At 38.4% G+C, this 144,179-nt stretch overlaps 6 protein-coding genes and 1 pseudogene across 7 annotated transcripts; 3 read left to right on the forward strand and 4 right to left on the reverse strand.

Annotated features, from left to right (window-relative positions):
* The first annotated feature begins 11,700 nt into the window (after positions 1-11,700).
* On the forward strand, positions 11,701-27,432 carry tmod4 (tropomodulin 4 (muscle)). 2 transcript variants are annotated; one of them, XM_085292511.1, is made up of 10 exons: positions 11,701-11,773; positions 19,020-19,194; positions 19,896-20,052; positions 20,576-20,695; positions 24,647-24,739; positions 24,894-25,024; positions 25,292-25,399; positions 25,877-26,020; positions 26,734-26,878; positions 27,003-27,432. In XM_085292511.1, exons 2-10 carry the CDS (start codon positions 19,093-19,095, stop codon positions 27,023-27,025), a joined length of 1,023 nt encoding a protein of 340 aa, XP_085148637.1. In that variant the 5' UTR covers positions 11,701-11,773; positions 19,020-19,092; the 3' UTR covers positions 27,026-27,432. The 2 variants fall into 2 exon arrangements, with proteins under 2 accessions (XP_085148637.1, XP_085148636.1); XM_085292510.1 differs by lacking the exon at positions 11,701-11,773 and adding an exon at positions 12,891-13,001.
* Positions 27,433-29,934: 2,502 nt separating this feature from the next.
* Positions 29,935-34,240, reverse strand: scnm1 (sodium channel modifier 1). The gene is made up of 8 exons (XM_085292513.1): positions 34,072-34,240; positions 33,824-33,894; positions 33,644-33,732; positions 32,177-32,271; positions 31,740-31,840; positions 31,525-31,649; positions 31,318-31,438; positions 29,935-31,182 (listed from the first exon to the last, which is right to left on the reverse strand). Exons 1-8 carry the CDS (start codon positions 34,120-34,122, stop codon positions 31,071-31,073), a joined length of 765 nt encoding a protein of 254 aa, XP_085148639.1. The 5' UTR covers positions 34,123-34,240; the 3' UTR covers positions 29,935-31,070.
* On the forward strand, positions 34,201-38,023 carry lysmd1 (LysM, putative peptidoglycan-binding, domain containing 1). The gene is made up of 3 exons (XM_085292514.1): positions 34,201-35,054; positions 35,482-35,789; positions 36,444-38,023. The coding sequence occupies exons 1-3, from the start codon at positions 34,824-34,826 to the stop codon at positions 36,616-36,618; spliced, it is 714 nt and encodes a 237-aa protein (XP_085148640.1). The 5' UTR covers positions 34,201-34,823; the 3' UTR covers positions 36,619-38,023.
* On the reverse strand, positions 37,529-44,115 carry tnfaip8l2b (tumor necrosis factor, alpha-induced protein 8-like 2b). The gene is made up of 3 exons (XM_085292515.1): positions 43,661-44,115; positions 38,964-39,287; positions 37,529-38,324 (listed from the first exon to the last, which is right to left on the reverse strand). The coding sequence occupies exons 2-3, from the start codon at positions 39,279-39,281 to the stop codon at positions 38,082-38,084; spliced, it is 561 nt and encodes a 186-aa protein (XP_085148641.1). The 5' UTR covers positions 39,282-39,287; positions 43,661-44,115; the 3' UTR covers positions 37,529-38,081.
* A 2,815-nt stretch (positions 44,116-46,930) lies between these two features.
* On the reverse strand, positions 46,931-73,526 carry LOC146564610 (soluble guanylate cyclase gcy-31-like; annotated as a pseudogene).
* A 23,600-nt stretch (positions 73,527-97,126) lies between these two features.
* On the forward strand, positions 97,127-99,918 carry LOC146564611 (uncharacterized). Its single transcript, XM_085290216.1, has 2 exons — positions 97,127-97,449; positions 97,961-99,918. The coding sequence occupies exons 1-2, from the start codon at positions 97,127-97,129 to the stop codon at positions 98,712-98,714; spliced, it is 1,077 nt and encodes a 358-aa protein (XP_085146342.1). The 3' UTR covers positions 98,715-99,918.
* Positions 98,699-104,254, reverse strand: LOC146564612 (uncharacterized). The gene is made up of 9 exons (XM_085292516.1): positions 103,879-104,254; positions 102,517-102,729; positions 102,138-102,273; positions 101,445-101,938; positions 100,953-101,263; positions 100,666-100,841; positions 100,131-100,303; positions 99,735-99,949; positions 98,699-99,443 (listed from the first exon to the last, which is right to left on the reverse strand). Exons 1-9 carry the CDS (start codon positions 104,175-104,177, stop codon positions 99,184-99,186), a joined length of 2,277 nt encoding a protein of 758 aa, XP_085148642.1. The 5' UTR covers positions 104,178-104,254; the 3' UTR covers positions 98,699-99,183.
* Positions 104,255-144,179: the final 39,925 nt, after the last annotated feature.

The raw sequence follows: 144,179 nt of genomic DNA on the forward strand, positions 1-144,179 counted from the left end.
ATTAATAAAGCTTAAAAATGTAGTTTTCAAAAGTATGACTTCTTAATGGATGTACATATATGAGGAAAAGAATGGGATCAAGTCATGAGCCCTGTGGAACGCCCAAAAATTGGGAACTGTGTAAGCAGGCTGTTCTTCATAATTAGTCAAAGCTCTTGCAGTCTTCAATTAGCAAGCACATTTTTTCATTTCATTTTCATTGTGAATCAAACATAAAATAAACTTTTCACATATTTTTACTTTTATTTAATGTGAAAATGTGTAAAACTATTAATTTGGATGACTCTGCTTTGAATATTTAAAAAAAACTGAACTTCCAAAGAGTGTACTTTTTGTCTCAAAATTTGAATTTGAAAAAAATATAAAAATATTTAATTAAAATGATATCCATTTACACGTGATTTTTTACAGCTGTTTCTTTTCGAAACATGACAGATCATCTCGTATATATTTCAGACATATCTCCTCAGACCATCAGGCAAAGTACATCTGTACTACCTCAGACTGCTCTCATGTCGCCAGTATGTTTTCACTGTGTGTTATCCACAGCCATGTGTCTCAGGCCTCCCTGCCCCCTCAGTCCGACTCAGGCAGCGTGTGTGGCATGTGTTTTGGATTCCTGCCCAAGGCCTATACAGAGCACAGGAACAAGGGCCCCCTGTGTGTTCTGTTTTTCACATTCCTCAGCCCTGACATCAGCCCAGTTCCAGGAAGGACGCTGAAATGACTGTGTGCGGGAAGAGGCCCCCTTGACCTCTGCAGTCTGGCTAGCGTACCCTGGTTTGGTGGAGGCCCCTACCATCCCAGCCAAAGCCCCCACAACAATGCAATCAAAGGGATGCTTTACATACCACATGTTGTTTTGCAGCAGAAGTTAGATGGGTAGCCAGTGATCGTTAAGATGGATTATCCCCCCTTAGACTGCCATATGGAAATTTAGGACACATGCTGAATGTAAATATTATGCTTCACTAAAATGAAATATCAAACTAACTGAAAACTCGTGGCTTTTTTTGTGTTTTAGTTTTTGGTAGTTTTGGCAATAGTTTTCTTGGGTAGATACTATTGCCACTCTATCAGTGTCTGAGTTTCTTTTAATGTCAACAAATATGCATGCATACTGTAATATATCAGTTTGTTTTCTCAGCTGTTGTTCTTCTCCTCGTAATCCTGCCCCTTTTTTGTGTATCCAATGAATGATCTTCACCTGTGGGGTTGTTAGCATCTCATTGGCTGATTTAAACTCGAGTTAGCTGCTAGAGGCCTCTTCAGAGGAGACAAAGAATGATGCTCTTTGTCCCCTTTTTCACCAAAGGAGTATTTTTTTGTATTTCTGCATTACTTGATGGAGTTTAAGCTTTTATTTGGAATGTATTTACAGAAATGCGAGATTACTTTAGCATAAGATTTGTTGAATGACCATTATTTAATTAAACAGTCATTTTGACCTATCCTTCCGGTATTTACTTCTCTCTGTCTCTTGTCTTGTTATTGTTTGGCTTTTTTCAGTATTTTATTTGTTCCTGAGTAAATCGGTTTGGCTGAGATTAAAGTTATAGTTTTTACACAGCTGAATAAACGTCAAGCAGACAACTGATTATCAGAAGTGTGAGATGCTCGAGAATATACTCCGGTGTGCTGTTATATTTTAGATAGCAAGGAGTTTATTAAACTTCCCCGAAACAATCTGCAAATTTCATTAAAATTTAATAAACTATGATCTTGTCTTTATTTTTAGTTAGCACATACCTTAAACACTTACAGCTGTAAGCTAATGATAGTTATATAAGAGCAGATGCTGCTGGTGCAATAAGCTGTACGTTTTACATCCAATGGATGCGCGATCTGATTAGTCGACTAATCGCAAAAATAATCGGTGACTAGTCGACTATCAAAATAATCGTTTGTGGCAGCCCTACTACGGTATCAGTTTCAAAATCCTACATCACCTCATTCTCAAATGACCACATTCATAATCATGCATGTCCACCTGCCCAGCCTTGTGAGGACAACACCGGATCAGCCGTTTATAGCTGAGCACATAAAAACACAGGCTCAGGTAAAACATTAAAAGGCGTTTGTGTCTTCCTGTCCAGAGACATTTAGTGATCAAATTACACTCCCCCCTCGAACCTGCTCATACCAGTTTGTGGTAGTTATTTCCTAGAGCCAGTATACTCTGGAAAATGGAAGGATTTAGATTTACTCGAGGTATTTTCCATGAGCTCACAAAATGGCTCAGATGGGTTTAGTTTGGATAATGGTTATTTTGTTCCACAGTACACTGAGAATGACATATTAACTCCAGAACCAAACTGTATGAAAAACAAAGTCATGTTTAAAAAAAGAATCGGTTTATTGTGCCAAAGTTTTTTCAGTACACGGTTTTCAGCACACATAATGTTTTATATGAGGACAGGAAATGTAAAAGCATTCTGTAATCGGGCGCAGAATGCTTTCAGTTCTGTTATTTATTTCTGGACTCAAAGCCAATGGCGTCGTCAGTTTCAAGTTTCCTGTCTGCTATATTTCATCTCGACTGCTTCATACATGAAGTCATTCGATGAGGTTTTCGGGCTCACGGCCAGCTTCGCCCACCAGATGCAGCCTTGTGTCGGGTTTCACACAAGCATAAGGCACAAGCATGTGAGTGAGTGAGTGTGTGTTCATGTTCATGTGTGTGGGTGAACAAGTGGGTGCCTCAACAGAAAGGAGGGTGGAAGCTTGGGAGGAGGAGACATCAAAGCCTCGGGAAATCGGATCCCCTCTTTCAACAAAGCAGGCCATGGGGTTTGGAGACAAAGGAAACGCGATCTGCCATGTGACTGTGAACGCCATGCATGCCTCCCCCAGTCTGGCTCCATTCAGCTTTTCACTCATTCAACTTTATCAGGCCCCACCACCACAGCGAGCATTTGGAACAAACTAAATTAACCTTTAGAGTAATGTTGTGGTTTGCATGTTTCTTTCTTTTGTTTTTTTTTGTTGTTTTTTTTAGCGAGAGCTTGGGTGCCTCTTTTTTTTATATCTTGTGAGGTTCTTTTGTTTGATGTGGCTACTACTTTTGCTTTCATTGTTACTCATGTAGAAGCATATTTGTTTACACTGACACCGTGGGGGCTTCCCACCCTTTTTGGGGGGAGGGGGGAAAGCAAGCCTCGTTACATAAAATTGAAGTTTATGTTTAATTATTTGTTTCAGGTTGGCATGATTAAAGCATGTCTTTTTTCATGTTTTTAAGCACGTGTTAGTAAACTTGAACAATAATTACTTACAACTACCACAAAAGAAAACTACAAGTGTGTAAGCACTGCTACACATTTCATAACAATTTACTTTCATCCATATTCATAAATCTACTCAATGCTTTCTGCTAAAGATTTTCAGCTTTTCATGCTGTAGTCTCTCAATTCAACAACTACAGCATTCCCTGCTAAATGTTCTTATGATTTTGTATTAACACATACATGTCGTAATCAGTCCAGCTTTTCTAGTTTTGTTCTAATACAGATACCTTGGCTTCAGTTAAGATCAGTATCGGCTTATGGGTGGGGGGCATGACAAAGTCAAACATCAGAACTTCATTTGTTTCAGCATGTCTTGTATGACATGTCATCCAGCTGACTGCATTCTTAAAAGCCACTTTACCTTTAGAGTACAGGCTCACGCCCTTACCTGAGGTATTGTTAACATGTTCACAGGTGCTTGAGTAATACAGGAATTTGTTCCTCCTTGTCTAATGTCTGGATGTTAGTTTGGTGTGCTCTCCTGCAGATCATTCCTTCCAAAACAGCACATAATAAAGTGCTGGTGAGCAACTGCATTTGCAAAACGACAATATAAATAATTGCATTTCATTTAAAAATGAAGAAAAATCTGACTCATAAACTGTTGCAAAGAGCAAGTACCATCAGGAATGGAAAGGATTCATGACATGCAATGATGTGAGTTTATTAGAAACGACTGCAAAAACATTAAATCTATTTCGCTTTTATGGTAACTATTTCCACAGTGGTGAACCTTTTACTGAAAAGTCGACTAAGACCGAAAATTGTATAGGGATCTGAAAAACTCAACACCTATGTGTGTATTTTGTTGTGTCAGCGGCGCTTGAACAATCTTTATGTTTGCTTAATATGTCACCTGTATTTACGCAAAGTGTGATAAAGAACATCCGGACTGCATCCTTTGAACCCTGTGGGTCATAACTGCCACACCTCAAATGACACAGTCTGACCACACCTTGTGGGTGGTAGGTGTAATAACAGCATGTTCTCTGTTTGACCCCTTAAGTCTGTGTTGTTTCTCCGGACCCAAATGTAACTGAAAGAAAATACCCAAACTTAATCAGTAACAGCTCCTCAACTGTATGACGATTCTTGGAAAACAGACACTTGGGATACCAAATATTAAGAGATGGCCTAGTCTGAGTAACATTTATTAATGGTGTACTTTCGTAAAAGTCATGTCATGCATGACAGAAAGTTCCTGTTTTGCTTTTAAAAAGAACAATGATAAAAGCCAATATAAAAAACACTAACAGCAAATGTTTGCCTTGAGTCAAAGTGAAAAAAAGAAAAGAAAAAAAAAGGACCAAATTATTCAAAGACTTCCCGAGTTCACGCTATTGTAGAAGAGGCATTTCCGGCTCTGGTCAGTTTTCCTTATCAGTTTCCTTGCCCTTATTTGGAAGTTCCGGAAATTTCAACTTGTTCCCAACAGTTGATGTATAAATAAATTTTGTAACGAGATGCAATAATCTACAATCTCTTTGTAGATTATTGTAGATTAGACAATAGAGTGATCAATACAGAACATTACTGATCATAAAGCTGGTAGATATAGTCTACTCTGAAACTCAAACAGCAACAGTACAAACATGATGACTACAGGTCTACATATAGATCCTATACTGTGTATATATTGTATATTGCTGTAAAAGGGATAACGAAGGCGAAGATGGGATGTTTTGGAAATAAGAAGAGAACCAAAAGTACATTTGAAAAGCATTTAAAAGCTGAGAAGAGCTAAAGACAAAAAGAAAACTAAAGTTAAACAACCCAGTGTGGGCTAGGCTTTCACATTCCACATAATTACTATACAATCTTGAGTCCCTTTCAGTCATGTGCAGTGCTCGGCCTCACCCAATGCTTTATCTAATCTTTTTCCAACTTATATTATAATAGAGTTTAACCATTAACTCTTTTACATTATTTAGGTAGCTTTTAAGCAGATGCACAGATACTATTGCATAACAATTTTTTTTTCTGCACAACAAAACAGCAGGTCTGGTATGGCTGAGATTGAATCAGTCTTGGTAGATGTTCTAGAGATCCTCGTGCAGTTTGGCGTTGCCTACGTGAAAAGCATGCAACATTGTTGTCAACAGCCAATGTACCTTAACAGCTCTTGTGAGCATGCTCTGCACGTAGCACACACACAAGAGAGACTGGAGGCGGGGCGACAACACAGAAGAGCCTCTTTGTTTCACTGCACACGTGTCATTACGCCATCTAGTGGTGAAAAACACTGTATTTGCAGGAATCTGAGGTACGCGTATCCTCTTTTAAGTAAAAGAGGAACGAGGCATACTGTAGTTCTCGTCCTGTTTCCACTACCCGGTTGGCTATGAGAAGAAATCATTTAGACGTGTGATTGAGAGCAGAGCGCACACACAGGGAAATAACAGAGCGACGGATATTTGCAAGAGTTGGGAGCTGTGGCAGAAAGAAGGAAGAAAGTAAAAATGAAAGAAAAAACCCCTTTGTTGTTGAAAGTGACTGTCAAGGGGGAGCCCCCGCCTCTTCCTGTCAACGCGGGGCAATCCCCGCCTCTTTCACATCTCCGAAAAATTCAAATTAAATTCAGATTTAGTGACAGGATGCAAATACAGTGTATCAATAGCAGGCTTCAAAAAGTCTATGTAAAATGTATAATTCATGAAGAAGTGTCTCACTCGTGTCATTTATTGTGAAGTAAAAGGCGCACATTCACTTAAAGGACAAGGTTAAAGTATTTTAGAAGCATAAAAAGCTTATTTCCCAAAATATAGAAACATTTTTAGCTCAAAGTAGCAGCAAGCATCACTGCATTTGTTGGCACACGTAAAGCTTAGTATTATTAACTGAGAGCATAAACCTTAAAGCGGGGTAATATCAAAATTTCACACAAACTTGAACTGAGGTGTCACGAAATGAGTCATGTTTGATTTTGGAAGAACAAACAACACCAAGGTTGATTTGGCTAATCCACGTGAGCTGCACTTCCTGTTACTCAGAGCCCAGTCAAATTCCAGCGTCTCACACCTAATTTCACTTTTCCTGGTAAAACCCCAGATGGTAAATTTTTGACTTCTGCCAAAATGTGATTGGGCCATCTCCGGGGGATCTCGTTCAGGCTGGCTTTCTTTCTTTCTTTCTTTCTTTAAAAAAAAAAAAAAAGTTTTCTAAGTTAGTATGCACTTCCTCTTTTCTTGTGGTTGCAACCAAGTGCCATTAACTGGAAACACCCCCACACCACACGTATGACACACACACAGAAGAAAAACCTTTTGTTTGAAAGAATTCCACTGACCTAAACATCTGGAAGGAAACTTTCAGAAGCGATGCGTTGTTTTGATTGTGTGGGCGAGGGGGCATCTATAAACCAGAGAGCGCATAACATTTAAAAAAAAGTGTCAAGTTGAAAATGACAACAAGAAGGAAGCAGACCTTGAGGGGGAAGAACGTATAACACTTTGATTATACTGCAGCAGTAAAACATTGTTGATTACTACTGTGTGTATGGACTATAAAGCTCAAAACATTTTCAGCGCCACGTGAATGTGAATGCTAATGTTTGATCATTTATCATTGAACTGCAGTCAAATGTTGCAACAAGCTAAAGATAATGTTGTTGTGGTGTTTCATCAGACTTCAGTGGAAATCTAATGCGAAACCGATAAGTCAGGTCAGGTTGGTATTTAGCCAAGTAAAACACACACACACACACACACACACACACACACACACACACACACACACACACACACACACACACACACACACACTGTATACTAACAAGGGGAACAGGGGAACACAAAAATATGTCTTCTTGTTATTCCTTGTTGTGGTTAGTGTGGATAATCCCTATTCATGATTGTTGGCAGGTCAAAGGGACTATTTCTTTGCAGAATGTAGTCCCTATAAAAAGGATGAGATGAAAAAGAAAAGCCCAGTATCAGGTTTGGGACAGCAGACCAGTGCAACACATCCACTGGTGTTGGTTTGGTGTTGATGCAGTTACAGTTTTTTCTGATTGCTTAAGCACATTTTTTGTAACTATTGGCTAATTTTGCAAAACTCTTCACACAAATAAGAAAACCTGTCACCCAATAATCAAAACATTGTAGTTCTCTTGCAAAAGCAAACACAGCTAGATTAACTCTTCACACCTTCGTAAAAATGGTGTTTCCGTATCAAACAGTACACACAAGCCATCATCTACTAAGCACACAATGCGCCAACTGCACACTGATGGTATGAATATAAAACACATCTGGCTTTTGCTTTCTCTGTGCACAAGGTAGGCTATGTCAGTTTGAGCTCATACTTCTGTCATAGATCCATAAGCATAGAGGGATCCAAACTTCAAGTACTGGTGTTTATTCACACACATCAAAACAAACACAAGTGTTTATTTCCAAGTATAGGATTATTTGCAATCGCCATAATGACTATATGGGTTACTTGGTCTGCAGTGAACATGCTTCCTCTGTCCCAGCATCTGGTCATCTAGCAATTCTGTAAAGTAACAATTTCAGTATTTTTACATCAATGGTATTGGTGTGTTTCTCATTGGCAAATGGCAGTGCTACAAATCTTTGTGCGAAGTGACTGTACTAACCGATTCTCATTTCAAGATGTCCTTATGGTACTTGCTACAGTGTAGCGGCTCGAGTTAGGCTGGACCCGTTGGCCAGCTACCCTCAGGGTCATTCCACGGTTGATTACATGGTCCACTATTGTAGCTCTGATGTCATCAGCAATTCTATTTCTTACTCTTCCTACCCTTCCTCTCCCCCCTCCTCATCTTCCTCTCCCCCCTCCTCATCTTCCTCTTGCTCCTCCTTGTCCTTGTCGTCCTCTTCATCCTACTTCTTCACCTCCACGTCCTCTTCCTCGGCCTCCTCTACTTCTCACTCTTTCTGCTCCCTCCATTGTACTCCGCACACACAGCTTCCCTGTATTATAGTGCTTAGGCTGATTGCAAAGTGAACTAATTATCTAAAAAAGTTTTCACATGTGAAAGTGTGCCAGACAGTTGGCAAATTAGTGTTAATGATAGCCATACATGTGCATACTTTTGCTAGGAGTGTGTTGGAAATTTGGTAATTGAGTGTTGTGCAGTGAATTGTGCCTACAGTTTTGCAAAGTGTGTGTTACAAAATTGCAAACTGAGTGCAAAGCAGTTTTTGTGCTTTTAGTTTTGCAAACTCAGTGAGTGGTTTTGCTATAAGTCTGAATAGTTTTAGAGATTGTGCTACAGGAATCACAGTTAGGGTTTAAGCATTCAGAAAAAACTGTAAGTCCAAACCTGTGCTATACACCAAGACAACCTGAAAGGGCATGTCAGAATAATAACCAGGGATAATATTTTGAGTGTAACCTGGAGCCCATCTAGTTTTGTGTTTTGAGTGAATTTACCCTTTTGACACAAGCACATTTTATTTGCTTACACAGGCTGCAGGTGCAATAGATCACACCACGAGATCAAACAGACACCTGCACACTGAAGGTAAAAAACAGAACACAAACAGTTTGAGAACTCAGGTGTTTTTTTGTTTGCAGTCATAGATGATGCTGAGTTAATGCTGTGCTTGTTGTTGCTATGATTGGTATCTTTAAAGCGAGCGCAATGCAGTCAGTTGGAATTTCTGACATCTTTGGAATACAGAGAACTTGGAGTTACTCCTTTTATAACGACTAAGGATTGGTCATAGGGATGACTCTGCATGGATGTGCAGAAAAAAGTTACCATCATGACTTTGCAAAGTACTTGACCATAATGCAGAACTTTATAACAAAGTCATGTATCTTCACAACTGCTCTTTGCGTGACATTTTTTAAAACAGTGTTTGTTCTCATATATCGACACATATTACAGGCTATTGCCTAAACACCAAAAGCCGAGTCCTGGCAGGCATCACAGAGAGAAACACAAAAAAGTGTTAAAGACTTTTTCACAAGCCCTCGAAAGGTGCTGGGCTGTATTTGCAATGCCATCTAGTGGTGAAAGAGAAGGGGTGTGAAATGTATCTACAGTGAAGAGCACAATTTACATCTGTAGCTTGCAGATGTAAGATGATGGACTCTAAATTAAAGCAAAAATACTAAGAAAAAAATAGTAAAGGAGTGAAACCACGAGCTTCTTTTAATGGAATTCCCAAAGGGTTTTTTTGTTTTGTTTTTTCAGGGAAAACAGGGAGATCACAGTGGTTTTGGTGATTTCCCCTCCAGGGGAGAGTTTTTATCATGTTGTTTTTACATAAATGACAAATCCAAAGCATTATTGTAAATAATGATGTTATGATGTGCAGCAATCGGGTCTTAGTTATCTTAATTACGTCATAGTACTGTTACCGTATCACCCCCTGCTTTGGGGATTCCCATGATGTCACTTTTTTCCCACACATTTGTTTATTATTATTATTAATCTCTGGCTCTTTAGCCTGTCTTCCTCCCTTCACCCCAACAGGTTTCGTCAGATGGCTGCCCTGAGCCTGGTTCTACTGGAGGTTTTTCTTTCCAACTGTGACCAAAGCAGTTGCTCAGCGGAGTTTATATGATTGCCAGTGTTTTATCTGTGTTCTGTGTATTATTGGAGGGTCTTTACCTTACAATATAAAGCACCTTGAGGCAACTTTTGATTTGGTGCTATATTAATACTATTGAAATGAAACTGGAATTGAATCCATTGTTTACTCCATTCTATTCTTTTATAAAGTTCCAAGCCTTGTTGTGTTTCAGGGATTTGTGTGTTCCAGTGATCTGAGGAGCTACGCTATATTGCCAAAGTGTGTTTATGGGATTTTTTTTTTCTTTTACCATTCTTCCAGAAGTGCATTTGTGAGGTCAGACACTGATGTTGGGTGAAAAGGCCTGGTTCGCAGTCTCCGCTCTAATTCATCTCATAGCTTTTCTACTAGGTTGAGGTCAGGACTCTGTGCTGACCAGTCAAGTTCTTCCACACCAGACTCCCTCAGCCACGTCTTTATGGACCTTGCTTTGTGCACTGGTGCGCAGTCATGTTGGAAGAGGAAGGAGTCATCCCCAAGCTGTTCGCACAAAGCTGGGAGCATGAAATTATTCAAAATGCCTTTGTATGAAATGGCATTAGGGGTTCCTTCCACTGACACTAAGGGGCCCAGTCTAACTCCTGACAAACAACTCCATACTATAATCTCCCTTCCACGAAATGTTTCACTTGGCACAATGCAGTCAGACAAGTACCGCTCTCCTGCAACCGACAAACCCAGACTTGTCTATCAGATTGCCAGATGGAAAAGTCTGATTCATCACTCTAGAGAACGTGTCTCCACTGCTTTAGAGTCCAGTGACATCGTGTTTTACACCACTGCATCTGACACTTTGCATTTTGATTGGTGATACAAGACTAGGATGCAGCTTTTGAGCCATGGAAACCTTTTTTCATGAAGCTTTCTACACTCTATTCTTGAGCTAATCTGAAGGTCACATGAAGTTGGAGGTCTGTAGTGACAGATGCTTCAGAAAGTTCACTTGAGCATCTGCTGATCCCACTCTGTAATTTTACATGGTAATACCATTTCATGGCGAACTTTCCGTTGTTCCCTTATCACTTCCATTTTGTTATAATACTTTGTTACAAACCAGCTCACTGTGGAATATTTAGTAGTGAGGACATTTTATGATTATATTTGTTAGACAGGAAGCATCCTATCATGGTACCACACTGGAATTCACTGAGCTCCTGAGAGTGACTCAATCTTTCACAAATGTTTGTGGAAGCATTTTGCATGCCAAGGTGCTAGATCAGTGAATACTTTTGGCAATATAATGTATGTTGTTGGGGGCAATTCACCCCTGGTAGGGTCTCTCAAGTCTAATTGATCCTGGGTGAGAGGCCAGACCAAGAGCAAATTTGGCAGCTCCTATTAGTAAAAAATCAAGGGTCCAATTTACTCTGCCTGGGACAGTGTCGCCAGGCAGGCCCTTCTGGAGCCCTTTAATCTGAACATTGGCTGCTGTTCTCTTAAGTTGCATTACATTTGTGGGCCACTGGAGTAAAAACTCTTTTGACAGTCCCAAGAATTATTATTATTTTCATTTTATTTCAATAATTATTCATTTTTCATATTGACAAGACAATGAAAAAAAAACATAAACTGGATTAAAAAGTAACCAAACAACAGTCTCGTCATAGTCATTGTGCTTTTATGGAACATATTAGCTGTACATAAAAACAACAACAACAGCAACAACAACAACAAAAACTGTGTAAGATAAAACCCTTAAATGGTCGAAAGATATATACGTCACATCTACTGATTCTAAAGTAAAAAACACTTTAATCCATTCTGCAGTCAAAGGTCACTGTTACACAGTTATTGGGAAATGCAGTTAATCTAAACAGTCATACGGAAACAGCTCAATGCATGTAGATATGGTCAAGACAACCTGAGAACGACCACACTGCTTCAAGTCAACAGGACAGTGCTCAACAGTGACTCAGACAACCACTGGTTACAATTAAGGTAAGGAGCAAATCTGAACACACAAACTGTACCTTAAAACAAATGGACTGCAGCAGCAATATATTATAATAATAAATAGTAATAATACAGGATACCACTCCTGTTAATAAAGAACACAAAACTGAACATTTCTGCTGTGACATTCAGAATTTGGTGAAACATTAAAATAAAACATGAAAAAATGTTTTATATTATGTCAATATGTATATATGAACCAAGGTCATAGATTTAGACAGCAACCTGTTGAATCTGTGCTATGAAGAATTAAAGCACTTCCGTAGACAAAAGAGGGTCCTGCTACTTTCAAGGTCTATCTGATTGTAGTGTAAAAGTGTATTTTGTGACACTTTGACTATTTTAAAAACATTTCTTATGTACAAATCTTTTATTATTTGTTCAATTTGAAGTCATTGCAATAAATGAATAGAAATAAAATGATGTATATAATGTTTGCACTAAAACACTAACACATTCAGCGTCATTACCACTTGTTAGCAACACCATCTAAAACCAATTCATGGCACAAATGTGAGAAGCATCTATTGCTGAAACAAAAAATGATCTCAAATGATGCCAACATGATGCTTTCTGAAGTACAATTCTTCACTTTATCAAAGCAAAAAATTTACAATGAAGCAATGATAAAACAGACAAAAGTGTGATAAAGGTGCTGTTAATGTGAGTGTGTCATCTCATTTCTGATTGAAATGGCAGTTTTATTTATATACCACATTTCATTAAAAGCAAACTTAACTTCAAGAACATGAATTGCCAAATGAAGTAAAAAACAATAAAATATAATCAAACAAAACCAAAACACCTACTGAAATAAAAAAGGTTTGAAGTTTTACCGTTTTGATGTACATCTCAGCTCTGACCACTAGATGTCAGCCATCCTCCTTCTGCCCGCCGCTAAGTTTTAATTGAAGGATGAATGTGGTTGATTCCCCACTTCAGTCTCTCTCTTTCTCTCTCTCGCCCCCCTTTCTACACGACTCTCTACCATCTCCGTCACACAGCCAAAATAATAAAATGCTGACTTCTCAAAGTGCTGTCAGTATGCCGGTCTCAGCATAGCAGCCCTGAAGCTTGACACACAGGAGAGAGGGGTGGGGTGGGGAGAGAAATAGGGGGTCGAGAGAGTGAGAGGAGGGAAAAAAGAGAAACAAGTTTCTCTGACAGCAGGCTCTGCCTTGCCCAGGGGCTTCAGCACTGCACTTCTGTGAAGGTAGGTGTGAGGCTGCTCTCTGTGTCTGTTTCAGTGAGTTTTTACTGGCATGTTTTAATGGCATCTCTTTGCCTCTTTGTGGGGCTTTCCTTCATCCACACTCTGTTGTGTCACTATGAGGTGCTTGTAAAATAGGAGAAAGGTGCTAGACAAATGGTATTGTCCAAAAATATGGTGTTTCTGTAAAGTTCTGTGCTTTTGTGGTTGATTTAACTATAAATCAGAAATGAGTTTTTTGGGGTTTTTTCTCCCAGATATAGCATCTAAAAGACATTCACTTAAATGAATCTATCAGTATGGTATTTGTAGGCTGCCCATCACTGTGTAAGTAATTTGTCACCGGGGATTTGGAGATGTTGTCTCAGGAGTCTGCAAAGTTTGGAAACCAGAAAAGGCTAAAGTTTACACGTGGCCTGCTCGTCCTCTCCATTTAACATCCATTAGTGCCTGATGTTTTACTATTATCACCAGGTCAGATTGTCTTTTTGGGATTGAATGGTGTAATTATATTAAAAGCAGGGACCTTTCATTTTATGTAGATGGGACCTTTTGGGTTTTTTGGCTCAGGTACAATGTTAGTGAAAGCCACAGTATGTCTTAAAAATGAATTTCTTCAATGGAACCCCCCAGCAAAGTGGTTCTTAGGGTGCTCAAAATGGTGCTCTGACTTGGTCTCACGGAGCAACCCAAGCTGGGGAGGATTCACACAGCTGTAAGTAGCTGACTTGTGAAGCTAAAATTAAGCTGAAGGGTGATTTGGAATGTTACACTTGGTCGGTAAGACGTGGAGAAGATGGCTCGCTGTTGGTGACAAATCTTCTGAGCTCTCGGTGGCAGAACGAGGCCTTAGCCTGCTCACGAGCAAAAAGAAAAAAAAACTTTTTCTGCTAACGTTACAGAAAATTGGATCTACCAAAAGAGCAAGGGAAACAGTGCAGTACAGTATTTGGAATCCCTTTAAAGTTTATTTATGTTCCAGGAAAGATAATGCACTGACACAGAAGCAGAGTGTAAATCATCTTGGAGCATTTATGAGTGCGTAACCTTTGTCACTAGACGCTTGTAATGGTCTTTTACTTGTAAAATGCACTGTAACTCATCCCTGCTGCCTGCTTAAATGCAGTACTTTGACATGTATTCATTAGAACTCCTTGCATTTAAATTAAATATGATAAAAGTTATACGATGATAAAAGTTACCTTATAGTGAGTCATGGTTTTAATGCATTCACAATAAGTGCTTCTATCCTTCAGACCTCTAACAATCGTTGCTCCAAAATGAAGCTGCACCCATTTTTTTCTTCAAATAACTTCACAGAAGTTCAAGCATTGAAATCTCTCAATACTGGAGCTGCTGTAGACAACATAGTTGTGAAAATGCTTGTAGAAACTCAATAGATGGCTTGAGATGGAAGGTTTGTAAGGGCAGGATTTTAACTGTTGCAGACACACACACTGACAGCTGCAGACACCATGGATGAGCAGTTGTTCTTATTCCGCTTTTTTCAGGCCTTCTTGGCATATGCCTGGAGACACTACATTGTGCCTGAGCAGTGCACAGTGTAGTGTAGTGTCTGCTAAAACAAGTTTGTGTGATCAAAACAAATTTATGTCACTTGGACCCAAGCGGGCATAGTTGTAGATGCAGAAACTGTAACACTGGCTTAACACTGGTTTAATAGGTGCAGTTATCAAGGGGAGTGGAGACCAGGCGTCTGTTCCTGTTGAGGAAAACTCCGTGTGCTTATCAGTCTTAGCTGAAATTTGCCCTGTGAGCTCAGTTATTCTGACTGACTGGACTTTTGCTCCCTTTGAGCAAGTTATATGAAGTTGGCCTGCATAGGTGTGATCTAATCAAAGGAGAGTGGGGGATACGTCAATAGCGACAGTCTTTGATTTACAGCTAAAATAACATTTAGTTTCTAGTTTTAATTTTTAGGAGGTAGAATTACTTGATGCAAAACAGTTTATACAAATGAGTCAAAGCAATGGGTTAAAAGGGACCTGGATTGAATGCTGCTTACAAAAGCAGTACTTATCTCAAGAGACGGTTTAAGGTTTACGTAAAATGACACAGTCTTATCTGAAACAAAGAATCAAATTTATCTGAATTTGAAAAAAAAAAACCTTTTTCAGATCAAAACAGAAAAAATATGACCCATTGGACTTTTGTGATCTCACTAAAGGTTAAAAACAAAACTGTATTTCAATGAAACATCAATAACATGTAGCTGTACATTTATAGCCAGGCTTAGCTGAGATCACGACTCCTATAACTAGAGCAGCTGCAGGTGCAGGACGTGGTTGAGATTTTAACTGGAAAAAGAACGGTCCAGAGCCAGCTGGCAGCGGCAGGTGACGGTCGTTGCACTGCTCCACACCCACTTTGCTTTCTATCATGCAGAAACCCTGCTGGGACTGCTGGAGACAGATGCACATGCACAAATACACCATCTGTTTCCAATGTGGACAGGGGCTTCCTGGAATGTGTCAAAACACATCATTTGATCAGACTGTTAGTTTACCAGAGTGCTATTTTCTATAGTCTACCAAAGCTGACAGCAAGCAATTCCCTCAAAATTGTAAAGTTTTGACTCTGTTTTGTAGTTTTCATGTCTCAGTGGTAGTTTTGCCTTTTGATACTTTGAAGGTTAGCTTTCTGATTTGTCATTTTCCCCCTAATCTATCTTCCCTTTGTGATTATGTGACCCTTCAAGCCTCTATAAGTTAAGAAAATATGTTCTTCGGCGCTGGCAGGCTGTTGGTATCCAGTTGTCTGAGCCCTCACTCTCAGCTGGTCAGAACAGCCATGTATTTAGCTCATCAATAAGTAAGGCTCAAAGGCTTGACAGCAGGCAAATCACATGAGCTGAGTTTGGCCAGAAACCACTTTAAAAAAAGGGAAAAATGAATGATCTAGTTAGCCTCATTTTTTTTCATGTCACAATGTTTTGGATTTATTACACTGTCTGCTTCAAATGCATGAGTCAGACTAACATAAATATATATGAATAGGTAAAAAATGACATTTATCAGGCATTGCAGATTACATCATTAGTTTTCTTTTGATCATAGAAAAAAGCCCCACAATGCATCTTTAAATTTACCAATTTATTGATTTGATTTGACAGATTACCAGATAGTGTTCTGTGAAAAAAAAGGCATTTTAAAAAAGGAGTTCACTGTAATGACTTTTATTGATCTGAAGTCACATTAAAGCATTTTTGTCTGCATCTGTGACATGATGGTCCAGCAAAAGATGAATGACTCTGTAGCTGACTGATATTTAGTGGGGTTTTTTTTATAGCTATGAGTCTACTTTAAAGAGCTGGGGGAGCTTTACTGTCAAGAGACTGGTAAAACCTTTCATCCGTGGTAAAAAGTGAGTCTAAGTAGATTGATGCCTCACCTTGACCTGTAAGCTGCATCTTTTAAATCTCCTCTATCTTCCTCAACACTGGTTTATGCGATCCAGTGTTTGCGTCCCTGGCTTTACACATTAGAGGCACGCAGTGTTGATGAAAATAAAGATATACTTTAGTACATGTTATTTTGTGGGGTACAATATAATTTAATGGCCTATATTTTGTTTAAAAAACTCTGAATTCAGAGTTTTCACACATATGTGTATACACAGTACTCAGTATTACACAGTCACATTATGTGTGGGGACTAGACTTTACTGTGGGCATGAAAAGAAATCCCCACAATAAAGATTTGAAATTTTATGGGTAGAAACATGGCTTTTGGTTAGGTTAGGTCTGTGAAATTGATGTATGTCATTGTTTTGTCCTGTATGTGTATGCGTATTTGTGTGTTTGTGTGTGTCTGTCTGCCCTTTCTAATAAAATGTAACCTGATCGGTGACTCTAAGAACACAAACAAGCTTTCAGTCTCAGACGTTTTATGAAGAATAGAAAAGAATAGAATAGAACAGAACAGAATAGAATAGAATAGAGTAGAATAGAATAGAATGGAATAGAACAGATTAGAATAGAATAGAATAGAATAGAATAGAATAGAATAGAATAGAATAGAATAGAATGCCCATTAATCGCAAAGTTATTTAGAGCTTCTGGAATAATGCAGAACAGTGCAGTTCAGTTCTATTTCCATGGTAACCAAGTTCCCATGGCGTCGTCAGGGAAACCAACTCATTTGGTTGTGTTGTATCACGACATTATTTTTTACTGATTTTCTAGAGAAACTCTGGTGACACAACAAACTCACAGGGCCTTACAAACAAACACAAGGTGTGCCTTTCCACCTCAGGCCGATGTCCTTATTCAACTTTTCATATCAGAAATTTTGTGTGTTAAATGTTTCAGCTTTTTCATGTGTTTGTGCTTTTGTTTTGAAAAAACAATGATCAAGAAAACAAGTGAAAATCCTAAAAGGGGATGTGGCTCATTTGTATGTTGTAAACCATTGTTATAAATAATTTATATCTTGATACACAGCTTTTATTTTCAATTCATTTAAAAATGGAAATGAGAAACTTGACATCTGCTGCACATATGCAGTCACTAATTTGGACCATCTTGAATGTGTTTCGACAAACTTTGTTTCAGTATAAATGAAAATAAAGAGCAAGGGCTCCCTGAAACACAAAACCCCGCAACCACAATAGAGTTATTTGAGTGCTGGAAAAGTACACTTTTCAGATCACTTTGGATAGTGGAAAGTTACTCTGAATTATGCTGTCCTAATCCATCCTTGAGCACGTGATTATGTTGTCATGCAAAAGAACTGCCTGCTATAAAACACTCGGAGTTATAGATGTGAGTGGTTTCTGACATCACGCTAGCAGACTGCCTGCAAGATACAATATTGTATGACCTGATCTGCAATGGTTTTCGCTCTGTGACCAAGTTGGGAAAAAATTTGGAGTAAAAATGAAAACACTGGCCCTTTAACCTGATAGCTGCATTACTCATACTTTGACCCAGATGTATACATGTTCTGTCACTGTGGTATTTTCATGTTTGGGGAGCCCTGTGGTGTTGTATGTAGACCACACTCTTTGTTATTTGAGGCTGGTGTGAATTAACTGCAACGTTTTAATGTGTCAAAAGCATAACTGTGTCACTGAGTTTTCATCCCTGGGTGCAGATATGTTTCGGGTGGGTCCACAACTGTATCAGCGAGTGTCTGTCAATGATAAATAAGGGATTGCACTTTCCACTCCTCTCTTCTCTCCATTTGACTATTCTTAGTCACTGTGTGGTAAGCTGAGGGTTTAAAGTTACAAAGACCTCATTCTCGCTCTCAGTCTTTCGTTGCTTACACTTCTTCGTGTCACTGACTCTCTTCTGTTAAAACTGCAAAGCATCAGTGGGCTCTTCTGCTGCAGTTTGCTTTAAGGTGAAAATAAAGACTATGCAAGAATGTGATCTGGGGGCTGCTGTAGCATATTTCCACAGACACTGCTTTCCTGAGTATTGCAGATGTATTATTGGAAGCGCATCTATTATTATCATAATAGCATTATTGAAGCACTCTGGATAGGGCAGCTGATAGGAGATCATGATGCTACTTGCCAAGGACAGTGGTTGACAAAATACAAAGAAGGGGACCCCTTGTGGTCCTTGACAGGTTTCCAAGAGGATCCCAGATAAAATAAGAGCTGGGTGGTTTATCATTTACTTATATAGTCAGTAGATCTGCGGATTAAGCTTTCTGACCATGAGCTGTAACATCCTCTGTTAGCATCTGGCTGAGGATTTCAAAAGCCTGTGTTTACACTGCAACATGTTTAATGTAGGCTATAGTAATGCTAAAACAGTACTCAGTCACTCCTTTGTCTTGCATGATTAACAGTCAAAGCTAAGCTTTTTACAATGAAACTGATATTATTGTAAGAGTTTCTAACATAATAAGTGACAGCACAAGATAAGTAAAAGAGGGTTGGAAATAGGACACAGTAAAAGAAGCCAAGGTATGACAGAAAAAAGATTTTAGATAAAAGAGTATAAAGATTGATTGTCCTCTCTTCTTTTCCCCCCTTTTTTACTGGCAGTGCCCTCTTACCCAGGGGTGCGCAGCAGTGTATGAGTGTGTGTGTGTATATGTGAGTCACAGCCTCAGGAACCATGTCAGACCCCAGGGACATTGATGAGGATGCCATCCTCAAAGGCCTTAGTGCCGCGGAGCTGGATCAGCTGGAGTATGAGCTGCAGGAGATGGACCCTGAGGTATGGATGATTTGACCTAAAACCTGCTTTTCCAGTGTCATGGGGCTTTAATAGCTGGTTCCTGACATTCACAAGTCTTACCTTTGTGCCGAAAATCTACCCGACATCAGGAGTAGCTTGTTAACCATCAGACATGTGGGAAGTATGTGACATCTAAAGCAAGAACTACATTTTTTGTACCCTTTGTTACTTGTAAATTTTTTACTAGTAGGAGAGTAAAAGCAAATGATGAAGTTTTAAAGCATACCTCTCAGTCAGTAAACTGTAGTGTTGCCATATCAAACATTACCCAATTATAAAGATAAAATAACATGGTTCTACAATGCAGAAAGTGCATGGGTTACAAATTACATTTCATTTTAGTGACTTCTTTCATAAAAGAAAATTTTTTTAATGGGTCTCTCACTTTTCACATTAGATGTAAAAAAAAAAATAGCATCCATTTGCAGAAAATGTTCATTTGATGCACTTTCAGTGCAGGGTAGAACATTACCTGCAAGAAGAGTGAGTCTAGACGTTTTATATAATTCTTAGAAGGAAAGTAAGATAACAAGGAAGGAAGACAACAAGGAACCTTCTCAGCTATCTTTTGGGTAATAAATTCTGCTGCTTCTCTGTTCAGATCATTTGATATACCTAAAACTTTCTACTAATTTAGTCTTATTTTCCCATCAACATAATATGATCCGATGTTCTCCCAGAATGCCATGCTGCCGGCTGGCTTTCGGCAACGAGATCAGACAAAGAAGACCCCGACGGGGCCATTTGACCGTGACGCCCTGATGAAGCACCTGGAGAAGCAGGCCATAGAGCACGAGGACAGGGAGGACCTGGTGCCCTTCACCGGTGAAAAGAAAGGTGGGAAAGCAGATTCTTTGTCTGAGGATTTATGTAGGTGTCCTGTTACATAATATGCAGCAAGTCATTTAATTTTGTTTTCAGGCTAAAGTTTGAACATACAGTAAAAATCTATCTAAGCACTTTCAATATCTCCCCTTTCAATTGGGAATAGTTAGTCACTAATATCAACAATGGAATTTGCAATAAATGGAAACTAGTGATGCGAAAAGCAGATGTTCTTGGGATTCACCACTGAAATTGTGAAGATAAATGAGCACAAAAAAGAGCTGAGAAAGCACCGTGTAGGATTAAGTGAAACCTGAGTTTATTAAAGCTCCATTTGTGATATGTTTTGGGAAAAATCATACAAATAAAGCTTTCATGAGAAGTGAAATTATTAGATAGATAACTTCATTAAGAAATATATATATAAACAAACATCAGATATTTTGTAGTTTTTTTTAACTACCTTTTTTGGCCTTTGCTACCCATTTGCCTGCCTTTGTCTTCTTATTTATCATCTTTTTCTTTCTGTATCTAGGAAAGCCTTTTGTTGCCAAGAAAGCACCAGAGATCCCCCTGCATGAGCAGGTGATCCTGGAACCAGAGCTAGAGGAGGCCTTGAAAAATGCCACTGATGCAGAGATGTGCGATATTGCAGGTAAGATTTACTATTGCTACTGTTTACTATTACTACTAATTGTTTGGCAGCACTATACTTATGTAGTATATATACTATATACACATTGGTTTTTTACAAGTGCAACTTAGTAAACAGGGCGCTTTTATGACAGGCTTTATCAGGCTGCAGATAATTCCAAAATCTATATTTAGTCTGTATTTCAGGAGCTAAACATCTAACGATCCTACAGGTAATCACAGGTAAAAGGGAACTGCAACTACTACTCTGACCACAAGTTCTTAGAAAAAAAACAACTATGTTTCCATCCATCCATCCATCCCCTTATCCAGTGGAGGCTTGCAGGGAAGTTGGAGAGGTTGGGTGCATACTGGACAGGGTGGCAGTTTATCCCAGGATGCACAAAAGACAAAACATAACAGCAATCTCATATTTAAGGAATAGTCCTTTAGTTTGTTCTCTCCCTAATACTGTAATGAGGGGAACCAGTGTTGCCTTCATGAATCACATACATACAATAGGAGACAGATTTCTCAGTCAGATCTGCTCATCGTTTCCAGTGAACAGATCTGACTGAGAAATCAAGGAACAGTGCATGCTCAGCAACTTGTGAAGTAAAGCATACGTTGCTTTATCATTCATTCCAACTGTAATGAGGACCATTAATTTATAAAATGAACATTGTTTTTATTTGATAAGATTTGGAACTAGAGACCGAGACCGTAAACTTGTTAGGGAAATGTTTACTGAGATCACAGGCAAAGGAGCTGGAGGGTCATTTTCTCATAGACTTCTACATAACCAAACATCTTTTTGAAACCAGAGCCATTGCCCTCTTGTACTTTTGTGAGGGATGAAATGGGTAAAATAAAGTGTTAAATGCGAATATTAGCAACGGTTCTGTCCCAGTAAGCCGTACTAATGAGCCGGCATTCATAACACCAAGACCCCGACTCACCTATGACATGTAAAAATGTCTGTAATTACATCTTTTTTATGTGTGATGTCATCTGTTTGTCCTCATGCAATTTCCCATCAGTCGGTGCTTATTAACCAACAATGACATGCACAGCATACTGTGACCTCAGTGTTTTCATCACAGCGGCTTTGACCCACATAGTTCTATTATACAGATCCATTCTCTTTCTACTGCTAGCTTTATATTGTTTCCCTCAACACTGAGACAGCTCGGTTAATGACATGGCCAAACATGTGACGGGGTCCAATTCCCCACGCTCAGCAACACAAAAATAAATAGGTCTGGCTCCAGGCCACCGAAGGAAGGGTGGAGTGGACATGGGGATGGTGGAGGCAAAGATATTGTATCTGTTTAAAACATACTGTGTTTGCAGATAAAGCCTCAGTTTTCCATGTTTCCAGAAACTTGAAATTAAAAAAAAAGTTCACACTTGTTGGATTGCTTTGTTCTTGAATAATAAAATCATTTAAGAGGTGATTTTGACATTTTTTAATGTACTAATGCATCTTAGGTTAGTAGTAATGGTAAACAGCCAAACTAAAGAAAATGTAGTGACAGTATGACAACTGCAGCTTTGTCAAAGTTAACAGTATCCTGTGCAATGCCCTTTCTGGGTTTCTTAAATGTTAGAGAGAAATCAAAACCCTTACAGCCTTCCTCAGTGAGTTACGTTGCTCATCAGTAATTGGACAAGACCTATTTGGGGGAGCTATTTTACAAATGCAGAAAAAATGAAAACGGAAAACCTTAGATTTTCTAAAATCCTCTACACACCATTAATCCTAAATGCCGGATGGTATTTTAGGCAAAGTCAAACTGAAGCATAAAACATGCTTTATTGAGTGTGAAACCCTGAACAGGCGGTTAGACTCCCCTGATGTGCCAAACAGGCAGGCAGGCATCCGGAAAGGCATAGTAGGGGAACATGTTTGTCCAGCACCATGAGTCTGACAGAGAGACCGCCGTTTTAAGCTTGGATAGAGTCCAGATGGGGATTAAACCTCGGTTAGCCTCTGTCAGTCTATTGTTGGGGCTTTCTGGCAAACAGACTGAAGGGAGTGAATAGCCTGGCTGGCATGTCCAACAAATCACTTAAGGATTTTGATTTATATAAGACAATAGCAGTTTATTTGAATTGGTTTAAATTGATCTTGTCTTGATTTATTTAGATTTATCTCAGTTTATTTAAAAGAATTCCAGCATTAAATTTTTTTTAGGTTGCTGTTAGTGTATTTAGCCACTTTAGGATGGCATGGGTGTCCATGGCAAATACTCCCCTTAACCGACACACACACACACACACACACACACACACACACACACACACACACACACACACACACACACACACACACACACAAGGACCTTCCCATGGTTAGAAATACTCCGACGTTGAATGAGGAGGTTGGTGGGAAGGTGCTATGCAGGGAGGTGTTGCTGTCACAGCAGTTGGTTTGTCAGAGACTTTGGACCTGGCAGGTTTCGACAAGAGCAAAAAAAAACACAAAACAACTTGAAGTCTGCCTCCTCCTGGTTGTAAAGAGTAACAGCTGTAGAAGGTATTCATTAGTAAATATTTTATATAAGTGTAAGTTCTATTTTTTTGCGTGAGTTCTATTTTTTTTCTAGTTCACATGAATATAATAATGAAGACAACAGTAATTTTATCCAATGATAAACTGCAGAAATTGGGAAAAAAATTATCACAGTATATTGTCACCTAATCTTCAAACTACTAAAACTACCGTGAATATTATGATACTATAATATTACAGTGCATATTAAACACAATAAAATAACACAATACTAACTCCTGCACTAATATGCAGATTGTGAGGTTCTTATTTAATATTTTATTATTTCCAGTTTGGGTTCCTCTTTGCTACATTTCAGCAGTAAATGCTACTTTGACATTACTACTCTAATATGACAGGTATACTTTGTATTTTGAAATGGTCTTTATAGCATTTATGATCAGCTCATATTGCTATACAGTTAAGCTTAGAGGTATAACATGTAAAAGCAGGAGAATATCTTTTTACATCACAATTTTAGCATATGTTAGCAGTTACTGTAAAACAAAAAAGGTATAAATAATTATTTTTAACATCTAACGCTGAACACAATTATTGTGCATCACGTGAATGTCTTGGTTTTATTGTCCTGCAGTGTTATTGTTTTTGTTTTGCTGAGGTGTCAGCTGTTTAAGAAAATCTAAATGCGATACGCCCGTCCTGCACTACCACATCAAACAGCTGACAGACATGGGTCAGCGTATTGCTGATTGTGACCACTGGCAACCTCCATAACAAACCTAAAAACAGGAAAACAAAAAAGCCAGTGAACACTGAACTATAACTTCAACTTAATGCAACAGGAATGATGCAAAGATATAGTTAGTGTTACTTAAGAAAAGCAGTACTTCCTTCACCTTTTCTAAATACTTGCTATTGATGTATTTTTAGGATTAGTTTGACCTGACAAATACTTTAGGTGCCCCTAAACAGAGTCTTTTCTTCTTTTAACTTTGTGTTGTCACAAATTAACACTGTCTCAATGTCAGCTATAATAACACTAAGAATTCTAGAGGCCCGCAGCTTGACCCTGAAAGTTGTGTATTGTGCAAGGTATCTTTACTTCCTTGGGGGCCCCTCGAAAGTGTAAGATTAGAAGTCCCCACTGAACTCAGACAACAGTTTCCTTATCTCATCAAACACCTGTGCACACACACATAGACACACACAGGAGATGAAGGAAAAGGAAAAACTAACTGTGGCACTTTAGGTTTTGTCCTCGCCACAGAAACATTTTTTCCTAGCAAAGCAATATTAACAAACTTGCCTTTGGTATATCAGTACAGGGACACAGGACACACCATTAAAACTAGCTAAAAAAAATAAGTATAACAGGGGCACAACTCTCTGATTTTATTCAAATAGTATAGATATTTTTATCTGAATGTATTCATGGTGATTGTTTTCCTGTATTTACAGCTATCCTTGGAATGTACACGCTGATGAGTAACAAGCAGTACTACGATGCTCTGGGCACCACAGGCACCATCGCCAACACCGAGGGCATCAACAGTATGTCTGAAAGCCAAAGACATTTATGAGCTATTGCTTATACTCACACAGACAGACGTTAAAATGAAATGCAGACAGACATGTGACAGTACTGTATGTTTTATTGTGTACCGTTTACACTGTAGCCAAAGTTGTGATCATTTATCTCCTTCAGGCGTTGTGAAACCAGATCCTTTCAAGGTCTTCCCTGAAGAACCTCCAAACCCCACCAATGTGGAGGAAACCCTGGAGAGAATTCACAACAATGATAGCAGTCTGACTGAAGTCAACCTTAACAACATCAAGGTCAGCTCATTGGAACGTCACAATTATGAAAAAATTATGCACAGATAAAAAAAAAAAAGTTTGTCAAAGGGAGCTTGAAGCTGGACTCAGAGTCCTTAAACGCCCAAACAAGATTAATTTCCCATATGACAACAAATATTACACAATCGTTTCAGTGAACCAGCTCATGTCATATGCTATACTGATCCTTGGCTGCAAAACCCGGATCTGCAAGCTTATCAAGTATTCCTTGTTTGCGAACTGAACATCTCCGTATTTTCCTTGCAGGACATTCCCATCCCAACACTAAAAGAGATCTTTGAAGCGATGAAAGGAAACTCTCACGTGGAGTTTCTGAGCATCGCTGCAACCCGAAGCAACGACCCTGTGGCATATGTGAGTAAATTACCCACTGTAATTATCAACTGCTTGCCAATGACAGCAAATTTCCTCAAAGTTTAAATCAATTTTTATGGTATTTATTTCTTTGATATAAAAATCTTAGAAATGTCTTACAGTTTATATCTCGTTCTAGCTACAGATCTGTTTGTTTACTGAATGACTCTTGATTGAGGGTATTAGAGGATATTTATTTGTAGTGTAAAATATCAACTTAAGGTACTGTTGTACCTCTACTGTGTAATATTGTTTCACATAAAAAGAGATTAATTGCAATGACTGACGTTTTCCTTCAGATTCTATAAAGATCTCCTTTTCTTTGTCACCTGCTCTTCAGATGCACTGTGGTAAACTATAGTTTATATCCAAATGTGTCTGCCACCTGACTATAAAAAATATTTTTAAGTCCTTAAGAGCTTTTAAAATGTGGAAGAAAAATATAGTTTCAATGTGCGTTTCTGTCTGTGTTTCTAGGCATGCGCTGAGATGCTGCAGGAGAACACCAGCTTACAGAGTCTTAACATCGAGTCTAACTTCATCACTGCAGACGGCATGATGGCGATCATCAAAGCAATGGCTAATAACGCCACACTGATGGAGCTCAAGATTGACAACCAGGTTAGAAACAAATTATTGGACATGCTGTGCATCTACAGCTGATAATTTGCAAGCCACTTTGATACTCACCTGTAGAATAATTTAAGCCTGGCACACAAACGTACCATTTGTGTGCAAAACAATGCCAACATCTACAGTTTTACAGACATTAAATTGTAATTTTGTACCAACAAAGTGATTCCAAAAGAGCTATTAACCGAAGACTTGGCATATTTCAGCATGATGTGCAGTGTAATCTAAAAAAAAAGAAAGAAATTAAATTGAAAAACACAATGAAACATGGAATGACCTCCCCAGAGGCTGGACCTGAACATTACTGAAGCAGTGTGGGATCGTCTTGGCAGAGAAGCTTTAAATGTCCTTCAAGAAGCCTGGAGAACTGTTCCTGAAGACTATTTAAAAAAAAATTATAAGTCTGCCTAAAAGAAGAAAAATGGTGGTAACACCAACTATTAATTTTCAAGCTCATTAGAACTGTGCAGACTTTGCCATTTCCATCAATGCATGCATTTCCCATTTTCATGGTAACATATAAAAAAAGACTTATGCACAGCAACCAAAACAAGACATCCTAATTTTTATTGTCCAAGTATGAAATAACTGAGTTAATACTCATACCCAATGACATGCTTTTCTTACTGCTTTCAAATTTAATTCACAATGGAAAAAAGGACTCAGTGCTTGATTGTGTTATCCTTTCATGTATCATATAGCGACAAAAACTTGGAGACTCGGTTGAGATGGAGATTGCCTCCATGTTGGAGAACAACTCCAGTATCCTGAGATTTGGCTACCACTTCACCCAGCAGGGTCCCCGAGCCAGAGCCGCCATGGCCATCACACGAAACAATGACATGAGTAAGAAACCTGAATCCATGGTCAGATAGTCTTGAAATATTCATGTATAATACAAGGAATCATTTAAAGTGTTATTGGATTGTGCAACAGAATATGAAATCGGCATCTTCTCTCTTTTACATAGTTCGTCAGCAAAGATTAAGATGAACACGACAAGGAGTGAGCAGAAGAGCAACCATTAGCCCCTCGAAGCCTGCAAAAACGGATGACTCTTGTGCCAGCTCACTGTGGTGCAGCAGAGCTGAATGAATTCTTCCAAATTAATTCTGGTCACTGTGCCTGGGGGAAACCATGTCTAACATCCATGTTCAACCATTCATTTCATTTACTGCAGCAAGAGTTTTGTAGGTTGCTGAATTTCTCATAAAGGCATGTAGAGATCACAAGCACAACCTGAAGTGTCTTTTTTGTGCTTTTAGTTTATGCGTCACCAACATCAACCCAAACAAATAGTTAACTATTTTCATTCACTAACTCAATGTGGTGCTATATCATATGTGGGAGAGGGGGGAAAAAATCTGTAAATACTTTAAATAAAAATATATATTCGATTATTTTTTGTAATTGTTTGGTAAGTTTAATTTTATTGTTTCTAATTCTTATTGCACACATAAATATTATACTCAACAAATATTGTTTTAAATGCACCAAGAAAAAAAAAAATCATACTTTGGCATATTTAAGCAGACTATCTACAGGTTGTGAGTAATCTGTATTTGAGCCACTGATACTGGATAAACTGCTATTTACAAAAGTGACAGCATTTTCTTTTCAAAATTGTGTCCATCAAATAATTGCCATCTTGTAAACCTGAATCAAGAAATTACTTAAATAAAACCTGACTGACAAAGTGAAGTCGGCTAAAAGATTTAGACTCAAGAACAGAAGAAAAACAAAGTCCTTGACATCTATATGGGAAGGCTTTGGGACTCCAACGAACCACGGTGAGAGCCATTATCCCCAAATGGACCAAACTTAGAACAATGGTGAACCGTACCAGAAATTGCCAACCTACCAAAATGACTCCAAGAGGACATCAAGAACTCATCCTGGAGGTCACGAAGGAACCCAGCATAACATCTAAAGAACCAAAAGCCTTCCTTATGATTGAACAATAACAAAGAGAGTGGGCAAAAATGGTATCCATTGGAGAGTTCCAAAGAGAGAAATCACAGCTGACCAAAAAGAACACAAAGGCTCATCTCATATTTCCCCCCAAAAAACATCTTGATGATCTCCAAGACTTTGGTGAAAATGTTGGGGGACTGATGAGACAAAGCTGAACTTTCTGGAAGGCTTGAGTGGGGTAAATCTGGCACAAAGCTAACAGCATTTCATAAAAAACAACAGCAAACCAACAGTCAAACCTGGTGGTGGCAGTGTGATGGTTTGGGGCTTGCACTTTAGTGCTTCAGGATCGGTAACTGATGGAACCGTGAATCAGAATATCAGACTGTCCGGCCATCATTTCATGACCTGAAGCATCAAGCCCACTTAGGCGGCAAAACTGAGTCGTTAAACAGGTTCATGCAGGAAAACTCTCCAGTGTGACTGCATGAAAACTATTCTGCAAAGAACAGCAGACCAAAATTCTTCATCCCTTCAATTCAAAATTCCTTACAAAAGCTTGGTTGCAGTTTTTGCCGTCATGGGTGGCACAACCAGTTATAAGGTTTAGGGGGCAAGTAGGTTTGGATAACTCTTTTCCCCTTAATAAATGAAATGATTTTTAAAAACTGCATTCTACAGGTTATCTTCGTCTAATATTAAAATTTACTTGATGATCTGAAACATTTAAGAAATCAGAAGGGGTGCAAATAGTTTTTCACAGCACTATACATAATCGGAACTGTTATAATCATAATCTCATTTTCTGTGGTAAATATATGAAATTATTTCCTAAAACTAACACAAAAAAACCCCTTGATTTAATAAATCACAGCCCTTTAATCGCTTACAGTTTCTTCTGATCTTTAGACTTCCTCCAGGCACCTGAGCTATTTTTACATCCCACCCGGCCCAACGCAAATGTGAAACGGATCCTAGCCCACTGAGCTTGAGTTACCTTGTTCCAAATATAAGAACTAACTTTAAGAGGGTTGCACCCTAATGCACCCACAGAAATTTATGAGCAGAAACAGCTGCTAACCTCTCAGGATTTTCACAGCATTGCTTGCATCCCTGCCTTCCACCTCTCGTTTCATTAATCCATTTCTTGAAAGACTTCTCACCTAATGTCAAGTTTGACAAGACCACATATGCTTTTTAGATTTCTCAAAGGTCACATTTTAAAACTGCAAGCTTCACTGACATTTGGCTTTGTGTAAAACTTTCAAGTCAGTGTTGCCTTACCACATCTATTCTGAGAGTTTCTCTTCCACTTCTTAGTTTCCAGTAAAGCACGGATGTATTTTTGGACTGTAACCCTGTCACAAATGTATTCACCACATTGTATTTATGCTTCTACTGTTTCGTAAACAATAATACTGAAATATCAGATTTGAATTTGTCTTAAAACGCTCTAACATACTTCCAAATCCCTACAAAGACGTTTTAAGACCGTGGTGACGCTCTTAACTCCAAACTAATGAAGTGAGTGAGCTTCTGAAACATATTAGCCATGTCATCAGAAACTAACCCATGTTAAGTCCCTTTGCCCCCTTCCACTGACCCTGATGTTATCCAATTTATACCAACTGTGCTGAGAGGAGCTTTAAACGAACGCACAGATTAGCACCAATACAGCCAATCTGCTGCTGATTTATAGGAAAGCTGGCTGAGAATTGATCGTATCAGACAGAGCTCACTGAACTCAAATGGAAAGGACACGATGAACAAGAAAAGGGTAATGAAAATAGTCACAATAATTATAAAGGTCAGAAGTTCAGCTGAAAATTGTTGCCCGAGCTTTTAAACCTGCTTCTTTCATTCTAGAGGAGCCATGAAAAAGATGTAAGGCTAATGTCACTGAGGATGGCACAGTTTATCCAGTCTTTCCAGACTTCTAAGATGTTTCATGTTCAGGCGGGATGTTTTGGCAAAAGAACATCCTGGTGATCAAGAATGAGAATGATTTTCTTATAAAACTAATTTCATTTAATGAACACAAACCCCCAACTACATCACAATAACAAGTTTTAAAAAACAGAGCTATCACATATGTTGGGACAATGTTTTGTGAGTGATCCACCACAAAAGAAGAAAGTTGTTCAACAGTCCAGGATGACTTTTTCAGTCTTAATCTTTATGTCTTTAAAGCTAAGGCAGATGTTTTAATGTATAAATTCTATACAGATTTTAAAAATGTTCTGAATTTCTGCCAGATAATCAGGCAAATGCCAATTTGAGTATTTTCCAACTTCTTAATAACATGAAGAGTTTGGTCAGTCGTATTGAATATGAATATTTCCAAAATCACCTTTCCCAGAATTCTGATGTTACCTTAATCTGCTTGTGCAAGTAGGGAATCAAACATGCAGCAGACAAAAGAGCCAAATCTTAACACATCTTTGGGACAAACTTGCTCTTCCCGCATGAAGAAGCACAACCTGTCGGGGGGGAGGGTCACAAGCAGAGGTCACATTACACAAATCTTTTCAACAGATTGGAGGAGCGGTGTTGGATTTTAATGTAACAAAAAATATTCACAGAACATTTTAAGGAAAAGTGCCGGTAACTGAGTGGTTTGTCTCTGTCACAGGTGTAAACGATTTCAGACTCTTCCATTCAGGACTCTTTATGGGTGTAGAGGGATTTCCTCCCTGATAAGTAAGCTGTTAGAGAATATAAGTACTGAAATTCAGAGACCATTGGTTAATTCTTGTCACTTTCCTGCAACTCAATGCTTTTCAGGGTGGACTATGATAAGCCAACAAAGGTTCAGCCTTAAGCATAAAATATAACTGGATATGAAAAGTTGTCACTTGAATAAAGACTGACTCTGTAGCAACCTCTATTGATCACATCCTGGATGGAAGAAATAGTTCGACGCTGAACACTCAGTAGCTTTAAAAAACAAACAAACAAACAAAAAAACAACAAAAAAAACAAAACATAAAAAGGCTGATGAACAGAATAAATCTGTTAAATTTTTGTTTTCACATTGAGCTGTCTGTTTTATGCAGCACTGTGCCTCGTGAACGTACCACTGTGGTACAGGTTTTATCTGTGTGTCCACACCATTCTGGTGCTCTCATTTATTTGCAGGCGCTGGGGCAAGCGTGAGCGGCTCTTCCTCATCTGAATCAAACTCGACATTCTCGTCTTTAACCCACTTGCCGCTGTGGTCTTGCAGCCACCCGTCACTATGATAAAACAACAACAACAAAAAAAAATAGATGAAATGCACTGAAAATCTAATAGTGACCTACATGCAGATGTGATAAAAGTAGTGAAAATGTAGAACATTAGAAAGTGAAAGTCCCACAACATTTAGGCACCTTTTCAGTTTGAGATAGTGCTCCAGCTCCCTCTTCCTCTGAGCAGTAATGGGTTCAGCCTCCTGTCTCTCTGCAGCCTGACATTCGGCAGTATCTTTTGATGGATGTGGCTCGTTATTGGCTACAAAAGGAGTTGAAGCAAAATCATGACCGAGGTTTGCTCAAAATAAAAGCTGACAATAAAACATTTTCTCTAGCAGATCTTACCTGTTGAACAGACAGTAGAGTTGCTTTGTGACGTGTTCACTGAAATGCCAGACTCCCAGCATGCAGATGTCATGTTGTCACTGGGGTTTGAGCTGGTGCTTGCTGTCACTTTTTCAGATTTTGTACTTAAAAAGAATGACAAATAATTTAAATTGTGTTTTTTATTGTATGGCTTTAAATACAGACAACAACTCTCATACCAAGTAATCACTCACCTGGTTTTTCTATGGCAGCTGTTATATGGTACCGTTTTCAGCAAAGCATGATGGGTGAGCTTCCGTGTTTGTGCTAGTAATGGGGCTGAACTGGAGGGCTCCTGAAATCACAACAAGAGTAGCTCATATTTTCCACCATTACACAACTACACTGAATTGTTTAGTAAGGTGTAATTTGTTAGGGTCATATGGTAGTCACACGGGCACCACATAAGTAATTTAACAGGAGACAGCATGGAATAACAATGTCATGCAGTAATGAAAGATTACATCTGTCGAGCTTGTGATGTTTTTCCTGTGATGATTCATTGACCGTCTGCTGGCAGAATGACCCAGCTGGTTCTCATCTGTTGTTGCTTTGTTAAACACAGCTTTTTTCTGTTGGCTATGAGAGACTTGTAACCTTGACAGAGAACGCATGATTAACAGTTACTGACCTGCCTTTTTTCTTCAGCCTGGACATAGTTTTCATGTTGCCGTTTTGTTATTTCAGTCTTCAGCCGTGCTTTCTTGCCATAAAATGCTTTTAGCCCTGAGTAGAACACACAACAAACAATTGGGTTTACTAAAAAGTCAATGTAAAATGAACCAAACCTGAAAAAAAAAAAAGTCATACTCGTTTCCCTTTGAAGTACAGCAAGTTTGGTAGATATCATGAAGACGTGCAAAACTTTACCTTCATACTGTAGAAATTAAACTCGTATCGAAATGTAGGTAAAAACAACATTTTTTATATGCTGTAATTTATCTAACATACATGTTATACGGTGATACCCTTATTCAAAATACACTTTCCGGCATTTTTTCATCAGAAAATAAAGAAAACCTCCAGGGTACACATGCTTGTCTTTGACTGTTTGTGTAAGAGACAACAGACAGAGTTTTGCTTTTCCGAATGAGAAAAGTTGGATATTTAAAAAAAAAAAAAAAATGAGGTGAAGAAAAATTAGATAGTTGTACAAGACTGATACTTAAAGAGTACAATTTGTTTGACAGCCATTTAAAGTGATGGAAAAACTAACATAAATTCAAAAGCATGGAATTTTTACTTATCCCTATGTACTTGTAAATATACAGTTTTAGCGTAAAAAAGTGCGACAATGTATAATTGTTTGGGTTTTTAATTCTTCCAAATAATGAGGGGATATCAAATCCAGATAATTTGAAAAGAAAAACTACTCTCTGTGACGCAGCATTAGAAAAGACACACAAAAACAGCTTACCAATGACGCAATCCAAAAACTACTGAACTTTCCAATATTTCAACTCTTTGTTATCTTGATTATCTTGACTTGATTATCTACAAATCCAATACAAAATTTCCCCCTGGCTGCTGCTTTTGAGTTTTATTGAGTGTATTCATTTACTCTGTTGGGTTCTCAACTGCTGCATCAAATTACAATACAGGTCTTGTTTTGACTGTTGTTTTGCCTGATGACTACATTGGCATTTTACTGAGGACACAACTACTGACCAGCACATCTCTTTCTTTGATCCTCAGTTAGTTATGTAGCTTCTCCCTCTCACAAGTAGCTTTTCAGTCTTCAGTGTTGTATTTTATTTTTGAGCAGATTGTATTAAATATGCATAGTTTATGTATCTGTATTCCTCTGATTTTGTGTAGCATATGTAGCAAGGATGGCATATTAACCTGCACTTCACAGCACCTCAGATGATAGCACGACCTCATACAAGTGCCCCTCCTGCAGCATTGACTTTGAAATGCAGAGCCATTTAAAATATGGGGCACTGTCTCAATTAATAGGGCGAAAGACAAGGGATAGAAATGCTGTGCAGATGGCTAACCCTTGATACAGTGCTTCTTAATAAGACTGGGAGCGAAACTTCAGGTCCCCTGGGTCCCCAAATTGCTTTAAATAACTTTACAGGTTCAAGGTGCTCACCGTCTAGATGCCTCTTTCCTTTTCTGTGGACTGCCAACATGTCGACTGTATCAAACACAGGACGGTAGGAACACACAAGGCAAGTGTACCTATAAGATAAGGGGATAAATTACATTTAATGCCATTAGCTACACAAGTTTTTCTTTCCCAAACATATCAATGTTTTGAAGTTCACTTCACCTTCCGTTTTTCATAAGAGCAGCCTCATCTTCTGGAATAAAATTAGACAAAAGGTCTGCCACACGACGTTTCTGTAAAACGAAGTGAATAACGTTAGATAGTATGTAAGTATTACTACTTATTTTATTCTCCAAAGAAATAACTACAATATGTTGTTAGCTTAAAGATGCTAACACTAGCCGCATGTGTGCTCTTAGCTGAAGTCTCTGTTATTAAGCCAACATAAAATGCTGCAAATTGATCCATACCTTAAGGAGATTCAGCTGGCTTTTATCATCACCTTCTCTTTTAAAAGACATAACTGTTATGATCGATAATCTAAAAACTAATCTGAATAGCAGCGTATAGCTTCTTGGCTATAATATATAAGCTAATAGCAATGCTGCATTCATGGACAAACGGAAGATGGGAAATATAGACAACTCCCCCCCCCCTATGTGCTCAGCTTTGAGGTGGATAATTGTTCCGGCTATCGGAACTACAACGATATCTGCTTGTTTTTATAACATAAAGTCCGCATAGTCATTTGAAAGCGCGATTTGTGGCTATAGTTCATATTTACTAAATTTGCGAAAAAAAAAAAACCAAACTCTGTCAACTTAATATAAAACGCACAATTTTCCCCTACAGTCTTTAATGCAACACGTTGTGGCGAATCATCGGACTAGTCAGGGAACAGCCATGGCAACATATGGTTGTAGACAGCTGACTGCAAGAGTTTTGAAAACAAGTTTTTCAGCGACTTTTAGGTGTGTATTTGACAGATAAGGTACGTTATATTTGTAATCCAAGAAATTTTCTATAGAGTTTAAACGGCTGTCATTTGGAGAAAATATTGAACGCTTGGAAAAATAACGCGCGACGACATTAATTAAGTTGATAGCCTTAGCTAGCAGGCTAACTAAGCTGCTAGTTTGATAGTTATGGGCTAAAGCGGAAGCCATTATTGTAAAGATGTTATCAGCAGTGAAGTTCGCTGGTAAGCGCATTTTAGGCCCACATGGTTGTTTACCACCACACGAAAAAAGAACAATATAAGTGTTTTATGACAATGTCAGGGGAGCGAGCTCCTCTACCAGCCGGAGGGGACGGCCTACTCCGAGGGAACCGCACAAGATCTTACGGCAGTTTGATCCGATCTCCGCTGTCCCCGGTGCACCAGAGACGCATTGAACATATAATTCAGCCGGGAGAGACACTGCAAGGCCTGGCGCTGAAGTATGGAGTGTCTGTGAGTATGACTGTGTTGATTTGACTCTGAGACTGAATTAGTTCAAGTATTCATTTTTTGCGCCTTTAACAGTTCATATTAAGCTTATATTGAAATTTACTTGTTGCGATATGATGTCTTCTAACTGAATACTTGATTTGCCAATACTGAAATGTAAATGTGGGTGAATATTCACTTTTCTTATAGTCGTTGTTTTATTTTCATATTTATTGAGGTAGGTTATCTCAGTGGTTCAACAAAACGTTCAACTACATAATTAAGTTGTTTATTCAGTTGTTAGGGCATACTATGAAAAAGTGTTTGCCTTAAAATGGCATGTATTTATTTGGTTTCCTGTCTGCCTACTGATCTCGGTAAAAGTGAGACTTGATTTAGCCAAGTCTAATACTAATTAACAAAAGGTTCACAAGGACATCTTCTCTTTCAGATGGAGCAAATCAAAAGAGCAAACAGGCTTTACACCAATGACTCAATATTCCTGAAGAAGTCTTTGACAATCCCTGTGATATCAGACCTGGATGACTGCAGTAATGGGTTGGATGTGGCGGAGGAGGATGGCAACAAAGGCAGTGGTAACTCTGCTTCACTTCACAATGGACACATAGGGAGTTCCTCTGAGAAAAAGCAAGAAGACAGAAAAGATCTCACTCCAGGGGATTTTTTGAAAAGGTTGGATGACTTGATAAGCCAGTCCAAGCAGGCTGCAGTCAAAGGATGCCAGGAAGCAGAGAAAAGGTATAACTGTGCCTGTCGCTGGTTGCTCTTTTCTTTGCACAGTTGTTGTCCAGTCAGGGTCATTTGTAGCATTACAGAGACTTACTCTCTTCGTATTTAAGTCACTAATAGTTAGATCAGTTGGTCCTGCTTATGCATATGTTTTTAGTCATAATCCCTGGGCCATTATACTCATGCCATTCGTATTCCTAAACACAGTTCAGTGGAAATATTATGTTACTCAGATTAACATTTTTTCCTCCAGGTTAATATTGGAACATATTACTGCATGAGAAATAGTCAGTGGCAGTGTAATTTGCAAATATTGTACCTTCACTGATGTGTAAGTAATGTTGAGGTCATGGTCAAATATAATGCATTTTGATGCTAAGCATAGATATGCATGGATAGTATCTGATAGTCAGATTAGCCTAGATTGTCATGTCAAGTATAGTCATCCACCTTTCTGGCCTTCTTAATATTTCATCAGCCACTCACAATGTGGCTGTTCAAAAGATTCCCAATGCTTAATAGCTGCTTTAAATGCAGTTTCTAATGGCCTGGTGATAGTACCAGTGCAACAGCGATATTTTTTTTAAGAATACCAATCAATTTAGCCTAAAGTCAGTACACTCTGAACGACTTGCTCTGTTATATATTTATTTTATTTGCCAGGTTTGCTGCACTAGAAGCAACTTGCAACAACAGGACATCAGATTGCCGGCCGCTTACGAGGTCACAGAGTGTCATTTCATCTTCCAGGATGGCAGTACAGGGGACAGTACCGCTCACTGTCACCAAACTGACCAGGAAACTGAGAGACAAGGAAGATGAGATCTTTGAACTGTGACATGTCTGTCACTCAGAACATTAATGGAGCTTTCCCAGGGAGCCGTGATGCGCTGTTTGATCTCCAGAATAATGGAGCGTTACGGATAAAGGAATGAAAAGGAATCCCCGGTGATCCCGCTGCTGCTTAAAGTATAAAAGTGTTTTCACACTTCCATTTAAAAATTTATATTGCACAATTGTAGACTTGTTATTTATTTGGTGAGACATGCTGTAGGTTGTGAAAAGCTTCATATGACTATTCACATCTGGGAAGTTGGAAACTTGAAATTTGAAGAATTAAAAATCAATCATATTTATAGTCAGATGATCATATGGTCAACACAAAAAGGGTTTGTGTGTAACTGCCTCATATTTTCAGACTTGTAACGTTAGGAAATGGAATCTAAAACACAAGTCGTGTTTACTGTAATAATGATGATGACAATGAACTGGTTAGAATGATGGTTTTTCTATTAATGCTGAAAATGCAAGAAAAAATGTTGTAGGCTTTAGAATATTTGATAGCAATGATTGTATTGTTAAGGTTATATTTCTAATGTCTTTTCAATTTTGTATTGTTTGTTTTAAAATACATATTTTTATCCCATGTTAAATGACATTTGTTCACATTACTGCTAACAAATATTTCTTTTAGTATAACATGTAGATTTAGCTGTTTTGGGAGATTTAATGTCCAATTGGAGTTGATTTTTATCTGTTTTAACTGCCATATAAGACCAACGAATAGTCAGTAGACCAACGAATAGTCAGTAGGCCAATGAATTTAAACATTTTTTAAGCCCTACTGCGATCCAAAAATCATGAATTATAGATTGGATGTCCAAGCAGTCATGAGTAAAGAGTCTGTCTTTTTGTTGAGCTAAACATGTTTTTAAAATACAGTCATGGTCGCAGTAATTGTGCACTCTGGGGTCATTATCTTTATTTTTGGCTTGATTGTTGTCTGGACACCTCAGTAAATACAGTTTGTTGCTGCAGAAGCATCATCTTAACCACCAGATGGCAGTGCTGTACTATAGTGGTATTGTTCCCAGGCCTAACTTGCTTATGCATCGGTCCACCTGATTCATATCAGTGATTATAATGCATAATATCAGTAGTTCTGAATAATACAGTTCAAAGTCACAAATATTAGATGATACTTTGTGTCCTAGTAAAATAATCAATGCAGAATATATCTGTTTAATTTCAAGTTTGTTTTCTCTGGACACTGTCTGAATAGAAGATTAGCATCACTTACATAATATATATTTATGGCCCCAAAATATCAAAAACTTGAATGACTCCACAAAGCTTTTTTTGTATCCCTCATGTTCTTTGAGAACTATGGGAAAGCAGGTTGGTTCTCAAATGACTTGTTTTATGTTGCCAGTCCTCAGTAACAGAAAAACAAGCAGTTCGGAGTCCTAGTTGAGTCTGTCTGTTGTTCTCCCAGTGTCTGTTTGAAATTTAGTTCTGATGTCATATTGTCCCATCCTCCACTAGTTTATTCAGTCCTTTACAGATCTTGGTGAGGTTGGGTCTGAAGGGCCCATCAGGGTTGTACAGTTGGGTCAGGAGCTGTGGGTCGGAGTAATGGTTGAAGACATGGTTGATGCGACCATGAGATTTAGTGGTGAGGTGGGTGTTGACCAGTTTCAGCAGCAGATCCCTGCAGCTGGTCAGGATGTCTGCCATCACTGTTTTTTCAAAGGTAAAGTCCACCTGCGTCAGACAAGACATGCATTCATGTTACGTATTTCATACAAGTCAAATTGTATAATATCTTAATGTGAAGTAGCAGGATATGATGTATGAATATTCTACCAGGTTTAAAGACTTCTTAGAGATTGCATATTTTTGTTATTTTGCATCATTAATCTTCCTGCATATTCAGTTTTAATCCCAATACAGAAGTTTCAATATCAACGTATTGTTCTCTCACATTACCAAAGCAGAGAAACAAGCACTTGATTATGTGGAACTGAAATAAAACAAGCGACCCTTTAAAGCAACGTCTGAGCCACGCGTTGATGCATAAGAGAATCCTATTCAACAGTGAATTAACCTGGACGTTTTGATGCCATGTGATTAATATATTTATTTATCTGTTTTAATTGGAAATATTAACACAACTGCAAATTGCATTTATTGTGGAAAAACTAAGGTCAGAAACCTCTTGAAGTTGCCTGATTTTCCAGCCTTGAAGTTCATGCTGCGCACAAAACATTTTCCCCATTTGAGAGTAATTGGCATTCTTTTGCAATTGGAGCTAGAAAACAAGTGCATTGGCACAAATTTCTTTCAGGTGATGTATGCTTACTCATACATCATGGATTAAAAAATTAAAGTTGGGAAGTGTACCTCATAGAAACTGATAGCTGTCATTGCTCCCTGGTGGAGCTTCTTCTTAAAGTCTTGGGCCACTGCCAGCTCTTCTGTGCTGAAGCGGTTGTTCCTGAAAAGGACGCCAATCTTGACTGCAATCTTGATGAGGTCTTTGATGACTTTCTGAGCCTCTGATTTATTTCCCAAGTAGTCTCTGGAGACCCGGTACAGTTCATCTAGGATCTCACTGGTGGTGTCATCAATGAACATTTGTACAGAGCTTTTTGTGGCCATGCTGCTGAGGATTTTCTTCTGTGCCTTCATGGCCATGTCCTTGGCATTGAACGCATCCATTGTTGCCTGAATTATGAAGACAATTAATTTAATATTTCATTTTAATGTCTGTCCTGATAAAGTTATTATACAACTATTCAACTGTTTTAATATCCACATAAACATTTTACAGCTCAGTTTGAGCGCAATTAAATTTGTGTATAGACAGAAAAATTTCATAATTATACCTGCAGAAAGAAAGCAGTGAAAAGAAATAAAATATTCATACTTTATGCTCATAAATAGCCCAACAGGATATCATTACACAGTGTGTAGTTCTCTCAGCTATAGAGGCAGAATGTTCAACATTTACAGTTTCAGCTTCCTGTGATTAAACTGATTGGTAACCATTTTCAGTTTGAAAGTTTGAATTTGTCTCTTCAGGCAGATTTCCTGTCACTACCCATACCCATCACAGTAAATCGACAGCAAATCCTGTTGGTAGGCAAGTAAAGACTAGATTGCACAACTTTTTTTGGCTGAATGAATTAGCATGGAAGTGCTAAAGAGGTCCTGTTTAAACCTGAAAGGAGAAGACACACAAGTACACTCTTAAAAGAAAACAGTTTTTCTTTCTGCCCTCGATTTAAAACAGCAGTTCCAGTTGAGTAGTTGGAGAATGATTGCTGACTACAAGGTTTAACTGTTGGAAAGGGAGGAGAAACATGTTTTACAGCAAAGTGGCGAGTCTTCCCTCATTACTTTTTAACTTTCAGATTATCATCCACTGACCCTTCTTACACATCATAAAACTCCATCTTAGTGTCAATATTAGTAACAGTTCAAGCCTTTTATTTGTCATCTTTAAATTAGAAACATACATCGACACAAACACTGAACATGTAGTGTGTTAAATTCTGAAGCAATGCCTTCATCTTATGTTAGTTACAGTGTTTGTTTTGATATCTGACATGTACTTACATTGCCAAAAGGGAAAACTACCATGGAGGAGCCTCCACAGAGGCACTTAATTTTCACTCCTGGGATTCTAACCACACCTAACATCCATCACAGAACCCCCCCCTCGGGAAGTCATCAGCATGCATACAGCACACTATGACAGAACTACAAAATCCACAGTTTTATCTTTGATTGTCAACACAGTTTGAATTAATTCTTTTTTAATTCCATCTAATTTCCCTCTAATCTCTAACATGGAAGCAAGCAGATATGAAGTGGATCACTCTCAGAGGAAAACTACATTTGAATTTGATTTCTCTGATGTTCTTGTTAGAGTGTTGCAAAGAGTGGGCAAGCAAAATAAGATTTAATTCCCACATCACCAAAAGAACAAAGATTGAAAGTATCACAGCAATAAGACTCTTACAATGGATGAAGCAAACAAGTGTGTTTGTAGAATATTAATGCTAAATAGATAAGCTCTAGCCTGATATCTCCAGTTCCAGAAACACGGCAGCTTAAGCATGAGCCTAAATGCTTAGCTTCTGCTTCATATTAATCCATGTTTTATGAGTAACACAGAATCAACAGATATGCAGTATCTTTAGCAAACATCAGTGCCACCGAGGCAGCTGTGCATTCTCTCCTACTTCCTGTGTCACTTAGTATTGTCACATGTGCAGAATCTCAAAGTCTAAACAGGTCTCCAGTTAATAAGACTGTTTCTGAACCTCTTTCTGAGTCATTTTCTGCACTAAACCTGACTTGTGGCCTGTATGGACAAGTATATGAGGGGTGCAGGGAGGCTGCATAGCTCAAGCATGTCCGCGCCTGCTTTTTTCACATTGCATCAGTGCTAGAACAAGAACAGGAAGTGAGCACCCTGAATCCACACGCTACCTCAATTTTTCTAACTGGGTCTACCTTTGAGTGGAACGTCGAAACAGGATGTAAACACTATTTATTAAGCGCATATTTTCTGTAAGCTGTCAGCTATCAACAACTGTAACCCCTGTGATGCATTTCTTTCCTCCCTGTTTATTGTTATTAGCAACATCATTTAAAATATGATGTTCAAGTCGCCCAGTGCCAGCAATGCACAGTCAGCAGTGTGAGCAAATGACTCCACCATTCACTCATGAATGAAAAAGTGATCGAGTCACATTAACGATCATATCATGCAAATAAGTAGCACTCGCTGTGATTCTCCCCATCACTGTTATGCATCCCACTCCCAGCTCCAAAATTCATTATAAGCAAACAGTCACTTTTATAGCATATCTCTAGTAGGGTTTATTTTACATGCACAACCATTAATTTCAAACAAGTGTCACATTTCTAATAGCTCCCTTTGTTACAAAAGCTTTGGGGTCCCTGTGGGGAATTCAAAAACATTCATAAGATTAATTTCCCTTAACAGTGATAATGAAAGTAGAGCAGTGTGACAGCTATTTCAGTTTCATACTTCAGTCTCATTTATTTGCTAAAAAGACTACTGGGATCGGAAGGATGTGCACTGTGCGCAGTCATCAGCCAGTATTCCACACAGTGAAACTCCCACAGCACGAGACAGGTCGCTGTTTGGCCTTTTGTGCATCAGCATTGTTTATTTTATGCAGCGCTGTCAGGGGGTTGAGGCTGTTTGGGTAACACTGGAACATTTCGATGCTACAGCAGCATATTGCCATAAAACCAGTGTTTTGTAATGGACATCATTCAGTCGATCATGTCGAGGATGCGCTCAATGTTGAGCAGCAATTTTCTGGTACAAATGGATAGAAGAGGGCCTTTGAGCATTTATCAGTTTGTTGTTGACATCCACAGGGAGTGACTCCATTATATGTTCAAGTGTTTGTTTCCCTCCCAAATGCCTGAAACTGCATGCTGTGTGAAATCTAATGCTGGAAGGAAAAGCACAAAAATGCAGAAGTAGAACTATCAGAGCAGAGATGGCCTTAATCAGTTTCAGAGCTGCTGTAACATCCAGGCAGTGCAGAATCTTTAAATGGTAGGTTAATGGACAGTCAAAGAGAGTTGTCCTTATTGGTGGAGTCATCCAGGCAGGCAGGAGAGGTAAATATTTAGCATTCCTCAGATGACTCAAGCATTAAGCCTGAGTGTTTTTGTGTTTGTTCGTGTTTCTACATGTTTTTAGTTGCAAGGATGACAGAGTGTATGGCCAAGCAAAAGTCATTTTCCTGCAGTTTTTGTCTGCAACTTTTTAGCAATAAAAGATTTGTTTGATGTTTCGTGTGTACTTACGTGCTTGCATCTTTGTTTATTCTACTGTTTTTGTGTTATGAAAATAGATCTGCTCGCACGCCCCCTTTCACTGAGCCAATCTAAATATTCTTTGTAATGTTCCTAGAGTGCAGCTGAGCATTATCTATGAAATCCTCACTGTTTCTCATACCAGCCCTGAGATTTCTATACTGGATTGTAGCTTCTGGGACCTAAAGGAATGTATGTTCCCTTTAGTTGCCTTTTTTCATACTGAACACTGAGAATATTCTGGGAACAGCTCAGAGACACGAGTCTGTCATGCCATTTTTAGAAAGGTCATCATTGATTGGCGGTAGTTGCATTAGTACCTGATGATATTCTGGACAACCTGAGACAATAACAGCATAAAAAATAGGAGAAGTTTCTGTGTCCTTACTCAGCAGGTTTTTGTAATAGATCAGTATCTTGCTGAATAAAATGTCACTTCCGTTGTATGTTTTGAACTGTGGGTAATTGTTGTAGTTTGTGATCCTGTTTTTCAATTATATAAATATATAAGTATATAAAGTGTTTTATACAGGTTTCTAAGAATTAATTTTGCTTTATGTTATTGTTATTAACCAAGTAATACTTTTGTTTCAGTAAAGATGACTGCTTTATAGGTTTAGGTTAAACGAGGAAGCGTTTTGAAATCCTCTTAAAGCAGATATTGCAGTTTCTCTTTCAACATTGCACAACTTAGCAGAGTTGTTCAAGCCTGCCACACATCTGTACTGCCTCAAAAGGGAAGCGAAACAGAGCCGTTGGCGCACTGGCGAGGAGTCATTACCAAAGGCCCTCAGCGTTGTATTTGTCCCTTGAATGTGTGCGGCCATGAGAGCTATGTTGCAAGCTTTCACTGTCTTTGGCTTGGGCTTAACATGCTTCAAATCAAAGTAGGCCAAAGAAGAACTAAAGTTCACTGCCTTGAGATTTGAGTTGAGCAACTCTCAGCCTGTGCAAACAAAAAAATGAGAGCTCTACATCTGTGCCTGTCACTGTACTTGTCCCAGCATGACTGTGAGCATACATGCATATCTTCCAACTCGTGTTCAAGATGGGGAAGTGAAGCAAAGTCACACAGTTTCCAGTCATCCCTCTTCTTAGCTAACCTCTGTTGGAAACCCTTAATTAATACTCTTAATTTTTAGGAGATTAAAGAAATGGAGAGACCACAGATATCTAGTCCCAGAGGTTGTTTTTTTTACTGGCATATGAACACAGCAGAAGTTTCTTACCTGTGTGTGCGTGCTGAGTCCCCCTCCCTCCTTGTCTGTGTCAGATGTCTGCCTCTGCTCTGTGTATCAAGTTGACAGCACAGGCTGGTCAATTTAACGGGATCCCTTCATCTTAACTACGAACAGAACCAAAACCTAAAAAGAGCCCTCCTGCAGCGCTTCTGTCAGTGCTTGCCACCCTTTTCTTAAGATAATGTTGAGTTGTACTTCCTTGAGGAACTAAATTGCTGTGACACACCCCTTAGTGTGTGTGTATGTCTCTCTCTCCCTCGCTCTCTCTTGCTCTCTCTCTCTTGCTTTTTCTCTCTCTATACGCTATCATGTGTTTCCCTCTGAAATTCAAATTCAAACTCTTCCAAACCACTGTATTTCTCTCTTAGCCTCGCTCTTCACAATTTGGCACTCTGAATCGGCTTGTCTCTTTCCCTGCTCTTCTCTGTATTGCTGACGCTGTGCCTCTGCTTGTTCTGACTAGTGAAAAACCCAGAAAGAATTTACGAATAATCCAGTGATGCAGCCCATTGAAAGGGGAGAGGCTTAACTCTTTTTTTTACTGCTGTTCACCTTCGCTGGAATGTGGCTCCTGTCAGTTCTGCTGCGCGCCATGTCCCTCCCCGCATGTCTCTTTTTGAAGGTAGAATCAAAACAATGAGTAGCCAGGAGTGTGTCTGACGTACACAAACAGTCAGAGATCACTAACTGTTCTACAGCTTTTTTTTTTATGTTTAAAGATTGTGTAGAAACACAGCACCAATGTGATAATTAACAAAGTTAAAGCTTTATATTAGTTCTTTTCTTTAGTTGTTTAATAATGTTGTAGTAAGTTGTCCATTTTAAATTTTTTTTAAATCTTTACACTAACATTTTAATTACAAGCTAACTTAGCGCATTGTCGCTGAAATGTTTCTGTTGTTATCAGATTACAATAAAAACTAAAGTCCAAAAGTGTTGCTCCCCTGAATGAACTATTGTTCAATCAGTGGCCATAAAACTCATAAAGTCTTATCTGAATCGGAGGCATGCAAATACACATAAAGGTCTCAATAAGTCTCAGCAGTTACAGCAAATGTCTGCGATTCAACGATTCATTTAGAATCAGGAAGTGTCCCCTGCCTCTTGAGCTGTGTGTTTATCTATATATATTTTTTTTCTGAATGACAACCAGCTGTGCTGAAAGACTTTTGGCCGAGGCCTGTGCCATTCAAAAAGACATATCCACTAAGCATTTGCAAATGGTAATTGTTGTCAGATGTTGAGGTTACAAGTCGCACTGAGACCCAGCTGGACTAAGAGGAGTGCCTGGACAGGATACAGCCCACCAGTATCCGATCGAGCACACCTGCCTCTTTGTTTTGCCACCTACCCTGCCCTTCTGCAAGAAATTAACATGAGTAAAGTCGTGGTAAACTTTTCTGCAATTGCAGAATGAGGTCTGTCGCCTTGGCAACAGACAGGAAGTAGTGCTTAAGCGGTTTCCTGATGGCTTCCTCTTTATCATGTAATGACATCTCACAAGGAAACATCAGCAGGGAGTACTCAGCTGTATATCTGTGAGTGAGAGTTTACACCCTTGCCTATGTTTGTGCATATGAGCGAGTGTGTTTTTGTGAAGGAACGTGCACGCGGTGAAATTGAGTTCTTAACTCTCTCACCTTCATACTGTACACATCTGACGCATGCTCCTCTTTTGGTCATGAGATAATGTGAGCATCTTAAATTATGCCTGTTATGTTTCATTAAAAGATCACAGGAACCTTCAAAGCCTCCAACTTTGCACACACACACACATACAGGCACTCACATAATGGCAGTGTGTTATCACCAGATGACTAAGACAAGAATAACCACTGAGGTCAGAAAATTGGACCTGAAGATTTGGAGTCTGAATTGGATGGAGGATTTGGTGAGCTTAGGTGCTTTCTGCACTCATGCTGGCTTTGTGTTATACGGTGAACAAATGCTGTTTCAGGTGAGGCTAGAGGCGTGATATGGTCTTTCTGAAGGTAACAGAGAATCAGTTTTTAAACCCTTACAGCTCAGCTTTTTTTTTTTTAGCTTTGAAGAACCTCAATGATCCAAAAAATAACTAGGTCATGGTCTCTAATTCATTTATTTGTTGCTGTGTGTCTAGTGCATCACCTCCTAGTGGTTGTTAAAATTAATGCCATCTGTTTACAGATAACACCTGAACAGTAGTTGTTTATCATCATCCTTTTGCAATCTCGTGCTTTTTTAGACACACCTTTTTAATGTCCTTACAATTTCAAGAATCTCCTAAGTTTTGGGAAACTACAACAGCAGCTTATTATCACCACTTAAGCTGTATTTTTGTAATTCAGATAAACTTTTAGTTGTCCACAGTATAGACTTTGTCTAATAGAGATTGACCATTATAGTTATAATGAAACATTCATAAATGAATATTTGCTTATTTCAATGAAATTCTTCTTTTTTTATATAAATGTTATCAAGTGATATAAGAAATTGCCTAATTTTTAGGAATTTATGCCTGTGTAAATTGAGGTCACCTCATTATCATACTTAGAAATCAGGATTGAGAGTTCACAAACATTCCAAGTCAAGAACACATTAGATGTGTATTTCTGTAGGTCAGTATTTTATCAAATCATCACTTAGGTGTCACTGCCGTGTCACTGTCGTTTCCAAAACAGAATTATTTGAGGTTGTAAATGCAGTTGTTTAAAAAAACAACACAGTCAGCAAAAGAAAATTGTAATCACAAACAGGAAGAAGAAAGTCTATCATAGATTTTTCATATACTTGGACAAAACAGGATAAACAAGTTGACTTCTGATTGTATCTATTCTTGATTAATCAGGCTTCCATTTCTGTATAATCCCGCACCTCTTTTAAGAAAAGTGGAAAGTAATATCACTGTACTATTTGCAGTGACTTCATAAATGTTTTACTGATATAAAATGCAGCAAATAGCACACGAACAATTCCCATGCTGGTCACTACCTGTAGTACAAGTTTTAGGTTCTCTGCTTCTGTATATACCTGCTGTTCTCGCATGTAGAGGAAATTGGACTTCCTCTTTTTTGAGAAAAAAAACAAAACAAAAAACCAACCCATAAGGCAGGCATGTTGTAAAACCTGCACAGTCTCATTATTTAGAATAGTAACAAACCTATAAAACAAGACAATGTCATTACAATTCTGTTCATTAGTAAGAATTTTTTATCTTGTCCCTAATTGACGTGAAAAGATATAATTTTTTTATTTGTTTTAATCGCACTACAACACTGCTTATAGGATGCAGCAGGCAAAACTGAACAGAAGTGGGTTGGCGGGCAGTTTGGCGTAGTCCTGTTTGAAGCTGTTTCTCTTGTTATTGAGTAAAGGACCAGGGTTCTCCAGCCTATCAGCAAGGGAAGAGGATTCTGACATTATTGAGCTTTCGTCACTTGTTCTTCGCCTTTTTGGCTTCCTCCTTCGCTTGAAGTTTTGCTGAAGTGGTGGGGGGCTCATTAGCAGCTTTTCGTGTAGGCAAGGTGTTGCAGGGAAGGTCACTTGGGCTTGGTTTACCTTCTGAATATGCCTCATTGCCATTAATGTGCAGACTACAGGACATGTGCTTAGGATTGGTGCTAGTGCAGTTATACATTAGTTGAATTCACAGATACAACATAGAAAATGTTCAGAAATTCTACGGCTTAAAGCAGGCTTTGGTACATCTGATCACACGGGCAATAGTTTGGGAAAAAAAAGTCTTATTTTCTTACAGCATCTCTCCTTCAAGTAATACTATTCCATTAAATGGAATATTTTCCCTCAAAAATAAAATGTGTGCATTTCTAATCCACTCTTTCAACAAATTGTTGCTTATTTTTAAGATAAACCTCGGGAAATAAGGGAAACATCACTGAGTAAAAAGTGCAGTTATGTTGCTAAAGTTAATGAATCTTTCCCCTTCTTTTTTCATTGTTTCAGGCCCAATGTGAGGCTAAGTTGTGTTCTTCGTAGGCAGTATTGCTCCTTCCAATAGACAAACGCACCTTAAGTGCCTTCCAGTTTGCTTTCTGTCTCATACTGCAGGGGGCAATGAGCACAACTCTGACTAAATCAACAGGGGGCATCCTGAGTCCACACTGTGTGAAAAAGATAAGTGATTCTTTGGTGCTGACTGCTCTGCTTTTCTCTACTCACCCATTAGAGCTCATCAGAGTCTTTCTGTTCACTGCTGTAGTGCAGCTCTGCTGGGGGCTTGAATGATAGATCTTTCTTTCCTTTAAGCCAGTAGTTTTTCATGTTTACCCTGGAAAAATGTGGAAGATATATTATTTGATTAAAAAAAAGAAATTCTTGTGTACATTTTGGAATGAATATTTCATGCAATATCTCAGAGAGTGGCTTAAGATAGGGGGCATTTTTTAGGAATACATAACAGCAATGTTCCCCTGAATTTTGCATCTCATCGTAAATTAAATTGCTTACAACTGCAGTTACAACAACAACAGAAAGTGTGTAAAGTTGTAATCAAAATGTTCATCTCGATGCTTTCTGGGAGGATAAGAATGCTTTTTTTGTCCGAAGCATGACCGACAGCAAAAAGATATGTATGCTTGGCTTCTACTCGCTTTTACAACAATTTTGCCCTTGGCCTCAGTTATATAGGGCTCATGCTCCAAGTGGTCTTTGGTGGTCTAATGTATGTGGATCTGCATGCCCTGCTCAGTCACACAAACACAAAACTAAGCTAAAGCTGGCTATTGAGATATAAGGCCTATTTGTTCTGAAATATCTTTTTTTGTGCAGTTTACTGAACTCGTAAATGACAGTTCTTTTACTTGCCTTGTGGGAATGTATAGCGAGGAAATTATGTCTGCACAAGCGGCTTCCTTTTTTTCCTTTTCTTTTCATCAAGAGCAGATTTCATACACAACATGACATCAACTTCTATTATTGTAAGTAATTGAAAGGAAATGAAGTGAATAGCATGTTGCATCAACCAAAGAGTAACACGCATAGTGGCATCATTACACGGAAAATGGTTTTCTATTCTAAACTATATGAAATTTGACTGCATGAAGTCATGAATATTATTACCGTTTTTTTTATATTTTTGCTGTTGCTTATTTGGAACATTTTGCAGGACAGTTGGTTATTAACAAAGTTAATGTTGTCACCACTCCACTGCTTTTCATCCTTGAGGCTGCGTTAACAGTGTCACCACGCAGACAGTAGCAAGGCTTCTTCAGACCCGCAACGCCAGCCACCCCCATACTCGAATGAATACCTTTAGTGTAGTTATTGCTGACATATGAGAAGAGGTTTACATTTATTTCTCTAGCTTCCACCCATAGTTTAAGCAATTAATTCAGAACTAATTCACATTAATAAAAAACTCACCCATTCTTTCTTTGAAGGTGCAGTAATTTTAAATGTTTGCTATTGTTAACATAGCCATGATACATGTTTAATCACAATTAATAAGTGTCTCCAACCTGCAAATTTTCTGCCAGTTGAAAAACAAAGTTTTCTGTATAGCAGTGCTTCCTTCAGATGTTTAAAATCTAGAATATTAAAATTGAGCCAATAATGATCTACAATAATCTATCTCAGTACATGCTAGGATAGGCTTCACGAGAAGCTGATCAGAATAAGCTGTTTACAGAGTAGATGTACAGTTTAGTACAGTGATATTTTAACTTAGCTTTGTGTATATGTCACACCCCAGTGCAACATTACGACTTTTCATTTTGTTACAGATGGTAGGAAAACACATAAAACAGCTGTTCTGTTGCGTAGTATAGTACATTAGTCATGCATTGTTTAATGTTCCTTTAAATCGAAGCATTTAGATTTCCCCCGTTTGCTCTAATGATGTCAGGGACAAAATCAAAATAGAGACCCTTTGTGATCTGTGTATTTGAAAAAAGATGCATCTGTTAAACTTCTGTCTCTCAAAATTTCTGTTTTTGAACGGTTGCTTGAACATTGCTGAATAGCTGAGTAGATAAAATGCCAAAACCAAGACTGTTTGAAGTGCAAGGATCAATCTGCTGAATCCTTTCAAGAAGTATAGTTAATTGTATACCATCACCAACATATGAACAGCAATATTTAAACCACAAACATCCAAATAATCTTGGTGCCTTATGACTTTGAAGCCACCAAAGCTCCAGACAGTTTTACTGTTTCACCAACTCTGATTTGGATGTTATTCCCGGCGGAATGATCTTTAATATGGTCAATGTAGCTCCATTTATGCGATGTAGCTCCATGCTCACCATATCACAGATATGGTGAGCATGGAAGGTGCTCTTGTTAGGCGCACCTGCAACCACCATGTAAGCATCATTATTGTTTCCACCTGGACAGAAAGTGGAAATTCAAAGTGAAAATATAATTCTTTCTCTTGGCCAACAAATGCCAGAATGTGTTTTATGCTTTATTTTAAAACTAAAATATAAGATAAGATAAGATAAGATAACCTTTATTAGTCCCACACGTGGGAAATTTGTTTTGTCACAGCAGGAGTGGACAGTGCAAAAGTTATGAGGCAAAAATTAGAATACAATAAGAATAAATACAGTACACAACTGTACAGAATAGAATAAAATAAAATACTATATACAGTAGAATAAAATAAAATAAATATACAATAAGATAAAAATAGAATACAAATACTATATACAACTGAGTAAAAATACAACGATGACAGAAAGGATTATTGCACTTAGTATTATTGCATATGTATGGATGTGTGTGCTTGATCAGTTAAAGTCTTTATTATGGAGTCTGACAGCAGTGGGGAGGAAAGACAGAATAAAACAAACAAACAAACAAACAAACAAACAAACAAACAAACAAACAAAACTCAGTGTATAAATAAAGTCAGTAGGTATTTTAAAGTATTTCTAATTCATTAAATATTAATTTCATTTAATAACTCAGAAATGTATCATTTTTTAAATCATGTATTTATTCACATAAGTGATATTTTCCTTTTCCTTTATCAAATGAAGTGTTTCCACCTTTGCCCCATGTCAGCTGGGATAGGCATACATGGATGGATCTGTTTCCACAGAATTGCATGCTGAACAGGGAAAAGGCCAAATGTAACAATCATCAGTTTTTCTTTTATTTTCCAGAAATGACAACCAGACTCCTACACACTGTTCAACTCGCAATAAATATTTATATGTTCTGCAAATAAATATATTTCTCTGTTTGCAACCTGAGATGTGTTTCCCTCCCTTTCCTATTTGTTTTTCTTATCAAGTAAATGTGCTAAAATATATTTGTCATATTCTGAAATATGAAAATAGGCTTCAGACAGACCCTAAAAACTGCATATGTCAGATAATTTGGTTCAGAGTAATATACAAATACAATTGTTTGTGTTGCTTTCTTGGACTGACTTTGTAGACATTGTGTTTAAAATGTCAAAGACAATGTAGATCTCATTAACATGTCTACCACCTGTATGGGTGTAATGGGGATACAGATCTCGCTAAACTTAACTTTGTCCATGGACAGGACAATCACATCTTGGAAGACCCGGGACACAAGACGTGTATTTCAAATGATGACAAACCTGCACTGTTGCACTTGCCAGGAAAAAGTGCATTTAATTCATAAAGTGTTCTTCTGACACCTGAGTTCTTTTGTGAATGAATAAAAGTTACTTTAGATGCAAGATGTGCTTTCCCTGTGCATGACTTGGGTGCTTTGGTGATCATTTCTTAATAACTAGAACAGCAGGACTTTCAAATAACAAGAAAAGTCTATGACCTCAATTTCCCTCTTGACCATTTTTTAAATAGCATAATGTTTTTATATGTAGTTCAGACCAAGCATTTTTTTCTACCTGGCATGTCTCCAGAGCAGTGATTCCCTTTCTGAGGCGGTCAGCAACGACTTTACGGTACAGCCCAAAATCGCGTCTCTTCTTCTCTTTGTCCAGCTCCTTGAGAATTTCCTAAAGCTGAGTAAATTTTTGTTGCTTTTACAGGATGAGAAATGGGACACAAGAGTCTATAGTTACAGTCTCACCTCTTTTAAAGCTCAAAAATCCCTCTTTGCATTTTCTAATCCTCTTAATCCACATCTTTCCTGCATGACTGAAGTGGATTTAATGGGTGAAATCAATAGGGTAGCAAAGCTTTTCACCTGGGTTCACTTGGTCAGGTTGCTTTATGGAGAGCTGGCATTATTTTGTGCACTTAGTGTATCATTCTACAAAATCACTGATGCTTTAAGCCATACAAGCCTTTTACTTTTTATAAGGTTATGTGAGCTACCTCAAACTCCCTTTAAAATGCAGCATTGCTCGGTTCTCACTGTTGAAGAAAAGTCAGCTCTGTTGGCATAATGTGCTCTCTCTCCCTCTCTCGAAGGAATGGGCATTCTGGGTATTTTCTTCACCTGATCCAGGGCCAGCTGCAGCTCTGCTGATTGCTGTGTTCAGGGCAAAATCAGCTGTGCTAGAATCATGCAGGTTCAGATCGTTCACATAAACACCCATTTTCAGCATGTCCTCCGCAGTCTATACTACAAGAATAAAGAAAGAAAATGAGGCAGTGATTGGGAAGCACATAATTTAGTATCAAATGTCAGCACATTAGGCTAAAATGTGGAAGTTCTGTTTTTTCCACTGTTGCACAACAGAAATAGCCCATTTTCTGTTCTGTTCTGGATGTTATTACTTTTTTCTAATAAGCTGATATTAATAAAACCATTTCACTGTAAGGAAATCAAAGGAATATGCTGTCTTGAATTATCTTAAACAGTTAAACAGTGTCAACAGCAAATTAAGACCACAAATAGGAGGAAATCAGAATGTAAATTTGATATTAAGAGAGCTTGAAAAGACATTTGACCTCTTATCTAAGAGACTTCATAGGATCTAAAACTGACTGAGAGTCTGCTTGGGCCTATCACCAAGATGCCAAGATGTGAAAGATCTGTAAGATAGTCAAAAATGTGAACGCTGGGTTCTTCAAAAGAGTATCCTTTCTCTTTGAAGTGCAGGTGTACAGTAGAGTCTTGTCCTGTTGAGGTTGCTCTGCTATGTTGTGCCTTAATTTGTGGAGTGGTTGTGAGCAGGGCTAATATACTTTGTACTCGCCCTCACTTTGATAAGTCTCTTCGAGCACTCGGGGATATCTCATAGTATGAAGTCTACATTCTAATCTTCTATTTCTGGTCTTGATTTGTTGATGATGCTGTGTGATCCTTCAGGTAAAGAGAGCCTCAATTTATGTGTTTTTAATACTTAGAAGACAAAAAAATCGACTATAATGATTAAACATGATGTAGGTGGATCCATATTGGTGTTAGGCGCAATAAGCTACAGACTAACACGACTGTCTGATTGACCCTCTATATGGCCAGTCAGACATGATTAGACTGAATATACCCAGTCTTTCTTGCAGCTTGTGTTAGGTCTCTATTATTAAGGATGTGCCTAGATGTCTAGTCCTGAATCAGTATCATCAGTCACTATTGTCACAGTATGCCTTGGTCTTACATGGGTGTTCCTAGGAAGATGAGAATCCCACTAGGGGACTTAATCTGGCTCTTCAGGTGTAGAGGCTTCTTAGGAGGCTCCCACATGTCTTCAGAGATGGTCTCGCTACATTTGCCTGAATATCATTTAAGAGAGTTTTTTTAAATTGCATTTTAATTACAGAGGTTTTTTGTTTTTTTAATAAAATTAATTAAAAATATTTTCATTAAGATAATTAAGGAGGGACAGTGATAGATTGGTTTTCCTAAAACAGCTATTTATTTACAATCCTACTGATAAGCACAGGGAAAGTAAGATATGCTGTGTTTTTGTCTTTTCAAGACAAAGGCTGTTTGAAAAGGGTAAAATGTTCTGACCAGTTACAGTGTGGAATGCCAACAATTTGATGTCCTCGCCTACGGAGTTGGCAGAGCTGTTCTACTGAGTGAGAAAACTGCTGTACTCTTCTACCCTTCATTTCCTCCACTGCCTTTGGCTCTGATGGAGGGTGAGAAATGGAAATTGTGAGAGGATAGGTGGCCGAATGAACCAGGAAAAGTTAACTATGCAAAATTAACAATGTGTCAAGATGCAAATCCAAATCACACAGTTGGGCAATAGCCGAATAACGCTGGCCGGCAAGAGGATAAAATAAAGGGGATTTCCTCTCGAAATAATTATACACAGTATTGTGCTTCAGATTAATTTCCTTATTTCATTTCCTCTAATCCCCTTTTATTCTAGTGATGAATATTTGAGACATATTACTCAGTCTGTACTGGGCCTACAAGGTTTGCATAAGGGTCTCTTATGTACTGAAAGTTTATCTATTTCTTTCTACATTTTTAAACTTGATGGGGACTTTTATTTCCATCAAGTTGTGATCCCATTTACCGTATTAAAAATGTTTTTAATACACCATGAATTTGACATTGAAACGACAAGCAAAAAACAAATAAAAAATGACATGGCAAGACCAGTACCCCTTTCTTCTCCTCTTTTTGCTTCGTCAAACTCCTTCCTTTCCTCGTCTTCCTCCGTACTGAGTTTCAGGATATTTATCTTCTGCTTGCTTTCCACCACAGATTTCGACAAAAGCTCAAACACACTGTTCAAATGGGCGTAGATCAACAAGTAGAAACAAGTAAGAAGATACATTTTTGTTAAGTATATTCAATAGTGACGATAAAACAGGAAGGTGGGACTTTAAACTAAATTTGAATTATGACAAATAACTCCTGCCAAACTCACATTATTCCAGCTGAACTCCACATTGGTCTGACCAGAGTGAACTCTTCATTGACTTTCTTGCCTTGGGGGTTGGCGAAGATCTCTTTGAAGCCAGTACATGTTGGTCATATTAAGATTTTGTTTCTTCCCAGTACACCAAGTAGTGAGCAAATAATTTGGATAAAGTGCTGGTTTACTGTTTCAGAAACATTAGCTCGAGGAACAGTTCTAGAATAATAAGGATGACAATGTCCATGTGAAGCCTAATATGACATTCACTTATATACCTCTTTTAACTCCCAAGATGTGTCTAAATGGATATTGCATAGGCACTTAGACTCTATTAAAAGTTGGTGGACAATTTTCTTCAACTGAGAAAACAGGAGTCCTTGTTTGTGGCCCTGACAGATTTGTGCCTAAGGTAATGGAAACTTTATATTCCTTTGTCACTGTTGCTAAATCTTCTATCAGGAACCTGGGACTTTTGACTCAGCCTTCACTTTGGATACTCACATGAAATCTGTGGTTTGCTCTTTGTTGTCACTCAAGAAATGTTGCCAGGTTAAGCTCTACTGTGTCACGGTCTGAATACAAAATTATTATTCATGCCTTTATTTCACCACATCTGGATTATTGTAATTCAGTGTTCGCTTGTGTTGGAACGTCTGCTGCGAGGCCTCTAACTACTCACATTTCACACTGTTGCATTGCACTATTGTTGTGGTGGCTGACCATTAACTTCAGAGTCCGCTGTAAGATTCTGGTTTTGACTTTTAGAGCTCTGCATGGGCAAACACCAGTGTACATCAGTAAACTTTTACATCCATTCATCCCCAGCGGGTCCCCAAGGTCATGTGATCAGGGCCTGCTGGGTGTGCAGTATACAGGCCTGAGAACTAAAGGAGACAGAGTTTGTGCAACAGTGGCCCCCATAATCTGGAACGCTCTCCTACTGAGACTGAAATCTGTGGACTTGGTAATCAGTTGTTTTTTTTTTAAAGCAGCTAAAAACTCATTTTATTAAACTTGCTTATGGTTAGTTTTTATCTTTATGGTTTCAGATAATGTTTTGTTATAAAGCACTTTGTCATATTTATCATGAACAGTGCTATAAAAATAACATAATATCCCAATTCACATGTTATATGTTCTATGGTTGTAAAAGCTAAAACAGAATAAACATTCTCAAAAAAAGTCCTTGTCAGGATTAATGGCCTCAAATGGATTGACATTTCAGTTAGTTTCAGGGGCCCCAGTTAAATATTTCTGGAAATTGATCAGTGGAAAAAAAATTTATAATGCCAATGATTCAACCATCCATCTTTGCTGTAAATGTGTGGGTCCATTTTTGCTCTTTCCAAAAATGCTGGCCTTTAGACTGAAATGATCCTCTGCAGAGAGTTTAAAAAAAATCCTGTTCTGTCTGGCAGCTTTTGCAATCAGAGTTGTGATCTGAATGCACTGTGGTGCCAAACACATTTTTCTTTTCCAAGAACAGCTATATAAAATCTTTATAGCCTCCTCTTGTTCATGTGAATCATTTATCTGTTTATTTTGTAATTTCTATTTGGGTAATTTCATTTATTATATGTTATAGTATGACAATGTCCAAAGCAGAAAAGGCAGAGGAAGAGGGGGTGGGGATTTAGGGAGAATGCATAATGTATCACCAACTGCTTCACCTTCACGAAAAAACAAACATACAATACCTGGAACACAAAAATTTGAAAATGCACTCATATGTAAATTAACAGTCTTCTTGTAGTGTGAGTGTTTGTGTGTGTGAGAGAGGCAGAGTGCCTGTGTATGTGTCTTTGTCACAAATGTACTTGTAATGAGTAATGAGGGTGGGAAGCCGCAATAATAGGGATTTATTTTTCCCAGTATGGATTTCAGTTGCCGAAATTCAAGAAATTTACCTTTGCTGATTCTAGATTTTGATACAAATTCTTCAAATGACATAAACTTTCCATCTTGTACAACATGTTCCAGATTTTTTTTAACCTTTTCTCTTGCCACAATGAAAAACTTATTATATTCTTCTTCTGATAAATATCTAGATTGTTCCAAATGGGTGTTAGTTTACATGGATAAGTGATACATATTTATTTTTTTTTTTAGAATTCCCACCAGGTTGTCAGAGAAATGTTTAATAGTGGGGCTAATGAAAGGCAGTTTTACATTTCCACAGAATGCTTGTTCTAGGCCCAGCCAAGAGCTGTCGAATACGCTTGGTTTAAAACACTTTGAAAGATATAGCAATCTATTGGATAGGAAGTGGTGATAAAAATTTGGTAGTTCTACACCACCATTGTGTTTTGGTTTTAGGCTTATCTGTGATGGTTTGATTTTCCATAAAAAGTTCCAAATGTTTGAATCTAGTGATCTAAACCAAATAAGAGAGGGTTTATTAGGGATCAGTGAAAATAAGTAGTTTATTTTCAGCAGAATCATCATTTTCATGGTCTCAGCTCTTCCCATGAGTGATATAGGTAAAGTTCTCCAACGTGTGAGATCATCCTCCACTGTTTTTAATAAAGGAATATGATTTAACTGTACCAGGTCTGAGACCTTGGTGGAAAAGTTAATACCTAGATATCTAATGTTACCTGACTGTAGTGAAGTGGTGGTGTTTTGAAAATTACAATTCAAAGGTAAAACTATTGACTTACTCCAGTTGATCGAGTAGTGATTGTCTTTATAAGCGAGGTTTGTGAGTTCCCGAGTAAATGTAATACATCATCAGCATATAGGCTTATCTTATGGTCGGTATTTTCAGTTCTTTGATATCTACACTTTCTTAGATTACTGCTGCTAATGGTTTGATAAAAATAACAAAGAGGGAGGTGAAAGTGTCTGGTGCCCCTCTGTAGGTTGAAGCTTTGTGAAGTAAGATCATTTGTTCTAACACAAGCATTTGGAGTGCTGTACAGTGTTTTAATCCTGTATATGAAGAATGAACTAAATCCAAATGTATGTTTTCCAGTTTACCCAGTCAAATGCTTCCTCTGCATCTGGGGAGACAACTGTGGTTTCAGATTTCTTGATGGAACAATAGCCTATTATATATATTAGTCTGTGTATTATTCGATGAGTGTCTGCCTTTAATCAAACCTGTTTGATCAGGTTGTGTTATGAATGGAGTGATTGTTTTTCTAATTTTCTCTCAAGGACTTTGCAAAATATTTTAAGGTCTATGTTTATAAGAGATACTGGGCTGGATGGGGAAGCAGGATTCTTGCTTGGTTTAAGAAGTAGACTAATAGGCCATAAATCTTTGTAAAACTCTGCTGAAAAAACACCTGGATCTGGGGCTTCATTGTTTGGGAGATACGGTAGGGTTTCATGGATTTCAGAGATTGAAAGAGGTGAATCCAGAGCCACAATCTGTTTGTCATTTAGTTTTGCTAGATTTATATTGTTAAGAAATTCTGCGACATCAGCGTTGGAGGGATTAATCTGTGATGAGTATAAAGCATCATAAAATTCTTTAAAAGATTTGTTTCTTTGTTGTGGATCATGAGTAATGTTTTCCAACTACCTACTACCATCTCCAAAGTTCTCCCAAAGCAAACTGTGCATCAGAAGGTTTGTTCTTCTGTTAATTATTTCATTTAATACTACTTTTAGTTTTCTCAGGTTATTAATTACATGTTCTTGTGGTGAGGCAGCATAGGCAGATTCTAGTGATTAAATTTTTTGTTCTAGTTCTAATACCAGCATTTTTCCCCTTCTTTTTCTTATATGAACAGTAAGATAATATTTTGCCTGCCATTACTACTTTTCCTGCTCCCCATAAAACACACGGTGATATTCCTGGCAGGTCATTATTATTTAAATGCATTGCCCATTCCTTTTTGAAATAAATTAATGAAATCTTGTTCTTCCAATAATGATGTATTAAATCTCCAGCTCATTATTGGTGGTGTGACTCTTTTCTCTGTCAGAGAGATAGATATCGGTGCATGATTGTTGATAGTGATAGGATGAATCTGAGTGTCTGTGATATCCCTCAAAATGACACTGCTAACCAAAATCTAGTGTAAGTGAGACAGTGAGTGGTGTACTGGTGAAAAGGTGTAATCCCTGAGAGTGGGGTGATGTTGATATGAGCGCCAAGCATCGCAAAGACCAAATCACTCATGTATTGTTTAAGAATATCTGTAGACTGCCAGTTCCTTTGACTCACTCCAATTCTAAGTGTGGTGTCAAAGTGATCCAAAAGGGAAGAAAAGAAGGAAATGATCCTCTGCAGAGAGTTAAGACTCTTAACGAATTAAGAGCAACATAATAACAAGATCTAGGAGATAGATATTTATCTTCAGGAAGCTAATCAAACACATGAAATAAGCTATTCGCTCTGGAAGAAACATGCATGACATATTCAAAACTTGTTACATTGTTTCAATTTAATTGCATCTGTGCATGTAAATACCAGAGCGAGTCCCATTTCATGTAAGCCAATCTGAAATCACAAGTAAATATGGAAGAAAAGAAATGTGTACAAGTAACTGCAGACAATACTGACAGAATCATGCAGGTTTCACTAGGTTGCATAATTCATATTTGTTCCGTTGTGAATCCTGTCTTTACCCAGAGTCCCATCCCAATAAACACTTATCTAGATGCAGTAACCACTTGCTCTCCAAGTGAAAACACAAACGCTGCCTGGTGCCTCACTGAAGAGGATGATATCTTTTGCATGCTCAACAAACTGACATAGGGTCAAGATCAGGCATACAGTAGCTGGACTGATAGTTCAAAGTCTGAGTACCTACCACATATGTCATTTTCTCAGTTTCCTCCTAAGATAGGATTTCTACTTCAATATCTGTGTTGTAGAATTGTCGTCCCACTTAGGAGAGCTACCCTGCTGCAATCAGACAAGCTGTCATGGTCCTGGGCCATGTTGGCCCAGTGTTCTTAGTTTCCTTGTATGTTTGTATTTTATTCCATGCTTCCCCTGCCCATTATGTCTAAGTTCTCCCCGTGCTCTCTCTTCCCCCTGTGTGCCCTCTATGTATTTATGAGCCCTCGTCCCCCTTTCGTGTTTATTCCATGTCTCCCCTGCCTGTTACGTTGGTGTTCTACTCGTGCTCTCTCTCCTCCTGTACTTCCTGTTTCACCTCTCCCGTCAGTGTTCAGTTCACCCCGCCCTGTCTCGTTATGATTATCAGTGTCACCTGTGTTCCCCGTGTGTTCCCACTTCCCTCGTTAACCCTCTGTGTATTTCTGTCTGCGTCTCCCTCTGTTCAGTGTGACGTCGTCCCTCTTGCTGTGTGGATCTCCCTGTGTGTCTCTCTGTGAGTTTTCCAAGTTCCCAGTTTAGATTAGTTTGTATGTTTTTTCCCTGCCAGCAAATAAAGCTGAGTTTTGAGTTCACCTCCCTGAGTCTGTGAGTCCTGCACTTTGGGTCCAACTCCTGCCTGCCGCACAGCGATTCATGACACAAGCGCATGCTGCTCATGAATGTGTAGAGGTCAACTTCGTGCACAGGAAATTAAGTTACAATCGGCTTGCGTAACCTTAATTTATGAGCTGTCTGTATAGTAGGTTTATATTTAGTTTTATTTTAAATGAAGGACTGAATAGGTTAAACCTTTCCGTTTCAACAACTGTGCTCATTCATTTGTTGACAAAAGGTTTTTCTCTCCATTTCCTTAAAATACATATACATATACATATACTCTTTGAAGTAGTTTGGCCAGATTAAAAGCAGAGCTTTGTTAATATACTACAGCAGCTATAGTATACAGTACATACACATGTACACACTTTGTATGTATACTATAGCTAGTGTAGAGTGTTAAAAAACACTCATTTTGTGTTTTTGGCACAAATTGGCCAAAATACTTCAAAGCAACTTTTATTGTTAAAGAACTTTTTCTTACTTGATCACACTTAGACCTGTTAGACTAGACCCTTTCCCAGCAATAAAAAAGAAAGTCACACAAACACAGGAGAGATGTAAGCACAGATAGGTCTAGGGTTTGGGGTCAAACCAATTTCCTGTTGCTCTGGTAAACCATTTTGCACACCCGCTGTTTACCCCATCATGTTTCTTGTTACCTTTGACAAACAGGGTGAAGCCCTTGCGGGTGCTGCGGTAGTGCAGCATGAGGCTCGTCTCACAGTCCTCCTCCACACAGAAACTTGGTGGCTGCAGCTTGGGGAAGCAAGTTGCCAAACTTATTGATGAAATCATGCACATTTCTCCCCAAAACCTAAAAAAATGGTCCCACGGTTATTCATAAGCAGTAAAACAAAATGTTGTTTGTATAATTTAAATAACATTTAATGTAAAGGTTTTTTTTTCATGTTGCCACAAAACTTAGTAGTTTGTAATCTGTTCCTACTCTGTGCTGTTTCTACACACTCCTCATTGGGGTTGAAGATCACAATTCAACCCCACTATTGCTATATAAGGTACTTATATACAGGTTTCCCCCCCCTATATTACCTTGCAGGAACAAGTTGTCACTGTATAAAAGAGAGAATACCCTTTTTTGGGTATTCTCTCTTTTGTGCAGCATCATTAGTTTCTGTTCAGAATTTGATTATTTCTGTTTAAGTACAGAAATCCAAGATATTGTGAAGATTGTTCCTAAACCAAGCAATCATCACAATATACTGTGGCATGAAAAACAAAAACAGACTTATACATCTGATGTCTCAGAAACTTGAGATTGGGTCAGCTCTCAGTCTCCATAAAATAAAAAAAAAACAGGGCATACAGTTCATATTGAGTCCACATGTATTCATTGATTAGAACAAGATAATATCCTTTTTACCTGTGACACACACAACAGTCATGGAAACTCGGGCAGCTTCTCCAGACTCCAGCTACATCTAGGAAAGAATGTCAGGGAAAGTATTAAACAAAAAACTGCTATAGCTGTGCACACCCACTGCTGCTTTGTTTTACACATACTGTAAAATTTTATTGTTATAGAAAATACAAGGCACTGAAGATGCATCGCTAGGTAATCAACCAGTGTGTAATGCTTGTAACCCATCAGTTATCGACAATAAAATCCATAAAATGAAGACAAAAAACTCTGCAAAGCATGAAAAAGTGCAAAGACAAGGCCCCTTACCTACATTCACTTAGTGCTGTATTACCCAAGGCTCTCCGACTGTGCCTGCCAGCATTACCCAGTGCTGAGAGTTTCCACCTGCAGCTGACGTGTGCTCTCCCCTGACTCTTGGATGCCAGGTCAACAGATGACCTCATCCAACATAGTAACACCAAGGCATGTTTGTGGCAGGTAATAAAAAAATAAGAAAGTTTAATTTGTGAGGCATTTGTTAAGAAAGAGGTCTGTGGCTGGTTGTGACTGGTTATGGGAATCCCTTAAAAAGAAGCTCAGTTTCCATCTTAGTTCACAGTGTCAGGCTCATTATCCGAAATTAGCTTGTACTCTTTTGCAAAAACTCATTAGGGCTACAGGTTGTTTGACTAATTACTTTAAATTTGCATAATTACAGTCAGGTGCACATTAAACTGACAGGCATTGTGTTGAGATTGGCATTTGAAAGGTTTTGTTGCTTTGTGAAGTGTAGATAAATGGATCCATTCAAAACATTCGGGCCTCCTGTTAAGGCTACTATTATCTACCCCTTGATCAGTGAAGGTTAAAATTTGACAAACATTTGTGTTTTGACTCATATCATGACTGTTTTGACCACCAGAAAGTACTTTTGCATTTGAAAAGAGTATTTTGTCATACTGGAACAGGCACATATGATAAGTGAAGCTTTATTTAAAATAACAAAAACAAAAGAAAACAAAAAAAACCTGTCAGCTATTGGGGCTTACTCAGTTTCTAAGATGAGGTAAATATTTAAACATATCCACAAGGGGGCACTGTTACAACATCTTTTATTTATTACTGGCTCTTCTTCTGCTTCCACTGGCAGAAATTAAAAACTAAAAAATGTGTGGCTGTGGCCTTTTGGTAAGGCCAGACAGCGAAGATCAAGCATTCTGTCATTTTCTGACATTTGTGGCCTTTTATATTTGGCCTGTTGCAAAATATACAGACCTAGTTCAAAATATCCTTTTACTCCATGAAAAGACTGGTTTTAGTCATGAACAAAGAGAAATACGTTTTTTACTTTAACTTTTTTAATATTTAAATCTTGACCTGGAAGGTTGAGAGACTTACTCCTATCATGTGGAGGTCTAATTAAGAAAACACTTTGAGCCATCTAGCCACCGCTTTCCACCGCACCTACTCTCCACCAGGCAACCAAAAGGGTGATGACAGCTAACCTGTAATACCTGCTCTGAGCGATAATGAGGCACTCTGTTCCATTTATTGTATGGCTTCCTGCCCCGTTCCCTGCCTCTTTCTTCCAAGCTGTCCCCTATATTCTACATGCTGCCTTCTGTCTTTAATGGCCTCTAGTGCAGCTTTTACCACACTCTGGTCTGGGAGGTCTGCTGCTGCCTCTTAGCCTGGGAACAGAGGGAGATAACAATGTGCTGATGGTGCCAACCACAACTCCACACAGATGCTGCGAGAGCTTTCATTAAAGATGACATGACTCATCTTCTTTTGCTTCACCAATATTACACCCCGCCTTCCTTCCGTTCTCACAAAGACAGAAGTGTCGCTGTTTCAAAAGGTGTCCATTCATACCATTTTTCAAACGCTAACAGGGAGCCAAGGAACACCTCCCTCCTATTGTTTGATGTGAACAACAGAAACACACACAGCAACACACTTACACAAATGGGCACCCAGCCCTGTTTTTCCTATTACTCCACCGCATGCACTGGCCGTATCTTTTTCACTCTTACTCATATATGTTTCTTTTCTGTCCTTGCTGGTTATCTGGGCTGGCTGACGCTGATAACTCCCCTAACAGAGCGGGGATCCAATCTTTGGAGAGAATCGGGGTCACTGGAGGAAGCCATGCATAGTTGGGCTTATTCAGCTACGGCAAAAAGATAGCGGTTTATATAAGTTTTATATCATCGAAGCACGAAACGACTTCACCATTCAAATAAGAGACATTGATTAAAGCATCAGCACAAAGCACAATCAGGTTATTGGAGCATTTCAGCAGACTCGGGCGATGGAGTTATCGGGTGACAAACTCGCACCATAAACTGCTGCTTATATTTTATAACCAGCAGCCCTTCAAGATAAAATTACACATCCCTTTGCTGTAGCAGGGCTGTGACTGCACTAAAGCTGCAGGTATGAATTCTGCGATGTGACAAAATGGAAATCTCTGCCTCTGTGGAGGAGCTGTAACTGCTGTGACCCTGTGGTGGAATACTTAATGGGAGTCTATCTGTATCCCAGCCGTCCTATCTCTCAATCCACTGAACCATGCCCCCCACACCTACCCCTTTCTCCCCCGCATGCACACACACACATGCGCGTGCACACACACCTCCCACTGCAAACGAATATTCCATATTTATCCTGCACAATCCCATGATACCACACTCTTATTGGTTTTACTGTAGACACAGCAGGAGCTGCTCCATAAAGCGACGCTAGCTGAATGCTAACAATGTCGAAGCATCTTATTGTGACTTTATGCAGCAACCAAGGTCCTCACTTTTGCTGTATTTATAGCTCCTCTGTGAGTTCTTCCCCCTGTCTTCCCTCCCTCTCTTTTCAGTTTCACCTGTCAGCATCTCTATCTTTCCCCGTACTCTTTACTTTTCCCTCTCTCTCTCTTTTTTTACTATTTCTACAAAGACCAACTCTCAGTCTCTTCCAACACCAGCTGTCTCCAGCTTTCCACCATCATTTAAGGCAGCGTTTCCAGATTATTGCTATGATTCATCAAATAAGGAGCCGTGAAAACGTGTTTTCCATCTCCTTGATTCCTTAGTTTTTTGCACATTTGTCACACTTCAGATCATCATACAAATGTTAATATTAGACAAAAATAACCAAAGGAAATCCGAAATGTAGTTGGGTTGGAAAGTGTAGCTTTTTTTCCTTTCATAAGAGATGATTTCATTTATTAAAGGAAAAAAAGATCACCAAACCTGTTTCACCCTTGGCACAAAGAACTACAATCAAGAATTTGCTTTTACTGGCAATGTTTTTTTTTTCCATATAACTGTGAGTGATTTTTGTCCCAGTCTTCTCTGCAGAATTATTTTAATTCAACCACATTTGAGGGTTTTCAAGCATGAAAGGTCCGATTTAAGTCCAGACTTTGATTAGGTAACTCCAGAAGCTTTATTTTGTGTTTTTCTTAGCCATTCAGAGGTGGACTTGCTAGTGTGTTTCAGATGTTTGTCCTACTACATAACCCAAGTGTGCTTGAACTTCAGCACACTTGGGTCCTTCATGGTTTTCTTTTAGAGAGCGGAATTGCGGATTTGTTTTGGTCCCTAAAGCAGCCTAAGAATATCACTCTAACACCACCATGTTTGACTGTTGGTATGATGATCTTTTTATGAAATGTTATGTTGCTTTTATGCCAGGTGTAACGGAACTCTAAAAAGTTAACAGATTGTCTTGTCAATCCATAGAATATTCTCTCAAATGTCTTCAGGTTATCAGGATGTTTTGGGGTTTCGCGCTGTTTTTGATCAGCAGTGGTTTTTTCCTTTGAAATCTCTCATTGATGCCATTTTTCCTCAGTCTCTTTCTTATTGTATAATCATGAACACTGACTTTAATTGATGCAAGTGAGGCCTGAAGTTCTTTAGATGTCATTCTGGGTTCTTTTCTGACTTCACTGATAAATTGTTGACGCTCTCTTGAAGTAATTTTGGTAGGCTGGCCATTCCTGGGAAGTTTCATCAATGTTCCAGTTGTTCTGCACTTGTCGATAATGGCTCTAACCGCAGATTGCTGGAGTCCCAGAACCTTAGAAATGGCTTTTTAACTGCTTCCAACCTAGAAGGAGGTTAATGACTTTGTCTCTCAGTTGCTTCTTTAGATTGTGGTATGATGTGTTGCTTTTGGAAATCATTTAACCAACTTTAATTTATCAGACAGACTCTATTTAAGTGTTTTCTTGGTTTAACATATCTAGTAACCCCCCGTCTGCGTTACTCTGCATTAATTTAACTGAATCTTCCTTTGACATTTAAAAGCATGTGGTGTGAGGATGTTTTTACGTCTATTTCTGTGTGCCATTGCGAGGTGAAGGTAACAGCACCTGACCAAACGCTGCTCATATTCACTCAGTCTCTCTACAGGCCCTTTCAACTGCAACCAATGGAAATACAGTGCTCTTGGAGGTGTAAAAATAGTGTCAAATCCCAACAAAGGCAATTCTAAAACTAGAGATAGGAGAAAGGGAAGTGCGTAGGGGGGGTGCTATTCAGAAAGAAAGAGAATTCAGGGTTCCGCAGTCTGCATATAAATATTCTATTAACTTCAGCTGGCTCCATAACGGTATGGCTCTGCGGTTTTGTATTCAGAGCCTAGAATTTGAAATGAAATTATTGTGGAGGTGGAGGTAGAGAGGGAAGTATTGGTGGTGAAATAGCCGCTTCCTTTCTTCCAATTTTCTCTTCTTCCCTCTTTCGCCCCTTCTCCTTATCACGGGTGACACTAATCCAATTTCAGCTCTGCTTGTGACAGCTCTAACGTGGTTTGGTGTACCGATTCCACCCGCCTTATGCACCCACATAAACACATAAGTGGTTCATGCACACTTTGAAAGGTCACATACAGTATCTACACAATGCACACGCTGAGGGATACATATATGTCCAGGTGTGCACTTTACAATGCATACGCACAAAATCTCACACACATTTGTATGACGTTCAAAACACGACTAGTAACACAGTATGAAGGGAATCTTTGCTCAGGTTCTAATGTATCTATCAGCAAGACTTACCAAAATGAGACTGGAAACCCATTCTAAAGGCAGCTACAGTAGTAGCTGTCCGGGCCAATTTTTCTTTTCCCACCCACTCATAAAAACAGTAAGAAGGGTAAATCATCATCATCAGACACTGGTCGATGGTTTTGAGATTTGATGAATGCTATCCACGCTGACGTTTTTACCTGCTAGAAGCCTTTACCTGCTTCGAGACTACAAATCAAAAAGCTTCCTTAATCAAAAATAATTTCAAGAAACAAAAATCTCCACAATAACATGCCTTTCCAAAAACTGTTACTTAGTTTCTCTTAATAATGCACAGGCTTCATTCAATATTGGAAGAACTGATCCTTTAAACCCCACTATATTACTGTGATAGAGCAAAACTCAAGGTTCACTTGCTGCTGAAAGCTTGAGCAATATCTAAGTAAATGACAAAATGCTATAGTATTGTATTGTGGCAGTAATATAATTCCAGAGTTGAGTGTTTGCTTTACTTTCCAATCACATTCTGCCATATTACTAAGAATTCATTAACTGTAAAAATACACTCCAATTTTGTTAAATTAACATGACTAGACTTCTGAAGCAGATTTAGACATTGTGTTAGTCTTTCTTTTACTCTCAGCACGAAACATGGCTGTATTGCATCAGCCTCTTGGGGATACTGCTGGTAGAGAAATTAGTCTCTGTGCGCCTTCCATGATGGATTTCTCCCTCTTTGATTATTGAATCTTGGTGCAGAATTGTGAGATTAGGAATAAGTCCATGGCTCTTTGATTCAGAGTGACTGACACCAATGGCTGACATTAACCGATGGTATAGAAATTCCATTATAGTTGCTGGAAATGAGAAAATTGCACTCCCATACAACAAACTCGGTAAGAAATGCAGCACGACACCAAAAATGTTCTTTAAAGGTCTGGTAAAAATATTACTGCTCAATAGAAACTCAAAATTGGGTTGTGAACTGTTAATTGAAATCTGTAGATCTTTTAACACACAAACACAAGGCTGCATTTTTGTTTTTTACCTCAAGAATATATTGCATCACTTCACAATTTTGTAGGCCTCAACCTTTTATTGCTCTTATGTCCAGATTTCTGGCAACCCAAGATTGAGGGACCTCCAGTGGCTGTCATATCATCAGTGAGTTATGACTTTTCTTCATCAGAGATGTGGCTTTAAGTAGTATGACATTGTTCTTGAGCTGCTAAGCCTTGAATGAAGGATGGTAAACTTCATGAAGCAGGAATATGTGGGAATGGGAAGGAAAGTTTAGTATTTCTATACAAAGAATCATATTGAATATTTCTTAACTTAAGACAAGTTAACAGCAGTTCTGAAATCATAGTTACTCTGTCAGAATGTATTTTTTGTATCATATTTACTTAAGCTGGCATGTGTAATATGGTTTATAACAAGGATATTGCTGGATTGGATTTTTCCTCCAAATTAGTAGACAAGCCAGTGATCTGTATTTGGTAAATTTAGTCAAGTCTGTGTGCAAAGGCAGCATTTCACCAGAGTTAAAGCATTTTCTTCCAGACAAGAAATTCAATTGTTACTGGAGTAACTTCAGTTTGCAAACAGATGCTACAGCTCCGTGTTGATTTCACACCTAGATTGTATTATTAGTAGGCAGGAGACATTGCATGCACAGAGTGGGTGAAGTAAGGACACTGACTGGGGAGGGTGGCGGCATGGTATTTAATTCAGATTATGACTATCAGTACTTTATGCATTTGCTCCATTTATCTGTTTTCTGTCTGTGGGTTTCTGCATTAACTGACTTTTATATGTAATTTACTGCTCAGCCATCTGCCCACATTGATTTTTATGGTCCAAACAGCCCACACTGGAATGAATGACACCGAAAAGCAGATAATTGAGCACATTGTAAGTAATGCTGGCATCAATTCTGTTTTGATTTTATGCTAAAAATAGGTAGTGACTTCACATGCAATTTCATAAATGACAACCATTTGGCACATTGCATTTTATATTATTCGTAAAGATCAGTTCACAATTATGATTTGTGTATTCTTGTTTTGCAGGCTTCAAAAGTGGAAACAGAAAGTTCCAGTCGTGGAAGTTTTTCTGCCCCTGTGAAGTGGCAGGCAAAGAGTACGCATTGAGAGAGTGGTTGTGAGGTAAACAAAAGTTTTGCATTTTATTTTGGTAACTTGAACAAGTGCTGAAGACAGCAGTTCTTCTCTTACCTGGTATTGTTGCATTGACCACACAGCGCAGGAAACAGGAGACAACAACTTAAAGATGATAAACCTTCAGTGCTTTCCTTCATCTCCTTTTGTAGTTTATTGTTGCCACATCAATGCACATACACAGTGGCACACACACCACACACACACACACACACACACACACACACACACACACACACACACACACACACACACACACACACTTTCCACACACCATTGAGCATCCCATTTCCTATTCCTATCCCCCATGTTTCCACTGAGAGTCCTTTGACAGTTGTCATCATCCCGAACGTCTCTAAGAGTAGCACATTTATTTTTTTGCGTGGCTGGGTATTGGTGTCTAAATAGGAGGCAAGGTCACAGAGTGTTTGTGAAGATGGTCCCCAGAGGATACACTGACAAAACAAAAGATGGTGAGACAAAAAGCCAACATTAGTTTCCAGCAAGAGAGGTAATTGCATCACAAAGAAGTAATTTAAAACAGGGTCATAGCCCGGCTGCTGTAGGCCCCTTTACGTTTGTGCATGTGCAGTCATGTTGTACAGGGAGTGCAGAATTATTAGGCAAATGAGTATTTTGTCCACATCATCCTCTTCATGCATGTTGCCTTACTCCAAGCTGTATAGGCTCGAAAGCCTACTACCAATTAAGCATATTAGGTGATGTGCATCTCTGTAATGAGAAGGGGTGTGGTCTAATGACATCAACACCCTATATCAGGTGTGCATAATTATTAGGCAACGTCCTTTCCTTTGGCAAAATGGGTCAAAAGAAGGACTTGACAGGCTCAGAAAAGTCAAAAATAGTGAGATATCTTGCAGAGGGATGCAGCAGTCTCAAAATTGCAAAGCTTCTGAAGCGTGATCATCGAACAATCAAGCGTTTCATTCAAAATAGTCAACAGGGTCGCAAGAAGCGTGTGGAAAAACCAAGGCGCCAAATAACTGCCCATGAACTGAGAAAAGTCAAGCGTGCAGCTGCCAAGATGCCACTTGCCACCAGTTTGGCCATATTTCAGAGCTGCAACATCACTGGAGTGCCCAAAAGCACAAGGTGTGCAATACTCAGAGACATGGCCAAGGTAAGAAAGGCTGAAAGACGACCACCACTGAACAAGACACACAAGCTGAAACGTCAAGACTGGGCCAAGAAATATCTCAAGACGGATTTTTCTAAGGTTTTATGGACTGATGAAATGAGAGTGAATCTTGATGGGCCAGATGGATGGGCCCGTGGCTGGATTGGTAAAGGGCAGAGAGCTCCAGTCCGACTCAGACGCCAGCAAGGTGGAGGTGGAGTACTGGTTTGGGCTGGTAGCATCAAAGATGAGCTTGTGGGGCCTTTTCGGGTTGAGGATGGAGTCAAGCTCAACTCCCAGTCCTACTGCCAGTTTCTGGAAGACACCTTCTTCAAGCACTGGTACAGGAAGAAGTCTGCATCCTTCAAGAAAAACATGATTTTCATGCAGGACAATGCTCCATCACACGCGTCCAAGTACTCCACAGCGTGGCTGGCAAGAAAGGGTATAAAAGAAGAAAAACTAATGACATGGCCACCTTGTTCACCTGATCTGAACCCCATTGAGAACCTGTGGTCCATCATCAAATGTGAGATTTACAAGGAGGGAAAACAGTACACCTCTCTGAACAGTGTCTGGGAGGCTGTGGTTGCTGCTGCACGCAATGTTGATGGTGAACAGATCAAAACACTGACAGAATCCATGGATGGCAGGCTTTTGAGTGTCCTTGCAAAGAAAGGTGGCTATATTGGTCGCTGATTTATTTTTGTTTTGTTTTTGAATGTCAGAAATGTATATTTGTGAATGTGGAGATGTTATATTGGTTTCACTGGTAAAAATAAATAATTGAAATGGGTATATATTTGATTTTTGTTAAGTTGCCTAATAATTATGCACAGTAATAGTCACCTGGACACACAGATATCCCCCTAAAATAGCTAAAACTAAAAACAAACTAAAAACTACTTCCAAAAACATTCAGCTTTGATATTAATGAGTTTTTTGGGTTCATTGAGAACATGGTTGTTGTTCAATAATAAAATTATTCCTCAAAAATACAACTTGCCTAATAATTCTGCACTCCCTGTATTTTGTTACATGTACACACGGGCTTCCAGTGGTGTAGCGGTTCAGTCAGCAGTGCGTGTCGTAAATCATTCACACAACAATGCGGCAGAGGCTTGGAGATCACGGCTGAAGTATTGTTTACACTGAAATAATGGGTGAACTTCAATCTCAGTTTTAACCACATTCGTCACTAACTGTCATTTAGCACAGCCTGAAACCTAAGAATTCTTACTTGCAGGTCGATGATAATGGTAATGAAATGCTTTGTGGGTAATAATGGGTCATGCTTACTACCCAGCCACTCTGTTATTATTTCAGAGATAATACTATATTATTCAATAATAATTGAATAATACTTGACTGGTCAACTCTTTTTACTGTAGTAAAGTTTAGTAAATATAACAGTTTTGTCAAAGATGCTGGTGCCACTGCACCTCTCATGTCAATAGTAAAGTAAAGTAAACCTGCATGGTGAGTGTTACTTAATATAATTAAAAAAACATCAATAGTGATATTTTTATTGTTATTCAAAATGATGAAAAATGAGTAGACATAATTTCCCTATAGGTAATGTTCAGCTTTGATACAGCGATATGTTCAAAGAAAGTCATAAAAACTATTTTTACAATCCAGTTAGCGAAAATGAAAAGTTTACAATGCAGCAATAGCATGGTTTGTCTTTTGATGTATTATATATGATGTATTATATATCCTTTTCTACCCAAAACTAATAAAAATAACTGCACAGTTTATTTTTCAGTGTTGGAAAATCAATTCTAGAAAAGTAAGAAACAAATGTCAGAGTAAAGATTAAAAAAAGGTCTACAAACATGTATATCACAATACTTGGCCATAGAATATCCAGAAAACACAACATAACAAAGAAAAAACAGTCTAAAATATGAATTGTCCTTAAAAAAAAATCTTGGCAGCACGCAGCAGTAAACAGGTCATCTGGCAGGCAGCGAGTCCCAGTAGCCCTCTGAAGCTGGTTAAACACCTCCTGCTGGATAAAGCAGCATGGTGCTTTTGTCTCGACACTGAAATGGTGTGAGTCTGTCAAAGCCCTCTGCACGCTCCCCTTCCCAGCACAGGGGCTGATGATGAAGCCCTGCAGCATGGGTTGGGAGTAGATCTATAATCCTTTTTATTTCTCTATAGATTCTTCTGGAGTGCAGATGATACAAAAAATTTGAACTTGACCCTCGCTGTCCCCGTGCAGTGGGAGGTCCTTTTATCATTCATGGCTGTGTGCATCAGTGTCTGCTGTCATCTTTGCAGCAATGTCATTCTTATCTAAGATGTTTGATGTTTTAGGCCAGTCTGTTCACACTAAAGAGTAAAAGACAAACAAAATTGTATTTTATTTACTTCTTACAATTGTCACCAAGTCAGAGATCTACATTTTTTACCTTTTGATTTTGGGCAAAAATGCTTTTAGCACACCAGGAAACATCACCATCATATACAGTGGTGTAACATTGAGCTTTATAATACAATTCTATGAGACTACAGCATGTGCACTGCAATAATGTTACACAAATACATAAAATGTATTAAAACAAAAAGAGACAAACATAAAGAAAAAATGAATTCTCCAGATTTGAATGTCACAAAATTTGATTTAAATCATACGCTACTGTTGTTCATTATTGTATCTCCATGTTTTGGAAATCAGGTGGCCTATTAGTTTCTATTTTGGTATAGATTAAAGATTACAAATATATATATAATACATTTGATGCTCAACAAATCTATGTCATATATCTAAAGCATTTACTCGTCATATAAATGTGAATCTTAAGGGTTTGGCTAAAAGAGAAGTACTATAAAGGCATAGCAGTGATACTAATATAGTGCAATGCTGTACATTGTTTTGTTGTAAAACTCATTAAACTGTGTGAGACATTGTTGAAAATGAATGTGTTTTGCCATAATGTTTTGCCCTTGTAATGTGTTGGCTTGTTTGCATGCCAGTGTAGATAAGACACTGCTGTGTGTTTTGCCAGTGTGTTCAATGTATCGCTGTGCAGCTCATTTTGGATGCTGTGAGGCCAGGTCTCTGCCAAGTGATTGGGTCTTAGCAGGAATCTCCTCACAGGCGGTAAATGGATACCAGATTGTTGATCTCATATGTTTAAACTCATTAACGAGATGCATGCTAAAGTGCCAGGATGCATATCTGTGTAAAGTACTGCTTCTGTAAGAAAATGTGATAAATGTTAAATGCACATGGTATCGTGAAATTTGTTAGCCTAGAGATGACAGTTACAAAAAGATGTAATTATGGACAACTAAAGACTAAAGAAGATGCAAACTACTTGGGTTCATATAATGTTGAAAAACTTCTGAAATGTTTCCGCCTTTTCTGTGTTTGAGCCTTTTTTGAACTGAGCACCAGGGGAAAAGATCCCCTATTATAGCCATTAGACCCATAAATGTGTGCAAGACCAAGACAAACCTTACAAAACGGCCATGCGGTGTGTAAGAGGGTTCCGCTTGGGAGCTCAATGTGTACAACTTCATCAGTTCATTGCAAAGAAGGTTGTGCCATTGCAGTAAGGCTCCCACCTTTATAACAAAACCTCTCATTCACAACAGCTGCAAATTTTCTCTATGCTTCACTTCCCTGCGACCACCCAGTCCTGCATGACACCATCAGCCCTGGGATGAGATTATCATAAACCTTGAGCCATGCACATTCATATCACAAAGAGAAATGCTCCAGCAACGAGGGGACACAGACACGCTAGAATTTCACTGTCCCATTGTCTTCATAGATGCTGGGTGGTGCGATAAACCGAATATAGAGGGGGGAGGCGGGGCTGTCGTCAGCGATGAGGGTGGCAGTGATGTTGGTGGGATGCACGTTCCTCTTGTGCCAGATGCTTGTGGTGTGCCAAAGACGGCCACGTGCCACCCACCCCTCCTCTCTCCGTCGTTCTCTGCCAGCTTGACACAGCCATCTGCGCGCTTGCTTGGCAGCATCTCCCTGTAGTCAAATTCACATTCTTGCACAATTCTCATTCCTTTCCATTTGTGCCCTCGAGGGAATGTGTCAAGGTGTTGCAGTCCAAGAAGTCCCTTGAGGATGCCTGAGAATGAGCTCAGCAATTTGTAATTCCTAAACTCTACCCCAAGCAGTCTGTATTCTATTAACATTTATTAAAGCTTATCAAAGGCCTGAGAGGAAGCACCAAGAAAAGTACTTTGTTGATGCTGTGCACTGACAGTACTCAGAGTTTTAGGAGGTATGCAGCTCTATCTGTCTACCTTTATCCTGAGTTTGACATCACGAGGAGCCAAAGGTGGCCACGTTCTTCTTCTTCTTCTTTCTTTTTTCTTGTATGATTAGATTTTCTGTGATGGCCGCAGATAGAATCATTCTATTCTGGACTGAGAGAAAATATACGTGTGTCGAAAGAGGCCTTTTGTTCATTTCATTTTTTCATCTCTGTAGAAATTGAGGTACAGTTAGACAATCTTGGCCACTGTTAGAGCGAAGTGCAACATAAGAGAACAGTTGAGTAAGAAAAACAACAGATGGTGAGGCGTATGAAACAGGCGGGAGGATAGAGCATATTGTTTTCGTGTACAATTAAATCTTAGGTAATAAAGGGGAACATAATGCAAACTGATCTGTGATCACATGCTATCTCTGAACTTTCTCATTGTGTTTCCTCTGCTGCCGTATCTCATTGTCTTTCCCATCCCAATTAGCGTTGTTTAAAATTGTTCAAGCCGTTTTTATTGCCAATCAGATAGCCTTCATGCCCTGGAGGTCTGTGTTTAATATTTTATCTACAGCTGTGTGGATATCATCAGCGGAGATTTCCCCATTCTTGTTTCATTTTAAGCTTTCATTTAAAACCGGCTTCTCAGGATAAAGGCATCAAAACCCAGTCTAAATAATGATGATGACATTTACATGACTAATTGATGCTGTGGTGCCATCCCAGCTCGTTCTTTCGGAAAACACACAAGTGATGAGAGTGCTAATCCATGCTGATGTAGGGATCAGAATCATGCATATTTCGAACTAATTTAACATTAGCCAGAGAGGATATACAGTAACTAAATATTCTCAGGGCATACGCTGTCAGTTGTTTCATTTTATTAAGAAAGGGGGATGTAAATACTCGTGTTATAAAAACTGACCTTTTACATTATTTTATATATAAGCCTTTAATTCACTTTAAAAATCTGTGTGTAAATGTCTTCCTTTTCACTAAGCATTGGTGTGTCTGTTAAGTAATCAGTTTCTGTAGATTGTCCAGGATTATTATTCATATGGGTTATGGGCAGCATGGTGGTTAGCACTGTTGCTGCACAGCAAGAAGGTCCAGAGTCTTTCTGTGTGGTGTTTGCATGTTCTCCTTGTGTTTGCGTGGGTTCTCCCCGGGTACGCCGGCTTCCTCCCACAGTCCAAAGACAATCTAAATTGCCTATAGGTGTGAATGCGGGAGTGAATGTGATTGCGATGCTGTCTCTGTGTGTTAGCCCTGCGACAGACTGGCGACCTATCCAGGGTGCACCCTGCGTCTCGCCCTATGACAGCTGGGATAGGCTCCAGTGCCCCAAGCAACCCTGCAAAGGATAAGCGGAAGCGAATGGATGGATGGATATTATTCACATGTACATTTAAGATGACTGGACCATGTAAATTTTCCATGAATTTTCTTTTCTTTTTCTTTTTTTACAAGCATAGGGTAAAATCGTAAAATACAAATTTCCTTGACTGGTATACATTTAAGTACATCTTATTCACTGTTGAGGCAGAAGAATTGTTTTTTTGAACGTACAGTACAACTGTAGTGAATTTTCCCCCCCAGAAGTAAAAAGTAACCATATTTAGACAGGAAATGGTGTGTTAAGCTAAAGTAGCAGTTCATAAACTGCATGTGTGCAAACACAAATATCTGCAAATTTGTAAAAACAACAACAACAACAACAAAAAAAAAAACAAGTTCCACCAAACTTTCTCCAAAACTGGATCAGAGACTTAATTTGAATCTCTGTTAAACAGTTAAGTATTGTAAGTTATATTAGAGGTGAAGCCTATTAGATAGTTGGTGGCCTAACTTTAAGCATTACTTACAGTTTGTGTGAAGGAAATTAGCTATAGAGTCCAAAAGTGTTTTGTCACAGTTTGTAGACATGTTTAAAGACTTGGAATTTTTTTTTTACCCATATAATTTATTACTTATGATGGTGGACGGGTTAGCAGTGTCACCTCACAGGAAAACGTTTCTGGGTTTGAATCTGCTGGCCAGCTGAGGCCTCTCTCTGTGGGGTTTGCAAAATGCATTCCTTCTGGTTACTCTAGATTCCTGCCGCAGTCTAACGACATGCTTGTTAGGTTAACTGGTGATTCTAAATTGTCTGTTTCTGTAAGCCCTGTCATGGATTAGTAATGCGTCTGTGGTGGTTCCCACATCTTGTCTGATGTCAGCTGGGATAGGCTTCAGCACCCCCAAGAACCCTCAATTGGATAAGTGGTTAGGAAAATGCATGATGGATGGAAGGTTGGTTAACGAATTTCTGTGTCTGTCACATCCTCTATTACTGTTGAAAGGAAATCAAAAGCACTCAGAATTTTAGTGAGCAGCACTTTTAGCTCCAGTATGAGCGAGTAGCAAATTTGACATGGAGCCCAATGTTTTGGTCTATGGTGGGGACAGAGTTACAAACATGTAAGGAGAGACTTCTGGAGTGCTCTCAACTGTTGTTTTTATGGATGTGTGTGTGCCCACAGATAAATTTAAGTACTTGGCTTTCACCGTTATTGTGTAGTCTTTGACAGTTTCTTTTGGTAGAGCGTAGAAGGTATAGCAAGTCTCCTAAGCTCCATAAGCTGTTCAGAATTAATGCCTCATTGACCAACAGTAAAAACCATGCATAGGCTCATGTGTGCACAACACTTGATGAATCTCAAACAGGAATATATCCGAAGAGTGGCTTCTCCACCTCCACCATTGTCATATTTCTTAATTTTAAAGAAAATTTCACTCAAACATACTGGGTTTAGAGAAATAAGGCCTCAAAGTTGCTGTCGTTATTGCGTAATTCTAGCATACCTGCGAAAATTCATTTATGCTCAGTAAATCATTGTTTCACAGAATATAAACGTGACAACTTCATAGTTTTCTCCCTGGATGAAAGCACGCTGTAAAGTCTCTGTTACTTAGAGTTATTGAACCATTTGCAGTTTTTAGCACTTAATTAGAGAAGTTGATGCTGCCGCTGGAACCTAGTGATAAAATGTTGATGTGTTTTATTAGAATAAAGCTTTCTAGCAAGCCTTTGTATACTGTAATAATTTACCTCTCCAGACACTATGCTCTGTCATCCAGCTCCAGCTCTTGTTTTATGTCTTTAAAGTTATCTTATATCACATCATTGTGTTCAGGGTGGGAAAACACACAATGTTCTGACTTTTTGAAGCCATATCTTTTTATGAGTATATACTGTATATAACACTAGGTGCTCACAAATATCTGAGACATCTCTTTTTCCAAGCTACACGGAGCCTCATCCAGTATTCCTCTATGAAAGTGTGACCTGGATGTTTCTCACCATTTAGACATGTAACAGTATTGATTTACATGTAAACAGGATGTGGTGCTTGTTTGCTATGCTGCAACCTCACCTTAACTCATACATCAGTAGAGTAATGCTCTTTTCTCAGGCTTCAATGCACACTCAAAAAAAAGATACTGATATATATACCATATACTGATGATAACACAAAAATGAGTATTCGTGTTCAAAACTGATGCGTAACTGGCCCGAGAATCTCCTTTGTTCCTTTCTGTGGCAGCAATACTCTGAAAAGGTCATTGACTGAAAAGGACTATTTTAACCAATATTCATTTATGGCATGAAAAGATAGTTGTAGTAGTAGTACAGTAATGGTAAATGGCCTGTATTTATATAGCGCTTTACTAGTCCCTAAGGATCCCAAAGCGCTTTACATATCCAGTCATCCACCCATTCACACACACATTCACACACTGGTGATGGCAAGCTACATTGTAGCCACAGCCACCCTGGGGCACACTGACAGAGGCGAGGCTGCCGGACATTGGCGCCACCGGGCCCTCTGGCCAGTAGTCCTTAAACACCGAAATTAAAGACTTAAATCTGCATAAATCTTCAGGTTTTAGGCATCTTCAGGTATGTTTACTAAGTAAAAACACAGTTAATAATTATTCACAGTGTTGATCAAATAAATTAATAAAGAATAAAGTTAGAAACACTGATGGACCACAACAATTAGAGAACTCATAAATGTTGCCAGTAATCACTTCAGTTTTTACATTTACATGACATTTTACTGCCATTTCGTAACAAACCAAAACAATTGAAAACTCCTCAAAAAATTCAGATATTTATGAGGATTTTTAAATCTCTAGGCGGAGGCCCAGCTCCAGCTACGCAGTAAGGCTGCCGCACTGATGCATTATTCCAATAAACAGCGGATCCCATGTGACATCTATGTAGATATATCTATGCAATAGCATAAAATACAGGGCATAAATATGTTAACTAAATCATAGAACACTACAATAGCATTAACAGATACGCATGCTTCTCTAATCCTCATTTGTTTCTAACAAACAACGAAAGACAACAATGAAAAGAATAATACAAAGACTTACCGCGCAACAGGATGATGTTCTATTCAGCTCAAAACACTCTTTTATAAAATAAATATGTAAAAACTGGAGCCCTGCAGTGTGCAAGCCGTTTGGAGCTCTTTTTTTCATTTTTTTTGCTTGTTTTCAGCCCCCTTTTTCAGCTTGCGTATATTCTTAGTATCTAATGAAGTACACTAACTTCCCATTTCAAAACAGACACCTGAACACTTTCATTTCTTTCATGCTTTGGATGATAATGAAAGGTTTGACTTTCCCTGGTGCACATTTTTTCCTTTAAAAAGTCAAATTTATATCCCAGATTTTCACAAGACTGATTTATCTTCCCACACTCCACTTAGGCTGCAACTGTCCCAGATAAACTGCTAACCTGTAAATCACTCATTGCATGTTCATTTGCAGCCAAGCAGCTTCATCTAACTCAGAAACCACTCGTCCTGCTGTTTCTCGGTTATAGTAGATTGCTCTGCAGTTGTGATGCTTATCATCAATTTCATTTTAGAGCTTTTTTTAATGGCCCGGCCTTATTTTGCGCTCTAAGGTTGATTATATGCATTATTCACATTCTAATATTGTGGTGATATTACAAATCCTCCCTACTCCTCCTCTCTCCACCACGTGCACACATACCCACAAACACCGCACACGCACACTCTCTCGCCTTGGAGTGATGAAATATGTGCATACTGTTTACAGCTTCATAAATTGAGGATGCAGACTCAGACATAAAAGATTACATAAAGCAATTCCTTGTGGTTATTTTTCTCGGTTCATTTTCAGCACATGGAAATGAACTGCAGAATTCCTCCACTCACTGTGGCTCCGTGAACCTTTGCCTAGCTTGCCAAGCTGACGCACAAAACATTAGAAACAGGAAAGCAGAGCAAAGAGCTGCAAGCAGGGAAGCTGGTTTTCCCTGTTCATGTGCTGTGTAAAGAAGTGCAGTACTGTAGTCTTGTAACCAAAGGCCTCGGAGGCTCCCCGAAGCAGGAGGAAGACTTGACTAGCTGACCACAATCTATTATTAAGGAGCAGATGAAAGCTGTATGAAGATGGGCATCTGCAGGACTATTGGGGTGGACTCAATGGGTTGGCGGTAATGAGATTATAAAAGCCAGGAAGGAGGAATTGTTTCATTTTATATCATACAAATCACGAGTTATGTCAATTTGATATTGATTTTTAGTTGTTGGGGGAAAGGTGCAAGTTTTCCATCCTTTTAACATTCTTGAAAGAGAGTGACTCAACTGGCTCAGAGAAAGTTATTTTCAGTTTTCTCTTTACTGGGTTAAAAATCCATTTTCATGAATGCCAACTCAAACTATCAAAACGATCACAAACCATTACAATATGACCTCTACAAGATACTACAAGATATTTCTTAAATTTAACAAGTATGATGGACAAGAATTCAGCTCCAAATGTAAGCAATGGAGGAAGGTTTAATGGAAAAACACTAAAGCCTCCTGCAACAAATGGAGCACCTCAAGTCTGAATGCCAGATTTGTTAGTGCTATCTGAGCATAAAGGAGACTGCAGTATGCTAATCACGTTTGAGCAATTGCAATGAAATGGGATTTAGTAAGTTATGCGGTAAGATAGAAGGTGAAACATGTAAAAAGGTAGTTTTTCATTGGTTTGACTGCATGAGTACTTTGATATTGCTTGGAAAGACAGAGCACTTCTTTTGTTCGTTATGCACAGAGCTACTGTCAGAAAAAATAAACCACTACTGTAATTCTGTTGGCTCGCCCTGTATACAAATTCACTTTTTGTTTTGAATGCTTCCCTTGGGCACCTGCATGCTTAAAAAAGGCAGATTGTGGTTGCCAAAAACAATGACATCAATGGCAATTTTACAGCAGAGAAACTGTATGCATCCCACAGCATTCCTTGCGAACATCTGGCCAACACCTGCTGTCTTTTGCTGCATCTCTATATTGTATTAATCTGCGGAGAAAATTCTTCATATCGGGTTACAGTAAGTCAAGAGAAACTTTGCAAAGAAGTAAACAAAATTGCCCTGTTTTGAGACTTGCCAAGAAAAATATAAACTCACATTTTGCTCTTTTATAGCGGTGTTTAATGAAACTTGCCCCACTGAGGTAAAATATCTTTTTTTGGAATCAATCAGAGAAATGGTTGCACCCTTCCAGATTATTTCAGAGCACTGCCAATATTCCATTATAGAAAGGACAAGAGTTTGTTTTCGGACAGATTTTCTCTGTTAAATATTAATTTTGGCTCTTTTTACTACCAAGCCTAATGTCTCCAGGCAGGTGCATAGTTAATAAGGCATAGGTGCAGAGATGGCGCACTCCACAGCAACCTTTATGCCTCTCTTGTTGACATTACTGGATCAATAAGGTAATACAAAATACTGGAAATATAAGGGCAAGAAGTCACAATCCACCAGCCCGTGACCTTTTAAGAGAAATACAGGAATGGCACATTGGAAAACACCTCATGCTGCCACATAAACTGCAGCATAGGATTGCCAAGGATTTGCTGGACCTCTGCAGATAGAGCACAAAGTGAAAATCTAACAGAAAGAATTGGGATGAAGCAGAGCGGCAACAAAGTGTTGCATCACAATCCTCACGGCTTCTTAAAACACCCCCTTTACTAAAATGACTTGTTTGTCTGCCGGGGGGGTCCTGTCGGGGGCTCTGATGCCATTAATATTTGATAGAGCTCGATGGAGCTAACCTTTAAGGCATCCCACTGCTATACACTCCCAGGTGACCTTTTCTTTTTAGCTGGACTCCCCCTCCTTCAGTAGCTACTGTAACTTGTCCTGATGCTGGCTGAACAAGTAATGCATGAGAGAACTTTTTATTTGCTTTATTCAGTAAGAAGACTGTCGAACATTTTCAGCATAATGAAATGAAATTTTATTTCTAAGCTACAAAATAAATAATAATTGCCGAGCTGATTTTTTAAGTAGGTTTTAAATGGGTCTTTAAATGTTACTGGTAGGTATTGCCTTCTTACTTCATTCTGTTTTCACAGTAACCCTAATCTGACAGTCTTTCATCACATTTAAGCCAATGAAACCACATGCCTTTTGCAAAATAGCTGGAAATGAAAATAAATATAGTTTTACTTATAATATACTTTTATATTGCTTTTCAACACTTTCAACATTTAAAAATGTGATTACATATAAGCTTAATATTATTGAAGTCTGTTTTTATTTGCATTATCTGCAGCTCCTCTACTTGTATAACCCCAAAAGAGCGATAAGATCTTCTAGGCAGATGTTCTTACAACCAAGGTCTTGGCAGAAGCCCAGAGGGGATCATGCCTTTCCAACTGCAGCTCCTAGACTCTGGAATAACCTTCCTGTTGACATTAGTACTTCCGAGTCTAATCACGTCTTAAAAATCACTTTTTTACTTTGGCTTTTGAATCAAACTAGTTTGACTATCATCCGGCTTGCTTTTTATGTTTGTCACTTGTGTTGTTTGTTGGTCTGTCTTGTTTGTTAATGTTTTGTTTTTAACTACTTATTCTCCTTTTGGCTGATTGTAAAGCACTTTGGTCAACACTGTTGTTTTTAAAATGTGCTATAGAAATTTGTTTTTGATTTGATTTGAAATCACAATTTTTTTGAAGCTGAGGTGTAACTTTGCATAACAAATAAAAAGTATGGATAACTCAAAGTCTTATCAAATAGGTACTAGTGAAGCATAACAGCAAAAATTGATAATGGTTAAATGTGAAGGCTTAGTGTTGAAAGTTACTTTGAAGTGGTACTGTATGTTAGAAATGTTCAATACAATTTCCATTTTAACAAAATAGCACTCTTCGCTTCAACTGAGCTCCTGTTTGATTTCCCAACAGGCATTCAGCACCATTCCAACTCATGTGAGTGCAATTGCTTCAAGACAAATGGGTAAAAAAAATGAAACAAACACATGATCACAGCACTTACATGACTTGTTAGCATTTCTCAAAAGCCTTTCATTTCAAACTGATGCATTAAAGCTGGTATATATACAACATTTAAAAATAAATCTTTATATTGAGGAAAAAAACTTCTTCAATTTTAACTGCATACATCAATAATTAGATAACATACACCTCTTTTAAGTCCAGCTGCATCATAACATTGCAGCCAGATCTGCAATGAAAAACTTAGACATGTGCTGTTATTAAGGGAGATCATCAAGGCTGTTAACACATGTCATCTTGAACAGTATGTGTACATACAAATGGTAAGTTGAATACTAAAACTTATAATTTGATTTATTTCCAAAAGCAAATTAACTTGCAAAACTAGCCACGGGGCCGAAAAACTAAATGCTGAACATATTTGAATGTCCTAATTCTTTCAAAATATATATATTTCTTATTTTACATTATTTTAACACAAAAAGGTGTTCCATCTATGATTCGTTTTTAATGCACAAAATGCACAAATAATTGCCTCATTTTTTTTCTTGCAGAATATATGATTATTCTGTTACTGTGCCTATGGCTAAGTGAGACTATTTAAATGGGCCACACTGGGTTTTTTTTAATATTATGTAGAAGGATGAAAATGGATGGTGGGCATTCAGCTCAATTCAAAAACAGATAGCATGACACACACAACCACTTGGGTGTATTAACTGATGTCAACTAATTCTGACAAAACAAATTAAACCAGTTTAATAAATATAGTGAAATTTGAGTAGAGATGTTGTCATTGAACTGTCTTATCATTGAAGTAGCTGCCTAATAAAATGCAAATATAAAATGTAGGAGGGAATTGTAGAAACCACCGTGCAATTCAAAATCCCTATAATTATTTTACGTGTCCAGATTATATAAAATAAATCTTATGGATAAGAAAACTGGAATTTGGCGTTGGTGACCTCAGTTTGCTTTGTCTTTAATAGAAAACATATCTTATCAAATTGAGATTTTTTTGTTTTAGATTTATTAGAAAGTTACAGTAACTGTGACTTTCTATTTGAAATAATTTTGTAGTAGCCGGATAATAAGGCGGAGACAAGAATGTAATATGTGGAAATAGCATGCCTCTTTATTACCAAAGTAATATTCAAGTAACGTCTAATTTTCTTCTATTAATAGTAGTTATAGATGAGCAAAACTACATTAAAAGTTATGTAACTGGGTAATAACAGGCCAGAAATCGCATGGAAACTAAGTGGAGACCTATGAGGAAAAACCAATTAGTAATCATATAGTAATATTTTGGTAACAAGATAATAACCTGCTAGCAATAAAATGCCATATCTGCGTATTTCTTACACACTGATTTGTGGTAGTAACTTCATAATAATAAAGTAATTGTTTGATACTTTAACATTAGGATTTTATTGCCGTTATGTAATGCTGAAATGAATCCTGCCTTATGTTTCCAGCATTCTTATTTGTTTGTAGGTAGCAATGTAAATATTATGTTGTGCTTTATTACCTGGAAACACCTGTGGTTGTTACAAATAACTAGGATTTATTATTAGGAGTGTGATGATTACTTGGAAATGTGTGGTATCAGCCCCGAATTCTGGTTATTACAGAGAAACCAACACGCTTGTTTTCAGGTAAAACTTCAATGTATGATAACACATGTAATTTACTACATGGAAGATTACACTACCTAATGTAAAAAAAAAAGCCCAGGTATCTAATCACAGACAATTCCATTGTGTATCTGAAGAAAAAAACATGTTCTAGTTTAGTCTGAGACAGTTTTGAAACTGTCTTCCTACATGAGTCTTCCCAAACAGGTCAATGGATGTTGTCCTTACGCTGTGTTGGATTCAGAGGACGAATAGGTTTAAAATAGCTCTAGGAGCTCCTGGATAATGATTTTATTTCATTCCTAGTGCAGTGTCCAGCAATACCCTGGCAGATTGTTCTGGGAGCAGATGTGTTTGTGCCATTGATCTTGGCCATCTGATAAGGAAACCCAGCGACAGGCTGTTAACCTCAAACAGTGGGAGCATTAATCCATTTCAAAACATCCCGCTGCTTTTCGCTTTGCTCTGCTCGATTTCTCCTGTGCAGGCGTTCCACGGAAGAATGGGACTAAACTACTCCCACCTGCCCCATAACTCTTTTTTATTTTTCCTAGAATGCGAGCTGTCATTAGTTTTATAGAACACAATCAAAACTCCTGATGAACTTTTAAGAAATGCATGGTTATCGGTCAAAGGGAATGGGGTTCCGGGAAATCTTGTTATAAGCTGCAAGCTTTTCTCTGACTGCAGCTTTATACTGGTAGAAGATTTAATACAGAGAATTATATAGCCCTACAGCGGTTTAGAGGGGTTTTGAGTTAACAGGTCATCCTGTTTCAAATGTTTACCACTGTAATGAGAGACGGTAACTCTGAAAACCATTTTGCTCAGGGTGTGCCTGAAGAAATATACAGGATTGGGCACTAATAGATTTGTTATAGGGGGTTGCATTGAGGGAATTTTATCATTAATTGATGTGTTTTAAAAAGAGCTGAAGGTTAATGGAAAGTGCCTGAAGGCAAAACATCAGATCACTTAACATCAAGGGATGTTACTAATGAATTTTGTGACTGATAGCTGCTTTGAGATTATTGTATGTCATTATAGGTGTGTGCCACTTTCTAGCACATGGAATCTGATGTAACCGTTTCTAATTAAACTAAAGTCAGAGGAAAGTCAACGAGATGACAGTCCAGATGAGGACTCTATGACTAGACAGCTGATTGAAAGCATCAGCAGAGACAATATCAAAATGATGCTGATGTCCAGAAGATTGAAGTCAGCCAGCCTTCCCTGTATAAACTCTGGGTTATTTATAACATTTGAAAATGAATCATCCAGTCGAATGAGTCTGTCTTTGTGTTGTCATTTTCAGCATCTAGAAGAAAGTGTCAGCTGTTCAGCAAATCTTGGATAATGGTCTAATTCCATTCATCTATGTTATTGTTGATTCTTTACTTTACAATATAAAGCACCATGAGGCGACTGCTGTTGTGATTTGGCGGTGTGTAAATAAAATTGCACTGAATTGAACTTAATACATTCAAAATTAAGGAAATATGGTTTGATGTACTGAACACAACATAAGTAATATTTTAACAAATCAGTGAAACTTGACCGTCTGGAAATAACGACCAATGTCTATTAATCTGTACACAGAAATACACATGTGAATGTAAAATGACCATTTTTTCTTTTACGTGTGCTCTGGGTAATTTGTTCTATTCCTGCATGCAAATATTTAACCTGTTCTCATAGCAAAATGTGACAATCATAAAAATTTTTTGGTTGTGTGAATGTCACATGACAAATCTGCAGCATCATGCAATTGCTGCAGATTTTTCAGCTGCAAATCCGTAGCATCAATTTCCTGTTCCACCACATCCCAAAAGCTCTTGGTAACTCTGGAGAATGTTTGAGTACACTGAACTCATGTTCAAGAAGCCAGTGTGATATATTTTGAACTTTTGGACGTGTTATTGTGCTGAAAGAAGTCATTAGAAAATGGGTACACTGTGGTCGCAAAGGAAAGGACATGGTCAGCAACAATACTCGGGTAGGCCGTGGAGTTTAAATGGTGCTCAGGTGGGACTAAGTGGCCCAAAGTGTGCCAAGAAACACCATTACATCACCATCACTAAACAGCCTGAACCGCTAGCACAATCGATGATTGCAAATGCTCACTACCATCTTAACGTTGTGGCAGAGCTGTTTGTAAACCTTTTATTTTAATCCGAACTTTTCTAAACATAACAGTTACCAAAGTTAACTGTTATGAAACTGATAGATTTGTCTTCTTAAACTGTATTCCTATGAAAAGCTGTGATGACTCAAGTTCAAGTTCAATTTGGTGTAAACAGACATGCATCAATACATATGAGTCCTGACTGATGAAAGTATTTGATAGGGGACACAAAATTAATGATGGAAACTGTTTACGTGACCAAAAGTTATTAGATTGGAGGCATTGACTATTTATTGAAGCTAGTTGAAAAACACATGTTCACTATTTTGAAATCAGGACACCTCCACTCCAATTTTGCTAAACTGGCAATACGTCTAAAAGCATGGATGATCAGTCTACTTCTCTTGTCCAAACTAAGGAAGAGCAACAACAGACTGTCATGGCTTTTCATCCGGTCCTACAGGAACACTTCATATTAGAATGAATCCTAATAGCATTGGTGATCTCCTTGCCAATAAAATGTCAGTTCGTGTAAATTTAGAATTCATAATCTGATTATCTTTTCATTGTGAGCATAGTAACATGCTGACATTTCGATTCGTTACACTGCACTGCATGCACTGATAGCACTGATGTTGCTAAGCAAAATCTCAGCACTCTTGCCGTCACTGTGCTCTTGGCTTTGTTTCCATTAATATATTCACAATAGTTCAGAAGGAGACTACTTAGTCTCTATGATAATAATAGTATAGTTAAGTGCTTCTCTTTTATCTCTTTGACATTGAGTTACTTTAGAGAGTTTAGGAACAGCTGAAAAATAAAGAACTGCTTTGTCAGATATGTCTGTCATATCTAGTGTTTGGTGTTTACTTGTTGTTGGTCTGACAGCCATGCGGTAATTAACTTACACTGCATATATACATTCTGACTTATATTGTTGGTTCAACTGGCTTCTCTGGGTTTAAGTGAGCCCACATTTTAAGGTTTACCTGTAAACATTTACAGACTCATAAGGCTGGCGAAGCACTCCTTACATCCTTGAGGTTTGGCAGGATATCAAACATATTTCAGAACATATGCTTAACATTTGCTGCTGTAGTTGAAGCTGGGCATTAAAGCTGTTGTCTGTGGAGAAAGTACTGAGAGGTAGGTCTTCAGAAAATGGCTTTTGTATATGAATGAAGTCTCGTTTACCTTCCACTGACACTTGTTTTCTCCATGCCTTGGCCATAACGACCTGTATGTGTGAGCATAATGCAGTTTGACCCGTCGCTAATGATGTCCTGACACTTGGTTAGCAGAGCTTTACATTTGAATAGCTGGCATCTAATTGGAAGTGACAGGACAGCACCTGTATCTTACTCACCACAGTATTTACCAGGAAACTGTAAGGTGGTGACTGTAGGAAAAGAGAACTTGAAATAATCTGCTGGACACCTTTTCAATAGTTGTTTTGCACACATATTGTTGCACCCGTCACTGAGGTGATTTATGGAATCCCTTAGGTGGAGCAATAAAGGAATAGTTTAAATTATCATGCTGTTTTATTCCTGTTGATATTAATGAACCTCAGAAGTTCAGAATATAGCAGCTAAAAGTCTCTCATCTATCTCTGTCCTACTGTAATTTGTTACATATATAGAGATAATCATTGCAGAGTGTACCCCAAAATTGCATATAATGTATTATTTATGACTGAAGGTTTGGTTAAGATAGTCATGAAAAATAAAAATACTGTACATTAATACTGCAAATAATGTACTCCATATTGCACTGGTCCGTTTTGTTGCTCCATTAACATTATGTTAAAGTTTGTTAAGTTTCTCTTTGGTGAGTGGCTGCTTATTCTATGATTTTAGGTTTAGCAGTCCCTGTTTTATATCTGTGGAATGTTTTTTGACCTATGAGTCGTTCAAGCATAAAAAGGCACCTAACTCAAGAGATGGATCACTTTAGCAATTAACCAATTTTAAATTGTATCTTAAAGCACTTTGCTACCAGCAGCTTGTCACAAAACCACACCATTTGTAACATTTCTTTAGAAGACTCTATACAAAATGTCAAAGCTAACGCAGTTTTTAAAGGCATAACATAGTATTTCTAGACCAACAAGGTGATTCCCAATGAGCTATTACCTGAGAAATTGGCATATCTTGGCATAGTGAGCATGCCAAAATTGGACAAGTGGAAGACAAAAGAACCAATGTCAGACCTAAAAACTATCTACAGCAGATGAATGGTAGCTGAACTGTCATGTCTTTCAGAAATAGGAAAAAAATCCATCAAAGACCTGACACAGGAAGTGTGAGACACATCTGGCCCTTCAGTTTATCCATCTACTGTTCACTGAAGCCTTATCAGGTGGAAAGATGGCTGTCAAGAGGTCATTCTTAAAGAATCAAAACAGAGAGAAAAGGCTGATGTATGCCAAATTACACAAAAAATGGATTTAAAATAAGTGACAAGAAGTCTTATGGAGTGACGAAACTAAATTTGACATTTTTGGTTCAAATTATGGTCAGTGTGCACGGAGGAGGTCAGGAGAAAGGTCTGTAAGACACAGTGGAGACTGTCATGATTTGGGGCTATCTTTCAGCTCCACAGAAAAGTACCAGATTTTGATCTATCATGCAATGCCATCTGGAAAGCATCTAATTGGCTATGGCTTCATTTTTCAGCATGACAATGATCTCATATGCACTGCCATGGCAGTAAAATCATAACCTGGGCAGAAAAACACACTGAAGCACTATCAGTCATGGACTGACCTCTCCAGAGCACAGACCACAGCATTATTGAACCAGTGTGGGATCATCTCGACAGAGAACAGAACAAAATGAAGCAAGCAGCAAGCAAAGAAAAGCTTCCCATGTTTTTTTAAGAAATCCAGAGAACTATTCCTTAAGATTACTTAAAGAAATTACTAGAGAACTTGACTTTGAGAGTTCATAATGTGTTGATGAATAATGGTAGTTGTGCCAAATATTGACTTTCAAGCTTGTTAGAATTTTCTAGCAAATTTAAAGAAATGTGGGTTGGATGGGTCTTGAGACTGCACAGTACTGTATAAAATATACCCCACATCCAGGCTTATTCTGGCTTCTGATGTTTATGAAAGTGAGAACTATGTTTATTATTTTCATGTCTTGTGATAAGAAAAAACATCGTTGCACCAAATAGTGATTTTCGTTCTTGTTAAAAGTATAAAAATATCAGTTTTTGCCTAATGTTTTTAATAAGTCTTTCCACCCATTTCCCGTCTTCCTAGCAGGGGTGGCTCAAGACATTTGCACAGTACTTGACGTTACACATGGCACAAACCTGTGTCTATGGGTATGCAGTTTGATGACACCTCAGTCCCAACAAGACTTTTGGATCAATGTAGGTGTTTCAGACCTGTAATATCAAGCACATTTATAAGTTATGTATGCAAGAGTAAGATTGCTTTGTGATGTTCAACCCAAACAGCAGGCATCAAATCCAATCAGTGCTGTTTTTTACGTCTACTTATCATCTTAATAAATGTCTTCTAAATGTAAAATATTTGCTTGTTGAATTCCTGCACTGTTGATTTACCTTTAGTCAGGTTTGAAAGAACAGGGAAGATGGCGAATATGAGTTTGGAGAATAGATTGTTCATAATCAGCAACATCAGAACAGCTGCTGAAGGCTGTCTCACCACATGTGTCCATCAGTGCAGGCGACAGCACTTTTAAACTTTTCCATTTCTGAAATCCTGTGTCTCTGTCTCAGTGAGCCCTGTAAAATGAACTCTATTTTTTCTTTTTATCACCCCAGCACAGGCATCTCAAGGAGTTAAGAATGAAAAGAAAAGACTTCATATTTTTTCTTATCCTCATTAGGTGCTAGCAAAGAACTCCTTCTTGCGGCCATACCCGCCTGCCTTTGTCTCTTAAATCTGTCTCTAGGCCAGGCAGCGGGAGTCATGATAGAGCTCAATGCCATACAGGGTATGATCTTCTCTGGCGATACTGATGCACTGAAACAGTACTTTAGCAAAAAAGAGGAGAAATGAATGTGCTCACAAATCCTGCAGCTTGGTATTCATAGTCAGAGCCAACTTAATTTCAGCACAAATGGCTACTAATCAAGGCATCATTTCCCATTTTAAAGCCCATTTCAGTTTCTTACATGCCTATAAATTCTGCAGGGTTAGTTATTCTTTTCTCATTTCAAAATGTCAGTATTTAGTCTAGCCATTATGTACTCATAGCCATCTGGATACAGAAGAGTTTGGCAACATAAAAAAGGTGAAATATTGAGGCGTTTATCATGTTTAAGTTGCATTATGTAGGACACGGAATTGAGTTTCTGCTACCCAGTCAGCCTAATAATTGTGATGTGTGACACTTTTTCTTGTGGATTTGTACTCTACTATAAGATAAGTATGGTTTTCCATTCTGATTCTTTGTATTTAAGTGCTATTATTTTTTAGTTACTTAAAAAAATGTCCTAGAAGGTCAATTCCAATTTTTTTAGTTAAAATGGGTAGCAAGGTTGACCTGCCACAGCTTTAGATGTGTCCACTCAAACTGTATTCCTATGCAAATGTGGTTGTTGTTTGCAATTTAAAAAGGAAAGGGTCGATGAAGATGAGATGAAGATGTGTAGATTGCTTTATCTGCTGAAGAGGAAATATGTTGTATAAGTTGTATTTGTATATAGCATTTGTATTCTATTTTTATCCTATTGTATATAGTATTTTATTTTATTCTGTACAGTTGTGTACAGTATCTTATTCTTATTGTATTCCAGTGTTCTCTAATTTTTGCTATATAACTTTGCACTGTCCACTTTCTGCTGTGACAAAAAAAATTCCCACATGTGGGACTAATAAAGGTTATCTTATCTTATCTTATCTTATCTTATGTGTTTAGATCCCATCAAAAACAGATAATAGATGTTAAAATAAAGTTATCCACTAATGTGGTGGAGACCAAAAAAGAGCCAAAAGATACAAAGTCACAAAGTTTCCAAACACGTTAATAAAAACTTCTTCTTTAGCTTCTTTTAAGTTTTTTAAAACTCTCTGGCAGCAAATTCTAGCTTTAGGCTTCAGGCAATGAAATGATTTTAGTAACCTTTGTAATGATTTCAGTTTAAAAATGTAAACTATTTAAGATGACATTAGTGTCTTGAACGATATTTTAAGTTCACATTGCCACTGTGGCACATTCTGATACTAAGCAGAAAATTGGTTTCCCAAATTCTTCCTTGCCTGTTTAACTATGACAGTTTTGGTTATAAGGGTTTCTAGTTACACTTAAAATAACCCAGATAAAAGACTGACTGATGATCAAAAGTGAAACGTCAAGATGAAAACACACAGCAGATTATGCTTTATTTTACTTTGTTTCTTCTCTTATTATGTGACCGTTGGGCTTGTCAAATAAATCGTTCATAGGTTTTATTGATTGGCAGCACAGCGTCCAGTTGAGATACGACTGATAGTGGATGTAGAACACAACAGATACAAGCTTTTTGACTGGAGATTCCATTTGCTATGTTGAGTGCTTTTGTCAATATTGTAGATTAATGCATGGAGATAACCACCGTGTGACTGTCTGTTGTGTTTTTGTGGATTTTTTTGTTCATTATTGTCAGTGGTTTGGATGGTACCTATCCATCAGTTCAAAGAGCAGAATAACCAAGAGTGACATTCAATTACAGTATGCAAATTTGTGTTCTTTATTTATTTATCTGGCCTCACCATTAATTTACTTAATTAACAATTTTGGACGTGAGCTGTCATGAGCAGATTGCAATATTCTTTCCAATAACAGGCCATAATGAAATATATTATTAGCAATAAAGTTAATGAAACAACTGAAGTGAGACTCCTCATCACCACTGGATGGATGGCAAATTAAGGATAATAAAGGGAACAAACAAAGAAGGCAGACTTGAGAAAATGGGTCCTGAAACTTATTAAGGTTCTTGGAAGAAAATCTATGGGCTGTACAACAGTATAACAGTACTGTACATTGTCAAACTGCCACTGGAATTTCTTAAGAGAACCTTTTTGCCTTGCTGTTAGCGCAAATTACACCTTGTTATCAATTAAATTGTAATTAGAGTGCTAATGGAAAGAGTTGTATATTTTGACAGGCTCAACTGAACTTACTTTGCTTACAGGTAATTAAAAAAAATTCAGGCAGGGTGTGCAGTCTGGAATTCTCTCAGAAATCATGGTTTGATTGTTTTTGTGATGTGCACAGTGAGTTTCATCTCATTTAAGAGAAGTTCTTCCCCAAAAAATAGTTGAATCATGACATTAAATATCAAAGATCCGTCTTCATCGTTAATTTCTAATTTTCTGGATGACTTTAGCAGTTGGTCAGAAATTTGTCCGAGTTTACCATTAAAATATTGCAAAAACCTTAAATTTCATGCATGCAAGTTGTTTAAAAGTATATTCATATCTTCAAAAATTAATCTTTAGTGCAGTCCCAACTATATGGATTTTCAACTATATGAAATCAGGTTGACTGAGTTTTTGATCTATGGAAACAGCCTTGGTAGCAACAGTGTTTTCCCCACTGCAAGTTCATATTGTGTAACACCAATTAAAGGGAAAGACAGCAAGTAACAGTGGATCTTCTGACTTCTGAGACCAAGCTGGGAATTCAGGAAGAAGGAACTGTTTTTGATGTTGGCTTCAAACTGACTGAAGTTCAGTCAAAGGCTTTGAGCAAGTACCATTTTAACTGTCCAGGTATATCCCTGAAGCAAAGACGCTGACCACATGAAAAACAAAAGAAAAAGAAATATCTGATTCAAAGCACTTAAGTCCATAGAAGATATCTTAGAACAAATATTTAGGAAGGGCACAGAACAAAACTTTAAGAAGAACTGTATCATTAGAAGGCACTTTATCCATAATTTGATGTCTAGTAGGGTGCAGTGCACACTCTAAATGCTAAAGTGCTAATGTTAACAACTTTTTTTCTGTATGATTGTGTTTGAATGACATGTTCCTAATGGATAGTTTTTTTACTCCGTCACTCGTGTGATTAGCTAAAACGGACTTTCTTTGGTATGATGAGTATCGCTGTACTTGAGTGAAAATACAAAATATTTTCTATTGTGCAAATCTTACTTGGTTGATTATACTGTGGCTTACTTTTACTTTTTGGAGCCTCAAATTGCAGAATCAATGCAAATTGAGATTCTCCTGTGAGGAAGTTTTAATTGTATTCTTGGTAAATGATAAGTCATTCATCAGACACATATTTGCTTGACATAATACCCATGCCTGAATAAGATTTGGAAAGCTCATTTTATAAAAGGAAATCACTGTAATTGCTTGCTAATCCTGTAATATTTATGCCCTGAAAGTTGGCTGCATATAGTACTGTTCTATTTTATGAACTGACCATGACAAACCCGACTGATTTAGTATTCTTTTTCAATATTTGGATGGACAAAATACAATTTGTAATAACTTCCTTTCCACCCCATCACCTTGTCCCAAGGCTGGAGAAAAGTATGAAAGATGAAAGCACTGATCTCCAGGTCTTGGCGGCTGTGTGACATCAACCAGAAGCAGCTCCATTAAAGAATGAAAAGGCAGGTCTCTTTTGTTGCTTCCACATCCATTTGTTATTAAGGAATCCCATTAAACTGTGGAAGAAGGTGACTTTTCCTTTCAGTGTGATGACACATGGAAAGAGACCCCTGTCAGGTCGGAGATGGGAGCCGCTGATGAGGCTGGTGAGGTGGTTTTGGCCCAAGAGGAAAGAGTTATTGATTGACCGAGCCAGCGCTGCGTCTCCTGCACTCTGTCAATCACGTGTGGACCCTTTTCTTTGTTTCTCTTTTTTGCTCTGGCCACAGGTGATCACCCATTTCCCGAATGCTCTTTGTCGAGTGTGTGCCCTCATTTAACTTCATTACTGTTGGGCTGACAGTCAGGCAGCAAGGGGAATAAACTGCATCCTTCGACCCTGCATGTTCGCCATGTCCTGCAGACACCTTTCCTGCTGCCATCCATCCTCAACTCCCCCTACCTTCTCTTTCCGTTCTTTCTTCTTCTCTTCTCTGTGGTTGTTCTGTCACCATCTTTGCCTTCCGTCATGCCCTCCCCGTCGCGCCCACAAATGCAGCTCAGCAGCATTGATAACAGTCTGACAGACCACAGTGGAGCACTGCCGTCAGTTCCTTAGTCCCTTCCCTTCTCCCCCCTAACTCGATGGCTTGCCTTTGTTGTCAAGGTCACCCTGCTGCCCATCTGCAAATAGAGAGAGAATGGCAGGTTGTGAATGGGAGGCTTTCACCTGTCACTACTTGTTTCCTTACTGAGGTTTCTTACTCTGAAAGAGAAAATGGCTGTAGGGCCAGGCTGTCAGAATCATGGGAGACATGATAAGTGAGTGATGCAACCCTGTTACCTTAAAAGTTTTGACTAAAATAAACATGAAAAACAAACAAACACTGAATTAAAAATCATATAAAGACAATATATCAGTGTTAAATCTAATATTTTTTTTCAAAAGCTATATGATCAGTTTGAGTGGCTGTATCCGGTCTTTAAGAGTGGAGTCTAGGCCCAGACACGGCTAGTGACGTCAGACGTAACGACCGGATAGTGCAATGATTTACATATTAGACCAGCAGGGGAAAGATCTCAGGAGGAAACACAAATCCTTCAAATCCCTTTGGGATGACATTAGGGAGGGCATCCAGCATAAAAAAATATGTGACACTACTTGCGGGGGTGATCCCATTTTAATAGTGTAGCAGCTGAAAGTAGTCTTAAATTCTCAATTTTATTTCAACAACACATTTGAAATGAGACGAGAACAACAGGAGATTAGACATGTGTGTATATGTGTGTATGTATTTTGAAATATGGAAATTTTAGAAGATTTTGAATTTTAGCATCTAAAAGTATATAACAAGAAGACTGTTAGAATCCAGTGATATCTCTGTACAAGTGGGAGAAGGCCAAAGACAAAAGAAGGCCTGAACCGAGGAGCAGCTGAAACAGTACATCAAGCCAAAAAGTTTGCTTTCAGAACTATAACTGGCTTTCCTGCTTCCTAAATGTTTTAAAGTATTGAAAAAAGGTGATACAAAAAGTAGCAAACTTTACCCTTTCTCAACAATTTTGAAATGTGTTGCAGTCTTCAAAGTAAAGGGGAAAAAAACAGATTTTTAAAAAAAAATAATAGAATTTCTGTTTAAATATTTGAAATAATGTCTGTCTGTCATATTCAGTTAAGTAATATATATTAATTATTATACTGTTTGAAATTTATTTAGTACCAATTTTTCCAGATTGAGAACAATAATTACAGTTTTTAAATATTTTTCAATTCAATTCAATTTTATTTATATAGCGCCAAATCACAACAAAAGTCGCCTCAAGGCGCTTCATATGAAATCATTCCTGTTTTCCACAAATAATATTATTATATTTGAAAAAAGAGGATTTTACTTTTGACTTGTTAATGTGTAGGGTGCATCACTTCATTGTAACACTTTATAGACACTTCGCTGTCACTTATCTAAACTCCGACACATATGCACTCCATATTGTACATAAATGCCATTTTTGCACAATATTCATCTGCTGACTTCTGTATATATATATATATATATATATATATATATATATATATACACACACATGCTTGTGAAGCTGGCACACAAGAATTTCACTCACATGTGCTGCACCAATGTACCAGTCATGTGGTGTGACAATAAAAGTGATTTGATTTGATTAGATCAAAAAGAATCATACCATTTGTAAGTGCTTTCATTCTTCAGAGTAACAGTTGGAACAGCTGCCAGTCGCTAGCATAACAACAACTATGAGGTGCCGTAAGGGACATTATTACTGAAACGCTCTCACACACACTACTGAAACGCTCTCACACACACTACTGAAATTTTACCTCTCACACACACTACTGAAACGCTCTCACACACACTACTGAAACGCTCTCACACACACTACTGAAACGCTCTCACACACACTACTGAAATTTTACCTCTCACACACACTACTGAAATTTTACCTCTCACACACACTACTGAAATTTTACCTCTCACACACACTACTGAAACGCTCTCACACACACTACTGAAATGCTCTCACACACACTACTGAAATTTTACCTCTCACACACACTACTGAAATTTTACCTCTCACACACACTACTGAAACGCTCTCACACACACTACTGAAACGCTCTCACACACACTACTGAAATTTTACCTCTCACACACACTACTGAAATGCTCTCACACACACTACTGAAACGCTCTCACACACACTACTGAAATTTTACCTCTCACACACACTACTGAAATGCTCTCACACACACTACTGAAACGCTCTCACACACACTACTGAAATTTTACCTCTCACACACACTACTGAAACGCTCTCACACACACTACTGAAATGCTCTCACACACACTACTGAAACGCTCTCACACACACTACTGAAATTTTACCTCTCACACACACTACTGAAATGCTCTCACACACACTACTGAAACGCTCTCACACACACTACTGAAACGCTCTCACACACACTACTGAAACGCTCTCACACACACTACTGAAACGCTCTCACACACACTAATGAAAACCAAGAGGATTTCAATTGAACAGGAAGGCATTTTAGCTGCACAGGAAGGTGAGGAAAAACAAATAACACATTAATGCACAGCTAACACCGCGGTGACGTCGACAACAGTCTGTTAGAGGTATAATTGAAAAATATTTTGCCTTCATCAGTGACTATCCAAACATTGTTGTAGGGTAGCAGCCTATTGCAACAAGTCGGGGCATCCTGGCTATGCTAGCTGCCCGTATAATCTGGAAAGACTGTGTCTGACAGTACCTCATCTACAATGAAATTACATCAGATCCTTGTCATTTTTTACATACTTTCTTTGTTTTTTGAGGTGAGAACCAATGAAGAAGATGTTGAAAGATTTTTTACTTGTGCTCTGCAATGTATTGGGGCGCTCCAAAATGAAAATTCGGACAATATCAGACAAGAGCGGCTTTATAGAGAGCTAGATGATCATACACGAACTCTATCAGAATTTCTTGCTGCTGTATCTCGATATGATCCCAATAATAGGGTTGCCACCAACCTACTACAATCCTTGTATAGATGCTTTTGCAGCTTGCTACATGAATATGATGCTAGACAGAGATCTGCTTATGTGACCCACAGATTGTTACCCCCAACCACCTTGAGTGGTCATCCAGGTCGGCCACGATACACTATATCTGCTGAACAGATTTCTCACTTTGTTTCCATTGGTATGACATGGCAGAGAATTGCATCATGCTTTGGAATAAGTCGAAGAACCCTGTACAGACACAGACAAACTTTGGGAGTTGAGCCATTAAGCTATGTGGATATTTCAAATCAAGAACTGAATGGCCTTGTGACGGATATCCTACAGAACACTCCAAATGCAGGGGAAGTATACATTCTTGGAAGTCTGAGATCTCGTGGCTTAAGAGTTCAACGTTGGAGGGTCAGACAAAGTCTACAGGAAGTGGATCCTATTGGACGTGCATTTAGACGTCGTCATGCGATAAGGCGAAGGATCTATAGTGTTCAGGCCCCCAACCACTTATGGTAAGTTCACTGGTTTGAAACAAATGATCAGGCCTTGTGTTTAAAAGTATTAACACAATACATCAAAATTAATGGTCCTTCATTCAAAACATTACTGAAGTTAATCTATATGATCAGCATAAGGTAATAATAATAATAAAAAATAACAATAACCAAAAAAACTGAAATTGATATAAGTATGTTAAATATTTGGGGGATTCATAGTACATCAATTTAGATGTTGTCTAATGTATATACTGTTGAGTTGTTTAATCCTTTATTTTACATCACAATTTTAATCTCTAACATCAATTGTGCCAGGTAAACGTAGTGTGGAAAAAGACATTTTATGCCACTGTGTGTATGTGTGTGCACGTGTGTGTGTGTGTGAGAGACAGAGGTGTGCTGTTGTTGAAGTAAATGTACAAAATGAAACCTCTAGTTTTTGTTTAAGTACAGGGTCAGGAATTCACTACTAAATAATATGAACAAACATGTGGAACTGTAGTAATGCTTTCTGATCTCTCAACAGGCATTTTGACGGCAACCACAAATTGATTAGATGGCGCTTGGTCCTGCATGGCTGTGTTGATGGCTTCAGCCGAACTATCATATACTTACGTTGCTTATCCAATAACAGAGCCTCAAGTGTCTTGTCATTATTTTTGGAAGGAATACAAAACTTTGGTTTGCCCTTAAGGGTCAGGTGTGATCATGGTATGGAAAATATACAGGTTGCTCGTTTTATGTTACAGAGAAGAGGAGTAGGCAGTGTTATTACAGGTGTTTCAGTACATAACCAAAGAATTGAAAGACTGTGGGCAGAACTCAACAGAGTTGTATCAAGACACTTTATAAATATCTTTAACTTTATGGAAGAACAGGGTATGTTGGATTCACTGAATGAGCTACATCTTTTTTGTCTGCATTATGTTTATTTGCCAAGGATTGAAAGAGCATTAACAGAATTTGTCAATCAGTGGAACAACCATGGTCTCTCTACACAAGGAGGACAGACCCCTCTTCAGCTGTGGCATACAGGTGTCACAAACAATGTGGGAATCCTGTCGTTTATAAATGACATTTTTCATGTTGATAACTATTATGGCGTTGATGAAGAAGGGCCATTACCAGAACTTCAAACAAACAATAATGTCAATATTCCAGCTATTGACATCAACATAAATGAGACTGCAATGAACATAATTCAACAAGTGAATCCATTAGAAAATGATGGAAATCATGGAATAGATGTGTTTTCTTCACTTTTACACCTTCTACATTAAATAAAATATTTTGCAAAAAAAAAAAAAAAGATATATAAAAAAAACATTTCAGAAAACATATGTGATCGAAACTAACATATTGAAACCATTTTCTTTAAAATGATAAAATGACAGCTCTGTTGTCAAACAGAAACTGACACAGGCAGAAGAATAAACAGACACAAAGACAACCAAATCAAAAACCGATGGACATACACATGAAATGAGTAAAGTGACACAAATTTTGTATATTCAAACTCAACAATCTAAATTAACTTCTGACGTGCTGTTAAACAATTGGTATCTACCTGTATGAATCCTGAAGAACAATCACTTCTTGTCAAATTGATGTCTTAAAACATCAATTTGACTGAAGCAGGTAAATTTGGAAATATTAAAACCTTAACAAGTTAATACTCAATACTCACTTTGAATCAAAAGAGAGACCAATACAAAAGAGAAACACGCAAACTCCTCCAGCATAATGTGTTCATACCCTGCCAAAGCCGTAAGTGTTACCTAATGCAAAATCAAACTTCTCCTTGAACAGCTGGTATGAAACATGCAGTGGCAGCCTAATGCAGTTAACACACGTGTTGGCAAGAGGGAAAATTGGTGTAGAAGAGAAGTCATCGTCTCCTCTATGAATGAACTCAATCGAGGGTGCTGGGGAAAAGCCAATAGGTGGCACCGCAGTTGCTCCAGTTGCAAAGGCCAATATCTTCTGTAATTTGGAAGGTCCTTCTTCTTCTGCATAAAACAGAGAAGGAAAAAAGTGTTAAAAGGTTATTTCATTTGGCCAACATAAATTGTCAGTGAGTACAAATCTAAAGCAAGAATCTTAATGACTGTTATTGCAATGACTATAGAGCATGCTTTTCATCTTTCAATAGTCTCAAAGAACTATGTAAAAATGTTACTACAACCAAGAGGGTAATGTGGTGTTATTGTTATATGAGTATGTTATTTAAAATAAAGATTTCAGAAATGCTAACCTATAAATCGTTACATCTATTTATTGTGCACTAAAGTGACAATTACCTTCTGCATCTTGGAGATAGTCTCTCCAGAAGGTAACAACTGTCTCCTCAGCAGCTCTTCTGTTGCTTCCTTCTGGAGATAGATGAATGTTGAAAAGATCATCCACCTGGTCAGCAGTCAGCATATGTGGCTCATAGCAGAACAGCGGGCGAAAACTGTCTGGATGCCTCCTCATTTTCTCGAGAACCCCAAGAGTTTTCAGACCTTCACAAAATCTGGATAAACAGCACAAAGAAATTTTATTCAATAATTCTGCAATTTCATGCTTCTAAGTTAATTGTATATTATCAATTTGGCACAATCAGTTATACTAGGTTATTAACTGGCCATTTTGATTAATAGGTAAGATTTTTATCACATTTTAATTAATCTGAAAAACACAGAATACCAAAATACCTTTGAAATGGACCTTGAACCCTGTGGATGACCTGAAACATGACAATATCATGTACCAGCAGATCCCTGTCTCTTAGTGAACGCATAGGCCTCAGGCATCCTGCATTGGCCAAGTAATCAAGCAGAGGTTCTTTTGACTTTTCAAGGTCCTCAAGGGTTGTACTTTGAGATATCTAGCATCACAAAGAGCAGAGGAAGGGCTTGTTATGGAAGTTACTCAGTAGTCTTATAACCTATTAGAAGGAACCCAGCCACCAGTGGTCTACACAATCACAATATGCCCGCGCGTACATTGGAAGTCAAATGACTACACATATTTTTTTAATATGTTTACAATGTGCTTAAAAAAATGATAAAATATACTCTTTCGTCTACCCTTATCTACTGAATCTTAGTTTAATATAGCAGCAAAATATAAAAACTTGGCATTCAGCAATGGCCAGACTGATCCGGATAAACATTCCCTGCAAAAGAAAACTGGAACACAAACTATTTTCAATTCACTATAAGATTTATAAAATAAACATATAGAGACCTTTCGGACTTTTTCAAAGAGTTCCAGGTCAGCTATGTCTTCCAGGGCTGGATTTGCTGAATTTCCAACCAGAAGGGAAAATACTGTTGGTGACAGAAAGTTAGGTGGTGGACCACCATGTACCAAGCTCACTGCAATGGCTCTCCCAGAGATGTAGTACCAGTCCCCTCTGAGAGCTGCAAAGCAACAGAATAAAAGGAAAAGCAAAATTGTCAGTAATGTTGCCTGTAAAAATAAATATCAGTTAAACAGTTCCCACTATTAATCTTAGAAAAATAGGTAATTACCAGTACTGTCAAGAGCCAAGTTCTTGCAGTTTTCTTTCCCCTCAAACATGGCTGACCTGGCAATGGTGTCCATCAATAGTCTCAAGAATTCCCTCCTTGGCCCACCTAAATCAACCCCTTCCTCATTTTTCCCCATATCATCTGAGAATTTCACACAGATCATCAAGTTGGGATCATAAGATAGCCTTTGAAAACCACGCAAGGCTCCCTCCCACACAGCAGAGCGATTTATATTAAATTTGCACTGCTGTTTTGTGCTAATTTTGCTTGATAGTTCCAGCAGTATCTCTTGAACAGGGACTTTTTCTGCACTAAAAAAAGAAAATAAAACAGAAAATAAAATATATCAGCCATGTAGTCATGTTACAGAATTTGAGAATATGTGTCACACTGATCATAGAGAGTTAAAGCTTTAAAGGTTTATATTGATTTGACAATTCTGGAAAGCCCAAATTATGTCTCAAACTCAAATTCTGTATGTTTGTTACTCACATCTGATTCTCCAAGCTCGCAATTATAGCTTGATTTAAATCCTCATCATCTGAAGAATCGCCAGAAAGCGATGCCACGAGAGTTAAATATGAAGAATAATCTTCATCATTAACGCTCATGGCAGGGATGTCTTCACTTCTTGCATTGAAATCTCTGCTGTGACTGCTTGTGCTAGGTTTGTCATCACTTCTTGCCATGTAGCCTTCATCACAAATGCTGTTCCCATCACTTCCTTGCTTTGCTCGTTGCCTTTTACCAACACTCCTTCGAATACAGTTGGTCCCAGTATCATCTTCTTCATCACTGCTAGTGCCAGGGTTATCACCTTTAACATGACTTCTTAACCTTGTAGTGACTTGGCTGCTCATGTCTTGTTGGATTTTTGAACTATCAACTTCAAAACAATCATTGTCACTGTCCTTATCAGTTGCACAACTGCTTAATGCTGATTTGGAGCTGATGTGGGAAGGATCTTTGTCTTCATCTGATTCACTCTTCAACAGAAAAAGACCAAAAACATATATCAAAAGCAAGTAATTATAGCTTATCTTAAAAAGATTAAAATAAGAAATATCCATATTGATTGCTCCCAAACACTTGTTTTAAATAAATATATTCTATTTTGTTAGAAGCCCAATTGTTGACATGTTTTTTCCCAAATCATGATTACTTTTCATTCTTTTAGTAACTTACTAAAAGTGTCCTTGATGGCCTTACATAGAGGGCTTTGGTTTTAAAAACCTTTAGGATCAGCATCCCATTCAGCTCCTGACCAACTTGGAGCTTTGGAGACACCAGCTTATTGCCACAAGCCATTAGAAACTCGAGGCTACAAAAAATAAATAGGGACAACAGCAATTGCTAATTAGTTAAATATTTTAAGTATTAGTTAAATATTTTATTATATATTGTTCTGTTTGTGTGTATGCTTTTATGACTTAAATTCTACTGGTATAGTCATATGTTTTTATAATGATGAATGATATTTTAAACTTCTTTACTTTGGTATATTATCTTTAAGTACAAGTCATTACATGAATACACACAGTAACAATAAACAATAGTATTTTACCTGACATCCTCTGGAAGGCGTTCACCAAAGCTTTCCTTGAGGTGTTTCACGACAGTTTGGTTGTCCCAGGTCTTCTGGAATTCAAAAGCACTGAGGATGTGCCCATGTTTGTGTAACCATAATTTTGAACCTTGTTTGCACACTACTCCCCATGATGGAGTTGGAAGTAGTATAACATCTTTGTTGAAATGGTCATGCTGCTGGGCCATAGCTCTGAAATATAAATATTAGATACCATAAACAACAGCAAGTGATAACTAATAATACTGAGATGCAGACAGCAGAACACTATCCAAACCCCTACACAGAATGCTTTCATAGACAAAATTGTTGTAGTTAGGCAAACATAAGGGTTAATTTTATATACTTTTTTTTATACTTTTCCGAGAATACGTGCTTCTTTTGTGGTTCGGACTCCTTCTGACATTTCTTTGGAGGTGGAGGAAAACCAAAGTAATTGCTTAAAGGAGCTTCTTCGACATCTTTAAGAGTTCTAAACAAATGTCTGTCCTCCTCCAGAAAATCCTATGTACGCAAACACGCGTTGCAACTTCTTATCTTGTGCGTGTCTTTTGTTTTGACAGCGAATGCGCACCTGCGGACCACTTATGTGCAGCCCTGGTTATTTAGCTCGTCATTGCAGCCACAGAAATTATTTTGTCCATGAAACCATAAAGCTGCACTTTCTTTTTGCCTTATAGTCTGATTTGTCATAACTTTTCCGTTTTGTGGTAAGTTTTTCTTTGGCTGTCACTTCTTCACCCTGACCTCTCTTATTTGGCTCAGCAGAACTAAAATATAAATCCTGCTGCTTTTACACACACACACACACACACACACACACACACACACACATAACGCTCAGCGATTCTCTGCGCAATCAACCTCTCACATGTTTAAGCTGCGGGAGATTTCACTTGTCATGTTTGCATAGTAAGCTAACGATTGATAAGACGATGTCAGAGGAATTGGTGCGCAAATTATCATCACTCACAGATCAGTGCTGTCGCTCTCTATACACAGTTGCATAACACATAATTGCAAAGTGAAAGCAAAAAAACAAGCGCAAATTCAAACGCGATTTCAATATGTCACATATTGACAGTGGCTCACCGATGGCAATGACATAATTACCCAGCCACATTTCCGAAAGAATGCAAAAGCATAGACATATATTTTTCCTTCCTACGATAGCCCGACGGGCAGGGTAGAGATAGATTTTGGTAGCCTGGAAAAATCGCTAGCCCCGGGACGTCGGGCTAGCAATTTTGCGAGCCCTGCAGTATATTATTAAATATCAGACTATTACATATGGCCCCATTTCAGGCAAGTGAATACAAACTCATTAAACTTTGTAACTACCTTTTTCTTCTGGTGCCTGATGTCCAGCTGCCGAAGCATTGCCGAGTTTGATAACGTGGTGCAGGTGCACATTCTCTCCTGACTGTAGATGTCGCTGGCATGGGCAAGCTGCTACGTTGACGTGAGGGAAAGAGGGATGTTAAGTGACTATCCAGTCCGTCCACACTGGTACTTGCAACAGGTTGCTGCCCCACGACTGTGGCATTTGACGAAGTTCTGATGGTCTCTGCTGAGGATAATATACTGTTGAGTAATGCGGCTGCTTCACTTAGGCTACTAGCAGGTTGCTGAGTAGACATCTGTGTAGTGGTTTGAAAGTGTACCACTTTTTCCTTCACTTTCCTGGTCTGGACACAACTTCCTGTTCATCTAAAACTCCTTCCTGTTCAACTGAAATGCCTTCCTGTTTAACTGAAACGCCTTCCTGTTTAACTGAAATGCCTTCCTGTTCAACTGAAACGCCTTCCTGTTTAACTGAAATGCCTTCCTGTTCAACTGAAACGCCTTGGATTTTCAGTAGTGTGTGTGAGAGCGTTTCAGTAGTGTGTGTGAGAGGTAAAATTTCAGTAGTGTGTGTGAGAGCGTTTCAGTAGTGTGTGTGAGAGGTAAAATTTCAGTAGTGTGTGTGAGAGCGTTTCAGTAGTGTGTGTGAGAGCTAAAATTTCAGTAGTGTGTGTGAGAGCGTTTCAGTAGTGTGTGTGAGAGCATTTCAGTAGTGTGTGTGAGAGCGTTTCAGTAGTGTGTGTGAGAGCGTTTCAGTAGTGTGTGTGAGAGCTAAAATTTCAGTAGTGTGTGTGAGAGCGTTTCAGTAGTGTGTGTGAGAGCATTTCAGTAGTGTGTGTGAGAGCGTTTCAGTAGTGTGTGTGAGAGCGTTTCAGTAGTGTGTGTGAGAGGTAAAATTTCAGTAGTGTGTGTGAGAGCGTTTCAGTAGTGTGTGTGAGAGGTAAAATTTCAGTAGTGTGTGTGAGAGCGTTTCAGTAGTGTGTGTGAGAGCGTTTCAGTTGTGTGTGTGAGAGCGTTTCAGTAGTGTGTGTGAGAGCGTTTCAGTAGTGTGTGTGAGAGCGTTTCAGTAGTGTGTGTGAGAGCGTTTCAGTAGTGTGTGTGAGAGGTAAAATTTCAGTAGTGTGTGTGAGAGCGTTTCAGTAGTGTGTGTGAGAGCATTTCAGTAGTGTGTGTGAGAGCGTTTCAGTAGTGTGTGTGAGAGCGTTTCAGTAGTGTGTGTGAGAGGTAAAATTTCAGTAGTGTGTGTGAGAGCGTTTCAGTAGTGTGTGTGAGAGGTAAAATTTCAGTAGTGTGTGTGAGAGCATTTCAGTAGTGTGTGTGAGAGCGTTTCAGTAGTGTGTGTGAGAGCGTTTCAGTAGTGTGTGTGAGAGCGTTTCAGTAGTGTGTGTGAGAGCGTTTCAGTAATAATGTCCCTTACGGCACCTCATAAACAACAGTGACCACTCACAGGTTCACAAAAATATGGGACACATTTGACTGTTTTTTAACAGCAATAATAGTTGTCATAATTTTAGTTTTGATAATTAATTCATCTGTTAACACAGTTGTCTTAAACATGAAAGATCCTTGATTTGACAATGAAGGGAGATACAGAGAGTAAGAAACTAGTTTACTCCTAACGCTTCTCAGAAGCTTGCATTAATGGGTTTCATCAGAATAGGCATCGCCATAAAATCTGTGTGAAATCAAATATTTAGATCCTTCCGCTGCGGCAACACCTTGGGGGAAAAAAAGGGATGTTAACATCATCGCTGATCATACCCAGTATCTTAATAATCTGGTCCAAGTACAGCACCAACCAGCAAACATACCTTTCAGAATCATTCACTGGTGATGTAAAAATGTAGACTTGATAATACGAATATACCTCAAAATGATCAACATCTTCTTCTTAACAATTACAACTGAAGTAAAGTTCTTGTATAGAACTCATTTGTAACATGATGACATATATCATTAGCCTAAGAAATCCCAAGCAGGTTGTTTTATTAATTCTGTGTAATTCTGTCTTTCTGCAATATTTGTTTTAAAATCTAACTTAGATGCCGGCACATACAGACCAGATATTATTTAGCAATCCAAGATACTAAAGCCCAAACCACTTAAACATTGTTTTATTGTTTTTTTACTTCTTTTTTTTTTTTAAATAAACGTTGTTAAGAATATCCGCCTTTGTCATGCAAATTGTCCTCAGGAACTCAAGATGCCTGCAAACACAACCTTAATTAGGATGTCAGGAAAAGGAACTAGTCTCATGAAAAGTCTGTGTTGTGTTACCGCCTGTAGAAGTTGTAGTTTTCCTGCTCCCTCTGGAGTATCTACTCTGCTGTCATATATTTAACAACTAACTTCAAACCAAAGTGTCTTGCACCTTTGATTTTGACTGGAAAAGTAACACTTTAATGCAATGTGCAAATTCTGTTTTTCTCTCATAAGCTTCAGCAGCTGCACGCAGTGTACTAGCGTGGCTCACTTAGGCACAGTACACCTACACACACACACAAACAGAGCTGTTTGAGGGTGAAATATCCCAGAGGGGAAAACAGTGAAAACTATAGTAATATCCTAATATATTCAATTCAAGCTTACTACCTGTTTTGTATATGAAATACATAGCTGTAGCAACTTAGAATAAATATTTGTGTGTAATAATGAATACTTTTAGCTGCCCTTGTAGTAACTTCAAAGGAAATGGACATACTCAAATATATGATTTCTTTTTTGGCAAACGTCATCAATAACAATGCATTTTATCAATATTAGTGCCGTTATCTATTCTGCTAAGAAGTCGGATTCTTTACCATTTCAACAGATTCGTGTTCAGCTGAGGGGAAAAGGGGCTAAAAAAGGTTGCACTGATGCAGGTTTACAGTTTCAACCTTTATCATGTCAGTGTTTGAACACAGTGTGGAAGCAAGGGTTTAAAAAAAGGTTTTATGTGACTCAACAATGCAAACGCTCCACTGCCGTAAGTTTGACGTCACTGGTTTGCTTTGCTCAACTGGCAGAAGAAAAAAAGAGTATGATTCTGCTGCACTGGATCCCTGTTGCTGACAAAATACATGTCAAGTATTTAATCATCCTTTGCTGGTCTTTTCCATCAGTCCAGTAACATTCTTGATCATTTATCCACTGCAGGGGGGTCTGGAGCATAAACCATGTGTGTTACAGGGGGGTACACAGTCCATCAGAGGATCAGCACATCTATCTTATCTCTCTGTGTGTTTTCAAACTAAATATTTAGAATGATGTGGCATTAATATCTATATTTAAATAAGTGTCATTGCATAATGTACAGGGTGGGCCATTTATATGGATACACCATAATAAAATGGGAATGGTTGGTGATATTAAAATCCTGTTTGTGGCACATTAGTATATGTGAGGGGCCAAACTCCTCAAGATGGGTGGTGACCATGGTGGCCATTTAGAAGTCGGCCATCTTGGATACAACTTTTGTTTTTTCAATAGGAAGAGGGCCATGTGACACATCAAACTTATTGGTAATGTCACAAAAAAATAATGGTGTGCTTGGTTTCAACGTAACTTTATTCTTTCATGAGTTATTTACAAGTTTCTGACCACTTATAAAAGGTGTTCAATGTGCTGCCCATTGTGTTGGATTGTCAATGCTGTCAAAGTTGAGGAGTTTGCCCCCTCACATATACTAATGTGCCACAAACAGGATTTTAATATCACCAACTATTCCCATTTTATTACGGTGTATCCATATAAATGGCCCACCCTGTATATTAAACTCCAGTAAACTCAACTCTAGAATATGGTATTGATTTTGAAAGAGCTCTACCAGAATGTTTTTCTACAATTGTCTTTCTTGACCAAACATCTAATATTTCAATTGGAAACTTGAGAAATTGGCTTGATGGCCTGGTGGCATGATGGTTAGCACTGTGGGACGGTGTCTTTCTGTGTGGAGTTTGCATGTCCACCCCGTGTTTGCATGGATTCTCTGCGGGTGCTCCGGCTTCCTCCCACAGTCCAAAGACGTGCACTTAGTGGGGATAGGTTAATTGCAAACTCTAAATTGCCCATGGGTGTGAATGTGAGTGCGAATGGTTTGTGTCTATGTGTTGGCATAGACATAGACCCACACCTCCCTGAAAAGGACGAGTGGATGGATGCATGGATAAATGACATGACTCAATGGATTTCATTTGGGTGACCAGTACTGTTGTTACTCAGAACAGCATCATTAATATTTTAATTGATGGAATCAGTCATATGTTTAGCCTTTCAGATTTGAAAAGTCAATTTCACAAAGATTTTTATGCTTCCACTGCAGCACTTTCACTCACTCAAAAGAAACGTTTTCTTATTTTATATATATAATGTTGAATTCCCCAAAGGGATGGTGTTTTCTGAAGGTATATTTTTAAAAAAGGATGAAGAAAACATTTGTTTCCTAGAAAGTTTACTGAGTGGCCCCTGGAGACCTTCTGTGGGCACTTGCCGGTAGCATTTTAGCTTGTTTTATAACTTTTGAAAAGTTCTGAGCCAGGACACCACACACACACACACACACACACAGTATGGTTCAAAAGAAGAACTGAAAAAAAATTATCACTTCATAGGTGTGATGTAATTTTTGATTTGTGTGCTAAAACACAAGAGCGTATTCTTATTTATTTGTGTTGACAAACTGGAAACTATTTCTTTGTATGTTCTGACACAGTAAACACTAATTGGAATCTGCACACCTGTTGATAATCACACTAATGACAAGAGGCTGAACACTTCCCTAAGCAGTGCTCAATGCAAGAGGCGAGTAACTATTAACGGGGAGCAAAATGAATAATGAAATTAATGATTTGGGGAAATAGGCTGTCGTATAGGATGATTTCTTCTCTTGCATGCATTTTAATTTACTCTGCTGTAATGGATATGTACTTCTACACATTATCTTAGTGACAAATCCAAACGTATACCCTTTATTGAAGCAGATATCTAATTATTGCAGCGTCTTGTTGCTATAAAGTTTAAAAAGTTTTTAAGCTTATTTTGTTTCTTTGTTTCTTTGTTTTCTGGCAGTGCAGCCACTGGTACAATATAATGTAAAGCGAAACATATGTAAGAAAACACAATGATGGAAGTACTTTATGTAATTATGTTGCTGTGGATAGTTTCTTCAGTACTGCCATGTTTTCTTCTTTCCAAACTAAATTTCTTATTTTTGTCTCTCTTCTATCTTTCCACCTCATTAGCAGACTTTATGGTTCATCGCATATTTCATTCAGGGGTGACTCATTCATACCATACTGATTCATATGTTAATATGTTCCTGAGACAACCCCCCATGGCTCGAACAGAGTCTGATATATAATTCTTTTTTTGCTTTGCACTCCATTTGTCTTATTCTTTCACAGCAACCAAACGCACCATGAAAAACCAAGCTTTATCACACTTCCCACCCACTAGATTCTGTTGACCCATCTCACTTATTTCCTGCAATGGGAAAGGCATTTCTGGGATAAACAACCCATTGAAATGTCACCAGATTCCATGGAGTCCACGAGAGTTGTGTCCTTGTGCCTGAGGGACTGGAATGTTGACATTAGACATTAAGCACCATTTCATGTGATATTATAGCCTGACAGTATCATACAACTCCAGTTTTCAGAGATGCCACTCTCAAATGGTGGGCTATGAAGCATATAATGTTGGCATTATATAGTGTAGAGCACAGTATAATTTTAAAAGAATCTGCATGGAGGCACAGACCCTCTTATACTCTGTGCAGCTGCACAAATTCTTATGTTAATATTACTGTGGTGCAGAGACAAGGCACTTGACAGTGTATGGCTCTGATTTAAAACTAAGCCCCTGCTGAGAAATCTACTTGCACATTTAATGAGACCTCGACAAAAGAGAGAAAAGATTTTTATATTACTATTCTAAGTGTTTTCTCCCTGCAAGCAAAAGGTTAGTTCAGGTTGTTTGTAAACATACATGATTTCTTTCTTTCGGGAGAGTTTGATTTTACTATATTTTGACATGAATCACACATACATGTGCATTTCTCCCCTGCTTTTTAGTTTTTAATTTGTGATCTGGTTAAAATGTTTTTGAATATTTATTGCTATTCAGGTATTGGAATCTATCTAGCGTATAGATTTCAAATGGTGAATGTAAATGGGGAGTCCTCTTCATACACAGGGTTCTGTGCTGAGACCACTACTGTTTACATTAAGGATGTTCCTGTTGACTAATTTCCTAGAAAAAAAGCCAACTCTAAAACTAAAAAACAAAGACGTCAAGCTAAATTTAAGAAGTGTCTGATGTCAAACTCAGTAAACCAAGGGTTTTTAAACCATTAATCACATTCTACAATAATGAATCATGCCACTTAACTGTCCTGCACCTCGTATTGTGCATCATCTACGCTGCATGTTATACTCCAGGTAACGAAGAAGAAAAACACATAAACCGATGTTAAATATTATATGAAAACATGTTATCTACATGAAATGTTCACAATTACAATGTTATAACAATGTGATTACCATCTGAAAAATGAATACATTGCGACTGAAAAGTGTGAGGCATTGTGCTGAGCATAATGAATGATACATGCTGTTTGAAAATTCATGACATCCAATTCAATACAAGTGAAAATCTAAAATGACAAAAAAAACAAAACAAAACATCCATCCATTTTCTTCTGCGTCTCTGAACTTGTGTTGTGGACGCAGCAACCTAAGCAGGGAATCCCAGGCCTCCCTCTTGCCAGCTACCTCACCCAGCTTATCCAGGGAAATTGTTGAGGTGCCTCTTCCTGGTAGAACATGAGGCGTGCACCTCAGCTGCCTCCTTTTGATGTGGAGGAGCAGCAGCTCTACTCTGAGCCCCTCCCAAATGACTAAACTCCTCATCCTCTAACTAATGCTGGGCATACATTGGGCGATTTTTGTCTCATTTTTGAACTGATTTTTCAGTCGTGCGACCGTTTTGGTGATCGTGTGTCGTGCATCGTGTAGTATACGTGGGGTAACGAGAAGTGATTAACACCTCAAGACCAGCTCCCGATCATCAATTGCTTGGTCGTAAGAAAATCAAACCTGTTTGAAATCCTGTCGGCCGTCATGAGGGTTTCACCGCGCAAAAACATAAATGAACATGAAAAGACAGGGCAGTACGGCAGTGCAGCGTGCAACACAAGCGATGGAGGCACAATTTGTAGAACTTTGGCAAGCTCATCTGAGCCTTGTCATGTGGCCTTACAAAATTATCACGACCGCAACAACCGTGAAAAGACTTGCATGGACATTGCTGCTCAATCACAGCTGCCCGATCAATGTTTTCTTTAGCAATTTAGCAAAGCTGATGGTGGTGTGCGTGTCTGTGTGAGTGAAAAACAGAGAGGGAGAGCGAGTGACAGATTTTCTGTTATAACCTTCATGTTATGGATGCACAGTGTGAGCACTGAGGTCGCGTCAGAGCATCGGGCCATATAGTGTGAAAACCTGCATCATGACGAACTTCTAACCCCTGCGAGTCAATCGTGCAGTTTGAGAAGCTGAATAACGCGACTGAAAAAATCTCATAGTGTATGCCCAGCTTAAGAAAGAGCCCATCTACCTTTGGAAGATAGGTAATTTACATCCGCTTGTATTTGCTATTGCATTTTTCACCTTTAAAAGAACTACCAATAATGTGTTAATAAAAGATTAGGGTGAGATTAACAGATTTATGGTGTTTCTCACCAAACATGCCCCATCTGGTGGCAGATGGCTGCATAACATTAGGACACAACTATTTACAGGCATTGGGTATCAATTAAAACGTAAAACAATTACATTAAACAACCAGTACATCTTGTACCTACTAGTGACAATAACAACGATTAGTCGACTAATCAACTAGTCAAGCACATCCATAGTTGAGATTATACATGCTTCCCCTAGGCAATATTATTAGAAAACTCCACATAGATTTTAACTGTCATGCAAATGACACCCAGCTTTATGAAGTCAAATGACACACATGAGTTAAACTAAAGGAAGGCCTTAAAGACCATTTAATGAACTCTGATTTTCTACTTCTGACTCAGCACATTTAAGTGCTTTATCTAAAAAGTCAGAAACATTCATTCACCTCCTGACCTACAATCATCCCCAGTGATAATGTATAGTATATATTTTCTCCTTCTCCTCTTAAATTGCTGTGCTTCCCTGAGCCTGGCTTTGCAAGACGTTTCTTCCTGTTAAAAGTGAGTATTTTCATTCCCTCATAAGGGGTCATTTGATTGTTAGGGTTATCTTTCTAATTTTATAGGATATTTCCCTACAATACAAAGCACTTTAAGGTGACTGCTGCTATTAACTGTTCTATAAATGTCTTATCTCTTGGTTTCCTAATGCTTTACTATCAGACTCTTGTCTGAAGACAATCCTCAGTGTATACTACACTGGAATAGTTTGCCATACTGTGCTCATACTGTATGGGAACAGAGCTACCAAATCTTAAACACCTTAATCCAAATAAGACCTTAACTTCAACACTGTAAATACCTGCATTACTTCAGTGCAACTGTTCCTTTCTGTCACTGTTCACATTGCATTTTCTCATTGTGAAACACACATAGTAATTATACTATTTAATCTCACAGAAGCATTTTGGTATTAAAAAGAAAATTGAATGTGGGGATCATGAAGGAAATGTTTTCCAGGAAAAAGCTTCCTGCAGAATGGAAATGCTGATGACTTTGACCACCTTTAAATAGGCTTACAAGCTTAAAACTTCCACACTTAAAAAGGGCAGCTTTATCTAAATTCAATTGTTTACACACTGGATGTCAGTGTCATGTTTGCACATATGTTATGTTGATATAACAGCCAGTACTTGTTAAAACCTGTTCTAACTCAATACAGAACACTGATATTAAAAAGTAATCGTAAATGAAACATATTTAACAACAGGCCTATTACACTTGACCACGTGTAGGCTTAATCCTGCAACAATATTCCTTTCAACTGTCTTTACTTTATCTGTGTTGTCCTTGAAATTAATTTCTTTTCCCTTCATACTGTCTCAGCCTGTCTTCATTGCCCTGAGCAACTCTCAGTGGCTGGAGATTGAGCTAGTTTTATCTGAGGTCACCTCACCTCCATCCCAAGCTTCTGTTCCTCAGAGAAACCATTGGATCCTATGAAGCACTGCCCTGCAGTTTTGATTAGTGCTGGCTCCTCCTCCATAATGTTTCCTGTAGGGAAGAGCGCAAACGGTCAGCACAAAGCATAGTTCTCCAACAGGGACAACGGTGAATATCACACATAAACTCAACTCAATTTTCTCTGCACTGCAACCTTGAAACCATCACCGATCAGAATAGTGGTCTTCATATGTAGACACTGGTGGGCAGATTTGAAGCTGCGGGTCTAGTTCCAAATGCCATGTTCTGGTGCCAGCTAAAAAAAAAAGAAAAAGAAAAAGAAAAGAAAAACAAGCAAATTGCAGTTTGTAGAGGTAATAATCTTCACTTGGTGCCTTGCAATATTTTTTGGTTTGAGTCTAAAAAACGATTTGAAATCTTAATAGTTTGTTACTTTTAAATCAGAAAGAAGAAGGCAAATGTTGGCTCCAATATGTTGGCCAACACCATTTCTATGCTGTTGGCCAAGATTATCCTAGTACTCATTTCAGCTAAATATGACATCTTCAATAGACTTCATTCAAGGGTCAGTCACTGCTTGGGCAACTGCAGTTGGTTAAAACTACTGGCATGGCAAGTGAGATGATGTATCACCCTTATTGGCTTCCTTACATTGGCTACCAGTCAGTTTTAGAATTCATTTTAAGATCCCATTGATTGTCATTGCATGGCACCTTGCACCCTTAATGAGGTTTGCAAAGCCAATGTTCCTAACCGTTCCAAGGTCCAGATCAATACATAGAGTCTTTGTAACTACTTGTAAACTGTGGAATAAACCGCCTCTTCACATCAGGGACTGTGTCACATTAGACACTTTTAAGCCAGTTTAATCCAGTTTTTTCATTGGCTTGTAAACTACACTGAGATATGATTTCTTTTTATTTATGCCATTTCACGTGCACTTTTTTCATTCTATGTTTCATTTGTTAGATCTGTTTGATAGTTTCATGAAGTTTTATTTTTAGCTGTGTAGCGTTGTGAGGGGGGCATAAAGATTGTGTTATATATATATATATATATATATATATATATATATATATATGCTACTTTGTCACAAATAGCAGCTTGTGCAAAATATATATAGGGTAACATTTTGGTGGATGACAGTCTCAAATGTTTATAATCACTATACCCATGGCAACATAACCATTCTTAACCTCCTAAGACTCGAACTCTTCCATAGCATGCATTTTTAATTTCTCATTGATATTTGGGCATATTGGGACCCGATGAATGTAAAAACAAAGAATCACCAGATTAATTTTTTTATTTTTTTTTTACCTGATTTTTGTTCCTAAAAAAAATGAGGATATTCGGTTTTAATGTTGATAAAACAGAGGCAGTATAATGTCCTCGTAAGTGGATATCAGGCCCTTTTAGAGCAAAATTAAGTATTTTAGTCTAGACAACCCAAAATGTGATGTAGCTTAGAGAAAAAAGGGGCATAAGTTCTATCAATTTGTAACAACCATGATACTTGCTCCTAATAAAAGATATTTGAAACGAAACAAAATGTGATGTCCACATATGTGGATGCCAGGTCCTAGGAGGTTAAGCAACTAAAAGTGATTGTTTAAAATTAATATAAATAGTGTTTTTATAATGACAATGTCCAGTGACAAATAATCTGTCAGAGCAATGAAACCACAGAATAGTTACATTGTTGCAGCCTTCTTAACAACAACGGTTTATCATTTAGCTGTCCGTCCTGTAACTCTACTTTCTGATATATTCTAACTGAACTGATAGTTTTGTTCGGCTGTGGCTTTCAGCAAAAAAACAAAAAACAACAATAAAAAGTCTGCACGCTCACTATATACTGTCTTATTAGCACCAAATAACAAATAGGCACTTAGTGTGTAACAGCCACGCAATCAGATTTTTCAGTAAAAAGGAAGTAAAAGACCTTTTTTCTTTGTGACAAAGGAAATGATTTTTTGTGAGTATCTACAGTTGTGATCAGAAGTTTAAATACACTCACCATGAACATGAATGTCATGGTAGGCTTTTAATGATTTAACTGTTGTGTTTTTTTCAGGGTGAAATGATTGTACAGCTTTAATGACTTTACCGAAAAAACAAGAATTGGGTTACATTGGGTGCATAAGTTTGAATTCATTTTGAATTTTCTCTAGTCCACACAGGCTCGAAATCTTTTACATCAATGTTTGGTGCTTTGGGAAGCCCAATCTGGAAGCTTAACGTTAGCCTGTTCTATCGATTCCAACATCAGTTTTAATATGACTGAAATGTTGGAATACCTAATTGTGTTGAAGTTTCAACCATCTAGCTGTTGAATGGAGGTGAAACTGAAGTTTTGGAGATAGTCCTACTACTTTATTACGCCATCCACTTAGTGTAATGTACCAGTATACTGGCAGGAAAACAGCCCCAGAGCATGATGCTACCATCGCCATGATTAACAGTTCTTAGGTTTGAAAGCCTTTAGCTGTCCAAACATGCCTTTTGTCATTGTGAAAAATAGCTCAATCTTTGTCTTTTTTCTCTGCAGACAGCATTTTGTTTTTTAGGTGGCTGCAAGTTTTAGGTAAATTTGAAGGTCTCAATTTTAGATCAGGCGCTTCCTTCTTTTTTGGCACCCTTTCAGTCCATGACAACGCCAAATAAACTTCACTGTAAAATAGTGTTCCTGCAGCTACCTGTTCATGGCAGGCTTGAACATCCTAAGCTATTTCCTCGCATCTGAGCATGACAATTTGGGTCTTCTAAGTCATCAGAATAACTTATAATAACTGTACTTTTGTAGATGTCATGTCATCCTCATGTGCGGACTGCCTCTCTTTGTCTCTCCTTCTTCTGCTCTCTCTTTCTCTCCTATATCCGTGGCAGTGTGTGTATGGGTGGAACTAAGCCCTTTCAGGAGTGGGCATGGTTCACCGAGGTCTCAGTAGCCTTACCTGTCTTACATCCTGCAATCTGTGGCAAATACTCAAACCAGGCTATCACCACTTGTGGCTATATTGTTACCTACTTTATGTGGTAGAGGCCACTTGTGATTCAGCCTCTAGTTCCGTTTGTTTGGTTGTTTCCTAGAATTACAAGAGCTACTAACCTATCTTTCTGTCCCCTCAGTGAATCCAGTTGGGCCTTTTGTAAGATCCGCACAACTGCCTGCCTCCCTCTCTTACCCAGAAGTATAAATGGAAATTAGACTTCTGTAGAGGTTTAGAGACTTTGAGGAGTTCCTAGGAAAATGAGAGCAAGCAGAAGCAGAAACCTGAAAAAACGCACACACCCCTGACCATGTAACAAATACACACTATTATTGAATTAATTCCTCAAAGAACCTTGGAAAAGACTCATTTACATATGAGGATGGATTGAGTAACTTACCTTCACTCCCTGACTGATGAAGTTCTAGACGAAAATCAGTTTTGAGTGTTTCATCTGTACCGTTTCTACCTGTCTTAGCTGGATTATTGTGGCAAAAGATTCATGATTCTATTCATTAAATCTTCTGAAATCATTTCCAGTGTCTTGCTTTTGAGTCCCCTTGATGACCTGAAACAGTAACATTGTTTGAAATGATGAGTTTGGAACCTGGAGTTCTTTAGAGATGGTATAAAGAAACCTTTCATACTTGTGTAAATCTAAAGTTCTCTTTCTTAGAGCTTCACTGAGTTCCTTGTATTTTGTGATTGTTCTGAGTAATCCAATAATTGTTGTCAAAGAAATCCTTTTTATGCTAGCAAAGAGAAACCAGAGCCTTGCCCTTGTCAAGTTAAAAAGCATTGTAGAACATTATGCTCTACTTATTAAAGGACTTAGGTCAGCGTATTTGAGAAAATCCAAAATAGTTTCAAACTTCCACCCAATTCTCATTTCCAAAGTCATTAAAGATGCACGCTGTATAATCATGCCACCCTGGAAAAAGAACAATTTAAATAAGTAATTAAAAGTCAAATTGCCATGAAATTCATTTCCATGATGAGTGTATAATATAATTCTGACTACAACTGTATTGTCTACACCAGTCCCATGGAGTACAGCTCTCACCACATTTGAGTCCTTAAAAAAATGCACTCATCTCAGAGTTTTAGACCAATGCACTCGTTAGTGTCATTTGTCTTGACAACTGAAAATCAAGAAGAAGGTGGACCTATTGACATGAAAGTGATCCTAGATGTCAATTACAAGACAATTATTCACACTCTAATATCAATGTAGATGTTTTTTGTAACCTAGCAACAACAAGCACTTAAGAGAAGTTCTCTAAAAATGAGGTCATTGGGGCCTTCAGCATGAAAAAAGTGTTGTCTGTGAGCATGTATACATTGCTGGTTTAAAGTTGGGAAACACTGTGGTCTTGGCTAAATGCTGACAAAAACAAATCCGAGTTCACAGTATTCAGAAATAACCTAAACAAAGTGTTTCTGTGGCCGTTAAGTAAACTGCTATGCTAAAGCTAATTGCCTGTGTCTACTCGGGTCCTGACAAGGATTTGTGGGATAGATTTAAATGCTTTATTTTGCAGCATAGCCTTCAACACTTATCTTTGTCTTTGGACTTCTGTGATCATCCCTCTTTTTTATCTATCCTGTAAAGCACGTAAAAAATATCTCTAAATATAATTTTAAACTTTTTTCTCCTATTAGTTGTAGTGTGGCTATGACTCACATTATTAATATACTTATTGTACTTAAGGGGAACATACAAAACAACTGATTGGATTACTATCAAGATGAAATAACCTTTAAATGCCACCTTCCATCAGTCATCTGATTCACTTTTAACTAAGAAAGCTTTCACTGACATCTCCTGTAGATGAATTAGTCTATGTTCTTAGCGTCCCAAAAATACAAATCACTGGAGAGAAATGCAGCTATTTCTAGTCCTTTATGTATTGCAGCTCTGTGCCACTCTGAGCTCTGTTTGTGCAGCATATCTATTAAGTAAATTAGATGTCAATGGTAAATAGTTTTACCAATGACAAACGATCTCAGTTTAGAGGCCCTTCACAAAGCCAATGCACTGAGTAACACAATGTGGTAAAGGAGGCTGTTCTTGAATGGTTCCCAGCTTTTAAATGGCCAGCCTGGTCGAGTGCATCATGCCCATGTCAGGGAACAAACAAATAAGATGAAGTGCTCTCTCAAAGTCAGTGGAAAGGACAACCACACTGGCTCCCAACAAACAATGATAGATGAGCAATACATGATGGTGTGGGTAGAGAACGGGGGGAGCGTTCAATTAGTACAAGGAGAAATGGCAGTTTAACGGTACGGTGAGAGAAGCTGGCGGGCATTAAGAAATGCCAAATTGAAAATGCATACATCTCTGATAGCTGACAGCCTCATTCCCCTTCCCAAATTGGTCACAAATTTATGATTTTTCGTAATTGTTCATGTTTTGACACCTCATATTTCAATCTTGAAAACGAATGAGAGAAAATCACAGATAAGTTTTTTTCTTTAGAGTTTAGTGTGATCCCATGTGAAAAACTTACTCTAAATGCTAAAAGGGTGAATTCAACTGCACACTCCATTCCCTCACCCTTCTCAACTTTGCCATTCAACTGCAGGATTTGTGGCACACTGAAGGCTGCGTGCCAAGCTATTGTGAAGAGTTACACCTTCAAAAGTACTCTGAGCTGGACTCATGAATATTTATACGCTGATTAGGTGCCCTGATTTATCAGGCTGCGACAGAAAGGAATGATGGGTCTTAAGGAGTTGAGGCACGCACCGAGACAAAGGTATGGCTCCCTTAATGCAGATCCTACACTTCACATAATAGGCTGTCCATTAGAGAAAAATGTGGGCTGTGTAAAAAACTTTCCCACCTTAATCTTGGGTTTTTAGTTTATTGCTATGGAGATAATATATAGGGCTGTGGGATCATAAATAATTCAGAAAAATAGAATACCATTATTGCGCTTTTCACTTAGCTTTTGTACTTTCAAAAATTTGTGTGACAGGTTTGAGCCAGTAAAACTCAACACATTCTCACAGCTCAAACTGATGTATGTAGATTTACTTACTGATATTGTAGCATATTGTTTGTGGCTGCCATAAGCCATTTTCACACTTACACTGCAGGCTTGAATTTTTCTATACATTCCCCACCAAAAATCAACAGTCTTTATATGACAGCTCATTAGTACAAAGTTAGTGTATAGTCTGATTTCATCCATGTGAGAACACTGCAGGTTAAAAGTCTGTTGAATTCATAGTGAGTGTGTGTTGTCATGCTGCCTCGTGTCGCCGCCAATCCAGTCAGCCCATCCAGCCAGTCACCCATCTTCTTCCCTTAAGGCAAGTCATGGCTGCAAGAGTAGACTCTCAACTCTCAAAGGGCAAGAGGTGGGGTACATCCTTGGCGGGTTGCCAGTCCATTGTAGGGCTAATGCAGAGAGAAAGACAACTTCTCATGCTCACATTCATTCCTTTGGCAAGTTTAGAATCACCAATTAACCTAACATGCATATCTTTGTACTGTGGAAGAAAGCTGAACTACAAAGAGAAAAGCCAAACAGGCAATGTGAGACCATGCAAACTCCACACAGAAGGGCCCAAGTTGAGTGCCGGTGTTTGCTGTCTTGGCCTGACTGAGGTTAAGCAATAGTTAGACAGGTTTGTTACTCGCATCTAGTCAAATACAGAGGCTTCTGAGAGAGTGCTTGGCATCGCAATTAAACCCACTGCATAAGAGTGATTTTTAAATGTGCAGAGCTAACACTAACCCAAAAAACACTCTTTTCCTCACTGTAACCAAGCACTTTTCAGTGTTAAAATGTTTGAAAAGGTCTAGTGTTTAAAAAACACCTTAAAACAAACATTTAGTGGACTTAAAAGCTTGATATTGAATTTTACTTCTGGTTTTAGTGCTCAAAATAACATTTATTATTTATTTTTATGTGATGATGAAAAGATTAAGAATAAAAATACAAGCACACATACTGTTAATATTTTAAAATAAACAATTGCAGGATCTGGCTGATAGCTGACTGGCCAATACCACCATGCTTTTTTTGCTGGAGCTCTTTGATTTGGCATTCTAGTTGCACTGCAACATTAGCCCATTTTGAAGGAGGTACTGTCAGTCAGAATGTGCCCTAAGAATTATGAATTGAATGATAAAGTGATACCAGGAAGCCATTGAACCCAGGGATTTAATATTAAAGCAATGCATCACATTCAGGCACCTCCTATTAAAAATAGAATCCGAGTGTGAGCTGGAAGTTTAATCTTTTACAGAATTAGTCATTATTTACAAGTCACCTTGTAAATAGCTGCAATGAGCGTTCAGTGTTAGCTTTCACTTTGTTCTTGGATTTGTAATTAATGACTATATTTAACTATTTAAATTCAATTTCATTATTTTTCAGGAAAGTGGCACAGAACAGTACATTTTGCTGCTGTTTTATCCTTTAAGTTTGCATTGACTGTCTTTTATTTCATAAGATACATAAGATGAGACGTGATCCGAAGATCATAAACCAACAGAGGAAAATTAGAGTGTATTAGGATGCAACATTACTGAGCCATTCATGGTGATCATATCATTATTTTCAGAAGAAAAAGCTATTTAAATATGAGTTCGCTTTAGGTTTTTGTTTTTTTAATGACTGCTTCAGTCAAATTGAAGTATTTTTATTCAGTTCAGTTAGCCTTCGTCTTTGAGCTAATGTGTTTTTTTTTTCGCCCTTAAACCTTTTTAAAACTTTTGGACATGAAATATTTTCCATTTGATGAAACAACACTCCTTTTTGTTAATAATGAGCTTAATCTAGTCACATTATGTTTTTTATTTCCTGAATGTCCCATGATAACAGTGGCATTGCTCTCTTTCTTTACACGTAATTTTTTCCAAAGGTTCATATCATTATATTTTTGTAATATTTTCGTTTGTAAAAACTCCATCATATCGGGTAAAAGGCGAGGGGGGAATTTTCTTTGGTTTTATGCCTCGGAGCTCAGTGGAATGGCCAAACGTTTGCAGATTATGCAGAACATGAGAATTCAAAAAGCTATACTCCCGATATAATGGAGTACATTTTCAAATGTGACCTCTGTAAGATGTCTATTGCCAAAGGGAGCTTTGGTGAAGCCTGTAATGCATTAACAGTAGCTAGTTGTGCTAGGGATTTTTACTGGGAGTAAAACGAGTAAAAACAAATGGGGGAAGTAAAGTGAGACAATTAATATCCAGCCAAACAAAACCACTCTAACTTTTTAAGCACTTTGCCAGACTTTGCTTATCCTTGATCAAAAACTTCCTAATCTTTACCAATGACTTTTACATTCCTAAATACGGTTAGAGAAAATAAATTGACCCTACTGTAGTGGCATCTGATTTCTCTCTACAATTTTACCTTTTCATTGCTAACTGAGACCTTATTTTAAAAAAATTTCCAGTTCCAAAATAATAACACAGTAGTTTTTAACAATGTAAGAAGTTTTTATCTGTTTTGTTACAGTTTTTTTTTTTTTTTTTTTTTTATCATTTTTAGACTTGGATTTATTTTATGTATCACCATCAAACTTTGGCATCATGCATGGTGATTTATTTATTTTTACTGATGCCTAAATAACTGAAATGTTTTCAGCGTAATCCACACCAAATGAAGTCAATTCTTTGTTTGTTTAATTCCTTTTTATTGTGAAATCCGGAGGTAAAACTCTCCAGATAACTCAAGCTGTTTACCATAAAGTGCAATGTGTGCATTTGCATTGAATCCATGTGATAGGTCCCCTGAGAAAAGGAATCAAAAACTTCTGGCTCACCTCCCTCACACGCTTCCCATGCTGTTTTGTTCTTCATTCATGTCCACCTTCTCTCCCAGCTATTTGAGTGACAGGTGAGATTAAGCACCCTTTGAACTCTATCTGGTTATTGGAGGAGCAGTCTAAATTGAAGCAGTGTTATTTCATGCTGGCTTGCTGAGTCAGTGGGAAAGTGGGAGCAGGGGGTGGCACTTCTCTGAATGAATAAAGAGGTTTTCAGAAGGAAAGGTGTTGAGCCAGATCTCAAATGCATTATACAACTATAATGAGAATTGTAAAGGGAAGAGGAGAAAATTTAGATTAAAAGGTTTTGAACAGCAGCTTTGCTTTCATTTAATCTTATATGGAAAAAAAATATGACCTGAAAAATGTTTTTGCCGCCCCCAGACCGGGTGATTTACAGGAGAAAAAGACAAACATTAATAAAGTGTTTTATTCAGTCCATACATAAACATAATAAATGTCTTTAAGTGTAGATAATAATTTAAGAAGGAAAAGTATGACAGCACATTTGGTCTGATAGAAGAGAGGAGAGGAGTAATCCTTCAAGAAGACTGAAACTGAGTTTAAAGTGGTAAATTTAAGTAAAAGTAAGTTTACTTTTCTTATCGAGTTACAAGGTATTAACACTGAAGTGGTAAAGTAACAAAATTCAGTTTATATAATGTTGCCTATTTTGCTTAAACAATAGTTACATTCGAATTCCATTTATTTATATGGTGCCAAATCAAAGCAGCCCCCTGGAGACCTGGTGCCAGGAGAATAACCTCCTCCTAAACATCAGCAAGACTAAGGAGCTGATCGTGGACTTCACTACAAAGCAGGCAAGGAATTACAAACCCCTCATCATCAGTGGCACGCCAGTGGAGAGAGTGGACAGTTTCCGATACCTGGGTGTCCACATCACTCAGGACCTGTCATGGTCCTGCCACATCAACACCCTGGTTAAGAAAGCCCGTCAGCGTCTCTTCTTCCTCAGAAGACTTAGAGACTTCCATCTGCCACTGAAGGTGCTCAAGAACTTCTACTCCTGCACCATCAAGAGCGTCCTGACGGCAAACATCTGCACCTGGTTTGGGAACAGCACCAAGCAGGACAGACGAGATCTGCAAAGAGTGGTGCGCTCAGCCGAACGCATCATTCAATCAGAGCTCCCTGACCTGCTGTCCATCTACACCAAGCGGTGCAAGTCCAAAGCTAGGAAGATTATGATAGACCTCTCCCATCCCAACAATGGACTCTTCTCACTGTTGAGGTCTGGGAAGCGCTTCCGCTCCCTTAAGGCCAAAACAGAGAGAATGAGGAGGAGCTTCTTCCCCCAGGCTATTCGGGCCCTGAACCAGGTGTAGGACTGGACTCTCCCACACACGTCACTATAAGACTGGACTCTCACACACGTCACCACACGCACCACCACACATTTCCTATAATCCCTATAATTTATAATCCTTATCTTTATAATCTCTTCTGCTATTTGCACATTCTTTACTGTAAATTCCTAAGTTAATTTGTAAATTCTGTAGTAAACTGTAAATTGTAAATATTGTAAAACTTTCTTCTGTCATTTAATGGTCGGGCATTGTACAGCTACAAGCATTTCACCCTCATGTCATACTGTGTATGGTTGTGTGTGTGTGACAAATACAATTTGAATTTGAATTTGAGTACCCAGTACTGCTGTTAAGAAAATATAATTCTGGAAAACAGAGATCTCAGATGTCGTTTTTGGATCAGCTGGAGGCAGATTCAATGCCTAGAGGTAACTCTAGGCACTTAAGGTGCTTTCTTTTTCTTTACGATAAAAGAATTTGTACAATTATAATGACCTTGAAAGCGAATATGTGTGAATATTTTGTGAATATTTGGTATGACCACCTCTATTCTTCTATACATCCTGAATTCTCTTAGGCAAGCTTATTTTAAATAGTCTTCAGTAAGCAGTCCTCTAGGCTTCCTGAAGGACATTCAAAATTCTCTTTGGATCTTGGCTTCCTTTTGTTCAAGAGAATCCCAAACTGCTTTAATAATGTTGAGGTCGTGTCACTGTCAGGCTAATGCCTTTGCCAGTCAGCTGTTTCCAGATGGAATTGGATACTGGATCAAAATCAGGCAGCAGAAACCTTAGAAAGAAGAAGAGCAAGAACACGAACCACTATGGAAGGACAGGAGTCTGCACGGCATGCGCCACCAGCAGATAGATGAGGTGGCTGATTTTGAAAAATTCAATGTCTGGACAAGGCCTGGACTGAAAGACCACACAGAGGCACTAATCGTGGCAGCACAGGAAAAAGCTCTGAGCACATGATTGATAGAGGCTGGGGTCTACACACCAGGCAAGAAACCAGGTGCAGTCTGCACAAATATGCCCCTGAGGTGATCCGGCACATAACAGCAGGGTGCAAGATGCTAGCAGGCAGGGGATACATGGAACGCCATAAACAAGTGGCTGGCATAGTGTACAGGAACATCTATGCTGAGTACGGCCTGGAAGTCCCAAGGTCAAAATGGGATACACCCACTAGGGTGCTTCCTGGTTAAGGAAGACAGCCGAAGCAATAGATGTAGCTACACCAATCTCAGGAAGAAAGAGCAAAACAGAGAAAAAACAAGGTCGGAATAAGGAGCTAGAGAAGATGTGGAGGATGAAGGCAACTGTGGTCACCATGGTAATCTGAGCACTTGAGGCAATGACCCCCAAAAGAATTATATTTTCTTAACAGCAGTACTGGGTACTCAGGTAGTGAGGACCACCTGTGAATAGAATATTTGAGTATTTTAGTTGAACTTCAGTGACAGTGTCAAAAACAAAGTGACAATACTTAATGATTTCTCAGAGTGCTTTACCTCTGTGAATACAACACTGAGGGGAATAACTCAATGCTTTTTGCATCAGGCTTTAGTTGAACCAAAGAAAGAGAGTAAGATACTTCAATTTGTACTTTAGTAGTTTTGACAGAGATGATACAAAACATCTGCAAAATGTTCTGTAGTAAAAAAGAAAGAAAAGATCAGCAGAATTTCACTCAAAATCCCAAATATGTTGTATTCATTTTGGTCTTCCGAGTTCTGTGAAATAATTCAAGCATTTAATATAAAAGGAAAAGTTTAGAACTGATTATTTCTGGACCCTCAACACACACCCACACACTCACACACAGCCTCCCAGCCTCACCTCATAATTCAAGTTCAGTGTGACTGCACATTCAGATCTGTTTTGTGATAGTGTAAGTGGAAAAATATTCTAAATGGAACTGTAAGCCAAACTGTTGGCAAATGAAATGCACTGTGGATAAAGTAAGCAGAAGAACAATATCTCTATCTCTACTGTATCAGTTGTAGATACAACATTGGTGAACACGTGCAGCGGTATTTTAGTGGCGTTCTCTTTTAGTACATGATGTAGCTGCCAGCAATATTTACTTCATGTCTAAATAATTATGAGAAAAACTAAATAGTTTCTACAATGTGTTGCCTGACCATTACACAAAGCACAGAGTTTCTGCAGCTGTTCTAAATATAAACACTGAAAGCTGCGGCAATAACAAAACTATCATGAAAGGGACAAACTGTACACATGGGAACAATGAGGTACACTTTTGGACAGCTTCACCTTAAATGGGTTTATGGTTTTTCCATCAGTTTTACTGATCAAAAATAACAGATTTTATCCTGTCTCATGTGTCACCTTCAAACAGCTGGTGACCTGATGTACGCAGCCCACCAATTTCCAATTCTTTCCTTAAACATAGACTTCCACTCAGCTAAAGCCACTCAGCCAAAGAGAAATTCAGTCTTCCTCTGCAGTCACTCACAGCAGACAGACTTCGATCTGTAGATTCCCCCCCACACTTCCCCTCTCTGCTGCTCTTCAAATGTCACTTCCTGCTACTGAAGAAAGAATTTAGGTATGTAGTAAAACAAATGTGAGCACAGCCTAACATTTTGAATTTTAAGACCACGTGGAAATAAAAAAAAGTATGTTTTCATTTAACTCACTTCTAAAAAAGAAGAAAAAAGAAAGTTTTCTTTAGCTTAAACATTCAGTTTTACTATCAAGTCAGTGAACCAAGTGAGCAAAGTGACATCTTAGTGCATTTAAGTTTCTTCTTCTTCTTGATCAAAGCAAGCAGTTCTGCCTACCAGCCATCATACCGACACTGCCATCCTATCGGGCCACTGAATGGCAAAAAAATGCATAAAACCTTTTCAACACATCTCGTTTATCTCACTGATAAATGCACAGTCATTCATATGAAACATGTTATCCTAGTTAACTAAAATGAAACTAAAACTACGAGTGAAAAAAAGTTAGGTCAAATAGAAAACAGACTTTGGGGTGAAAAAGTGGTGAGACGATAGCGAGCATTTACAAAAGTAAGCAAAATAAAATGATAATAAAAACAAATTTACTTTCTTGGGAGGTGTTGGTCATGACTACAAGGTACTGAATAGGTTAACATGGGTAGTCAGTATAGTAGAATAGGTATTGTAACACTATACAAACTCATTACTTTTTGCGTTTGAGAAATTCATTTCATTTTCACCTTGATACCATTGCATTATGCAGCTCTGCATGCAAAAATAGAATGAAAGACAGTAAGTGAACAAACATCTGAGAAGAAAACAGATTTACAGAAAAACAGCCTCCCAGTCCCTGACTTAAACTTTGTTATTCCCACCAAGGTTCCCGTGGCTTTTTGTGAATTAAATATAGTACACGTTACACCGTCACTAGTCATTTTTTTTTCTCCAAAGGATTTGATTGAATCTATTGAATCTATCCTCCACTGGCTGTTGTAACAGTTAGTGGAAAGTATTCCTGATGTCAGTGCTTCTCTGTCAGCTATCGGGCAGCCCGCACATCAGAGGAGCAGCTACCGAATGTCTTAGTGACAACCTGTGAAAGAAAGCTTCTCTTTTCATCCCTATAGTAGAGTTGAACCACGAAAGCCAGAGTCATACAGGCACAGCGGAGACATATGTTTCTGTCAGATAGTGTTAGGTTTGATTCTCATGGAACACAGATGCCATTAGAAATAGATGTCACAACACTCCTGGATGAATTGGTCAGGGCTGCAACAATCTGCTGACTTCCATCCATCACTGGCCCGTGGAAGCAGGGAGCAGCACAGATACACTGTATGCCTCAGTTCATTTCTCCAGGCATTTGGTTAGAGGTCTCGATTTTACCTTTTCTGTTCCTGCTTTGCATGCTTGACTTGTTCCACTTGAACTGCATTTGAATCATGCTTTTCTTTTTTAAAAATAATTTATCTTTCTGACATTTATGAATGCAGGATGAAGAGTGGTAGTGATACTTTAAAGTAATATCTGAACAGAGGATGGTGCAGCAAAAAGATACAGTAGACTACTGATCAAAAGTTTCAAGCCCCTTAAAAATGTTCTGGTTTTTAAAAGAAGACTATGATGTAATGTGATATATCATGTCTAATATACAGTGGGTAAAATAAGTATTGAACATGTCATCAATTTTCTAAGACTGAAATTTATTAAAGACTTTGTATAAAAGCCTTTGTTGGTGATAGCTTGAGATGCCATCTGTTTGGAGAAACTAGTCGCATATATTTCTCAGGTGTGATTTTGATCCAGTCTTCATCAGTCCTCACTGGAACCTTTATAGTAACCAATGCCATCAGTATGTTTCACAACAATAAATTTGTGAAGGCCTTGAGAGAGCTCATTGGTTTTTCCCATCATGAGATTTTTCTTGTGTGACACCTTGGTAATGAGACACCTTTTTATAGGCCATTGGCCTTGATATTAATTTGCAATAAATGGCCGGACTGCTTTCTAATTTCAGATTTCAGCTGGTGTCATGACTTCTCATGCCTTTTCACTTTTCTTGTCACTAGCACCTTTAGAAACGTATTTACTTAACAAATTAGTGGCATGTTCAATGCTTATTTTACCCATTGAATCATTAATTGCTATAAACCATAAAAGATTAGGCAAATATAATAAGCATGAAGCCCAATTTTCAGTATCCAAATAAATATGTCAGTGTCTCACCAAAAACCAGAAAAAGACAGAACAGAACTGACATTTAGAATAAATGAAAAGATGCTTGATGGTGCCATCTGTCAAGGTGGAGGAAAGTAATGGTTTGGCAGTTCCAAAGTGTGAGATTTGTACAGCATTAAGGGGTCTCGAACAAGAAAGGTAACCAGTCTGTTTTGACAGTATCATGACTTGTGGATCCCATCTGGTTTGTGTCACTTACCATCTCAAACTGGACAATAATGCAAATCACAGCTTCAAACTGTGGAGAGATCCAGTCAGCTGGCATTTTGTTGAAAGTCTATTGACCCACACATGCTCATGTGAGACCAGCCGCATGGTAAAAGAGCCCATCACACCATTCGTGTCATAGGAGCATTTCAGGACATGTGTGCTGATTACCTTCACAAATTATCAGCTAGAAAGCCAGTGGTCTGCAAGGCTCTGATAGCTGCAAATGGAAAAAATTTTAATGGCAGTTTGAAGAACAAAATTGTAATTTCGAGTTTTAAAAATGACATTTGTAAGTTCAGATATGGTGTTCTGACTCTGTGCAAACACTGAATTATGTCCCATGTCAGGAGAGTCGTTTTCCTGAATTTAATTTTTTAACTGTGGTCACCTGCAGAAGAAGGCATTTTAAAGTTTGGCATTCAGTGTAATCTTCTTTTTTCCTCACAGAATGTTCACTACCAAGTCTGGGATTTTTGCTTTAGATCCTGGCAGGCTTAGTCCTACACTGACAGATTGTCATATGCACTGATAAGACAGGTTGCTAATGCAAGGCTCTTTTAAATATTATGGTCCAGCAGAGACATCCAGAGGTCAAAACAGTTTTGAAATTTAATGTATGCTGCTCAACTTTTTCTGTCAAAATTGAATCAATACCTCAGCCACTTTTACTTTAATTTGATGTTGAGTGGAGTGCACAGACTACCACTTCAACCTCCAGCAAATCGGCAGACCCAAACAAAAAAGGAGAAAAAAAAGTGAGTGGATTTATCTGATTGTGTCTGGAGGTCTTTGGGTCGACAGCCTCTCCTTGATTTATAAAATAAGCTTCTTAAAAGGAAACATCTAAAAAATTACAAGGGCAGCCAGTGTATTCACATCATAGACAGTATAAATGATGGACATAGCCACCATGATGTCACTCGCTGGTTTTGGACTCTGCTTTCACCATGTTATTTTTTCAAAGCCAGAAGTTACTATATTTGCACGAATGGTTAGTGCGCTAAATTATCAGCTAATGAGAGCTAATTTTGTTTGCAACACAGCGATATAATACAAACTCTCCAAAACTGAAGCGCAAACTTTGTGTATGGTTTGTACCACATGGAAAACCAGAATATGTAAAACATCATCTCATAAAAAAGGCACTAACACCACAAACATGCAGAGATGCAGTTCGGTGACTCTGTTCAGATACTGATCACCTTCAGCTGCCTGCTTAGGAAAGTCTGTCAAAGTGCCCTTTACTTTAATTTCCAAGATGGGTGCGAGAATTCAATCTTCTCAGATTTATTATGAACAGGGAAACTTTCCATAAAGCTCCAACTTGATATTTTGGACTAGGCTGTAAATATGTTTTTTCATTTTAGCCTGCCACTTTGTGAAGACTGACCTGGTTTTTGAAGCCAGTTCAAAGCAGCCAATGTAACAAATGCAGTTTTTGGCACTTCTGTATCCCTTAATTTTTTTTAGCTCTTTTAGTTGCTTGTCGATTCACACTAGTAGAGGTTTTAAATCCAAAGATATTTTTATAGGTAGGTGTCCTACAATCACTGCATGTGAGAAATGCAGGATGCACATAGATGAAGAAGGATTATTTGCCAATCAAATCTCTGTTTGTGGTAATGCACAACAGTTCTAAAAGCAGAAAAGCAAACAATACCTTCATAAGAATCTCTTCTAAAAACATGACATGTTGTTCCTGCAATATTGGTCCTTACATCTGACAACTTTTTCAGGGAAGATAGCCTGGACTTCTTTTCATCTACGTTGCCACCAGTAGTTTACCCATGGGAGGTTATCCGACCTTGAATGAAAAGAGAGATGTAAATGAGGAAAGCAGCTTTTTAAGTCACAAACATCCTGTCAGGATTGTATATAGTAATGTTTGTGGACTTTGTGGAGGCGTAGTGCCTCAGGTGTTTGTTGTCCTCTTTTAGGATTACAGACCAGTGTGGATAGGTGCATAATCCTTTCAAGTTTCTATCTGCCTGGGACCAGTGGCAAAAACAAACAGTCTATCCAAGCAACATTGCCGATATATCCAGTCCCTCATCGTGACCACTATGACAAATACCACCTAGTCTGCCAAGAGGGCCATGTCAACTCGCGAACTTTCCTATTTCTCTTTGTTCTTGCTTTGTCCAGGGTTGATCACGTAATAAGCAGAAAGGCTCTTGGTGTGTGATCCGAACACACAACCCTCGTGACAGCACTGAAACTCAGTTTTGTAGTTATTCATCTCCAGTGGAGCAACACAGCTTGTCTCACATGGATTAGAGGACAGAAAGGAGCCCTCCAGGGAACATGCTTGGTTATTACCTTTGTGCTTCGCTGTGCCAAGGTCAGTGACCGCCATTCAGCAGCAGGTGGATACAATCCAACTGGTTTTGTTTGCTTTTAATAAAACTCTGATTGGATTTCTATTTATTTTTAACCTGATTGTGTCACACAATACATGGTTATATGTTATTGCGCTGTCTTTACTGTATGCAGTCAGGTGATCTGCTGAAAGGTCAGCGTGGGTTATGTTAGGCTTATGGAATATTGATGTTTAAACCCACCAGTGCTCCCAGTTTTGGAGAAAACATCCACATTCCTTACCTGAACCAAACAAGTGGATTAAAAGTGGATGGGAGTTAGATATTCATTTAAAAGTGGTGGGAACAATGGCATGAATAACTTATTTGATAGAAAAAAGATCATAGTGAAGAGGCCACATTGAATTGTCTCACAACTATATAGTTTCACAAATCAATTTTAAGCTTTCTTTTGTTCTTTCTTGCTGTGATTGTTTATATAAAATAAAGACTTTAAAACTCTTTGAAACCATTACTTACCAAATCTATATCATATGTACATCATTTGTCATTTATTTTACCTCCGTGATATCTAAGCATTCCAGAACGATACAGTTCCTGCAGTGGTCAAAAACATGTCTTCATAAGGCATTCCCCATAACAACTACTAAAGCAAATGCATACTGTTGCATTAGATGGAAACAGCTAAGCATGTTCATAGTCCTAAGCAGTGTTGGTCAAGTTACTTGAAAAAAGTAATCAGTAACTAATTACCGATTACTTTTCCCAAAAAAGTAATCCCGTTAATTTACTGATTACTTATTTTCAAAAGTAATTAATTACTTAGTTACTTTTTAAAAACATGATTTACAATCTGAATAGGTGATAAAGTGATCGATCTTTCATCCCAATTCTACTTTTTCTGCATAATCCATCATACAAAATGTAATCAAATGGAAAAGTCTCTTTTTAAAACTTGTTTTCATTAGTTTTAACCTTTTAACTTTATGCATCAAGCAAAAATTTAATAATATGCAACATTCTCTGACTGGAAGAAATCTGTTCAACATTTAAACCTATTTTCTGCACATTCCAGCACACACACACATATATATATATATATATATATATATATATATATATATATATATATAGTGTTTACACTCACTCTTTCAAATAGATGCAAGTAAAACACAGCAGAAAATAAATAACATTAAAGACTCAGCGGTCCTGTTGCTCTATTTTCACCTGTAAAACAGGAGTTGGGTAGGCGGAGGTTTACCCTGGTGCAGGTGTGCCACAGCGGTCAGTTGAAGAATCCGCGAGTTTCTCTGTGAGTTTCCCATCATGTGGCAGCGCACTCGGAGCTTGCTCGGAAGTTTAGGGGGTTTTTTTTCACTGTAAAAAGAAGTTTTCTTCCCACGCACAACAGACACTAATGTTTTTGTCACTTTTTATGGAATCAAACTCAAAGTAAGGGCAGTGCTTCCACGCTTTAAACGCTGCATGCTCATACTCTCTCCCGCACTCGATATATTATCCATTGTTGATCTGCACACAGCTGTTGCCACGAACGTCACACTTGCTTACGTCACTGTCATGAGACGTTCTCACAAAAAAAATCACGGTTTTAGTAACGCAGCGTTCCTACGGGAAAGTAACGGTAATCTAGTTACCGTTTTTGCAATAGTAATCCCTTACTTTACTCGTTACCTGAAAAAAGTAATCAGATTACAAGTAACACGTTACAGCCCATCTCTGGTCCTAAGGGACATAGACCTAGATTTTACCACGGTTTTAACTTTTTTCTATTTTTGTACTACAAACCCACTCTCATATGTGTCATTCTGTCTCAAATCAACCAAACCTTCTGCTAGACCATGCCCGATTTGTAAAATTGTAAGAAACTGTAAAAAGTATTAGCTAGTTAAAATACATTAAAAAAGTTCAACACTCAGGCAAAATCCAATATTTGAGCACACACTAATTAAAATTTTTTGATTGATATACTACTGTAAAATAAATCATTTTCAATACTTTTTAACGTTACATTTATGTTACAAAAACTTTCATGCTGAATTTACCCAAGTTGTACCACCAACAACAAATTAATATTAGACTGTCCTGTCCAAATATAACCAAATACTGGAGCATCCAGATGGCACTGTAATTATAACTCAGAAAAAAATTAGTTAAATATGTGCATATTTTTCATGCGTAATTTAATGTAATTTAGTGTAACTAAACACCCCCAAACTACAAAAAGAATGTGTAACACAGAACATCCGTGCATTTTTTTGTTGCTTATTCACGTCTGGATTGCAGGGTACAGACATCCGGTCCTCCCTCTCCTCAGCCATCTTATCCAGCAATTTGAGGGGGGCTTCAAGACGTTCCCAAACAAGTCAAGAGACGTATATCTCTTCAGCATGTCCTGGGTCTGCATCAGGGCGTCCTCCCGAGGTGGTTCAGGCATCTGAAATGATCAAGGACCTCACCCTGTCTCTAAGGCTGAGCCCAGTCATCCCTCAGAGGAAGCTCATTTCTGCTGTTTGTACCTATGATCTCATTCTTTTAGTCATTTCCCAAGGCTCATGACCAAGAAGTGAGGGTAGGAACAAAGATAGACCACCTTTATGCTCAGCTCACTAAACAGAGAAGAGTTTTTGAAAAAAAATTTTGTTTTGCACCCATTTTGTCGGTTTAAGAAGATGACAGAATCATCATAGCTTAAACATTACTTATGAACATCCACTATTTAAGATGTGGGCAGGAACGTTCTGTATTCCTGTCTGAATAATTAGTTTAAAATTAGTTGCCATCTGTGATGAAACTGATGGTGAAGACAATGCTAATCATTTGCAAATCAAACTTGTTCAGCCATTGATTGCTTTTCATCATTTCTTTTTCCTTTTTTCCTTTTTGTTTATTTGTTTGTTTTTATCATCAGTTTTCTTTCTATATTGAAATTTAAATGCAAGTTTAGGTATTTTTGACAAGAAGCTCAAAGTTTTCTTGTCTAAATTTTTGAAGTGACAGAAAAACCAAATGCTAAAATGTCCTGGATATTGCAGAAACATTCACTCTCTAGTGTTAATGCTTTTCTGTAAATAAAGAGGCATAAATTGCATGGGAAGCTCTCTCTAATACAAACAATGGTAAAGATAATGTAAATGCATGTGTCTGCGTGAGTCAGTGTTCAACAAAATTAATACTTCCCCCCTGTGAGCAGAAGACTGCTTCCGTGGATGATGACATAGTGACAACACCAAAATCCAACACCCTCCATCTTTTTTTCTTGTCAGTGTCACTTTACCTCCCAGACCGCCATCATCACGCTTCGATTTGATCTTCAGACTGGGTCATGTTTCAACATGGCAGGCCTGGCAATCATCACTTAATTGTACCCTCAGTTCAAGGCAGGGGACACTCACACAGCTGTGACATCCTGCATTCTCCAATTAATTCCTAACTAGCAAATTATTAATTAAACTCAATTCTTCGCATTGCTGTGAAAGCAAATGAATGCTAAATCATTATGATGGTAATTGCACGTTGCAGTAATGGTGAAACTGGTCATTAGTGCTCATATTTTATGTATGCATGAAACCCTGTTCTCGAGACCTTGAAGCAGTGTTAACCACAGTGAAATAAAAGCAGATGCTGAGGTGATAGCTGTGCTTGCCCTGGTTTCCACACAAGTCCAGTATACTGGAGTAATGTTTATACTTTACAGTCACCTGCGTGTTTATTTTTTTGTGTATGTGCATGCTGCACGAGTATACTAGTGGTGATCACTCATTATTTATCATAAACTGCTCCATTTCAATTTGAAATCTGAAAGTGTAGAATATATACAGTAGGACAGGGGGCGAGGTTAAACTATTTATACTCTCCCCACCTGATTTTGTAAGTTTGCTCACTTACAAAGAAAGGTACAGTCACTATGACTGAATGTCAATTAAAAAAAAATCGATGTGCCCGTGTGGAACATAGATTACAATTAATCAGTCAATTACTGCTATTCCTGATCCCATTATGTCCACACCTATCCACAGAGTCAGTTTCTTTAATTCCAACCTCTCCAGCACCATGGGCAAAACCAACCAGATCAAGACCAGGGACAAGATTGTAAATCTGCACAAGGCTGGAATTGGGTACAAGACCAGCTGCAAGAAACCTGGTCAGCACTCATGCAAATGTTCAGCAATGGAAGATCTTGGCTCATTGGGTTGGATGATCATTAGAAAGTGTCCCAGATCCACCCAAAACTATATGGGAGAGTAATAATTATTAATAATCTGAAGCCAGTTCAGGCTACAGTCCCCCAAAGCACTATTAGTAACACGCTATTGTTTAATATATTGAAATCTAGCACCCACAAGGTCCCCCTAATCAAGAAAACACATGTACAGGCCTGCCTAAAGTTTAATAGTAAACATTTGAACAATTCAGAAGCCTTGAGAACTAAATAAAGGCTCTCTGGCCTCAGCTTGACCCGCTGTGACTGGAGGAAGAGAAATGCTGAGTATGACCCAAAGAACACAATCTCTATAGTCAAGCACTTTGGGGCTGCCTTTCTTTCAAGGGTGCAAGACGACTTCTCCACACTGAAGGGCAAGTGGGCCAACTTCCTTTCAGAGCCAGAACACTGAAGCTGGGTTATAGATGGGTCTTCCAGCACCACAATATACCACCAAGGCAACAAAAAAGTAAAAGAAGCACATCAAGGTCATATAGTGGCCTAGTCTCCAGAGCTTGCTCTTATAGAAAATCTGTGGAGGGAGCTGAAACTTTGAGTTGCCAAGCAGCAGCCAAGAAACCTATAAGATTTAGAGTTTTTGTAAAGAGGAGTGTCTTAAAATCCCTCCTGAGATGTCTGCAAACCTGGTGCTCAACTACGAGGAAAGTCTCACTGCTGAGCTTTGCAACATGGGTTTCTCTGCCAACTACTAAATCATGCTTTGCTTGTGGCTCAAATACTTTCACTCAGTGATATGCAAATCATTTCTAACTTTTATGTAATGTGTTGTTTCTGACTTTTTCATTTATATTCAGTGTCTCTCCATTAAAGTGAAACTTAACAAACTTATAGCAGGGGATCAAATAATTATTTCCTGCACTGTACTGTATATACTTCCAGTTCCCTACAAAAATACTGAGAAAACCTCAACAAAATTGTATATAATCAATCATCCAAATAAAAATGTTCATAAACACCGTGTATTTAGCACTTTGTACATGCAGACTATTTGACAAAATTATTGTTAATTCAATGATGCGCAGTCTGTTAATACTTTTAAATCATAGGTGTTGTTTTGAGCATGTTTCTATCATGATATGCTCAACTCCCATTACTGAAAATATTTCTCTTTCTGCTGTTGTTCTCGTCCCTATTCAAGCAAAATTTTAAACCAATCACCATTTTGCCTATGCTTGGCATCATCACCTTCAGGCTGTGACTGTTGCCACTGCCGCCACAAGCATTGCTGGCACAAACATGTCTACATTTGTTGCATACCCACCCAAAATCCTTCACTCTGCACTGCCAAACACCTACACAAATGGACACAAAAACATTACCGTGAATAACGATCCAGACAAACTTGCATCACTACCAATAAGAAATAATCTAAACGCACAGTTTTGAGATTTTAATATCGCAAATAAGCTAAACCATGATCTGATGTTTCACAATCTGTTTGACAATTAATGGGCTGCTGCTATAAATCCCCAAATGTCAATGCAAAGTATCAGCAAATGTGCGCAATATTAGAATTGATCAAAACCAAACACGTTTTTTTATAGGAAAAAGGACAAATATCCCCAGTAGTACGCCTGGCATCAAATTATAACTTTTCCCAAGGGGTCATTTATGTTGTTATTTTGTTCCTATACTTTGATCCAGGTCAATTACTTTGAATAGATTTTAACAGTAATTATATTTTTTTACTTTGTAGTTTGTGAGGTTGCTTTGTCTGCATTTTGGTGAGGAAGGTAAAAAATGCCAGTGTGAGATCCTGTGTCAGTGTTCTATATCTGTCGGTGGGCTATGCTGAGGGTTGGGTCAGCGACCCAGTGTTTTGTGTGTTTGCTTTAAGTTTTATTCTGTGAGTTATGGTTTTCTGTTTGTATTATGTTTATAGTTCCTGGGTTTTTAGGTTTCTGTTCTTTTTCTGTGCCTCCTGTTCTTGGGAAGGGTCACTGTGTTACGTTTCTTGCTGCTTACGTGCCTTGAGTTCAGCCTGTGTGTTTCCTGTTTTACCTTGATAGTCCTGGTCCTTTGTCAGTATAGTCTGCTTTACTGCTGTACACATATGACTGTGTGGCCACTACCAGCTCCACCACCATCATCAAGTTTGCTGACGACACCGTCGTGGTGGGCCTGATCTCTGATAACAACGAGACGGCCTACCTGAAGGAGATTAGGAATCTGGAGAACTGGTGCCAGAGGAACAACCTCCTTCTAAACGTCAGTAAGACAAAGGAGCTGATAGTGGACTTCAGCACTAAGCAGGAGAGGAACTACCAGACCCCCGTCATCAACGAGTGCCCAGTGGAGAGAGTGGACAGCTTCAAATACCTCGGAGTTCACATCACGCAGGACCTGTCATGGTCCTGTCACATCAACACCGTGGTGAAAAAGGCCCGACAGCGTCTCTACCACCTCAGACGCTTGAGAGACTTCCAACTGCCCTCCAAGGTGCTCAGGAACTTTTACTCCTGCACCATAGAGAGTATCCTGGCGGGAAACATCTTAACCTGGTTCGGGAACAGCACCATGCAGGACAGACGAGCTCTACAGAGGGTTGTGCGGTCAGCTGAGCGCACCATCCGCTCCGAGCTCCCTGACCTGCACTCAATCTACAGCAGGCGGTGCTGGACCAAGGCCAGGAAGATCGTGAAGGACCTCAGCCATCCCAACAACAGACTGTTCTCTCTGTTGAGGTCAGGAAAGCGATTCCGCTCCCTGAAGACCAACACAGAGAGACTGAGGAGGAGCTTCTTCCCGCAGGCGATACGGTCTCTCAATCACACCACCACACAGTACTGACCCACACATATGGTTCTTACACACACACTGGACTTTCTGGACTTTGGTTTTGCACAACACTTGTCACTATATTCTTCATTTCCGGTTAATACTTGTACAGCTGCTGTTATTGTGTATATATTTATTTATATTTAGATTTCTTCATACATTCTTATATAGTTCTATATTGTGTATTGTGTATTTTGTTGTACAGTTATTTTATTTTCAATTTTAATTTATATATTTATCTTTATCTTATTCTTCCCAGTTAAATTTACCCTTCATTCTAATTTGTGTTGTACAGTTATTTCATTTTTAACCTTAATTTATATTTTATTCCTACCTAGTTAAATTTACCCTTTTTAATTTTTCATATTTATTTCCTATCTCATTCATAGCCTTTTCCTTTTTTGTTTTCTTTAGGTCACGAGCAGTTGTCCAAGCATTTCACTACATATCGTACTGTGTATGACTGTGTACGTGACAAATAAAAATTGGAATTTGAATTTGAATTACTTCCTGTGTCTCGTTATGTCAGATTTATCCCAGCCCTGTCTCCCTACTGTTGTCCATTCCCCTTTGTTAACTGGTGTGTATTTATGGTGTGTGTTGTCCTTTGCTCTTTGTTGGTCTGTGTGCCAGTCATCCCCTGTGTAACCTCTGCTCTCTGTCCCCTCTATTATAATTTCTTGTTTCAGGTTCGTGTTATTTTATGCTTAGGGTTTGGCTCATTTTCTCCATTCCACCTGTTGGTTGTTTTGTTCAGCCATCAATAAAGGCTCGCTTTCTGTTATCCTCCACCTTTGTCTCTATTTGCCTGCGTTTGGGTCCACTCCTCACTCTCTCAACACGATTCTCCTTTGCAAATTGTGACAGATAATTATTCTTATAGGAAGTTCCTTACAATTGAGTAGAGGACAAAGTTTAGCTCCAAGACAGTTTTGTGGTCTTGGACAAAAATTGCCTATCAAGTGAACTTTTAATGGAACATGTACTAGAACTAAAATTGGAGATAACAATGCCTACTTGGAACATCTTTGATGCCAAAGGTGAACAAATAAAAGGAACTGTGAATCCCATAATGAGGTTGCTATAAGAATAACTAAATAAAGTAAATGTGCATGCATGTTTCAAAACTCTATAAACAAAGAGAGATGGAGGGATCCAACTGTGTCTCATCACAATCCGGCCCTTAATTGTCAGTATGTGCTGACAGGCATATGTTTTGGTCACTTTATGTTGAAAGCCCTGTCAGAGGATCCATCTGTGTGTGCGTGTTTGTGTATGTGTGTGTGTTGTATCCATCTATGTGTATATGACGTTCACCATATGTGTATGCTCCATCTAAGTGTTTGACAAGTGCTCCAAGGCGAATGTTGACACTTGGATTAGAGATGGGGCAGAGGGATGGGAAAGGACTTGGATGGGAAGACAGCATTACTTTCCAAGGACAGGAGTGGAAATAAACGATAAGGTGGAGTGGGGACGGGAGTGGCAAACTGCAGGCAGCTGGCTTTGGCCTACTCTGCACAGTCAGGGATTCGAAGGCCTAAAAAGACTGCCACACTCAGAGATTCTTCCCCTGAGCTGCCTGATTACCACTTCTCAGTTGTTGTTTTTTATCTATTTTTAGTGGACTGTTGTATGAATCTCCATTCCCTCATTTGTGATGGACCCCTGTGTTTGGTATTGATTTTTCTCCCCTTGCTTTACTTACTCATCATCCAGACTCAGTGGCACGTCCTGGGAAAATTTAAAGGTTACTTTGTCCTGATGCACACACGAGCAGTCATGTTTCAGATATCAGATGTTAATATCGCAGATAAATTTCTCAGAGGAGACTCTAAATCAGATTTTTCTTTGTTGCTCACTTCTTCTCATCTGCTCTCCCATGGTAGCTGTCCTCAAAGGGAACAGGATACAAAAGCCCTGTGTAAAGCTCCAAGTAACCATTCATTTCCTTCTGACAGATGACACAGAGTGATGCATAGCCTGTAGCTTTACTTGATTTATCAAAAATACACAAAGAACACAACAGACGCTGAGAGAAGACAAGAAAAAGACCATTTGAAATCTGCTGAATGGGCTGTTTTTTCTGTGCTATTTGCATAATTGGTTGTTTGCTTCAAAATGATGAATAAACCAAAATTTATGCTCAAAACATAACAAAGTTTAAAGGCAAAGCAGTGTCCATTGCCAATCAAGCATGCGGTATAATATGAGTGCCTCTGCTTCTTTGCTAATGAAATTGAGATTGCAGAATGTCAGTTTGAAACATGATTCAAATGACAGAAATCAGAAGAAAATCAAATTGTATTATTTGGTGTCAGCCAAGGAAATACGATAACATTTGAACCCACACACTGAAACAAACTTAACCTTGATACAAACCAGAGCTTATAGCAACACATGATTATCTATCAGAAATGACAGCTATCTGTGCTTTTGCTTTTAGTGATGAAAATGTCAGGGAGTGCTGACAATATTAAATTCAGTTTTGTGTATGAAAATCTGCTAATACAGTCATGTTATGTGGTTTTTGTTCTCGATATCCTAACTTAACTCATTCACTGCCAGGGTTTTTGAGCATTTTTACTCATTTTTGAAGAGCCACAGAAAACTGTGTGTTATGATCATATAAACGCTGAACCTACCAAAATGAAGAACAGACTCTCTTCTTCCATCCAAAAAAAAAAAAGCTTGTTTCTACCATTTTCCATTCTTTAGTAATCAGCTGTAGAAGAGAGGTGGGTTCCACCAAAAATGCCTGTTTTGACCACAAAAAGGGAGAAAACGAGCTTTTTGTGAAAAATACATTTCAAGCAGTCTGATGTTCACTGACAAGCTGCCCGAGGTTGTATTCTAGCCCCTCCCATTGAAAAACGTAATTGACGTCTATAGACGTCAATGGCAGTGAATGAGTTAATAAATCTACCCCTGCCTTTTTTAATGTTCAGCAGCTAAATATGTCAGTTCGCTTCACTTAAGTCTAAAAACATTTTTAATGTTCAGATTAAAGTGCCATCTAATGTTTTGGAGAACAAATAACAGGCCAGTATTCTTTGTTTTTGCTCCAATGGCAGCAGGCGGTCGACACCTTTTCCTACACAATCAAGCCCCCTTTATAATCAGCTTGAGTGTGGCTGACCCAATCAGAGTCATCAGCAAGATAGATTTTTCCTCTGTGCTCCAGGATAATTAGCCAATTTCAACAAGATACTGAATTGGGTGATTGATTAGTTCAATATGGGCTGGCCCAGACTCTGGTTTTGAGCACCACTACTTGACTTTGCATTACCCAAAAAAGGTGGATGTTGTAAATGCGTACCCTTATTTGACCTTTTTGGTTGTTTTTCTTAGTTTTCGACCATAGAATAGAGAAGAAAATAAAACAGTAGAGATACCGTTTTTCCTCTGTACATCACCACAGTGCAAACTTTCAGGTTCAAAAGTATTGCATCAACTGTTTAAAGATTTTTTTTTTACACATAGTCATCTATTTTCAGAAGCTCAAGAGTAATTTACAAACCAACATTATTGGATGGAAATCCTTTGCATTAAATGACTGCCTGAAATCGAGAACACATGGTCATCACCACATGCTGAATTCCTTTCAGTGAGATGCTCTGCTGGGCCTTGACTGCAGCTGCCTTCAGTTACTACTCGTTTGTGGGTCTCTGTGCCTTCAGTTTCAATTTCTTCAATAACTGAAGAGCATGCTGTATTGGGCTGAGACCGCTGAAGAATATCTGATTTCTTTGTGTTGACAAAAAACTTTTGGGTTGCTTTTAGAATATGCTTTGGCTCATTATCCATTTGCACTGTGGTGCAGACTGATCAGTTTTTATTAATTGACTGAAGTTGAGAATAGAGTATAGCCCTGTATACTTCAGAATTCAATCTTCCTTTAAACCTGGTATTTGTATTTGGGAAGCCATATTTTAACTGTCAACTTTGACAATGATTTACCTGCCTGTTTGAGAGACCTCTTGACCTGGTTAGATGTCGTGAAGTTGCTCTTCTTAAACATCAAAAATAATTCTATCATAGAGTTTAGTTGTCTTGTGTGGTCTTTCAGGCCTTTTGGTGTTGCTGAAGTGGCCAGTGCATTTGTTCTTTTTAAGAATGTACCAGACTGTTGATTTGGCCTGCGGCTTTTGCTGCCTCTTGGGTTTATTTAGTTTTTTTACTCCTGGCCTTCCTGGCCTTCACTGACATCTTTCCTTTGAAAGTTTTAGTGAACAGTTACTAAATCTAAGTCCAACTCTTGGAATCACTTCCAGATCTTTTAGCTTCTAAGTTTGCCTCAATTAGCCATGACGCTGTTTGCCAGTGAATTGTCGACTTACTATTGTGCCAGGATTTAAATAGAAATGTGGGCCCAAATGCAAACTCTTGGGACTGAGTTACTTAACAAAAGTCAAACCTTTATTATGATAAAGAGAAGTCCAAAAGTCAGCCAAAATCAAATGTTATATATTCAAAATATGAGCGAAATCACACAAGAGCCTAAGAACTTGACCTACAATATTTAGTTTGTGTGTTGCTCTTAAGGTTATAGTTGAGTTATTTTGTATTTTTGAGTACTACGAGATAATGTTAAGTTCTAATATTAGTATTGGTGTGTCCTAGTTCAATCTTAGTCTGGTTTACATTTTAGGTCTCCATGTTTATGAGTCTTTTCCTGTCTTCTTAGTAGTCTACCTTGTCCTTTATGTTAAACGTGTAAGTTATGCTCGTGCCTCTTCTGTTCCCAGTTACCTCTCCTTGTGTTCCATGCCTCCCCAGTCTGTCATGTGTTTTATGTCTACATGTTCCATTGTCAAGCTCGTGTTGTCATGTCTACGTCTCTCCATGTTTCATGTGTTATTTTTTAAAGGTCTAGTGCAGGGGTGGGCAATCTCAGTCCATGAGGGCCAGTGTCCCTGCAGGTTTTAGATGTGTCCTCGAACCAACACAGCTGATTTAAATGGCTAAATTAGCTCCTCAACATGTCCTGAAGTTCTCCAGAGGACAGGGCCCTGTTTCAGGAAGCCGGTTTAGAAAACTCAGAGTGAAAAACGATACGCAGGGTTGAGTAACCCCGAACTGTCCAACTCAGAATATTCGGTTTCAGAAAGGCTGATAACAATTAGTTCAATCAACGCGGAGTTGCTTTAACCCCAAGTTAAGCACGCGCACGAGGATACATAAAGCCCTGATAAGCGGAGCACAGATTAAGCGAGTCACCATGGAGACGGAGGGAAAGAAGGCGCGGTCAATGTATTTTACAGCGCTTGAGGCCGAAATTCTGATGGCAGCATATGCCGATAACATGCAAATTCCGCGGAAAAAAGTAACACAGCCTCAGCTGCGAAAGAAAGGAAGCATGCATGGCAAAACATAGCCGACAGAGTCAATGCGTGAGTGTTAATTTAAACATTGATCTAGGGATTTCCACCCATTTAACACGTTATTTTATTATATTTTATTTGTTATTTTATACATTTTATTTTGTGACGTGATGTGAGCGCAGGTGCAACCCAACAGGCCCCAAACGTTCCTGGCAGCAAGTAAAAATGAAATATAAAAATATAGTCCAAACAGGTGAGGTGTAATTGTATTATGAGCCATAGTGCTTGGTCTGTTTGTCCCATGTAAATCAATTGCAGTTAGAGGCTACATTAATTTTCTTTCTGTAAGCACTTATTGAAATTATCTGAGCACATTACAAGTACATATTTGCTTACTCTGTATGCTCAAATGTGGCCCGTTATAGCCAACAGAAAAAAAGCGGAGGCCCGAAAAACAGGTGGGGGTCCTCCACCACCACCACTCACAGAGGCTGAGCAGTTGGCCCTCAGCCAAAACAGTGGGCGCCCTGTGGCTGAAGGCATCTCTGCGGGGACATCCTCTGAGTCAATAACCCCGCAAGACACAAGTGCCTACATAGGGGGTAAATTCAAAATAATACATGATGTGCATACATCCTTTCTTCACAGTCACCTTTGCAGTGCCACTCATTCATCTGATAAACTCTTTACCATAATGGATTATTTTGTAGTGAAGTTATTTTCCTACTGATTTTGCCTTCCCTCAGTCTTGGTTGTCTTTGAGAGCATAATGACAATGAAGTGTAAGCTGAGTGCTATATGTTTGTTAATTGCCATTTGGTCCCTTGTAAGTTATAAGTGACCTGTATAAACCTCATATTCTATCAGTTGATGGTGATGGTGTACTGCATCTGGTGCAGCCTCCTGTTGAGCCAGACCAACATGCAGTTGTGAGTAATACTCCACAGATTATATGAGTTCACAGTAGAACAGCAATGTTGTCTATTTCTTTACTACAGGAAAATAATGAAGAAACATTGACAGCTGTTACAGAGGAGGAAGCAACAGAGACACTTTATGAGGTTTACATCTTTTAATACTTTGTGTACAGGAAACACAGGTGACCAATAAAGCCAGTTGAACAAAAAATCTGTTTATTCCTCTTTCAACATGTTGAGGTGATGGGTCAAAAGAAATGATTGTGACATATGGTGTCTCTGACTGCTCTTCCATCTTGTATGTCCGTGGGAGGGTCAGGATGTTCATGGTTTGGATCACTGCTGATGTTTGGTTCAGAAGGACAGTGTTCTCCTCTAATTGTGGCAATGTTGTGAAGAATCACACATGCCACAATAATGTCACATGCCCTTTCTGGGGTGACCCTGAGTCTTTGCAGGCACTGGAACCGGGCCTTAAGCATTCCGATAGTCATTTCAATTCTGGCTCTTGTCCTGCAATGAGCCAGATTATATCGCTGCTGTGGGCCCG

The sequence above is a fragment of the Mchenga conophoros genome, linkage group LG11 (assembly GCF_057382185.1).
Source record: "Mchenga conophoros isolate Kocher_MC1m ecotype Shallow Benthic linkage group LG11, M_conophoros_male_GT1.1, whole genome shotgun sequence".
Lineage (NCBI taxonomy): Eukaryota > Metazoa > Chordata > Actinopteri > Cichliformes > Cichlidae > Mchenga > Mchenga conophoros.

Bases quoted from the DNA above. Each gene is read 5' to 3' on its own strand.
- lysmd1 (XM_085292514.1), top strand. From the start codon at position 34,824: ATGGTTGTTTACCACCACACGAAAAAAGAACAATATAAGTGTTTTATG. The intron at 35,055-35,481 runs GTGAGTATGACT...CTTCTCTTTCAG, and splicing joins CGCTGAAGTATGGAGTGTCT to ATGGAGCAAATCAAAAGAGC. The intron at 35,790-36,443 runs GTATAACTGTGC...TTTATTTGCCAG, and splicing joins TGCCAGGAAGCAGAGAAAAG to GTTTGCTGCACTAGAAGCAA.
- LOC146564612 (XM_085292516.1), bottom strand. From the start codon at position 104,177: ATGTCTACTCAGCAACCTGCTAGTAGCCTAAGTGAAGCAGCCGCATTA. The intron at 102,274-102,516 runs GTAAAATACTAT...TATTTTTTGTAG, and splicing joins CGCCTTCCAGAGGATGTCAG to CCTCGAGTTTCTAATGGCTT. The intron at 99,950-100,130 runs GTATTTTGGTAT...CTGTTTATCCAG, and splicing joins GTTCAAGGTCCATTTCAAAG to ATTTTGTGAAGGTCTGAAAA.
- scnm1 (XM_085292513.1), bottom strand. From the start codon at position 34,122: ATGTCTTTTAAAAGAGAAGGTGATGATAAAAGCCAGCTGAATCTCCTT. The intron at 33,895-34,071 runs GTATGGATCAAT...TTCGTTTTACAG, and splicing joins GCCAGCTGAATCTCCTTAAG to AAACGTCGTGTGGCAGACCT. The intron at 31,183-31,317 runs GTGCCTAAATGT...GTTTTATCATAG, and splicing joins CACTATCTCAAACTGAAAAG to TGACGGGTGGCTGCAAGACC.
- LOC146564611 (XM_085290216.1), top strand. From the start codon at position 97,127: ATGACATGGCAGAGAATTGCATCATGCTTTGGAATAAGTCGAAGAACC. The intron at 97,450-97,960 runs GTAAGTTCACTG...ATCTCTCAACAG, and splicing joins CAGGCCCCCAACCACTTATG to GCATTTTGACGGCAACCACA.
- tmod4 (XM_085292511.1), top strand. From the start codon at position 19,093: ATGTCAGACCCCAGGGACATTGATGAGGATGCCATCCTCAAAGGCCTT. The intron at 25,400-25,876 runs GTGAGTAAATTA...CTGTGTTTCTAG, and splicing joins GCAACGACCCTGTGGCATAT to GCATGCGCTGAGATGCTGCA. The intron at 26,879-27,002 runs GTAAGAAACCTG...TCTTTTACATAG, and splicing joins CACACGAAACAATGACATGA to TTCGTCAGCAAAGATTAAGA.
- tnfaip8l2b (XM_085292515.1), bottom strand. From the start codon at position 39,281: ATGGATGCGTTCAATGCCAAGGACATGGCCATGAAGGCACAGAAGAAA. The intron at 38,325-38,963 runs GTACACTTCCCA...TGTCTGACGCAG, and splicing joins CAGCTATCAGTTTCTATGAG to GTGGACTTTACCTTTGAAAA.